General features: G+C 40.8%; 7 protein-coding genes across 8 annotated transcripts; 2 read left to right on the top strand and 5 right to left on the bottom strand.

The window, feature by feature from the left end:
• Nucleotides 1-9,955: 9,955 nt before the first annotated feature.
• Nucleotides 9,956-11,005, top strand: LOC101526662 (trace amine-associated receptor 6). Its single transcript, XM_004587327.4, has one exon. It carries the CDS (start codon nt 9,968-9,970, stop codon nt 11,000-11,002), a length of 1,035 nt encoding a protein of 344 aa, XP_004587384.2. The 5' UTR covers nt 9,956-9,967; the 3' UTR covers nt 11,003-11,005.
• A 7,253-nt stretch (nt 11,006-18,258) lies between these two features.
• Nucleotides 18,259-19,272, bottom strand: TAAR5 (trace amine associated receptor 5). Its single transcript, XM_004587240.2, has one exon. It carries the CDS (start codon nt 19,270-19,272, stop codon nt 18,259-18,261), a length of 1,014 nt encoding a protein of 337 aa, XP_004587297.2.
• Nucleotides 19,273-24,398: 5,126 nt separating this feature from the next.
• On the bottom strand, nt 24,399-25,439 carry LOC101524483 (trace amine-associated receptor 4). Its single transcript, XM_004587241.2, has one exon. The coding sequence runs from the start codon at nt 25,437-25,439 to the stop codon at nt 24,399-24,401; it is 1,041 nt and encodes a 346-aa protein (XP_004587298.1).
• An 11,118-nt stretch (nt 25,440-36,557) lies between these two features.
• On the bottom strand, nt 36,558-37,621 carry LOC101524714 (trace amine-associated receptor 3-like). The gene is given in 2 exon segments (XM_012927614.2): nt 36,558-36,656; nt 36,658-37,621. Coding segments are annotated over 2 exon segments (1,029 nt in total). The 5' UTR covers nt 37,588-37,621.
• Nucleotides 37,622-47,704: 10,083 nt separating this feature from the next.
• Nucleotides 47,705-49,415, bottom strand: LOC101526897 (trace amine-associated receptor 2). Its single transcript, XM_004600019.3, is given in 3 exon segments — nt 47,705-47,919; nt 47,922-48,610; nt 49,282-49,415. Coding segments are annotated over 3 exon segments (1,038 nt in total).
• Nucleotides 49,416-49,436: 21 nt separating this feature from the next.
• On the top strand, nt 49,437-49,908 carry LOC101527145 (NTF2-related export protein 2-like). Its single transcript, XM_036494036.2, has one exon. It carries the CDS (start codon nt 49,437-49,439, stop codon nt 49,863-49,865), a length of 429 nt encoding a protein of 142 aa, XP_036349929.2. The 3' UTR covers nt 49,866-49,908.
• Nucleotides 49,909-75,086: 25,178 nt separating this feature from the next.
• Nucleotides 75,087-127,847, bottom strand: VNN1 (vanin 1). 2 transcript variants are annotated; one of them, XM_058673785.1, is made up of 9 exons: nt 127,791-127,847; nt 100,319-100,568; nt 98,900-99,030; nt 94,202-94,394; nt 91,568-91,859; nt 89,539-89,897; nt 81,321-81,491; nt 80,237-80,459; nt 75,087-75,390 (listed from the first exon to the last, which is right to left on the bottom strand). In XM_058673785.1, exons 2-8 carry the CDS (start codon nt 100,529-100,531, stop codon nt 80,277-80,279), a joined length of 1,542 nt encoding a protein of 513 aa, XP_058529768.1. In that variant the 5' UTR covers nt 100,532-100,568; nt 127,791-127,847; the 3' UTR covers nt 75,087-75,390; nt 80,237-80,276. The 2 variants fall into 2 exon arrangements, with proteins under 2 accessions (XP_058529768.1, XP_058529734.1); XM_058673751.1 differs by lacking the exon at nt 127,791-127,847 and adding an exon at nt 101,943-101,964.
• Between the last annotated feature and the right edge of the window lie 16,332 nt (nt 127,848-144,179).

Genomic DNA, 144,179 nt, shown 5'->3' with positions numbered 1-144,179 from the left:
GCAGCAGAGGATGGCTACAAGCCTTGAGACTCTGCACCCATGTAGGAGACCCAAAAGACGCTCCAGACGTCTGGATCTGGATCAGTTCAACTCCAGCAGTTACAGCCACTGGAAGGTGGGGGACAGATTATAGAAAATCTTTCTCTCTGTCTATCCTTCTCTCTGTAAATCTGCCTTTCCAATAAAAATAAATAAATTATTCTAAAAACATTTAAATTTTATATAGGTTTCCAAAAATTTTACATATAAACTACATCTCAATATAAAAATCTATTTAAAAAACATTTAGAATCATTCATCAGAAACCATTTTCAAAGTCTAAGATAAAATATATTTTAGTTATTAGGAGGAAAAGAAAAATGGACAAAGACAAACATATATTGTAAACAGTCATTCTGAAGATTCTTTCTACATTTTTTCTTTGATAGTTTTTCATTATTTCTCATTAAAAACAAACTGGTCAAGTGCAATAGCCTAGTGGTTAAAGTCTTTGCCTTAGTTGTGCCAGGATCCCATAGGGGCACCAGTTTGTGCCACAGCTACTCTACTTCCCATCCAGCTCCCTGCTTGTGGCCTAGAAAAGCAGTGGAGGACAGCCCAAATCCTTAGGATCCTAAACCCACGTGGGAAACCTGGAAAAGGCTCCTGGCTCCTAGCTTCAGATTGGCTTGGTTCTGGTTGTTCTGCCCAGTTGGAGAGTGAGCCAGCAGACAGAAGATATTTCTCTGTCTCCTTCTCTCTGTATATCTGCCTTGCCAATAAAAGTAAATAACTCCTTTAAAAAAAAAGAAAACAGACAAATCAACATTAGAAGGAACTCCCTTTTGCTTACATTTGCTCTGTTCTTATAAATTTCCATGGATAAAACATCTAATGTATTCCTTCCCCCACTTTTTCAAATTAAAATCATTAAAACTAACCCTGTGAGAGAATCAAGATGGCAGAATAGAGTAAGGACACAATTAAACAGATGGAGAAACACTAGCCAGGGTGAAACAGAGAGGACACATTCCAGGGAACAGTAGAGACCAACATCAGAGAGGCATCTGGAGACTAATGGACCAGTGGAAGCAACAGAAACAGTGGTATGGTGTTGCAGTGACCAGATACCCCAGGGGCATTCAGTGAACAGTGATCTGAACTCCACCTGAGGCCAGTACTCCACCAGCAACCAGGTGAGAATGGGAAGTTCACTGGGAGCTCAGGAGATGAACCTAGTAAAGAACTCCTTGTCCTGCTTGTTTATTTGTTTTAACTAGGAGCAGAGACAAAGCAACAGATCCCAAGCTGGCTATGCAGGAACGGGGTGGAACGTCACAGCCCTGACTCCCACTAGTGCCAAATCAGGCACCATTTGTGTAGTCAGGCAAAGGCTTTGGGAAAGGACTGCACATGCACTAAGCTAGGAGCAAATTCATTTCTGCTCAGTGCATTGCACCAATGTGGCATCCTAATGGTTCCACTCAAAATAGGTCTAAATAGCCTCCAGATCTAATGGCCAGCAGATCAAGAACTGTGGCCATGAATGGCACATCAGGTGCCATTTTGTACTGGGTAGCAAAGGTTGTAAAACTGCAGGGGCAGAGTGAGCTGTGCATGCACTAAGCTGGGAGAAAACTCACTGAGTTCAGTGCATTGCACTGGTCCCACATAAAAATAATAATGACTTTGGAATCTTACAACTCAAAATTGATCCATGTGGTCCTCAGACCAAAGGTTTGGTCAGCAGGTTTCAGCAAGATCAGCACTAGCAACAACCAAGCTATTTAGGACACTCAGTATCTCCCTAATCCTGGGACCTGCTCCAATGGAGTGGGAGTTGTACAAACAATAGTGAAGCCACAGCACAGGATCACACAAGGTGGAGAGTGATGTGCCAGGAGTTGGGGCTTCAGAGACCATGGTGGTAGTCTAACACTAGAGCCCAGACCTGACACTTGCTGGAGGTAGTGGCACAAATGATTGAAAGCAAAGAACCATGTACCAACTGCAATAAGTAAATTAAAACTGTAGGCATGTGGGTAACACAGCTTAGAAACCTACTATATGGAGAAGAATCTGCTAACCAGAAGTACCATAACCAAGAGCAAAAGAGACAAAGGCACAATGAATATTACTGATGACTGCCTTACAAACGAGCAAAAGACCTTGCCAACTTCAGAGTTCAAAGAGGAATACATCGAGAAAATGAATGAAAACAGAATTCAGAAATCTCATTATAAAGCTTCCTATCAGCAATGAGAAGTATGCAAAGCAGGCATTCAAGGAATTTAAGGAATATATCACACAGGAAATATCAACAGAAGCAAAATCAAGCAGAATTATTAGAAACGAATGACACAATGGAGCAAGTTTAACAATTCGGTGGAAAGTCTCCCTAACAGAACGAAGGAGGCAGAAGAAAGAATCTCAGAAGCTATTTCTTGTCACAATGAATAAAAAATCAAAAAGCTAGAAGTGGAGCTGGGTCAATCTTAAAAAAATAATTCAAGAATTAAAAGACACTATTAAAAGGCCAAATATAAGAGCTATGGGAGTTCCGGAAGGTGCAGAAAGAGAAGCTTGTCTTGACAATAAATTTAATGAAATAATAAAGGAAAACTTCCCTAATCCGGAAAAAGAATTGGGAAACAATATCCAGGAGGGGCACACAACTGATTATACTGTTCTTATCAGAAAGCCTTATCTATGTGTCATTTATAGATTATCAAAAACATCTTGGACGCCTTAGAATACTCATGACATTCTGTTGCCTGCTGCATAACTATATTTAGTTCTCAATTGCCTTCAAATGATTTTATTGAACTATAGAATTTTTATAATTATAATCTAAAGAGGAATTAGAATGTTGACTCAAAGTAGACTTACTATAATTTTAGACTATTTTCTGTTTTTTTAAAGGATTTAGCATAATTATGATGAAGAAATTTGATGCTAATATTGTGTTCATCTTTTAAAAACTTAGAAGAGAGAGTGAAAGGGAGACAGGGAAAGAGCCAGCCAGCCAAAACTCTGTTTTCTGATTGTCGGCTGGGCTGAGCCAGGGACAGATTCAGGAACTAGGAATTCAGTCCAGCTCTCCCACATTGCTATTATTAACTCAGTGATTTAAGCCATCACTGCTTCCTACCAGGCTCTGTATTAACAGGAAATTGAGGTCCAAAGTATGTCAAGACTTGAACCCAAGCACTCTAAGATGGAATGCAGATGTCACCTCAACCAACGAGCTGAAGGAATGCCCCATCTACCTCTCTATTTTAATCTGTTTGATCCCATACTTTCAATTGTTCAAACCTACTTTTTGGGATATTTCAATGATATTTTTAAGAGTAAGGTAAGCAAAACTACATGCTCAGTTATCTTGACAAGGTGGGTTTTTCCATGATAGATGCCGATTCAGCCACTACAATTATTGCAATGTTGATGTTCTTAAATTGATATTTAGAGTTTGGTAATTGTCCGCTGCCGTTTGTCCTCAGGCAAGTCTTGATGCTTTCCCCTTATGCCTCCCTGCATATCTCCAAGTTTCTTCATCATCCCCAAACTGAAAGACCAATACATGGCAAAGGAAAGCAGCTCAGGTGTTCACTCATTCACCCTGTTAGAATTAGGATCCTCCCTGACTCAGCTTAGCTTACCAGACTGTTTTCTAGTATTTGAATATAAACTCTACATACTGATCCCAAAATCAGTTGTCATATTTTCAAGAGGACTTCATCAGCAACAAATCTATTTTTGATCATTTAAGCATAAAATTAAAAATTAATACAGAACTGATATATTATTATAATGTAGTTATTACTCTTAAAAAGGATTGAGACCTTAAAATGGGTTGTACAGTGGCTTTAAAGTTTTTCAGATATTCAAGAAAAGAATAAAGAAAGGGACTCTTGTCTTTCTTCCCTCCACCTAATTAAGAAACATCACTCATTAAATGTGAGAATGCCATTATTTAATACTCTGAATATAGTGTATCTCAAGCATGTTTATGTTCCAGTTTATCTACTCCTGCACACAGACTTACTCCACTGACTCTCCCTTTTCCATATCTATAACAATCTGAGCTGATATTGTAGTTCTCCATTTCTGGGCTTAAATTCCCACTCAAGAATTATAAAATTCAGATTTAAATTTTAAATCACCCTCAGCTTTTGTATCCCAGTGTTTTCCAGGTCCAGGGATTATCGACCTATAGTAGGGAAAGATGTAGTATAAGTGTCTGCTATCCCCTCTATTCTCTTTTTCTTCTTTAGAAAACAAGAGAAATAGAATGGAAAGGAATTAGAATAGAATGGAATAGAATAGAATAGAATAGAATAGAATAGAATAGAATAGAATAGAATAGAACAGAATAAAGAGGATACTGATAAGGATATAATAGTTTTTGTCATATTTTGTCATGCAGTAGTATTTCAGGATGATCAGCGCTCTCAGTGATGAAGGTGAAGCTATGAAGGCACTTCAAAAATGTGGATATGGGGAAATTAAGAGATTCATTTATTATAGTATTAAAAATTTTGGACTCCATGCATAACTTTCTTTGTAATATGTATTTTCTTTTTTTAAAGATTTATTTATTTTATTACAAAGTCAGATGAGAGACAGAGAGGAAGATCTTCTGTCCAATGATTCACTCCCCAAGTGAGCTGCAACGGCCGGCGCACGCTGATCCGAAGCTGGGGACCAGGAACCTCTTCCGGGTCTCCCACGCGGGTGCAGGGTCCCAAAGCTTTGGGCCGTCCTCGACTGCTTTCCCAGGCCACAAGCAGGGAGCTGGATGGGAAGTGGAGCTGCCAGGATTAGAACCGGTGCCCATATGGGATCCCAGGGCATTCAACGTGAGGACTTTAGCCGCTAGGCCATGCCGCTGGGCCCGTAATATGTATTTTCTATGAACTTTCTAGACACGCTTTTATGTCTGAATTTCAATTTTTTTATATTTTTAAAAGTCAGAGTTACTGAGAGAAAGGAGAGACATAGAGAAGAAGAGAATGATTTTTCATTTACTTGTTCACTCCCCAAATGTCCACAATGGCCAGTACTGGGCCACACCAAAGCCAGACAGAAGTCTCTTCTGGGTCTCCCACATGGTGCAAGGACCAGATGCTTGCACCATCATCCTCGTGTTTTTCCAGGCCATGGGCAGGGAACTGGATCCAAAGTGGAGTAGCTTGAACACTACTGGCACCTATTTGGGATGCCAGCATTGCATGCTGTGTCTTTATCTGCTGTGCCACAATGCTGGCCCATATTTGTGGCTCCTAGCTTAAGTGTCCTGTGCCCATTTTGAACCGAGTAAAGGTGGAATTGTTGAGATTAGTGGGAAGAGAAATAGATTTGTGGGAGGTGAAGACAACATGTCACCATTTCAAATGGCAATGCTGCAATAGGTTCAAGTGGCCTAGAGATCATGCACAAAGTAGTCAAACGGCCTTTTTAGCAGATACCCCATTTAAGAATGTGCCAAGTATCTGTGACACAGAAGTTGAGCAGATAGCATCTATAAAGAGAATAAGTATGAAATTCTGGTAAACTGGGGGAGGGAGATATCTTCTTCAGGGATTCCAGTAGAACTCAGGTTTACATTGCATGACACAGCTGCAATTCTCAGGCTCAATACACACAAGCTAGGACCACCAAGTAAAACCCACAAGATCAAAATATTTTGTTTCCCTGTTTCTACTCTCTTTTTCTCTATATGAAATGGAAGCAGAAAGGGAGGGTGGATGTGGAATAAAAAGCAGACATTATTTCTCCCCAAAATGATTTTTGTTTGTACCTCTTTACTCTGGCAGGGAGCTCAGGAATATTCGAGTACATATGGACAGAAGTTTTAAAATTGAGTTCCCTAAAACTGAAAGTTTTAACACTGCCATTGGTGAGGCAAGTATGATTCCTGTCTAAGACGTGTAAAAGGGATGAAAGGAATAAGATGTAATAGAATACCTTGAAATCTGTCACTGGACCAGAAGTAATTTTTGTTGTTTCTTACCCTACTAATTTTTAGAATTGCTTACATCATTGCTTAAATAAATTGACTACATCTAATTAGTGATCACTGCTCTTCATACAGTTTAACACTTTGACCCCTGCTGTGTGCCTGATTGCTCTAGTCTCTAATCCAAAGAGACAGGGATATAAAACAGTTCTCTTCCCTTCCTCTCATTAACAAACTTCTGAGTGTGGACACTGCCATGGTCTTGGGGCATCATTATCACATCATTTTCTTTCCCGGGTATTAATGAGGGATGTTTCACACTCTCTCATGGGGGAGGTGATTTACTTAGTGGACTTAATTTAGAATGAATTTCAAGAGTCTACAACTTGCAAATTAGGGTCAAGTTTAGATATGAGCCTGAAAACTTTGGCTGATGCAAGATAACCAAAAGTTTGTCTCCCAATGCTGTCCTGAGTGATAGAGTCATAAGCCCACGAGACACATGATTTCTTAATCTAGATCATAAGTTACACAAATCTGTTTAGTGGAGATGGCCATATGAGCAAAAGCAGATGTGTCATATATGTACAAAGATTTTAAAGTCCTTGGAAACTACTTTAAGTTAACATCTCATCTCAGCGCTGGAATTTATTGATTGACAAAGCCCAAACATGGAAGTATAAATTTACCTTGATCCTAACAATTAGTGTATATAGTATTATAGCTTAGGAAGTACAAGAGTTGAAGTGCTACAAATATTGATCCAGCATTTTCATCTATTATAAGGACTCTTTTTATCTGCATTTGCAAGCTGTCTCTCACCTTTGCAGTACTTATCAAGTGCTGTGTTCCAGAGTCAATCTCTATATTTAATTGCTTATAAATTATTTCCTGAGGATGGGCATTAGGATTAAGTGGTTAAGTCACCAGTTTGAACATCCGCACACCATATTAGAGCATCTGGGTTCAACTCCACCTTCAGCACCTGGTTCTGTTTGCTAATGTTGATCCTGGGAGCTGGTGGTGATGGCTTAAGTCATTGAGTTCCTAGCATCAAAGTGGGAGACCTGGTTTGAATTCTTTGTTTCTGCCTTCAGTCTAGTTCTGCTTATTGTGAACATTTGAGGAGTGAAGTAGTGAATGGGAGATCGCCCACTCTCTCTTCCTCTCCCCACTCCTTCTCCTTCTCTACCTCTCAAATAGATATGAAAAAATGTCCAAATTTTATTTATATATTTGTTAAGGCAGAGTGACAGAAGGAAAAAGAGCAAAAGAGGGGAAAAGATCTGTTAGTTTACCTTTTAAATGCCTGCCACAACCAGGGTTAGGCCAAACAGAAACCAGTGCCCAGAAATACCATCTGGGTCTCCTACATAGGTGGCATGACCCCATGCTCTTGGACCATCATATAGTACTTGCTTAGGTGTATTAGCAGAAGCTGTTATCAGCAATAGAGTAGGCTAGATTCGAACCCATATTGCGATGTGGGATGCTGGTGTCACATGTAGGATTTAACCTGTTGCACCCATGTACAACTCCTGTGATACTTTTATTTAATAACAAATCATTTCCCTCTTAAGATTGCAAGCTTCAGGACGGGCACTGCAGCATGATGGGCATAGTTGCAAACCCGGCTGCTGCATTTATATTCCAGCTGCCTAGTAATGTTCCTGGGAAAGCGGTGGAAGATGGTCTAAGTCCTTGTGCCTGTGTACCCAAATGGGAGACCTTGAAGAAGCTCCAGACACCTTGCCACCAGAAGGAAGATCTCTGCCTCTTATGTTCTCTCTCTCTCTCTCTACAATTTTATCTTTCCAATACATAATTTTTAAAATGTGCATGCTTCATGAAGATTTATACACAGCTATAGGCATTCAATAGTATGTTGTAAATAGCTGGAATAATCAATAACTAAACCTCTAAGCCACGGAGGGTGCTACAAAGCTGTTTGTCTACTCAAAAAGGCAAAAGTCATCATATCATAATTTTTTATCACCTGGAAGAATGGTTTTAAGATGTTAAAGGAAGACTGAATTTTGTCCCCAGAGAACATTTGCCAATATCTGGCAAATTCTCACAATTGGAAGCTTTTATTGACATGTAACAGTAGGAATGCTGTCAGACACCATAGACTGTATGGACAACTTTCTATATTAAACAATGATCAAAACTCAAATGTCAATAATGCTTAAATTCAGACACCTGGCACAGGATTGTGTCTAAACAAGTAGATGACATTGATTAGGAATCAGATGGCCAGGTAGATTAATGATAATGCTCACCACTTTTTATAATTCAAAAAGCAAGTTCACAAGTATTGTAAGGCCAGTCTCTCACTAGGAAGAGTCTTATTTCATTAACCAGGAAAATGGAATAATGTTCTTAAACCGCATTATTCTACCATTCTAGGCATGAGAAAGTTGCCAAGGAATCTGTTCCTAAGGGACCTATTTCTGCTTCAATTAAATCTATTTGCTTGTTTGAAAATGCACACTCCCACCCTCCCTCAATACACACACACACACACACACACACACACAACTCATGAAACAAAGAGAGATCATCCAAGCACTGACTTACTACCTAAATGCTTTCAACAGCCATGGCTGAACTGCAGGGAAACCGGATATAAATTTGGGTCTCCCATGGAAGTGGCAGGGACCTAGCTCCTTGAATCATTGCCTGCTACCTCGCAGGCTGCTTGATAGCAAGAAAGTGGACTTGAACTTCAGCAGTCTGATATAAGACACATGTGTCCCAGGTGCCTTCTTAAACACTATGAAAAACACCTACACCAATCTTCTTTTTATTGTCATTTTCTCATGAACCTTTTGAAGTGTCCTCATATCTGCAATAAAAAGCACTGAAGCAAGCAAATCATGATTATGAAAAGGGAAAAAAGAACAACTTTTTTTTTAAGAAAAAAAAAATACCTTTGGGACCAGTGTGGTAGCCTAGTGGCCAAAGTCCTCATCTTGCATGCACTGGAATCCCCGTATGGGTGCCAGTTCTAATCCCAGCGGCCCTGGCTCCTATCCAGCTCCCTGCCTGTGGCCTGGGAAAGCAGTCAAGGACAGCCCAATGCCTTGGCACCCTGTGCCAGCATGGGAGACCCGGAGGAGGCTCCAGGCTCCTGGCTTCAGATCAGCTCAGTTCTGGCCATTGCGAGCACTAAGGGAGTGATTCAGCAGACTGAAGATCTATCTCTCTCTTTCCTCCTCTCTGTATATCTGACTTACCAATGAAAAATGAATAACTATTTTCTAAAAAAAGAGAAAAAAACAAATCTTTAAACTTAAAAGCATTATAGCAACAAAAATGTAAACTAGAGTGAAGATTTGTTTGATAGAATAATTTGCCCAATAATCACTGCTGAAAATAATCTTACTAATTCACACTTTGCACTACAGGGATTTCATCAAGGGATTTCTTTTCCCATTTCATGACTGTTATTTAGTAGGAAGGTCACATCTTGGGGTAGCAATGCCAGACAGATGATATATACATATAACAGGAAGATTAAATAATATTTATGACTAAAACAAACATTTATCAAGGTAAGGCAATAAATTATTGGCGAGTGGAACTCAATCCCCAGTATACTTGCATATTTACAGAATATAATTTTGGGGGGTTATTTATTTTTGTCCCTCTGTTCCCCATGGTCCTATTTTCTTATTACTGTCTTCAGCAGCACGGTTTTGTAGGAATAGGGATTCGTCTCTTGACCTCCTCTTCTTCCCTCCCTATTTCCCTCACACACACTATTTTCTTCCATATTATTGCAATAGTATAGTCCTTCAGCAACAGTCACAAGTCTAACATTCGGCTATTTAAGTGTATCATGGAACTATAGGTATTGGTAATGGTGGAAAACCTAGTCGCATTTTATTTCATTACAGAAAACATTTGGAATGTGTGAATCACTTCCTCCTAACCAGGAGTGACATTTAAGATTATACACAGAAAAACAAATCATACTAAACTTAAAAAAAGAAAACAGGCACCTCAAGTATAATCAACAGGAACATGAGCAGCTCGTCCGTACCCACAGCTGAAGAGTTCTGCTTCGAGAACCTGAACGGGTCATGCGTGAAAGCTCCCTACTCCTTGGCTTCACGGGTGCTCCTCTACACGGTGTTCGGCTTTGGGTCCCTGCTGGCTGTGTTTGGGAACCTCCTGGTGATGATTTCAATCCTCCACTTCCGACAGCTGCACTCCCCCACCAACTTCCTCATCGCCTCTCTGGCCTGTGCCGACTTTCTGGTGGGGGTGACCGTGATGCCGTTCAGCATGGTCAGGTCCGTGGAGAGCTGCTGGTATTTTGGGAGAAGTTTCTGCACTTTCCACACGTGCTGTGATGTGGCCTTTTGCTATTCTTCTCTCTTCCACCTGTGCTTCATCTCCATCGACAGGTACATTGCGGTCACAGACCCTCTGGTGTATCCCACCAAGTTCACGGTGCGTGTGTCAGGAATTTGCATCAGCATCTCCTGGATCCTGCCCCTGGTGTACAGTGGAGCTGTATTTTACACTGGTGTCTATGACGATGGGTTGGAGGAGCTATCCAATGCTGTTAACTGTATAGGAGGTTGTCAGACAGTTGTAAATCAGAACTGGGTGTTAATAGATTTTCTGTCCTTCTTTATACCTACTTTAGTGATGATCATTCTCTATGGTAATATTTTTCTGGTGGCTAGACAACAAGCTCAAAAAATTGAAAATGTTAGTAGCAAAACAGAATCATCTTCAGAAAGCTACAAAGCCAGAGTGGCCAAGCGAGAGAGAAAAGCAGCTAAAATCTTGGGCATCACTGTGGTAGCATTTATGATTTCATGGTTACCCTATAGTATTGATTCATTAGTTGATGCCTTTATGGGCTTCATAACCCCTGCCTATATTTATGAGATCTGTGTTTGGTGTGCTTATTATAACTCAGCCATGAATCCTTTGATTTATGCTTTATTTTACCCATGGTTTAAAAAAGCTATAAAAATTATTTTGAGTGGTCAAGTTTTAAGGAACAGTTCAGCAACCATGAATTTGTTCTCTGAGCAAGCGTAAATAGTTGCAAGGAGGACGCTGAAGATAGCCTTAAAATTTCTAAATCAATGGCACTTTAAAAAGTAAGACTAGTACTGGAGAGTAAGCTTAACAGTGTTCAGATCAGATGGAAACAATCTTTGCTTTCTAGTCTTGCTATGAGATACACCTGGTTGTTACTTCTCCACAAATATTTCAACTTGACCAGTCAGAGCAAATTATATTATCTGATTCAGAGCTCAACACACTTCATTCTAACAAACACCTCTTTTCCCTTTCTTGTTTTAATACACTCATTCTTCCCTTTGTTCTAGTATGTCCTCTAACAATACCTTTATTCTTTGTTTTGTTTCGTTTCCTCCTTTCCTTATAAAGTTTTCAACTTTCTCCCATTCTTTGTTTTGCTTTGCCTCTTTTAGACAAAGAGCCTCATGAGTAGCAGTTTAACCTATTAGTCTTAGGAGAGATCCTAAGATACTTGGGCTAAAGTAAAAACAAGACATTCTACTTCCTATAATTATTTTGGGGTGGTGTGGCTGTTCTTCTTGAAGTTATCAAAATCTACATTAAGATTTGGTCTGGTCAGCACCCTCTGCTGCACTATTCAATATTACTTATTACTTGTTATAGTTAGAGTCTCTAGCTTTATTTTTCTAGAATGAAACTTAGTTACAGCAGAGAGGTTTCATGGTTTATGATCCAGATAGCATAAAAGACATGAAAAGTGAAGATAATATGGTGTCCTAAAAGGGAGGTTGAAAAAAAAAAAGCTCATGAATCTGAATAATTCATGGACTTTGGTGATTCATCAATATGCCATCATGTTTTAATATTGGTTCATTAATTGTAACAAATGTACTCTACTACTTTAAGATATTAATAGGACGATTTGGATTGAGTTAACTGTATTATCATTGCAGCTTTTCTATAAATCTAAAGCTATTTTGAAATAAAAGTATTTATAAACAAGTAGTACATGTAATTCCTGCTTGATGATATCTATCCTATCTTTGTTTGGATCTTATGTTACAAAGTAAGTTTTTGTGGGAGGGAAAAATGGAAATCATGCTAAGAAAATATCATGAGCAAAGAAACAATGTGATTGGATGCTCAAGGAATCTGCAGATAAAACAGTAAACAGCCACCACAGGAAACTTTTTGATATATTCACTGTTTTATATTGATGCTTTGGGTTTTCACCTTTCATTTGATCAGTTGAATTTACATGTCTAAATAGTAGAAATGGGGGCCAGTGAGGTGGGACAGCAGGTGTAGCTGTATTCTATAGTAGATTGCAAACTACGGTTCCAACTCCTCCACTCGGATACATCTCTATGATAATGCATATGAGAAAGCAGTAAAATGTGACCCAAGCCCTTCTGTCTGCTACACATCTGGGAGACCTAAATGGGGTTCTAGCGTGCTAGCTTCAGTCTGGCCACTGGGAAGTGTGGCAGTAGATGGCAGTACCCATTCCTCCATTCTGTCTCTCTCTTCTGTCACCCTGTTCTTCAAACACATTAACAAATAGCATTAAATAGACACTCATGATTTGCATGATTTGCTTGTTTTTAGTTTTAGTGTATAAATTTTATAATATGGAATATGGGACTTTGAAGGAAACAGACAATGCTTTTAATAAAAAAAAAATCTAAGAGCATTCCATGGAGAACTGAGAGTAGAAGCTGAGCAGAACTATGGAGCAGTTATGTTTATATGTGTGTGTGTATAATATTTATATGTTAAATGCACATATGAATGTATATATTTTATGATGTATAAAGTTAATGGGATAATTGAACATACAAAAATTAATCACACACAAAATCAATAGACCTATCTGAAGCAGAGCATTTGGTGAGTCACAATCAATCTGTCCGCCAGTATATTATTTTGGGCCTACATCTGCACTGTTCAACATGATAATTATGTGAAACATGGAGTTATTAGTTTTTATTATTATTATTTTCCATGACAGTGTGTAGGTATAGGGATTCCTCCCTCCCCTTCCCTTTCCCTCTCCTCATTTTCCCCTTCTGACCTTCCCCCGTTTGACACAGTAGTACAGTCCTTTAGTAACAATTACAAGTTTAACATTAGATTTCCCTTGATCTTAGCCAGGAGTTGTGGTGCAGTGGGTTAATCTGCAACTGGAAATATCTGTACCCTCTGTTGGAACACCTGGGATCCAGTTCTGCCTCTGCTTATGTTCCAGGTTTCTGCCAATGTGTGTCTTGGAATGTGGCATGTGACAGCATGTGCACCCATGTACAAGGTGGGATGGAGTTGTAGGTCCCTGGCTTCAGTCTGATCTGCCCGTGGCTTTTGTGGGCATTTGGAGGATAAACCAACACATGGAAAGCTCTTTCTGTTTCTCTCTCCTGTATATGAGTCTGTGGTTTGAATCCCAGCTACTCCATTTCTGATCTAGCTTGTTGAGAAAGTCTGTGAAATAGTGAATGATTGTCCCAGGACTTTCCCTGTTGCTCATGTGATGGACCCACATGGAGTATCTGCCTTCTGATTTCAGCATGGCCCCGGCTCAGGTACCGTGGTCATTTGGGGAGTACCAGAGCAAATGGAATATCTCACTCTCTCTTTTTGTTGTTTCCATTTCTCTGCCACTCTGCCTTTCAAATAAATAACTGAAAAACTAACATATTAGACTTTTAATGATTTCTGATAGTAACCTTTCTTTTTGGTTTTTTTTTTTTTTTTGTCTTTGTTTTTGTCTTTGTTTTTTGTTTTTTCTTCTGTAACATAAGGGTTGTGCGAGGGCTGTTGTTCTGTTTCTGGCATTCAACTGCAGGTCTATGCTGCCTGTCTTCTCACTCAGTGAACTAGGCTAAAGGAGTTTCTCCAATGGAGCAACCTGTTTTCTTGCCCAAAAGTGAAAGCGCCAGGCTGAACCACAGAATTATTTTTAAAGCTGCGCTTTGAACATTGCAAGTGTCACATGACACATATTTACTAATTAAAGTATATACTATCGTCAGGTCTAACAATAGTGAATTCGAGACATTTGCTCCTTTCAAGGGGGTAGAGTATGGGGGAATTCTCACAGGAGAGGAGGACAAAATAGAAATGGGTTATGTAGAAGACAGATCTCTTGGTGAGAACAGGGACAGGTGCTCTGAGTAAACACTGAGGATGGCCAATACTTGAGCCATCATCTGCTGCCCCCCAAGATGTGCTTTAACAGGTAACTGGATCTGAAGTGGATTAGCTGGGGCTTGAGTCAGACACACAACATAGTACAGGTGTATCCCAAGTGATAACTGAACCCTCTACACCAAGCCCCGACTGCCTTGCAAGCTTTCTGAAGTACCTTCATTTTTTCATACTCATACACACTCGGTTATGTCATATTCTCTCATGTGCTGCCAGCTGGGGTAAACTGTGACATGGTTTACATCAATTGTACAAAACTACAAGCTCCGGGGCTGGCATTATGGCACAGGCATACAGCATGGGTGCTGACTTGAGTCCCAGTGATTCTGCTTAGAACCCAGCTTCCTGGGCCCGGCGGCGTGGCCTAGCAGCCAAAGTCCTCACCCTGAACGTGCCAGGATCCCATATGGTCACCAGTTCTAATCCCGGTGGCCCTGCTTCCCATCCAGCTCCCTGCTTGTGGCCTGGGAAAGCTGTCAAGAATGGCCCAAAGCCTTGGGATCCTTGGGACCCTGCACTCGCATGGGAGACCTGGAAGAGCTCCTGGCTCCCGGCTTTGGATCGGCACAATATCAGCTGTTGTGGTCTCTTGGGGAGTGAATCATCAGACAAATCTTTCTTTCTGTCTCTCCTTCTCTTTGTATATCTGACTTTGCAATAAAAATAAATAAATCTTAAAAAAAAAAAAGAATCCAGCTTCATCTAAAGCAATACACGATGGCTCAAGTATTTAAGCTCCTAAAACCCATGTGGTAGGCCTGTAAGAAATTCCTGGCTCCTCGATACAGACGAGCTCAGTCTAGGTAGCTGCAGCCATTTGGCAAGTAAACCAATGGGTAAATGGAAGATTTGATTTCTCATTTTCTCTTTTTTCCTCTGTGTGTAGGGTATGTGTGTGTGTGTGTTGTTCTGTGTAACTGTGCCTTTCAAATACATAAATACATCTCAAAAATAAAAAAAAAACAATAGAAGTTTTAAAATGGTGAGAGGAAGAAGTGATCAAATTCATGCAAAACAAGAAGGATCTATTAGGAATTTGAGATCACACTGATGTATTTTGTGAAACATAAAGTTTTTGAAAAGACAAAAAGATCCAAACAGGCACAAAAATGGTAAGAAATGGTTGTACTTGTTTAGTGGTTTTCTGGTGGCATGTTTCAGATGAAAACTAGTGCTGATCATGCCTCAGCTTAAGTGTAGTTTCTGGAGGTTCAGCTCATATCTAATTACAAAGTTATGTTGAATAGTGTCTTAAAACTTACATGTAAAGGAGATTCTGTTTGGAATGTAGTCAAAATCACAGTGATTTCAGCATTGTCACTAATGTCTGTCAGCAAAAGAAATCAATGCATCCATCTCACAGTACAGTTGCTCCAGAAACTAATTTCTTCGATACTTACCATTGTTGTAGATTTACTATAGCTTTCCTGCACGTGTCAGCAGATCTTGTTTGATGATTTCAGAATGAAGCAGCACTATATTATTGCTCAAATCTGGCTATTTATTTTGGTTTGTTTTGTAAGGATTTTGTTTTTGAAAAGTGGGGCTATGAAGAAGGAGGAATGATGGGAGGGAGGTCTTCTGTTACTTGCTTCCTAAACTGCTGCAACAGCCAGGCCTAGGTTAGATCAAAGTAAAAAACAAAACAAACAGCAACAACAACAAAAAAAAACAAACTTGGAACTCTGTCTGGGTCTCCCACGTGGGGGCAGGGGCCATCCTCTGCACTTTAGCAGGTGCATCAGCAGTTAGCCTGCTTGGAAGTGGAGCTGGGATTAGTGCTGTGGTGGGGAGGCCAGCGTGCCAGACAGTATGTAGACCTTCTGCAGCAGAGCCAGACCTCCTGTCTAGTTTTTCATGCTAGTCTTATTCACAGTTTTATTGGTGGCCCAGTTTCTTCTGATATAGATGAAAAAGATAATAACTTTCAGAGAAGGAAATCGAAGTAATTTATCAAATTTTCTGTGTACCTTGTCTATAGCACAAAGTTAGTAACATCCACTCAACAGGGCTTACAGGAATTAAGTAAGATTCAAAATAACGTAGGTCTCAACAAATATTAATTCTACCCTTTCTATTTCCCCAGCAGGACCCCCGCTCTGTCTAAGGCAGCTTTCTCCACCCAACAAAAACAAGATATTTATAAGACATAGCCCCTCTTTCTGTTTCTGTGAAAGCAATTAATACAGTTTGCCACCTTGTGAAGCAGTTGGGAATGCTCACTTCCAAGATGGGGACTTCCATGCCCGATCAATTAGAGAGTGGAAGGTTTTACTTAAGTGTGCAATTTCAAGTAATGACTAACATTTGTGTTGCAAATTACATTTATCATTATGTCTAACACAGAACGTTTTTATCTTCTTAATGTCTCAAAATCACATTTGCTCAGATACATTCTAATATATTGCTTACTATTAATCTGCAATTTAATTATATAATGATTCTTAACATCTTAATGGAAGAGAAAGACTATTATATTACTTTCAAAAAATTAATAATTAAAAATACACAGAAAACATTTTGCAACATGCTTTTATTTTTTTAAAAAGATAAATTCAAGATTAATGGAGGTTATTTCTCCATTTATATTTAAATTATTATCATATAGGGTGGAATAAACTCACTCACAAAGTAAGACTTTTACTTCTTTATGTTTACTGAAATGTCTGTTTTAAATAATTTTAATGGCTAATCATGAATGCTGATGTATGAATTATTTTTAGAGCACTCAGTCATTGTTCTTTACTTATTGACACTGATATATTTGCATCTGGCGCTATATTTGCCTATGTATATGCACGCTGAAGATTTGAAAAAAATTTTTGTGAGGTTTTCCAAATAAGCAATTGTGAAATTTTTAAAAGTCGGTAAAGTGGGGGCTTCATTGTGACACAGTGGGTAAAGCCACTGCCTGTAATGCTGCTGTTCTGTATCAGGGTCCATGTCCCTCATACCACTCTTTTGTTTCAGATCTCTGCTAATGCTACTGAAGAGCAGCAGAAGGCGGTCCATTTGGAGTTCCAGGCTCCTGGCTGTGGCCTGGGCCAGCACTAGCTGGGTGGCCATTTGGAAAATGAGTCAGTAGAAGCAAAATCTCATTCTTTTCCTCTCTCTCCCCAGCCCTTTCACTCCACATTTCATGTTAATTTTTAAACCTTTAAGAAAATTTATAAGAAACATGAAAGTAGGGTGATTAGAGACCTTAAAGACAATCTTCCCGGAGAAAGCACAAGCAAGATGTACAAAAATGTTAGTACTTTTACTATCATACCTGCTGAGAAACGCTTGGTTCAAGTCTGAGAAAGTGTGTGGCACAGGTATTCATTTGACCAAGAAAATCATGTGCTGCGACACCTGGAGCTGTAAGAGGGACTTACTTGGACAAGAGATATTAACAAGAGTGAGAAGTGGGTGAGCATTTATTACCACATATTTCATGGATTTTCAAGCTGCAATCACTTGAAAATTTTTTAAATCCATTCAAAAATATAGTAAATAAATTCAGTAATTATTAAAATGTACAGACCTGACTCACAAAACTGTTTAGTGGTTGAGAATCCAAAGAAACAGAAAATCTACAGTGAGCATTTCAAAAGACATGAAGCAAAGTTATTATTCAAATAAACTTTCTAAAAACTAAAAATTATCCATCAGTTGGCTTCTGAACAACTTCTAGTTACACAACCTGTAACTTTCTATATGAGGAAGCTCTGTGGCAAGGAAAGAGACAGTTTAGGATTGTTGAAGACTCACCTGGTTGCTGACTTGTGTGGCAGTGTCGACATATGAATGCCAAAATCCAGATTGGGGTGTTCTCTTCCTTCTATATCTGTATTTTAGTTGTTGCAATAAAGCAATGAATGAAGGTCCAAATATTTCTACAATGGTTTGGTCTCCAATGAATATTTGAAAGATGATTTGTCCCAACTCCCGTGTCTACTCTATAAACTGAATGAGGAGAGTAGTTACACCTTTTCAAATTAAGAGGCTTGTTTTTCCCTTCCACTCTAAACATGCTTCTCTGTAAGTCTTCGTACAAAATTATGACACTGCCCAATCTGTAGCCACAGAACAATCCATCCCTTGCCTGTTCTCAGTAGAAGCATTCATTCTTGGTATAGATCAATAGTGGATGTCCGTGGGGAAAAGATCTTCCGACTCAGGATGAGTTTCAGTGCCTTCCTGAACCACCGATAAGAAAAGACATAGATAATAGGGTTGCAGGCTGAATTAAAGTAAGCGAACCAGATAAAAATGTCAAATAGCAGCGGCGGTGTGATGAAGTTCAGGAGGCTGTCAACCATTGTGTCCACTGTGAAAGGGAGCCAGCACAAGAGATATATGCCCACAGCAATGCCCAGTGTCTTGGCAGCTTTTCTCTCACGCTTGGCAGCCCCTGCCAAGCTCTTGCTTAAAGTGCTAAGCTGTTGTGCCTGCCTGGTAGCAACCACAAAGATCTTCAGATACAAGCTGATCATGATGAGACAGGGGAAGAAGAACATGGGGAAGTTTAACCAACCCCAAAACTTATTGAACAGCAGCTGGCAACTGCCCACACATGGCATCTCTTCGAGCAACTTGCTGAGCCCTCTCTCTACTACATCAGTATAGAGTAAGAATGCAGTGTAAACTGCTGGCACCCCCCACCCTGCCAGGATGTACCTGAGGGTCACTCTGACAGTGAACTTGGAGGGATAAAGCAGGGGTTCACAGATGGCACAGTGGCGGTCGATGGAAATGAAACAGAGATGGAAGATGGAGGTGAGGCAGAAGAGCGTGTCCAAATAAGTATGCAGACGGCAGAGGAAGTCCCCGAAGAACCAGCAGCTCTCCACAGAACGAATGGTGCTGAGAGGCAACACAAGTAGGCCCAGCAACATGTCAGCCAAAGCCAAGGAGAGCAACAAGAAGTTGGTGGGTGTGTGAAGGGCCTTAAAGTAGGACACGGAAAATACCACAAATAAATTCCCTAGGACTATAATCAACATGCCTACTGCACAGGCCGTGTAGATGACCAACTGGATGCCCAGAGGATGCACTGTCCTAAGACATGACCCATTTACCTGGTAGCAAAATGCAGCTGAGCGCTGTTCAGCACCTTGGATGAGGACAGCTTTCATTTAAGGTTGTTAAGCGTCTCCCTTTGGGAACTGGTCACACTCTTCAATGAACAAAAATGTCTTTGCTAAACAATCAGAAAGTGACAGAAAGAGAAGGAAACTTAAGGGTAATTTAGAACATGATTCAATTTCCCCGGCTACTGAACTAAATATGCCCTGAATATATCAAGTAAAACATGGAATTTTAACCTTGGTTTGTCTCCTTAAAAAAGGAGAAACAGAATGTAAACCAAACATTTTCTCAAAGAAAAACAGCAGAAAAATTAGGAAAATAGTGTCTCTTGCTAGTCAAATGTTAAATGGAATTTGAAGTTGTGAATCTGGGCCAGTAGTTCATTAATTCTTCTTAATGAATCACTTATTACAGAAGGAGTAACCTCAAGCTTTCTTCCTCAGGCAATTAAAAATTACTAAGAAATTAAGTAGATTAAGGTTTTTAATTATATTTTCACTCTTTACAGCAAGTACTATGAAAATTTGATGTGCTGCACATTTTCTAAAGATAAAACCGCAGTGGTTACATACATTGAGAGTATCATCTGATGTAAAAATAATTTTGTCTGTCATGGTGATAGTCTGAGAACTATTAAATAAGTTATAAGCAATGGAGTTCAGCGCTTCCAAACTACTTACACAGGTAGGAATCAGATTCACTTCGTGGGAGGAAGCCTTCTTAGCAGCAGACAGACGTGAGGAAGGTAGACCTCTCTCCAATCAGTAAAGGTGACAGGTGTGCAATTAGTGAGAGCTTTTATACTCCCAATAAAAACTTTTCCTTCATGTAATATGACATAAATGGGCAGTGAAGGGGCATCTAGGGACCTAGCTTCCACTAATCACGAGTCTCAGTTGTTCAGGTTTCTTTCTCAAAACAGAATCATTCACCCTGACAACTAACTAGAGATGAAATTTTAAAAACACGAGATTTGGATATTCTTGTATTCTCACCTCTGAGCGCTAAGGTATTCTTAAGGGTATTCTTGCCTGTGAATAGTTTTAATACACATATTGCTTCATATAGTGCATACATAATATATGTTACATATATTTATTTTATATATCAGATATATTGTTTTACTTAATTTCCTTTATAGTGAGCTTTAACATCCTTCTGCTTTAGTATAATTTCTGTCCTTTTCTCTAAACATGAGAAATAGTTGAGAATATTAACCACATTCTTTTGTGAAGAGGAGCTTTTTGATCCTTAGATAATATTCATCATGATGTTCTTCTAAATGTCTAGGTTTTGTGAGAGTTAAAGAAATTGTGCTGGATGAAATGGTCCACCTGGAGGCAGAATCAAATCCTGTCTTGTCACTTCCTATGCCATCCGGACATCTTCCTTTTGTTTCCCTGTTAGTACATACTATTTTACACATATGTGTACATCATAGGAACAGTATTGAGGAGAACATCTTTGAATTGCATTCTGTTTTTTCTGTTTCCTGGTCTCCTAAGAACTGGTATGTCTCTTCATGGTCATAAATATGGTCACAATATAAGCAAAAATGGTTGTAAAAATGACACAATTCTAAAGGTAACAAGCGATTGCTTCCATCAGGGGGATCTGTCCCAAGCAGATGGGGCAGAATACAAAAAAGGATGGAGGTTGGCCTGTACTCTGTCCTTGTCCACAAAACTCTGACTAAGTCCTGTTCTTCCCACGGCAAAGTTGCCTATAGTTGGAAAACTTTTGGAAAAGTGGTGTTTTGCCAAATACATATGTGTGAAAACATATTTCCAATTCCAGAATGTAAGTAGGCCTGGAAGGATTCTGCACTAATACTTACCATAATACCTGCTTAGCTTTAAACCCATAAATCCTCTGTATCCATTAGAGAATCCAATGACTGTGTTGAATTAATTAACACTGTGGTGAAAAATATATACAAATGTCTTAAAATTCGAATAAGAGCTAAGGAAGAAACTTCCAGTTCCTAGGTCCTAAGCTACACATTATGTGTTATATCAGGGATCACATGAGAAAAATCAATGTGAATTGAATGGATAACTGCTGTGCCTGGTCATCTTTTGGATCAAGTGATCCAAACATGTATGCTGGATTGCCAAAAAGACAGGGAGATCTATCATGGCCAGAACACTGCTGCCATAACACAGGTCTGCTGTCCAACAGGACCTGGAATAAGGACTAACTAAGCCCGAATCCCAAACAATTTCTCCTTATCTCTCTGTCTCTTTGAAAAGAAAGAGAACTTCAGCCTCTGAATGTTTCTTCAGGATTAGGCAAGGGGAACTATTCCAAGTGATTAAATTAGTGCAATCAGAAGCAAAAGCATCAGTGCTCTATGAAGCATCTAAAAATGAAAATTTTTTAATTAGAATACTCTTATGTGGAAGCAGCAATTTGCTGAAGTGTCTCACAACCTGAAATGTTGTATTCCAAGATCACATTAAAAACATTGACCTTGGGAATCTATACAATATGTTCAATCAAACAGAATACATAGGTCAAGAAACGTATAGAAGATTTCATCTCAGTAAAGATGAACATAAAGATGTTTTGAAGTAAGGAGTAATTTCCACCCAAACCCCCAATACACACAGTGGAGCAGGGGTAGAGTTAAAAAAACAAAACAAAACAAAAACAAAACAAAAAAACATGATGACTCATCTGGCTAATCTCCACCTGCAAGTGCCTGCATCCCATGCGAGTGCCAGTTTGTGAGTCAACTGCTTCACTTCCCATCCAGCTCTCTGCTACGTTGAGGTAAGGCAGTGGAGGATGGCCCAAGTCCATAGAACCCTGCACCCACATGAGAGACCTGTAAGAAGCTCCCAGCTCCTGGGTTCAGATTAGCTCAACTCTGGTTGCTGCAGCCATTTAGGGAGCGAATTAGTGAATGAAAGATCTTTCCCTCTGTCTCTCCTTCTCCCTGTAAAGTCTACCTTTCCAATGAAAACGAATAAATAAATCTTTAAAACAAAAGAGCAAAGGGATCCATAAAATATTTAGGATTTATACACATAAATATTAGACACTTTTAAATGAAGATACTTTACATGGAATGTGACATCATTTGGCCAAATTACAGCAGAAATTTTGATAACCAAATATTCTGATGTTACTGCAAGAATAAATATGCAATAAAATACATTCCACATAAATGCATTGTTAACATTTCAAATTGTAGCCTACCATCATCCTTAAGTTATTATTATGAAAAACAACCTTACTTGCTGCAACATCAAAGGAAATTTAATGAACAAATTGCTCAGGCACATATAAACAGATTCTAATGTTATAAATATGCTTTGTTGGGCTGCAAGTGCATGTCTAGCAAACGTCTCCAGTTAAGAAATTCCCCAACAAATTTTTTGATCTGTAACATAGTAAATAACCTTTCTACATCGTCAAACTTCCCTTAAAAGCACTCAAATTACTGAGACATTAGAAAAGGAAAAGAAATACTTCATTTCCATGGTCATTTTACATTCATGTAAGTATGACAACTTCATATTGGCTGTTGCAAATGCTTCTGAATTGATGAGCCATTTTCTATTATGTGCTTCTGCTGATTCTGTTCTGAGGTTCGCCAATAGAGTAGTGTGCACATGTGACCAAAAGCCCATGAGAACTGGAATTAAATTCATTTTAATCTCTTTGTAAATAGGATGCTTTGTTTTCTAACAGTTGTTTCTTTGAATTTGAATTTTTATACTATTTTCCTCAGTTTTATGTCTCATGTATTTAATGAATGCATTTAAAATTTTTATGAGAAGCACTTCAGGTCACTTGGGGATATAAAAATAAAGATTATGACCTGCTTCTTCACAGAGGAGGCCTCTAGTTTAGATAGACAGACCAAATACCTGTTCATAACTATGTCATACAAAACAGACAGCAGGAAATACAGATTTGGGAGTGATGACATAGGCATACAAGAATATGCTGAGCTTAAGGTCTTGATGGAACACCAAGCAAGATGTTTCATGGATGATAGCAATAACTGACTTGAATTTTTAGACAATAATAGGGCTGAATATAAATTATGGGGGATAGAGGGGTGGTAAGGGAAATTCTGAGATGAGAACAGAATTTTTCAGTCATAACACCACTGAAGTTTTGAGTCAGATAACTCATTGTCTGGGGTTATCCTGTGTCTCGCAGGTTGAATTGCAGCATCCCTGACTTCTATTTCCTATTTATTAGTAGCGTCTTTTCCCAGCAGTGAATGTCAAAGATGTGTTTAGACTTTCTCAATGATTCTTAGGGGTAAAACTGCCACTGGTTAAAAAACAGCTGGATTGTAAAGATGGAGTGATGGCGTAAAACATTTTTTTAAAAAAGTCATAAAAGACATTTGGTAAAATAAGTCTACTATGTTGGAGGAAGAAGAAAGACAAAATAGAGAAAATGCACTCATCAAGATAGCAAATGTTTTTCTAAATTCTTGGTAGGATCAGGGAAGCAGAAGAAGCAGGAGAGTTTTGTGAATGAAGCTCAGTCTTGGTGAATGACTAGTTGGTGCAAAAAGCATTCAGCTAAAGACATGAACACATCCACTTTATACACTGCCAGATCACATGCATACATACATCAAACGAATATGGAAAAGTTTTCCTGGACCTCTTCTATATTTTCACTTAATATAGCAGTCTAGTTTGACCAAATATTACAAATCTCACAGCAATTCTTTATGCAAAGAAGTTAAAGTCAGAAGCTGTATTAATGGAACTACATTTGTTCTGTTCTGTCTTTCTGTGTTACACGCGTACTTTGCAACTTGGATTTCCAGTAGCAATTTCAGAAAAGACTGAGATAAATTCAGTTGCGTGTGACTGTCAAGGATTATAAAAATGAACAGCCTATATAATTTATACATCTTAATGAGAAAATTACTTATTTTATTTAGGCCAAAGAAGTACAATCTAAATCTCGAATGTTTAAATTCTAGAGTCAGCGACCTCTGATATAGAGTTTCTCTTTATTCCCAAAAGTTGAGAAATGAATCCCTTTGGCGTTTTCTATATCTGTGGAAAGCTGAATCCATTGTTTCCACTTCAGAGTCCATCTCACCCATTGGAAAGTCCATCTCCCACATTTGGGGAAGAGAGCATTCAGCGTTTCCTGCCAGCAAAGGATCCTGCTGAGTGGGGAGCACTGACTAAGCATGTACAGGAAACATGCTCAGGTTGGAAGAGTCAGGACAGAAGATCATTCCTGTGATGATCATCTTCAATGCCTTGCGAAACCAAGGATAAAACATGCCGTATATAATGGGATTGAAAGTGGAATTAAAATAACCCAACCACAGGAAGACATTGTACACATCTTCAGGAGTTGTAAAATTAATATAAGGATCAGTGATGGTCACCACAAAAAAGGGCAGCCAGCACAACACAAATACTCCCATAACAATGCTTAACGTCTTGGTGGCCTTTGTTTCTTTTTTGGATGATGCCTTCTTGTTGATTTCTGACCCAGCCCCCTTTGTCCTAGCACCTGTGCCAATTTGCTTAGCATGCTTCCTCGCTACTGTGAAGATATGTATATAAATCCCCACCATGACTGTTCCAGGGAGAAAGAAAGCTATAAAGGAGGCCAGCACCCCCCAGAGCTTGTTGAAGATCAGTACACACAGACCTGTGCAGTCAATGGCAGAAACAAAATCTTCTGCACCAAAGAGATTTAATTCTGAGAATACCAGACCAAAGGCAAACAAAATGGGAATGGACCAGCTGATGAGCAGAAAAACCTCTATAACAGGGATGGTAATTTTGGTGACATAATGCAAAGGGTCGCAAACAGCGTAGTAACGGTCCACTGAGATGAAACAGAGGTGGAAAATGGAGGTGGTGCAGAGCATGATGTCACAGCAACTATGCACTTTACAAAAGAGATCTCCAAAGTACCAGCAGGACTCAATGGACCTGATCATACTGAAAGGCATGACCACACAGCTCAGCAGGAAATCAGTGGTGGCCATGGAGAGAATCAGAAAGTTGGTTGGGGAGTGGAGCTGCTTGAAGTGAGCAATGGAAATGATCACAACCATGTTGCCCAGCATAGTCATTACAATAGCACCAATCATGACCACATACATAACGCAGGCAGTCAGCAGGGGCCTCACATATCTAGGACATGAGTTGTTAACTGAGGAAAAGCAAAATTGTACTTCCACTGGATTCCAATTTGGTGAATTCATTGTCTTTGTTCTGCGAATATTTTGTATTATGAGTCTTTTCATAAAATCCTGTATTTCTCTTCTTTCTATGAAAGAACAACAAATAATAATAATAAAAATTGTTGGCAGGGAAACATTTTACTGAGACCTCACAACAAAACATTGTCAATGCAAGCAGGAGCTCGCTACTAACTGGGATTACTGTTTCTAAACCTTCATGTATGGGGTGTCTTTATAAACCCAGATCCAGACACTGGAGTAATGGCTGAGAGTCTGCCTTTCTCACCCACTTTCAGGAGATGTCAACCCTGTTAACATAAAGAATTCCCCTCCAATAGGAAGGAGCTAAAACAGATAGAATTAACATCCAGTCACTCACCATCCAAATAACACATGTGGGTGCATATTCTGATTGCATTAACCTGTAGCTTTTACTCTAGATTCAAAAATTCATAGTCAGAACAATAATTCTTTCTGCCCTACCTGTATTAATCAAATTTCTGGATAAAAGCCCCTAAGAATTATCAAGAACTGTGGAACCGTAACTTAACATTTAGTTTGAACAATAATTATGACCTGAAAATTATGGTGCGTCTTTAAAAAAATAAATAAAAGTCTTGGCATTTGTGAAGGTTTTGATCATGTCTTTTGTTTCATACTATTTAAGCTAAGGAATCATTTCTCTCTCAAATGTGAAGAATATAGATTTTGAAATTCGGAGTAATAGCAATGACAGCCTAAAGCTGTGATACAATTTACAAAGTTACACAAAAATAATTTCAAAAAAAGTAGAAACAGTCAACTGATTTTGTAAATCTCATGGTATCTCTTTGGTGTTTGGGAATTAGACTATCAAGTTCAAATTCAGATGGCCTCCTCTCAGCACAGGTTTCAAATCTTACTTTAGTAATGACAAATTTAACACATTAGAGTCTCATTGTTGAATCTGTCATTCTACCTCATGTGAGTTGTCATAATGTGAAAATAGTACGGCTAGCTCACCCAGAGTATGACATGGTTAGATTCATTTTTCCAGAGCCCATGCTCAAAATACATTTCTGATGACCATCCACAAACATTTGTGAGATTCAAAGCCAGGTCTTTGAAGTGAACTTTGGCCTGAGAATAGACTGAAACTCAGTAGTCTGTTGGAAAGAACTAACCCACAAATACATTCTCACCATTGACTTGAAACAAGCAGTAATGAGACTGCAGAACTTTTGAAAAACAGTTTCTTCTATTTTTCACTTATTACTATCTATTTTTTTTACTTTTCTATTGTTTCTTTTATTTATTACAATAGCTCAGTAACTATCTTCAAGATCTAAGTATTGTTTGAAATCTTAATACTCTGACACATTTTATTTGTTCCAGATATAGTAATCTAATTTTGCAAATTATCATTTTTCCTTATATTAAATGTGCCAACCAAATATGAAACAATTGAATATAAGAAACAGATCATTGAAAAGTAAAATGTGAGAAGAACCTTTATAAAATGAAGTTTATCAAGCAGAAAACATTGCAAATTATTTACTAATTATTTTGATTCTTAAGCTCAAGAGGCTGAAAATAATTTATTTACTTTATTTACTAAATTAATATTTTTTTATATTCTGTCATATTGTGGTTCTTAACAACATTTGTAATTGTTTCTGACTTCTAAAATTATCTTTAAAGATCCATAACAACTACCAAAAATTACTTAAAAGATACTACTATGTGTATCATTCCTCAGACAAAATAATGCAATTTTCACTTCATTATATGATCTTTGAAGTTTAAAATTTCATTTTCTTAAACTCAATCTTTCAAAGAATTGATATAATTTGACTCTATACATGTATAAAAGGAGATTCTTTGTTTCAGAACAGATCATAATAACTTCTGGAACTTAGCAGTATTCTTGCATGTTCTAGGTGTATCCTTGTATACCTCAGGTAAAGAGTTAGACATTCAAGATAAGAAGATAAAATAAGCAACACACTCATTTTAAAAAACTAATATATGAGTATATTTTTAAAGTACTGTCAAAAGCAAGAATAACTTGGGGGTGGTGTTTGGCCTATGGCCCAAGATGCTAGATGGTACTCACCTTCCACAACCTTCTAGCTGTCATTTTTTTAAAAAATAAGAACAATGTTAAATGTCACCTTAAGCATTCAGTCAAAAGTTTCGAAACCAAGTAATCCAAATGCAGGTATGACTGTGGGTCTATTACTATGTTAAAATGAATGTGATATGAAGTTAAATATAGCTGGTGTTGTGATTTAAAACCTTGGCAAGATTGAGATTCTTTTCCTTTGGAGAGTCACAACATTGTAAACAATCACCTAAAGAAAGCATAAAAAGCCATCAGTTATTTATGTCAGGAAGTAGAAAGACATATCGCAAAGAATTCCCAAGAGGTACAAAAATTAGATACATTTTTTAACTCAATTTTTTTAAGGAAAAGATTACAGACTAATGAATCAGATCTAAGAACTCTAAAATATGATTTTGGAAACATAAATTCCTCAGAATTTCAATGAAAAGAAATAAAAACAAAAGATTCACATAATAAATTTTTGCTGAAATATTTATTATGTACTTAACAGTATGTTTAGTGTGTCCAGGGCTATGCCATAGCAGATAAGGCAGTATCAGAATTGAATACAATTGCTAGTTTATATCCAAGTGTTCAACATCTGATTCATCTCCCTGTTAGAGGCCTGGGAAAAGCAGAGGATGGCTAAAGTATGTGAGCTGCTGCCAACCACATGGGAGACTTGGAGGAAGCTCTTAGTTCCTGGTTTCTGCCTGGCCAAGTCCTGGCCAATATGGCCATCTAGTGAATGAACCAGCAGACTGAAGATCTCTCTCAATTTTTTTTCTCTCTAACTCTTTGAAATATAAATAAATAAATATTTTTTAAAGTGTTAGTATATATTTATTTCCACCAGTTAAGGAGAGAAAAATAGTGAGCAGCTCAATAACTTACTATGAGTAAGTGGAGAAAAATCAGGATAGATTTTAGAACATCTGCTTTGTCATATATTCTAGTAATCTGCAATTACTAGTTAACCTAGCCCAAGCACTCCATTGCTGTGACTACTTCTGAAAACTTACGATCTTTAACTTACTTTGCTATATTTCTTCTATATAATGGTTTATTAGGTAAAGAAGATAATATGTGAATTAGAGTTAAGAAAAATCTGTTGCAAGCCTCCGTATTTACAAGATCTTAATGATTTTAAAAATGCTCTAGTTTTACTTTTATGGATCATATTTTAGATATAGTTCCTCACATCATACAAATATAGCAAAGAGAAGATAAATGAATCTGATTTTTTTCCCTCTCTGAATATATCCTCTTTGACTTGCCAGAATTTGCTAGGCAAAGCAGGTAGAAGGGAGTTAGGATCACTGAAAGGTGAGCTTCCTGCTGTGCTTACCCGGAAGGGTGAACAGTGTGCTCCCTGGAGCTCCTCACACCCAGTAGGCTCAGAGGCCCACTCACTTCGAAGGGCATCTGCTGGAAGGCTTTGCAGCCACCAATATTTATGCACAAAGCACACCTCTTGTGGCTACATTATCCTGTGTCCTTTCACAACCCCAGAGTGCTGCCAACAAAGCGATTACAGGAGCTCGCCAGAGAATTGGCTCCAAGTGGATGACTGAGTTTTGTGCCAGCCTGGCTGTGACCTCCGAGGAACAATGTGAACTAATCTCACAGATAAAGGTGTGAAAGAAGGAAACAAAACAAAGAGGGAAATAAAAAGGAGAAGAGCTGGGGAAAGGAGACAAGAAGGAGAATATTTAGTTCTAATCCAATGATTACTCACAAGTTACCTAGCATTATTGCCAAATCCTGGCAATGAATTTATTCATTGCTAGTGAGAAGCACACCAGCTGTCTCCTTTCTGAGGCCACACACAAGTCAGTGAGCTCTTTTCTTTCGTACTGCAGTTCTGTAAGTCTATAGCCTTCCTAATAAAGGTTATAAAAGAATCAACGACATTAAAAAAAAAACTTGTTTCAACACAACACAACCAGATGAAAAACATCATTCATTATTTGTTTTCATGACGACTAGAGAAACTGATAATTTTATCATCCACCGAAAAAGTAACATTTCCATGGAGAACATAAAGACTTTTAAATAAAGACATTTACAAATTAGAATCAATTTATTAATATTAAATAAATCAACTGCTAAAACTAACCCTTAGATGCCAGTGTATCATGACCCCTGATGGCCCCACTGCCTGGGGAAGAAGATTTGGGCTATGTGGGAGAAAGGCTACTAAGGGAGTGTTTGACAGGTGCGGAATGACTTATAAGGGACCACAAAAGTATATGCATTGGCTGGCTCAGGTAAGGCACTGAATCTAACCCTACACCAGCTGGAGCACACAAGAGTGAAGTCTGAGGTCTTCTCAGCAGAAGTTTCTTTGGGGACTCTAACTAGATCACTGGGCTCAAACCCTGGCTACAGGGGAAATCACAAGATACATGGTCTGACCTTGGAGTACATGTGTCAGGACTGGGCCTCCTCAGGTGCTGTTGCTTGTGTAATGGAAAAACATACACAGAAGAACACACGGGTCATGACAGCTAGCTCATCTGCCCATCTAGGCCAGCAGGGGACACTGACTGCTTCCTCAGAGGACAGAAAATGAAGCAGGACAGATGATTCTCTTGGACAACCTTTACAGCAAGTGTCTGGATCGGTAGAGGCAGTAAGGTAGATGCTGTCAACCAATAGACCTTGAAAAGATTCATTCAACCCTGGAGCAATGAAACCGGCAACTCAAGTAACATTCTTGAACATGCTTCCCCACAACAGGGTCTTTATGGTGTATCATCAAAGAACCATCTCCCACCCCCAGGTGCTGATATAGTTTGATAGCAAAGAATGATCTTCTCTCTTACCCCCACCTGCAGATATAGGAATGAAAAAAAAATGAAACATTTCTCCTATTCACCTTCCTCCATATCTCAACACTCTGCCTGCTACTCTGAGGCCCACATGAGCATGCATTCCTCTCAATTACATAAATGATAAAACAAAAAAAAAGTTTAAATAATTGCATTACTTTCCCAGAGGTTTTCTTCATACAACTGATGAGTTTGCCTCTCATGCTTTTCCAGGCTTACGAAACATCTCTTTCCAAGTTTCCTCAAAGATAAAGAACTAGCAACTGTTATACGCTTTTGAAAAGTTTAATTGCTTCAGTTAGGGTCCAGGCAAGCAAAGAGAAAGAAAAATAATTTTGAGAGAATGAATTTAACTTAGGAAATTGTTTTTAAAGGAAGGCCCAAAGCGTTGGGATCCTGCGTCTGTGTGGGAGACCTGGATGAGGCTCCTGGCTTCGGATTGGCACAGCTCCAGCCGTTGTGGCTGCTTGGGGAGTGAATCAACAGATGGAAGGTCTTCCTCTCTGTCTCTCCTCCTCTCTGTATATCTGACTTTCCGATAAAGAAAGAAAGAAAGGTACTGGAAGATGAAGGAGGCAAAATTAAATAATAATAATAATAATAAAGTAGTAAATAAACAAAATCCACAGAGATTAATACTGCTTTAAAAAAGACAAATTTGTTTTATTTGGCTGATTGATACCTTATGGTCTCAAGGGCCATGGGTGGGCAAAGTTGAAGCCAGGAGTCTGGGACTTCAGCACTTGGGCCATCTTCTGCAGCCTTCCTAGGCACATTGGTAAGGTGCTGGATCAGAGGCAAAGCAGTCAGGACTTGAACCAGTTCATAGGTGATGTCAGCACCATACGTGGCAGCATAATGCACTCTGCCACAATGCCTGCCCTCACACTCTTGATGACTATAGGACTCATGATTCTGTAGGGTTAGGGAATATAACCTAGACACATTGAGGAGGGCCTCTGTAGAATCGGTTTTCACACTGCTGAGATAAAGGAGAACTCCCTTGGAAAAAAATAAATAAATAAAGGTTGACCCTGGCTGGTGCTGCAGGTTTTCACAAGCATAGAAAATATCCCCTTATGGAAGTGATTGTTATTATTAAAGATTTATTCATTTTTATTGTAAAGGCATAATTACAAAGAAAAGGAAATAAAATCTTAATCTTGAAATACTTGTTTTTTCATTTGAAGTACTGATTTACAAAGAGATGGAGAGAAGAGATCTTCCATCTACTGACTCACTCCCCAAACGGCCATGATGGTAGAAGCTGAGCTGATCTGAAACCAGAAGCCAGGAGCTTCTTCTGAATATTCCACCTGGGTACAGGGGCCCAATGACTAAAGCCATCCTCTGCTGCTTTCCCAGTCCATGTGCAAGGAGCAGCAGGGGTAGCGGAGCAACCAGAATATGAACTGGGGCACATATGAGATGCTAGCATTTGCGAGTGGAGGATCAGCCAGTCAAGACACCTTGCTGACTGCTGAATCTCAATTTTGAAAATCAGTAGTACCATCAAAGAATCGTAAAACCTAATATACTTGTAAGGCCCTATGCTACTCGGAAATGGGGAGGGAGAGCAGAGAAATCTTACATCACCCTAGAAGGTGTGAGGAAGACGGGGAGTATAACCTATCAGGATCATAACTGGTATATCATAGATAACAGACTCGAATCAGCATTAGACAATAGCAAAACTACAAAGGCATATGGGGGCGATCAGGAGTGATCCTAACAACCTCTTAAGAGGAGGTCATATGCACAGAGCAGGGGGGCACCCCAGAGTGGAGCAGGCGGACAGGAGGAGGCTTGTATCCCAACCCTGAAGACTCCCAGATCCTCACCAAGGACTATCAGTACGAGCCTCACCAAGGACTACATCCCACCAGCCAAGGAGACCATGGGGAATTGGAGTGCCTTCGGAGGCCGAGAACTCTGAGGTCATCCACCCCATTTGGATCTACCACATGGAATGGAAGAAGCCCAAATCCTTCCTCGCAGGATCCAAGGTCATCGGAACGACAACCAGCAGCACTGAGTGGTCCGCAGAAACAGAAGAACAGTAAACTTCCTTCGGGACTAGGGAGGGGAGCTTTCTCTGGTCCTTGCCTGGTTCCGACTTTGGGTCCCCACCCTCTCTCGTAATGACCATCAGGATCGCTCCAGAAACCCCTCAAAACAAACAAATAAACAAAAAAACTAGAATAGAGAACAACAAGGAAAGCTTACAAACAGATAGGAAATGGTCAGCGGGGATGCACTTATACCTTACTAGGTGAGACACAAAGATCAATTACTCCTCACTAGGATATTGAACATTTCTCTGCACACCCCTCCTAAAACTGTTCTGCACCTAAACTGTTGACATATGTCTTGTTAGAGTTATAGAGTTAGACTACCCGAAAAAAAGCCAGGTTCAGCAAAATAATGCTTCAACGCTATAAACTGCTAAATACTAAAATTAAAATAGACACGAGACAGCTGAATAGCAATCTATAGCCATTTTAAGGTGTATAGAACCAGGTTGTATATAAACTAATAATTGAAATGTCAATGAAGAAGTCACAGAATGTGGTTCAAAACTTGCATTCTTTTTTTTTTTTCTTCTCTTTTAACATATTGGTTACTCAATACCATGTCAACTAATTCCATAACGTTAAAAATTGTTACTGATGTATTGTCGGGGCTTTTAATTGATTGGGATGATACTCTGCCGGCTCTACCTTCAGACCAGAGATGGTCTCCCCAAAGAGATGGTCTCCCGTAGAAACAGTTGAACTTATCTGGACAATAAGATGCTGGACTTTATGCTTGGTATATGCCTGCAATGAAAGAATCTCAACTGAACTGTGGTAATGCAACAAGGTGGAGGAATCCACCAGGGGGGGTTTGGGGAGGGGTGGGGGAAATCCCAGTGCCTATAAAACTGTGTCACATAATGCAATGTAATCAATAAAAAAATTAGTTCAACAAACAGAAAAAAAAAAAATCAGTAGTACCTCAGAGCATCCCTTCTATGCCCAAGAACAAGCAGAAAACTCAAGGTGACAGACTTATTTATTTATTTATTATTAATTACATTGCATTATGTTCAATATCCTAGTGAGGAGTAACTGATCTTTGTGTCCCACCCAGTAAGGTGTAAGTGAATCCATGCTGACCGTTTCCTGGACAGACTTATTTTTAAAAAAGTAAAATAATGTCCCAAGTAAAGGAGGGAGATGAGTAGCCTCTGAAAATAGAGCAGTGCAGTGGACTGCCTGGTGGGGGACAGTGATTCCTTCAGAGCAATGTAGCCAAGAGACGTGACTAATGTAGAAATACAGTCAGACTGGCACAGAATTGATGCTCTAGGGGTGGGGGGAATTTCCAAACTCACAAAACTAAATTCAACAGAGGTCCAACAAAGACCTGGGTGAATGAGGAGAGTTTAATCAGGGTCTACTTACAAAGGAATGAGTAGCATGTTTAAGAAATCTAGCAAGAAATAGTGCAGTGCCTGGGGGCAGCAGTAGCAAGGCACCATTGTTAGGGCCTGGAAGAGCATGGAATGGAGAAGCTGGGAATCCCCAGAGGATGAGCGAATGCAGGGGGACTTCACATAGTCTCTCCTGGAAAGTTAGGCAGGCCTCCTGAGGTAACTACCATGGTTTCACCCTCCTTTCTTCTGCTAATGTCTAGCAGGTGTTTTCCACAGGCCAAATGCCCTTAGCAGCCACTGACAAAAGAGCTTTGTAATCTGACCTGGCCACTACAGGTAGGTCTCCTGAACAGAATGGGCAGATAAAGTTAGAAAAGGACTGGGGAGAGAAGAGGAGAGGAGGGAAAGGAAGGGGAGAAGAGAGGAGGTGGAGGCGAGGGGAGGGAGTCAGGTGTGCAGTGGATACAGAGTTAACAAATAGTAAATAATGGATATACTGATTGACCTAAGAATTGTTAAACCACTTCTGAACAGTGTGTATCAGAACCATGAGTCTGGATTAGCAACAGAAGGAGAGGAGAAGTGTAGGAGAGATGTTTGCAGATGCGCTTGATGATTTCCATTGATGAACGCATGTCTTTTGGCTGAACTACAGGAGTACATGAAATAATTCAACAGGAACAGACATTATAGTTAATATTTTGATAACAGATATGTGATCATTAACTTATAGAAATATACTTCATATGACTGTTACTTTACATTCCATTTTAAATTGAGCATTAAGGGAATACAATACTTTTTTTTTCCTTTTTTTATTAATTATTATGCATTATGTGGCAGTTTCATAGGCTCTGGGAATCCCCCCATCCCCACCCCTCCGCCTCCCCACTGGTGGATTCCTCCACCTTGGTGCAGTATTACAGTTCAAATTCAATCAAGATTCTTTCCTTGCAAACATATGCCAAACATAGAGTCCAGCTACTTATTGTCCAGATGGGTTGAACAGTTCCTTGGGGAGACCATTTCTGGTCCAAAGTTAGAGCTGGTAGAATATCATTCCAGTCAATTAAGAGTCCCAATATAACATTAACAGCAATTTGTAACATTATGGAATTGACATGGTTTTGAGTAACCAGTATGTTAAAAAAAAAAACAAAAAACAAGTTCTTAACCACAACCTATGATTTGCTCATTGACATTTCAATTTTAGTTTGTATACAGGACCGGCTGCTATATACCTTAAAATGACTATAAGGTACCATTCAGCTGTCTCATGTCTATTTCATTTTAGTATTTAGCCATTTGTTATGTTGAAGTATAATTTTACTGATCTTGGCAGATTTTAGGATAATCTAGACTGGCTTGTAACTCTAACAAGACATTTGTCAACAATTAAGGTGCAGAACATTTTTTTTGGGGGGGGGGTGTGCAGGAAAGTCCCCAAAACCACGGTGAAGAGTGACTAATCTTCGTGTCCCACCCAGCGAGGCATGAGCCAATCCATGCCAGCTCTTTCCTGTCAGATTCCAAGCTCTACTTTTTGTTGTTTGTCTATTTATTTCAGGTTTTTTTAGTTTGTATGATTGTTTGTTTGCTATGAGGGGTTTTCGGAGCGATCCCGATGGTCATTGCAAGGGAGGGTGGGGGTCCAGAGGTGGAGCCAGGCTCGGACCAGAGAAAGCTCTCCTCCCTGGTCCCGAAGGACATTTATTGTTCTTCTGTTTCTGCCGACCGCTCAGGGCTTCTGGTTGTCTTTCCGATGACGTTGGTTTCTGTATGGTAGTGTTTGGACTTCTCCCATCCCCAGCGGAAGCTCCAGTTGAGGGTGGGTGACCTCAGAGTACTCGGCCTCCGAGGGCATCCAATTCCCTGTGGCCTCCTTGGCAGTTGGGATATAGTCCTTGTTGCTCATATTAATAGTTTGTGGTGAAGGTCTGGGAGTCTTCATGGTTGGGATCCAGGCTTTCTCCTTGCCACCTGCTCCACCCTGGAGTGCCCCCCTGCTCCACGCACATGACCTCCTGTTAAGAGGTTGTCAGGATCGCACCCGATTCCCCCCTCATGCATTGGTATAGTAGTTTTACTATTGTTTAGTGCCGCTTTTAATCTGTTGTCTATGAAGTACCAGATTTGATCTTGATAGGCTATATTGTACTTTTTCCTCACTCTTTTTATGGTCCTGAAAGGCTTCCCTGCACTCCCCACCCCCCCTTACGGATTAACACAGCGTATTGAGGGTATAGTAGGTTTTACAGTTTTTCGATGTAGATCTTAAGTATTCTGACATTAATTGTTGGTTTATAGATTATATCGCATTATCTTATTGTATTGGATACAGGTTGTTAGAGATTGCAATAATATTACAATATACAGGTACTATCTTTCAGGTTGTCATCTTTTCATCTCAAATTAAGGCAAACATGGGAATACAATACTTTAATTGCAACTCTGTCAAACTTTGTATCTAAAGGCCTGTAGCATTTTTGTCTTTTATCAAATGGTTGTCTCTAAAAAAGTTAGGTGACATCATTATCTAACAGGGTGAGTGGGTGTGGTGAATACTTGGCTATCAAAAACTCAGGTAGCTTTGACATTTTGAATTCAAAACATTCATCTATTTGGGGGAAAAAAAATCGTAAGATTTCTGCCTCCCAGATTGCACATTACCAGGTAGCTAGAAGAGGTGATCTGGGACTTGAACCCAGGATTTCTGTATAGGATTCAAGCATTCCAATTGACATCTTAGCTTCTGTGTCAAGCCCTTGTCCCTTTCTTCACTTTTATATGGATTTTCATTATTATGCTTCAGGAAACAGAGTCACACTTTCTGAATGTGAGCTGAATATTTTCCCTGACATAATGTACATGAGAGCTTTCCGAAACCACGGATAAAAAAAAGCCATGGATGAGAGGGTTGCAGGTCGAGTTGAAGTATCCAAGCCACACTAAAAGGTCAAGCACTGTTATGGGAGTAGAGTAGTCTAAATACGGATTAATCAAAACAGTGAGAAAGCAAGGCAACCAACAAGCCAGAAACACCCCCATTATTATGCCCAGAGTCTTAGCTGCTTTCCTGTCCTTTTTCCTTGATAAGTTTTTCTTCACTGCCCCCTTTGTGTTTTCAGGCATAATACTGATGACTCGAGCCTGTCTTTTAGAAACAATAAAGATTTTGCCATAAATACCAACCATGACTGAGCCTGGGGTAAAGAAACGTGTAATGAACAATATTGTCCCCCCAAATTTGTTGAAGGTAAGGGCACAAAAATTAAAACAAGCCACAAGAATCTCATAGTTCTGCATACCAGCAACATTAGCCTCAGATAAAACTAAACTAAAAGAAAACAGGGCTGGGGCTATCCAGCAGAAGGCCAGCAGTCGCTTGATCATGGAGGAGGTCATTGTAGTGGTGTAGTGTAGAGGGTGACACACAGCATAAAATCGGTCAATAGCAATGGAACAGAGATGAAAAATAGAGGTCAGACTTAGCATCATGCCAAAGCTTGCATGGAATTTACAAAAGCCATCCCCAAAATACCAACAGCTCTCTACTGATCACACCATGTTGTAGGGCATAATGACAAAACCTAGCAGAAAATCTGTGGTTGCCATGGAGAGGATTAGAAAGTTTGTGGGAGAATGAAGCTGTTTGAAATGAGATATGGAAATTATTATAACCAAGTTTCCAAAGATAGTGATCACCATAGCTCCAGTCATAAGCAGGTACATCATCACTCGGACATGAAGAGGGCGGTTGGTGAAAGGGCAGGATTTATTTTCAAATTTTGGACAACTGGATAAGTCTTCAGGAATATAAGTCAAATCCATAGTGCTTTCTCACTTCAAATTCCTTTCCAGGACGATGAGCCAACACTGCTTCTCAGAGGGATTCTGATGAATTTCAGCTCCTAATGACACAAAAAAGTTAAAGTCATCTGTTGTTAATTCATCTCAATAGTGATTAGTTCAAATTAATATCAGTTACATCAGCTGTGATTGCTCTTGGAATTATTTGCTTCTTTAAACAGTGATCATTATGGGCCTGACATGGTAGCCTAGGAGCTAAAGTCCTGGCTTTTCACACGCCACGATCACATGTGGCTGCGGTTTGTGTCCTGGCAGCCCTGCTTCCCGTCCAGCTCCCTGCTTGTGGCCTGGGAAAGTAGTTGAGAATAGCCCAAAGCCTTGAGACTCTGCACCCACATGTGAGACCTGGAAGAAGCTCTAGGTTCCTGGCTTTGGATCGGCACAGCTCCAGCTGTTGCGGTCACTTGTGGAGTGAACCTTCCGATGCAAGATCTTCCTCTCTCCTCCTCTCTGTATATCTGACTTTCCAATAAAAATTAAAATAAAAAAGATCTTTAAAAAAAGAATGATCATTTGGAGCTGCTTATTCTTCCCTCTATTTTATTTCATTCTATCAGTGCATTAATTCAACATGAGTTTATCAACTGACTGCTTTGTTCCTGGTAGTACACTGGAAGATTTCCAAGTTTCACTTTGAGCAAGAACTTCCCCAGAACTTTATTTGAGTTAATAAAATACTGCTTCCTTTGCCATAAAAATACCTAAGTGAAATGCTTAGTCAAATCACAAAACTTTTCGTTATACATTACTTTAATAATCTGAGCTTTGCATTTCTAAAAATGGGAATGATTTAAGAGTTATAAATGGTTTATCAGTGATGAAATACACAGTATCTTAACACCTGGCTTTTTAACATGGCTATTGAAACAGTGAATAAAAAAATCAAGTTCCTTGCCTTATGATCGGGCTTGATTAGAATGATGTAGCTGTATTCATGAAATTTATTTTAAAGATTCAAAGTTTTCTCATTTTAAAAACAATTTTTAGCCAGACTATGATTTCATATACATTTGTTTCCTTCTTAACTAAAATTTCTTGAAATCTGAAATCACCCTCATTAACCCGCCAGTCATTGTAGCGCTTAGCAGAGTGACGCACGCATGGTAGGTTATCAACTATGGCTTCTTGAACTAAGAAGAAAGAATTTAGTTCCAACACATTGAAAACCTAATTAATAGGCATCTTGTTTCATGGTATTGCACACATTTGGTTTGGGAAAGATTAAAACAGCAGGAAAGAAACAGCAAGTGTTGTTTCAAAAGTAGTTAATGATTCCAGATACAGAAAGAAGGAAAGGAAAAATATGGAAACAATGGTATCACCCACTTTTCCCCAATCTCCAGCCCTTCCGACACTAATCAACTATGTAAACATCAAAAATATTCTTTTAAAAAGAAACTGAAATCCATTTAATGCTAAAAATTTTCCAAAGCACATGTCTACCTTGTCCTCCCAAGACTTCACTCATAGGAGATAATTAAGGTTCGGGGGTACCAGTTGCAACTAAATGCTAGCAGCTGCATTATAACCCAAATCTTCTGCTTTCTATTATAGGGAACTTCCTCCCACCCTCTTGGCACGTCTAATAATAGGCAACATTTCATTTCTGATTCACTAGGTTAGCAAGAAATCTATTGTTGTAGTTATACAGAGTTCCTTACACTCAGTCCTTGCCAATCAAATTATGGATTCTGGACCCAGTGCAGAGCCATCCCCCCGGATTTAGATGCCTGTTTTACCTGAGAAGAATTTTTCTGCACAACAGAGAAACTATCTATTTGGACATTCTGCACGTAAAATAAGGACGCTGTTTTAAGTAAGTTAAAAATAACAGAATACATGAAGTACATGCTTCATGCCAGGGAGAAATTCCAAAAATAACAAATGCAGTCTCTGGCAGGGATCTCATTAGCATATAATAAGTACTTTTGTTACAAAGATGCAATATCAAAGAGGAAAGTAGACTTTAGCATTATTGAAATGTAGAACTTCTTTTATATTTATAGTCCTGTCTTGCATAATTCTTGCACTTTGCAAAAGCATTTTTTGCCACTACTTACAAACTCAAAAGCTGCAGCACATAATGTTTTAAAATATTTAAAACTGTGAAAGAAATATATGACATTTCTTTAACTAAGGATAAAAAGAAAACCTATCTTCTCTATTGCAACATATTTATAACAAATTCTCATTTTCTATCAAATTCAGTTATCAGTATTGAATTATTTTGAAAAAGAAAATAAATCAGCAATTATAAAAAGAGGTAGTGTGTTTTCAGGTCTTACTGACCCAGACCCTTTGCCCGTGAGTCACTGAGTGTCTTCTAGTTTGTTGGGATGTGCTTTTGGAAAACTGAGTGCAACTGACTAGAATATCTGATTCATATAAATTTGCTTCTGTTCTCAAGAGACCTGGGGACAAAGTACTCAGACACCGGAACTCCAGAGAGACACGCTCACTGCAAATACCCAGTGGAATTGCCCCTTTAACCATTTCCCAGGACTAAAATACTCTATGTATTTTTATTACCCAAGAGACTTTTCAGTTTGTGTTTTAGTTTTGTTAAATGAAGGGCAATAGTTTTATGCTCAATTGCATGGCATTTGGGGCTCGGTTCATAAAAACACAGATATTGTTACTGGTGAAGCTTGGTTGGTTCTTTCCTTAGCTTAAAATAGAGATAAAAGGGCAGAAAGCAAATCTAAGTGCAGCAGAAACTTTATTCAAAAGTGACAGGAAAGCACTGCCCCATGAAGAAGCAGGCAAGTTGTGTGCCCGACTGGACACTGTCTTAAGCGGAAATGGTTTGGGGTTTTTAAAGGTTTTTTTCCTCTTGCTTCTAATAATCATGTACATAGGGAGGGGCAGAAGGGAACCCATGTGTCTGGGCTGTTAAGGAGATGTCCTGAATGAGAGTATCAAGCAACTGTCTTATCCTAATGCGGGAACATGGCCTGCAGCCCACTCCCTAGATCTGGGCACAGAAGGAAACTCCCTTCACCTTGGTTGTCTTAGCAACTCCAAGGTCTTGCTTTGCACAGCCAGCCCACTTAGTACCTGAAGACAGTCAATGTGAGATGGAGTTGAATGATGTGGGCACCCCCCTTTTCTCCTCCAAGACCCTGGACCCAATCTCAAAGATGTGCATGGGGAAGGATCGATCTGTCAACAGACTGGCAAGGATGGAGAGAATGGGGAACTCTAACAACACGTGCCTGCCTATCTTCAAGCAAGGCTAGCATTTAAGTGGACAGCTGAATGGTTACTGTTTCGATAACTTGTATAATGAATCAAGAAAAGCAAATTTGTAAGCAATTACATTGCTATTTTTTTTCCATTGATATAAGTGAAAAACTTAAAAGTATTTCAAGAAATAGCAGTTCATTTCTGTAAAAACACTGCTTTGTCTGCACTAACCTTTGCTTCAGGCCAGCTGGCCTCTTAGTTCAGACAGGAAATGGACACCAATGGGACGTCTTCCAGAATGAAGCTCACACCTCCCTTGTAAACACTCCAGCAGTACTCCATGTGACGAGACACATAGGTCTGGTCTCACACTTACCTGGCCCGGCTTAAACATTACGAAACGACCCTTTAAATGGGTTAGCAAACACGATGTAAAGTGACAGAGTACCTGAGCAGTATTGCCAAGCAAGGATTGACAGGCAGCTCTCACTTAGGCTGGACAGGTCACTTGCAGAGAACCTAACTGACTAATCTCTCACAGAGGGTGGAGAGATAGCTTAGAATGCAGACAGTATGCTCAACTGTTCTCCACTTGAAACTGTAATTTTAGGCATTTAACTAGTGCCCTTAACTTCCTAGCAGAATATGGCTACTGCATATCCAACACAAAGCACAGCTGGGGCCCAGCACAATAACCTAGTGGCCTTAAACATGCCAGGATCCCATTTAAGTGCCAAATCATATCTCAGCAGCCCCACTTCCCACCCAGCTCCTTGCTTATGGCCTGGGAAAGCAGTGGCTGGACCAAAGCCTTGAGACCCTGCACCCGTGTGAGAGACTTGGAGAAGGCTTGGGATCCTGGCTTCAGTTGGGCTCAGCTCTGGCTGTTGCGGCTGCTTCAGGAGTGAATCAACAGATGGAAGATTTTCCTCTCTGTCTCTCTGTCTCTCTGTCTCTCTGTCTCTCTCTCTCTGTCTCTCTCTCTCTCTCTCTCTCTCTCTCTCTCTATATATATATATATATATATATATATATATATATATATATATATAACTTACAATAAATAAACACAGCTGGTCATTAAGGAAATAAACTATTTGGAAATTTCTCCTCACCTGTGGAGAACAGAAGCTGGCTCCCAAACAGAATACAATAGTGGATTCCTGTTCCTACAAATTTAACACAGTTTAAATTGACAAGTGATGGATCTCTAGGTAAAGAAAATCAGTAAAGTTCCTATAGTAGGGGTCTCAAGAGAGCCCAAAGTGTGGCTTCCTCCTTTGGGATTAAGCAAAAGAGAACCTTCCTCCAGTGAAAGATTGTCACGACTAGTGTCCCGCTCCGGGATTGCTAAGTCTGGTCCTTTCAAACAGGAATGCAACTAGAGCTACCCAAGGGAGCATCTACATTATACTCCAAAAAGATTTTTGGTGGGTCAAACTGAGCAGTTACAAAACTATTTTCATCATCTGTTGGGTAAGATCAGGTAACTCCAGGACCAGGATGAACTGTGCTTAGAATTTTGTGCCCAAGGTCTGTCAAAGAAATCCTGTCTTTTGCACCCTTTTGGTCCTATGGTTTCCAGACTCTTTCACCTCTCTTGGGATCCTTTGTCTTTAACGTTCTTGTGTGTTTTGACTCTAAGGGAATAAGAGCCATCCAACTGCACAGGGCTGCCAGCCTATCCATCCTAATATGATCAGTGCTCTGGGCTGCACAGGGCCATTTTTTTCCCAGGCCACCCCAAACACCATTTGGCAGCAAGTAAAAGAAGAATGCTTAAAAGCATTCTTTATTTTCTTTTGTAATGATTCAGTTCCATATGCTCTGGGATTTCCCTTCCCCCCACTCCAAATTCCCTCCCCACCACTGATTCCCCCCCATTATTGTTAAAATAGTATAGTCCTTCATAATCAGTCCTAGGTTCATCATTTTGCTATTTAAGTATATCCTGACATTGTAGGTGTGAATAATGGCAGAGTCCAGCATCCTATTATCAAGATGCATTTAACAGTGTTGTTGGGAATTCAACTTTGATTTAGAAGTAGATACATACTATATTGTATCTTCACATCTGGGTATGATAGTCTCTATCACACAGCTACTATACATCTTAAATAAAAAGCCATAAAACAAAATTAACAACAGGAGGAAAAATACAAATTTACCACAACATGGAGTTAAATGACATGCTACTGAATAACCAATATGTCGCTGAAGAAATGAAAAAAGAAAATAAACAACCTTCCTGGAGAAAATGATGCTTCTGTATAACCTATGAGTCAGTGAAGAATTGAATTAAAAAAAGAAACTTACTTAGAGACGCAAAAATAGAAATAAAAATTTCACAACCCATCAGATGCAGCGAAAACAGTATTGAAAGGATTACTGATATATATTTGCATGAACGTTGTCTTATAGCAGAGAGAGCATATGATATTTGTCCTTTTGGGATTGAGTTATTTCACTGAGCATAATGGTCTCTAGTTGTGGCCATTTGGTTGTAATGATAGAATTTCATTCTTTTTAATGGCTGAGTAGTATTCCATGCAGTTGTCAGCTATGAAGAAAAATGCACAAGATGGACCTTCATCTGTTACACTAATAAGATCATGAATTGATCTTCCTTCTGCTGAGTGCCTAGGCACCTTCCTTGTACCAGCTGCCTAGGCAGCCTCCAGAGGCCTATGAGTTCACACTGGGGGCTGGCAAAGCACATCTGGAAACTCCCACAACTGTTTGGGTCCAAGGTTGGGGGGGCAGTGTTGCTAGGAGCCCAGGCTGGCATGCTGCTTGGTGTGGTTGGTGGACTGGGCTTGGAGATTTGTTATCATGCTTGAGTCATGACTGGGCAGAGAGGTAGGATCCCAGGCTGGCACGTTTGCCAGAGGACTGGATCTGGTGTCTCGGGTGGACAGGCAGGGCTTCAGGTCAGCATGATACCCTGCCAAAAGGCTGGGCTGAGGAACCATGTGCTCATGGGTGCAAGGGATATGGATTGAACAAGGAAGGGGTAATAGGATGTACAGTGGGAGTACATTACAGGTAACTTCTGAGGCACTTTTGCTGACAAGGGCACTGTACTTGCAGATAAGTGAGTGGGCTGAGGCCAACACGTTTAGAGAAGGGAAACTAGAGGACCTTTCTGGGTCAAACCGCAGCACCTGTCTGCATGGGAGACCAGAACTGGGCTAGTTAGCATCAACCACTGCCAATCACCACCCACCAGTGCACACTAAACTTAGGACTGGGGGCCTACCTGGCCGGGCTAGCTCACAGTATTCACTCACTGAGTGTCGGAACAGGGGATGAATCATAATAGGCTGGACCCTGACACTAACCAGAACAGGAGCGATCCAGCACTGGGGACAGATTCTGTGGGGAATTTATGAGTTCATCCCAGTGGGACCAGCTGGTTTGCTCAAGAATTGAGGGCGGCAATGGGCTGTAATAGGCATAACCATGAACTGCCCATAACCCTGACACTCATGGGAACTGGGCTTGGGAACAGGCCCAGGTTGCAGTACCCGCAGACGCACCCAAGAATAGGGTTTGGGATGGGCCAGGCCACAAAATCCACTGGCACACAGAGGCTGAGACAGAGGAGGCAGACTATGTCAGGTAAGGACCTAGCACCATTAGCACATGTGAGATTTAGATCTGGGAGTGGGCTTGGTTGGGTAACTTGGGGAACTCCCCTGGTGGGCTGTACCTCCTGCTGGTGAGCACATGATCCCTGCCTGGGTGTTGATTAGGCTGGGCAAACAGCTCCACTTGTCAGCAAGTGTGTGGGTTGGCTATGGGGGAGGGGAAGTGGACAAGGCAGGGCCGGGCCAAACTGTAACACACTGGCATGTGTAGGAGCCAGGTTGTGGTGCAGACTATGATGGGCTAGACCAGGCTAGGCTATCACACCTACTGGTTTACATGAAAGCCAGGAATGAAGGCAGGATAGGCAAAGCAAGGCTGCACCCACCAGTAAGAGTTGGAATTGGGAGCAGGCTGGGCCAGGCCAGACTGCAGCAACTGATGATAAAGGAGAGAACAGGGGAAGGGCTTTGATGGGCTGGGGAGTAGCAACCACCAACACTTGAAAAATCTATGGCTGAGAACAGGCCTGTTTGGAGAGCTAAAGCAAAGCCCCAGCTGTGTTGTGGTTCCCATTGGTGAATGCGAGAGCTGGAATGAGGGTGGCAGTCTGGGCTGGACATGATTGCCGTTTACTTCAGCATGGGCGTGGATTGGGTCTGTGCCACACTTGACTAGACTCCATCACCTGCTGGTGTTTTAGGATGGGCTTGGCCAGGTCTTGGCACCTGCTGAATCATGTAAGACCTGGGTGTGGGGGTAGACCAAGTGTGGCTGAGCTGTAGCACTTAATAGTAAGAGCCAGTATGGGTGTGATCCAATCAGGCAAGGACAGAAGGTGGTACCTACCAGGACAGACAGGCTGGGCCAAGCAGGCTGGGCCAAGCAACCCCCAGGGTGTGCAAGATGTGCCACTAGGAGGTATCCTGATATAGGAGCTTGGAGAACTCCTCTGTCAGGATGCAGTTCCTGCAGGTGAGCATAAGAACTGAGGCTGGGAGCAGACCAGATCAGGCTAGGTTATAGTTCCCACTAGCATACATACGGCTCAGGTCTGGGGGCAAGCCAGGCTGGGCCAGTTCATAACACCCACTGGCATATGTGAGAACCAGGACAGGTTTCACGACAGGTCATGTTGGGCCACAACACCAATCAGTTCACATTAGGGTTGGGAACAGGAACTTGGGACAGGCCATACCAGGCCAGGATACAGCACCTACTGGCAAATGCTGAGGTAGGTGGAGTGGGCCATGCCAGAGAGGGCTGAAACTCCCACCAGCACATGTAACACTCAGTAGGGTGATCCCAGTAGGGAACCGCGTTTGCTGCTGATGATGAGTGTAAGAACTGGAACTGAGGGTAGACCAGGCTGAGTACGGATACAACACCTACCGGTCTGCATGTGAGCTGGTTATGGGGAGAGCCAGGCTGAGCTAAGTGAACATATCCACTGGTGCTTGCATGAGCCGGTATAAGTACATGCTGATTGGGTTTTGCTGCAGTTGACATTTTATGCATAACTTAAAGTTAGCAATAAAGGAAACAGTCGAATTTACAAATCTGGGATTTGGTTTGTTTTTGTTCCCAGTAAGTGTGAACTATTTAACAACACATCACTGGGTGTAGCGTGCCATATTTGTGAGTCTAGTGTTACAATTTAAAATATATTGCATAACAAATATAAAATTTCTAGTACTCAAATGGCGCTTCCTGCTGCAGACATATTAGATCTTTTTTCTTGAATTACCCGTTGTAGTGCTCTTACTAAAGCACGTGAATAACTAATAAGCAATAAAGAATGATGAATTCAAAATATAACTATTCTGGGGAAATACATTACATTTATTACACATCACCACACTGGATAGTAATACAGCCCATGGGTGAGTAGACACAAGGAAGGAAGGCACTGAACAGAATATCATCTGTTGTGTTTGCTATGATTCATAGGAAACTTGCCTGGAAACAGATCTCAGTTACACAGTTTTCATTTAGTTCTTTACTTTAAAAAAAAAAAAGACTTTTTTATCATACAACAGTAATACCTAGTGAAGTGTTAACTCCTAGAAGATAAACTCTTCCTTCCTTCGTGACAGAACATTAACATTTTTGAAATTGTTATTTCTCTATTTAATTACTTGTGTGTTTTAGTTGCTGCTTCAAACAACAGCTGATCAGATGTGAGACAGAAGCAATCAACAGGAACATCCTACGCAGTACACGGCTGCAGTAACATGGACCAGTAGCCCTCAAGTCCAGCTCGTGTTCTGACCCTTTATGCTTTCAAGTTTCTATGGGTGTACCTTCTTCCGGTCCTGCTGTTTCCACATCTTCTCTTTATTTTACTACCTTTCCTTTTGTTTTCTCTACAAAGAATTTATGAGGACACTAAAGAAATTCTGAAAATAATCGGAGGAAGTTTTGATCCAAAGTGAAAAATCTTTTTTTAAAAAGTTGCTAACATAAAGAGAACCAATTCCAATATATAAAATTTAAGCCAATCTCATTTGTTTCAAAGATACAATTGTAAGACGGCCATAGTTTCCTCCTTTACTCTCTTCCTCATGTCACCCTTTTTTTCCCATTTTTTTCAAGATTGATTTTATTTCTATTGGAAAGTCAGATATACAGAAAGGAGAAGAGATAGAGAGGAAATCTTAAGTCCAATGACTCACTCCTTTAGCAGCCGAAAAGGCCGGAGCCGCACCAATCCGAAGCCAGGAGCCAGGAGCCTCTTCCAGGTCTCCCATGCTGGAACAGGGTCACAAGGCTTTGTGCTGTCCTCCACTGCTTTCCCAGGCCTCAAGCAGGGAGCTGGCTGGGAAGTGGGGCCACTGGGACACAAAATGGCACCCTTATGGGATCCCGGTGTGTTCAAGGCAAGGACTTTAGCCACTAGGCTACTGTGCCAGGCCCACCTTTCTTTTTTTCCTTTAACTTTCACAGTAACATTTTTTTTTGCACTGCATGTATACAGTTTCTAAGACCATAATATTCCCCACCATACTGTCCCTTCTTCTTCTTTTCTCACTTTTCTATAATTTTAAATGATGTACCTTAAGTTCTATTTCTAATCACAAGCTTAACTAAATAAACAATTCAAGAAGTAGTAATTTTTACATAAATCTTAGAATTCAAGAGGCTTCTATATTAGCCAAAAGAGTATACACTCATTTTGTCTCTCCCTCTCCCTTTCTCTCGCTCGCTCTCTCTCTCTCTCTCTCTCTCTCTCACACACACACACACACACGCACACTTTGGCCAGCTGAGGCCTTTTGCTTCAATTCACTCATATAGCATAAGTCTATCCAGTTTCTTTCTGAGTGAACAAATTGGTATTCTGGAAATGTGAGCTCAAAATTTTACCTAGCAAAATGCACATAAGTGCTCTGCGAAACCAGGGATAAAAGAAACCATATATTAAGGGATCACATGCGGAATTAAAATAGGCAAACCATGTCAAGGCATCAAATAACACTGCAGGAGTAGAGAAGTTCAAAAAGGGATCCAGTAAAATCATAAAAAACAGGGAAACCAACATAATAAAAAGACACCCATCACTATTCCTAAAGTTTTGGCTGCTTTTTTGTCTTTCCTCATTTGACTATTTCGATTTTCTGACAAGTTATTAATTGCAACAGCATGCTTTCTGGATACAGCAAAAATTTTACTGTAAATCGCCACCATCACAGACGCAGGAGTGAAGAAGCCTGCCATAAACAAGGTTGTCCCCCAGAGCTTGTTGAACATCACCGGGCAGGAGCTGGAACAAGCAAGTTAGGCATCATAGCCCTCTATCCCATCAGCGTAGGCTCCCGAGAAAACCACCCCATATGCAAAGACTCCAGGAACTGACCAGCACAGAAGTACCAACCCTCTAATAACTGGAATGGTCATTTTGGTGGAATATCTTAAAGGGTAACAGATAGCATAAAATCTATCAATGGCTATTGAGTAAAGATGGAAAATGGATGTTAGGCTAAGCATCAAGTCAAAACTATAATGGATCTTGCAAAATGCAAGGCCAAAATACCAACAATTCTCCACTGATCTGACCATACTGTATGGCATCATGGTGAGGCCCAGCAGGAAGTCAGTGACTGCCATGGAGAGGATCAGGAAGTTGGTCGGAGTGTGAAGTTGCTTGAAATAGGAAGTGGAAACAATCATGGCCAGATTACCAAACACTGTGATGAAACTCCATTTCCAGCTTTGATAGCTTCACTGTCTCAAGGTCTTTTGGGAATCCAATATGAAATGTCAGTGCTTTATAAAAGGTAGATGGTATAGTTCTTTACTTTTTAAAATGAAATTAAGTGGGAAACCATTGTTGAATATGTCCTACATAGTCTTAATTGACTATAGGAAAGGTACTCATCAGGATGTTATACTGAGTCAGAAATGATCCTCCACCTAATTCTAATTTCAGAAACTTAATAACGAGAAGCAACACCACTGAAACATTTATTTCAATCATTGGGGGGCGGACATTTTGAAGAAACTTGGTTTTTCTTTCCTAATTTTTGATTAGTGCGGCTAACAACTGTTTGCTGAAATGTACAAGAATCGCAAAGTCTCATACATTATTCATGATAAAGCAGCCAAGTTTATGGGTCTGTGTTTAATTAGGGGTAACAAGCAAGAGAGAGAGAGAGAAGAGAAAGAGAGATAACATGTGCAAAAATGTAACCATTATTGCTGCCTCTTTTTAAAAGACTAAGGAATTTAAATAGAGCAAAAGGCACAAATGTAGACCTTTTCCTCCTAAAGTTCAATGCTACAGGAATATGTCTAAGAAACTGAAATATACCATCTTAAGCCTGACCAAACTTTTCTGCACCAATGATGAAGAATCAAAAACAAATCCTGGGACCGCTCTACTTCCGGGAATGAAGGGGCGGTTTAGAAAAGTGTGCGCGTTTCGCCGATTTGGATCTCTTTCTGAACGTTTGGTACTTTAACAGCCGAAGCTGCCACACCCTGCGAGGAGGTGGTGACTGCGCCACTACGAGCATAGGCTACTGCAAGGTTCCCCGATGTCCACGTCTGTGGAGTTCAAAACTTACGTAGATCAGGCCTGCCAAGCTGCTGAGGAGTTTGCGAACATTTACTATGAGACAATGGATAAGAGACGTCAGGCACTCCCCAGGCTGTATCTGCACAAGGCCACTCTAATCTGGAATGGAAACGCTATTACAGGGCTGGATTCCCTGACCAATTTTTTTGACATGTTGCCATCAAGCCAATTTCAAGTCAACATGTTAGATTGCCAGCCAGTTCATGAGCAAGCTACCCAGTCCCAGCCAACAGTTCTCGTTGTGACCAGTGGAACCGTGAAGTTTGATGGAAACAAGAAACGTTTCTTCAACCAAAATTTCCTACTGACTGCTCAGTCCACGTCCACCAATACGGTGTGGAAGATAGCAAGCGATTGCTTCCGTTTTCAAGACTGGGATAGGTGTTAAAGGGGGCAAGAGTCCATTCATCTTTGGTTCATTAGCTCCAGCAGCAGGAATGTGTGAATTAATTCTTTATAAAAGCCCTACAGACCAGTATGTGCTTTAGTGCTTTGTTTTATTTTTAGCAGCACTTTTCTATCAGGTGTAAGTTTAAACTGTTACCCTTAAGAGATTGACTGTTAACTTTTACCTGCCTTAGACACATCCAGTGATGACATTCTTAAAGTAAGATTAAGCAAGTGATCTCAGTGCTAACATATTCACTGTGAGCCCAGGCTTTTGCGAAAATTGCATTCTTTATTATAATACTGTCTGGAATATCAGCACAATACAACTCTGGGAGGAAATGCAGCTCATTTTGGATATGATACATTTTTTAGTAAAAACATGCCTATTTTCAGTTAACGCTAGTAATACAGTTGTAATATATACCTTCCCAAATCAGTGTAATGAAAACAACACAAATTTAGGTTTGCACGATTATTCTAATATATTAGAATTGCATTCTTCTATCAAGGTTTTTTTTTCACACTGGCATATTGTGTTATGAAGTTAATTAACCAAGTTGAGACATGCAAAATGTTCTTAGTTGATACCTGAATATTAGGTGCATTTGGTGGCTTAGCAGTAAAAGTTAAAAAAAAAAAAAACTTTCTTTTCTTGGCGACTCTAAGTCTATACATTCATGCAATGAATGGTAGTAGAAAAAATAGCCTCGTGGGAGAATAGTAAATGAAAAAGGCAGAAAACTAAACTTAAAGCCGAAAGCATTGCAGAGTGGCAAAATGATAAATTTTTGGTACTTATTTTCTACCTTCTAAAAATATACCCTGTTTTTATGTTTAAATTCCTGAATTAGTAACTATTTTTGCCTACTGGTTATGAGTGTAACTTAGTCCAAGTAAGATTTTTTACAATTTTTCCGTCACACCTAATGCATGTGTGTTTATATGTCAGCTTATCTTAAAAATATATATATCTGCGAGTAAAATACCAGCAATAAATCTAACTTGGTAACAGAATTTAACAGGAAAGTTGGAAATAAGGCCGTTACTATATATTTGTGCCGTTATTAACTTCTAAGTCTTCCATGTGTACTTTAGACCCAAAGTCTTCTATATAATATCCTCTTCTAAAACATCTCATTTGATGCTTGTGTCTTATACTGGCAACTACATTGTCTTTCACTTCATTATCGAACATTAAAATTGTTGATTTTATAATGTGTTATTTCTTATGCCAGTGGGAAAATAGATCTGTTTTAGCACATGTTTATCATGTGATTAACTCATCTTTTGTAGGGGGAAAGTAGAGAACAGATCTTCATTCTAAAGATTGATGAGAAATTGATGACTTTTCAGCTTCTAGAGAAATTTTAGTTTTGGTTTCATCTGGTTTTTTTTCATCTTTTAATATTTTAAAGCTAAAGACCTTCCAGCACTGCTGTCTACACTGCAATAAAAATCTAACGCTTCTTATTGTTTAATTTTAAACACCATAGTTCATCAACTCTTGGCTAAAAATATATGCTATATTTCTAAAACAGAATTTTAAAAGATAAAGGAATAGAGCTGAAATCAAGAGCATACCTTCTGTAGTACTTATCAAAATGTATGTATTATAGTCTACTCAAAGTGAGCTATGTGGTTACTTTGGGCTATTTGCAAACCACAGCTTTAAATGGCAACAGCCAGCAAGTCCAGGTACTACCCTTCTCTCATGGAGAAGAGTGTCAAGTAAAAGCTATATACTACTAGCAATAACTAAACTGACATGTTCATATTTTTTAACTTGCAAAAAATGAAATTCAATTTATGACAAAAAAGGTCCTAAGAATAGTATATGAATTCGTCAAAAACTTAAAGAAAATTGAATTAAAAATAAATTTATTTTACAGCAAAAAAATTTTAGCGTCTACACACAATACGTTTTTGTAATGCACATTTGTCATAAAGTTTTTAAGGACCTTTGCATATGGTTAAGCCTGAAGTAGTAATCCATGGCTGACCCTCAGAAAATGCCTCTGAATCAACTTTCCTAATCCTGGGGAAAATTATCTAGAAATGATACCTGTGGTGAAAGCATATGTAGTAAACACCAGCTCACTATCCTATCAAGACTTCAGAAACTGCCACTTCCCATCACATCCCACGTCTCCACATCATGGCAACCAGAATGAGATCAGATTGGATGATGCTCTATTTTTTTACAGTGACACCATGTGGCTTCCTGGGAGAACTGAATCATCTCCACAAAGGTAAACCATAAGGGAATGTGAAAAATGGCTAAATAATTTAAATGTTACAGAGAGAAAACATTGTTTTGCACCAGAAACTGGGAAAAAGGTATATATTGCTAACCTAAGTATGGACTCTTCACTGGACATCAGAGACACAAAATCTGATTAAATCACAGTTGATTTTGCTGAGCACATCTTGCTTTGTGATCTGCTTACTATTCTTGACTGTGAACTGCACAAACAGTAACTCACCTAATCTTTCCTATCCGATCATTAGCAGGTAGCTACTAGCCTTTAGTTTTCTGTGTATCAGTTTGCATTCATGTAATGCATATTTGTAATAGTTATAATGTATTTATTTGCACAGCAAAATCTAAATATTGTTTGGTTTGTTTTTAGAATTTTCTAAAACTTGAATCATGTTTTTGTTTTCTTTTAAAGTTTTATTGATTTGTCTGAAATGCAGTTACAGAGAGAGATGTAGGAGGGAGAGTTCTTCCACTCACAGTCATACCTCAAATGGTTGCCAAGGCCAGACCTGGCGCCCTCCAAAGTCAGGAGCCAGGAGCTTCTTCTGGATCTCCCAAATGTGTGCAGAGGCCCAAGCACTTGGGCCATCCGCCATTCTTGTATATTAGCAGGGAGCTGCCTTGGAAGTGGCAAGCCAGGAGTTAAACTGGCACCATATGGGATGCCGGTGCTGTAGTGTCAGCTTTTTTACCCTATGCCATGTTGTGAGCCTGTTTTTTGCATACTTGCTATTACTTAATCTGACAAGGGAACATACCCTACAGCTAAAGAAATTAAACAATCGGTTCAATCATGAAATAGATTTTTTTAAACATCCATTTATTTTCTGATCAAGCTGTCCTAAAAGCTGTTGAATATTTTAATTGGTTGGTTAAACAACATTTAAAGCTGATAAGGCATATTAACTTTAAAGCATAGTATAAGGACCTATACAAGCTAATTATGTTTTGAACTCTAGAGCTAGACATAGTATGGGCAGTCTGTTACAAACATTTATTGTTAATTCAGATAAGTCAGGTGACTCAACTCTTTATCTAAAAATTTTCATATTGATTACATAGTTGAGATAGATGCATACCCATGTGGGCCTCTGATTACAGTGAGAATTGAGGTGTGGAGGAAGGAGGGTGAGATAACTGTTCTTTTCTTTTTTTCTCCAATGTCCACAGGAAGGGGTGGGTGGTGATGGAAGGGATCTTCCCCTTGCTGTCAAACTACATCAGCACCTGTGGATTAGTGGATGGGCATTTAACAACTTCTTTGAGATCGCAACACAGGGAAGAATATCCTGAGGCCGTTACTTCGGTGATTTCTGAATGTTGTTGGCTTCATTGCACCAGGGTAAAGAAAACCTTTTCAAGGTCTGTTGGCTGATCAGTTCCACCTCAGTGCATCCTGGGAGGATGCTGCTAGCTTGGTCAAGAGAGTTATCCACACTCTTCTGCTTTCCGTGCTCTGATGAGGCACTCATTGTCCTCTGCTGGCCTAGATTAACTCGTTGTCACGTCTCCTGCGTGCATCTGGCTGCTCCACTTAGGCATCGACAACTGAGGAGCCCCAGCCTCCAAGCTTGGACCACATATCTTCAGTTTTCCTTGAGGATGGGGTTTGACTCCAGTGGTTTAGTTAGAGAATCTCTTAAGAAACCTCACCTGGAAGTCCTCAGAGTTGACTGTGTATGCCAGTTAGTGCAGGATCAGGTTCAGTCCATCTCCTACCTCAGCCTGCTCACATTCTGGTGGGTGCAGCTGCCGGATCAGTCCTTCCTCCAGACCTAGCTCTCACAGGAACTAGCAGGTGCTGCACCTAGCCTGCCCAGATTGCCGCATGTCAATTTCCCATGCATACTGATGGGTGCTTCAGCCTAGTAAGCATGACCATAAATAACCACCAGGCCTACCCCCTGTTCCAGGTTTTATGTAAGCTAGTACATGCTATAGCTTAGTCCAGTTCATCCTGCTCCCAGCCCTGATTCTCATGTGAACTGGTTGTAAGATGGGCTGGGCCAGTCCAGCCCTCATTCTGTTCTGGCTCTTACTTGTGCCAGCATGTGCTTTGTCCCAATCTAACTGGGCCTGGCTTTAGTCGCAGCTCACACAGCAGGTGTTACAGCCTAGCTCAGCCTGGCCTGTCACCAATCCCAGCTCTTCTGTGAATTGGTAGGTAATGGGCCTAGCCTGGCCCAGCCTATATCTTGTTTTGGCTTTTGCACATGCCAGGAGATCCTGGGGTCTTGCCCAGCCTCCCTCAATTACTTGTGAGTGTAGAGGCCCCAGGCTGTATAAGTCCCAGAAGCCGTTCCACAACTGTCAAACACTCCTTGACTCTGACACATCCTGAGGCCCCCTTCCCTGAATAATGTTTAGCCCTATCAGTGCAGCCTCGGCATCATTCAGTGCCCAGGTGGTTGAATCAACTCTTTTTTACAGTGTCAAATCATTTAGCCAAATATTTTATACTGAACTGCTTACATGAGAAGAGGACATTGCCTACACAGTCCTATGAAAAGCAGACATTTGAATCTAAGCTTTAAAACTATTCTTTGGGTCCCATGGGTAAAGGAAAAATGAAAACTACTAAGATCTGTGATGCTTTTCCTAAAAAGATGAAGCCGACGTATATCCTATCTAATTACTTTTACTATTTTAATTTCAATCTGTGTAAGCTTAACATCAGTTTTAGATTCACCTTTGTCCTGGTTCTGACTAAACTTATGCTACCTGCTCACTCTTGATAATTTATGGCTTTGCAACCTCCCAATTCCAGTTTATTGCTAATATTCACCTTGGGAGGCAGCAGATGATGATTCAAATACTCAAATACCTGCCACCATGGTGGGATACTATAATTTGGTTCATGGCTTCTGGCTTTGGCCTGACCCAACCTATAGATGTAATACATAATTAAAGATTGAATTATGGTTGATTCTCTCTCTTTCTCCCTCCCTCAATCCCTTCCCTTTTGGCAAAAGAAGCAGATTTATTTATTTTTATTGGAAAAGCAGATATGCAGAGAGAAAGAGATACAAAGAAAAAGATCTTCTGTCTGCTGGTTCACTCCCCAAGTGACCACATTGCTCGGAGCAGAATTGATCTGAAGCCAGGAGATTCTTTCCAGTCTCCCATGTGGATACAGGATCCCAAGGCTTTGGGCTATTCTCTACAGCTTTCCCAGGCCACAAGCAGAGAGCTGGATGGGAAGTGGAGCAGCCAGGACACGAATTGACACCCATATGGGATCCTAGCACACGCAAGGCATGGGTTTAGCCACTGAGCCATCACACTGGGGCCCACAAATACTTCTTAAAAATTAAAAATATAATTGCCATGTTATCCAGGAATCTTATTAGTGGTTATATACTCAGATAAAATACAATCAATGTGTTCAATATTATAATAGTTTCATGGGTTTAGTAGTACTATTCACAGTGGCCAAGATATGGAATCAATGTAGGTAAACCTTAATAAATGAGTGAACAAAGAGAATGTGTTAACATACACAATACGGTAGTATTTGGTTATGAAAGGAAGAAAATACTGTTGTTTGTAATAGCACAGATGTACCGGAGAGACATTATCTTGAGTGGAATTAGCCAAAAATAGAATGACAAAAAAACACATAACTTCACTTACATGTAAAATCTAAAAATTTTGATCTAATAGAATAATAGAGTGGTTATTAAAAAATAGGGTGATTATAGAGGTTCAGGGTTCAGAGCATTCAGGCAGAATATGTAATTAAATTTAGGAGGAATATGTTTCAGAGATTCTTAGTACAACCTGGTGACTAAAGCTATTGTGATACTGTATGGCATTGGAAAACTAAGAGAATGTTACATTTTCTCATCACAAAAATGATATATAGCTATTTGAAGTAACACATTTTTATTAACTACACTTAACCCTTCCAATTGTGACAATTACCCAGAAGCTGTGTGAGAGAATATTAAGTCTTGAATTGAGTTATGTGAATACACTTGATTGGGTGTGGGGCATCAGAAGAAGGAGACAAGAATGAATCCCAGTTTTCAGCTGATGTGATGAGATTTCCTTTGATTTTTACATATAGATTTTGGGGTTGTCTATTGAAAGGGTGAAGCACAACAAACATAACCAAGGGTATGTTTTATATGATTTGAACTGAAAAAAAATAAAGGTGTTTTGGGAGAATACTCTGAAAATCTGAAGATAACCTTTGGTTTTGCATGTATTCATTAGATAGAAAGGATGACATGTAATGTGATTTGAGCTAGAAATTGATCTGAGTGATATACAGCTATACATCACATAATGAGATTTTCGTTAAGAGCAGTCTTCATATATGGCTGTTATCCCGCAGGATTATTTTGCCTAATGATCTTTGTGTGTTGCACTCATCCTGTTCAAATGAAAACAAATCACACAATGGCTTGACTCTCAGAGCCTTCTCATTAAGTAGCACATGACATATTTTTACCTTTTATTTGAGTGTATATATTTTCATTTTTTAATACAAAACGTAAACAAACAGAAAGGCAGAGATATTCTATCTGCTGGGCACAGATGCTTGCAACAGTCAACAACAAGCCAGCATGACTAAGAGTAGCAGCAAAAAAGTCAGGCCGACAGAGAGCTTCCACCCTTGATCAATTTTCAAAGGCTTACAATGGCCCAGTTCCCATGGCTGAGGCGGAAAGCTGAGCTCAATCCAGGGCTCCAACATGAGTAATAAAATCCCACATGAGCCATGACCGTTGCTCCCAGAACTGCATTAACTGAAAGCTGGAGTCAGAAGCTCGATCACACAAAGGTATTCCAACAGTTTATTCAAGCACTGTAACTTCCAGGGAAGAGCTTATGCCTATGTTTATTTTTTTTCTTTGAATTTATGAATCCAGTTGACCAAGGCATCAACAATGCTTAATAATAGTTGCAAATCTAACTTATTATGTGCTTTGAATTATATAGTGTAAATTATTTGAAAACTTGATAAATATATTATTTCATTTCCAGAAAAGTTTTGTTTAATTGCTAGGAGAATACTGTTATGGGGTGCAGCCAGTGATAGCCAGCACCCATTGACAGTGGGCAAATGAAATTTGGCTGTGTCCCCTATCCTCTGTCCTGAAGATGGGTCCTAACAACAGTGGAATGATAATTCCATCCTCAATCACTTCCCCCACGTCCTAATTTAGCCAGGATATTGGATGCAGACAAGTCCAATTAGTCTAGGTATTTTTAGCTACAAGACCAGATCCTGTTCCTTCCCATCCCAATGGGCACTAATCAACTCCTTAGCCCACAACACTTAGGTATTCGCTCCTGCCCACCTGTGACTCACCTATCAACTGAAAGGGGACAGTATTGCATTGTCGTGTAACCACTCCCCTCCCAAGCCCCTTTAAAAGGCCCATGAAGCAAGGCCTCTCACTCTTTCTGGCCAGGTGCTTCCATTACTCTGGCACCTCGGCTCTTGGCTGACCTAGGACAGGTAACCACCTGAGCATGGTCCCTGTGTACTGCTTAGATGAAGCAATAGTTATAATAATGTTGTTTCTGGTTTGTGCACTATCTGGAGTTCCAGGAGGGGTGAGGCCTGGCAGTAGCAGAATGTGGGCAGAGAAGCCAGGAAAAGGTGAATGTCTGCAGCTTTGTAAGTGTGTCTAGGTTCTTTGTGAGTGTGTCCAGGTTATTCGTTGCATGTCTCTTAGAATAACTTACATTGTTGGGGAAGCTGGGACATAGGTTTTCAGCTTAATGGACAGACATAAGGATAATGACTATTTGTTCCTTTGGGTATTATGATTCATTGGATTGTGATTGGTTGGACTGCCGTATGCACTTGTGATCTGCTATTGTGCTCTATTATCACCAAGCATCGTTAATAAAGGCTCCTTAATAAACCTTAGACATGTCTAGTGTGATCTCGCTCGCACCCTGCAACAATACCAGAGGGCTGGAAAACATCTTGACCTTGCTTTGTGTCCTTACATCTAGTTAATAGCATGACCGGCATATAAATGTCCAATACAATCTTCTTATGCCATTTGAAGAATGAACCAGCATTAAGAAGTTCTCCCTCTCACTCTGTTTCTCCCCTTCTCTTGGACTGCCTTTCATATAAATAAAATAAATCTTAAAAATTCTTATGTGAATGGATAATCTTCACAAGAACCTTAAAATCTGTGTATTACTCATTTTATGAATGAGAAACAAAAAATTGTTAAAGTTTAAATAAGTTAATTTCTGACACTGGACATTGCTAAATTGCTAGTATGTGAATGCAAACTCCGGGAAATACGCTTCTGGAACATATCACAAGCAACAAAACTGGTTTCTTCTGTTTGCAACCATATTTGGTGATGCCAAAGGAACTGGTTAATAGGATCTAGATGATTCTATTAACTCAGTAATAGCTATCATTTAACTTCTCTTCCTTTATAGGGAACTGGCCTTTGATGTAGCTATACATAGTCCAATTTAACATACAGTGAAACAAGTGTTATGATTTTGTTACATTGTATTAGTCCCAGTAACATGAGCCATAGGGAGAAAAATCAATTGCTGAACTGTATCTTTTTACTTAATTTACTCTGATCTGTATGTTTTTACTTGATTGTATATTTTTCTTACTTTACCTATTACCTTTTTAATAATTTCTTCTTTAACTTTTTATAATTCACACACATAGGAAAACACAGACAATATGAAGATAAACAATGTAAAAATAAAGTCATTGACATGTTTCAAGCACACAGCGTAACTCCTTGCAAATCACTGCTTGTTAGAAGTCTCAAGAGAACTGCTAATATCAATAATTAAATGTGTTGATCGGCTATTTACTAATGCCCACCGCACTTTGTTAAAAGTTTGACTTTTCCAAATTGCAATTTGTTTAATTCATGCTTTGTCCAAGTGCATCTTGCTCATCTTGTTTTCATTTGTCAAGCTTCTGAGTAAATAGAGACCAGAGGGCATCATTAACACACCTGCTGTTGTACTGGATAATTATGGGAAATAGTTTCACGCTCCAAGTCACTGGGGAAGTCACTGTGTTTAGTGGAGTTAGGAAAATATTTGTCACAGAACTTCAGCTAAGGATCTAGACGTTTGGGGAATTCTCAGACTGTTGAGCAAAGGTCAAATGTAAGACCTAAACAAGAAACCCAACTGATGCAACAAGTGGAATATTGCTTTTATGCCTTTCTTCATAAAGGCAAATGTGAGCACATGGAAGATTTAAGAAATTTCAGGGGCCTGGCGGCGTGGCCTAGCGGCTCAAGCCCTCGCCTTGAATGCACCAGGATCCCATTCGGGCGCCGGTTCTAATCCCAGCAGCTCCATTTCCCATCCAGCTCCCTGTTTGTGGCCTGGGAAAGTAGTCGAGGACGGCCCAAAGCTTTGGGACCCTGCACCCATGTGGGAGACCTGGAAGAGGCTCCTGGTTCCCGGCTTCGGATCAGCGCAGAACTGGCAGTTGCGGTCACTTGGGGAGTGAATCATCAGACGGAAGATCTTCCTCTCTGTCTCTCCTTCTCTCTTCATATCTGACTTTTAATAAAAAAATAAATAAATAAATCTTTAAAAAAAAAAAGAAAGAAAGAAAAGAAGTTTCAGGAAAACCATTTAGCTTGTGTCACTCCTCAGCATTAGCTGGCTATGTCAACTAAACTCTTTATCTTGATTGTCCTTTAGTGATTTCACATTTTAGACCAAACAATAAATTGCACACATCAAATCAATGGAGCTTCTCTGTCAGGAAGAGAATTAGTACAGAACAAGAACTTTTCTCTTCATAGCAAGAATTACTTTGCTTGTGTTTGGCTGTTTCCTTTGCCACCTGTTTCATTGGGATGGCGGTTGTGCAGTATTAGAACTTTTTATCCTTTATTTTCTCTTCAGATCTGAATTGGGGACCAGGCATGATAGCCTGCTAGCTAATTCCATGCCTTGCATCTGCCAGGATCCCATATGGCTCAGGTTCATATCCCAGCTGCTTCACTTCCCATCTGACTCCCTGCTTGAGGCCTAGGAAAGCAGTAGAGGATGGCCAAAAGCCTTGGGACCCTACACCCACACGGGGTACCCAGAAGAAGCTCCTGGCTCCTGGCTTTAGATCAACTAGCTCCGGCCATTGCGGCCACCTGGAGAGTGAACCAGCAGTCAGAATATCTTTCTCTCTCTATCTCATTCTCTCTGTATTCTTTCCAAATAATAATAATAATAATATAAAAAAAGCCTACATCAGCCCTCAGGGTTGGAGATGGTCATTTGATGTCACTGTAGAGACGCTAATGTGGGGATCAATATCCTGAGTCTGTTGCTTGTGTGGCCTTTTGATGAAGTACTCAATGTCCTCTGTTGGCTTAGATGATCTGGCTGTCATGTCTTTCATGTGTACTTGAATATGTTCTCTGTTGCATGGGCATCAGTAACTGAGGATGACCAGTACTGATACGTGTCAAACATGCCCTAGGTTCAAGTGCAGGCTCATTCTGGGGCCAGTAGTGATGACTTGGGTGTGTGGGTCCCTGTCATGTGAGATAGCTGTATTTTGTTGCCAGCCTCAGGCCTCAGCACTTCTAATCCTGGCTGCTGTGGGAACTGGAGGAGTGATTCAGCGTGGGAGTTCTGTCTTTCTCTTGCTGCATCTTGAATAATTGTTTCTCTTCTGGTTTTCAAAGCTATTGTGGAGCTGAGGAAGAAGGGAAATAATATAGCAAGTTAAAACATCAGAAAGCTCCCTGTTCTTACTGAGATTCAGTTATTTGGGTTACATAAATGTTTCTTAAATTGTAAGTGTTTGGCTATCTTTCAGAATTCTCGGGAGAAAGGGGTCATTTTTCCCAGTTTTTTTACTGATTTTATGAAGAAATGGATCTCGGGAAATACTTATTGTGCCATTCCAAGAGTGCTTCCTCTGGCCAACAGAGTTTAACTGACTTGTCAAAATTCACACAGCAAGCTGATAATTGAGTCTTTATAAGAATTTAAGCTTCCTATCAAATTCCTTCCTGCCATATTAAAAATAAATGAATTATAAAACGTTTTTTTAAAAAAAACCCTTAGATTCCTTAAACTTAACATCATCATATAATTGAAAAATATCTTACTGCAAGTATTTAGAATTGCTGTGATAGTTAAAAATAAATTTTATAAAGCAGAAGATACTTAAACATATTGGTACAGTGCAGGGTCTCCCCCCAGATTCCTCTAGTACCCCGTTGTCAGAGAGGGTGAGCCTGCTGCCCGCCAACCAACTTCCCTGCTCGTCAGAGACACACAGACATGGCAGGGGTTCCGTCCAAGCAGTTCCGGTTTATTTGGGAAATACAAACTCTTATATAGGAACAGCAAGCAGCCTCAGGCCAGGAATTCCAGGAATGCCAGGAGGGAAGAACAGAACGAGGAGCCAATTGTCATCACCACAACTACAAAAGCCACCTCCCATAGGCCAGGGACAGATGATGGAAATGGCCCTGGCCAATCAGTCTTTCTTTCTTTTTTTTTTTTTTTAAGATTTATTTATTTATTTTTATTGCCAAGTCAGATATACAGAGAGAGAGGAGGAGAGACAGAGAGAAATACCTTCCTTCCGATGATTCACTCCCCAAGTGACCACAGTGGCTGATGCTGCGCCAATTCAAAGCCAGGAGCCAGCAGCTTTTCCAGATCTCCCATGCGGGTGCAGGGTCCCAAGGCTTTGGGCCGTCCTTGACTGCTTTCCCAAGCCACAAGCAGGGAGCTGGATGGGAAGTGGGGCTGCCAGGATTAGAACTGGCACCCAAATGGGATCCCAGTGCTTTCAAGGCAAGGACTTTAGCCACTAGGCCACGGCACCAGGGCCCCAATCAGTCTTTCTTTAAAACAACTTGGTCCCCACCCTGATTCACTCCCAGAGCTCTGCCCTTGGCCGCCATCTTGCTCGCCATATGTAACATAATGACCTTGACTGTTAGTCACCTCCAGCCCTAGCTTTCATGTAGGCTGTTGAGTGCTGGTCAGAAATGTTCCATGCCAACAGGCCCAGCTCAGGTTTCCCACGTGGGCTAATGTATCGTTCTGACTCATAAAGATCTTTCGATCTCTCCTCTCTAAATCACTAGGTCTCAGTCCCCTCACTTACCTGCAAGTACAGTGACCTTGTCCTTGGGAATCCCTCAAGAATCATTCCTCACTTGCAAGATACTCCCACTGCAGTCCTCCCTACTCCTATCCCCTTGCTCCTTTCCCTAATCAATCCATAATCCTTGTGCCCAGGAATGAATGGGTTCTTCAGCCAACCTTTGGACGCCCAGTGAGTTGGTGTGCTGATCCAGAACTCTGCCTGCCCACTAGAGTGCCAAGATCCTGGCACATGTGCTTTCCTTGTGTCTTACTCCTCCACACCCCCACGATCCAGGCCCATTGAAGTCTCCAGCCCCGGTCCAACAGCACACCAGGGCAGCATGCTGACCTCGGGCTCTCCCCTCTGCTCTCCTCACCTCACCCAGGACCAAGTTCATGGGGAAATCCTCAGGTTTGCTCCACCTAGAGCTGAACTCCCAGGTCCCCACATGCCTACTGGTGTTATTCCCCTAGCCCTCCCCTGACCCAACCCCACATCCTCAGGCCCTCACAGACACCTCAATGCCCCCTGGTCAGCTCACCGGCACAGGAGAATGGCTTGCATTATTTTTCATATGGATATCATACTGTTTGTCATATTTTATTTTAGTTATTGATTGGAATTGTATTACTTTTTTCAAAGTTCCTTCAATGTAAACTAACAGGCAAAGTAAAAGTTCTCTGAGAGTAACACTCTAACATTAGCAAACAATTCAAGCAGCTGTTAATATATGGGAACAAAGCAAGATTAAAGAGTATTAGAATGAGGACAAGAATTTAGGACAAATTTTGAGCTTGATGCATTGTCATCAGTGATGGGAATGATTCCATTAAGGGGGAGGGTATTAAAATGCTCTGAACTGTAAAACTTGTATTGAAAGCATATGCACAGAGCAGAATGTAACTGGTACAAATATTGACTGTTTCCCGGGATACTGGGAGAAAGTACTATGATGATACTACAAATAGATCAGATTCTTCCAGGTGATGATAAATTGTGAAATGCACAAGCAGTAGAGTCTAATTTTTATATTCACTGAGATATCCTTCATCAAATTAGCGACAAATACACAACTTAGTAACATTTACAAAGCCATTCCAGTAAAACCTTATTTACAAGCAATAATTTACTTGCCCCTGACATAGGTGCTGTGAGACTTCCTAGCACCTTTTAAAGATGCTGTATTAGGATACAAAAATCACTTACAGTATAAAATTTGAAAAGTAAATTGGCATCAATAATAAGGGTATCTTCTTTTCCAATTTGATGTTCACCTTTAGGCTTAGGTGTTTTCAGCTAAAATAAAAAGCAAAACAGTTCATCTCAACAAGAGGCTGCATACATTTCTTTGACACTCATCCAGAGCCATGACTGGTCATTTCTTGGAAATTGTTCCAGAAGTTTCCCAGCCTTAGGAGAATCCCATGACTGGGAAGCCCTGGCTTTCTTACGCATCATCCCTCAATTGTTTACCCTAAAGAGACTGAAAATTTCATCTAGTAATTTTCTACCATTCCTTCTTCCGAAATGTGTCTCCACCTCCTTTCATTTGAAAGACTTTTTTTTCAAGAACACAGGACAAAATTTCACCGACATGTACAGACATTATAAGCAAAAATTAGGTTATGCAAACAAAGCTTCTAAGCCCCAAATTTTCAATAGCAAAGTGAACACAACCAGCTTTCTTAAACATGTGTTTATTATTTACTTCAAAGGCAGTGTTACAGAAAGAGAGATCTTCCATCTTCTGATTTACTGCCCAGATGGCTGCAACAGCAGAAGCTGGGTCATATAGAAACCAGGGGCTTCACTTGGGTGTCTTGTTTGGCTACAAGGACCTAAGCACTTGGGTCATCCTCTGTTTCTTTCTCAAGTAATTAACAGGGAGCTGGATTGGAAGCAGAGCAATCAGGACTTGAGCTGACACCCATATGAAGTGCTGGCACTGTAAGTGGCATCTTAACCCACTATGCCACAGAGTTAGCCCCTCTGACTATGCTATAAATGTAAAGTTTACATAAGTAAATGAAAATGTCCTTAATGCACAAGAAATGTTTCTTAGGTGTAGAATTAGTGACTGGTAGAAGAAAGAGATCAATATAAATGGTGTGGTTTTAAGTCCCTGAGATCTTATGTCACAACCCTGGAATTTTCCAGAACTGAGAATTTGCTAAAATGTGACAGGAACATGGTCAATGGGCAGCACTAATCTATTGAATGACACCATACCTTTAACAATAATCTAATGGAACCTGAATCTGTGACGGAGATATTTTAATATTTACACAGGCCTCTAGGGGGCAGTTTTCTACAATCTTTACGGGACATCAGGTTTTTTTCAATTAATTAATTAATTTTTAATAATCTTACTTAGTTGATCAGGGTACAAAGGATCCAGGGCTACAGGAAAGTGGGTAATACCATTGTTTCCACACCAATTTTTTTTTCCCTGTATCTGGGATTAGGGGAGAAACAAAGGGATAAGTCCCACCCAGCCTCCGGGACATCAGTTTTTTTATTGGATCCCTCTTTCTTTATCTCAAGGCCCCAGGAGAAGCAATATTAGAACTCTCACCTCTCCTGATTCACCCACCCACCCAAACCTGTGGAGTTGGGGAAAATAGTGTAACATGTTGTAACAGTGAATTCTGTAGCGTGCATCGCAGCCCTTTCTCAACAGTAGGAACATTTGAAGGCAAGAACTGAATACTTCTTGTGAGAGGAAGCCTGAGCTTGGCTACTCTCGGTGATAAAGAGGAATAATAAAGAGAAGGAACAGTAGAGGAAAAAAGAGAAGGAAAGGAGACAAAACGGAAGAAGGGGGAAAAAAGAGAAGCTAAAATAGAAAGAAAGAAAAAGGGATAAAGATAGAATAATGAACCCTTACTAACCTTGTATTGATCAATGAACTGATGTGCTATCCCAAGTTTATTACAACAAAAACTCACAGTGAGACATACTGTTTTCACCCTTTGCTTTGCAAAGGAAGGAACTGAAAATCAGCGTTTCAAAGCCTTTCCAAAATAGTATTTGTAATTATTCTAACTACTGAAAATATTATATTTCCATCTGACAGATCCAAAGATAATTATCACATATATATTTTTGTTAAAATTAAGGTATAAATGAGCCAATCCCAAAAGGTTAAATACCACATGTTTGCCTTAATTTAAGATGATATGATGTTATGTATAACATGTTATGTTATGTATTTTATAGGTTGTGTATAAACTAAAATTGAAATGTCAATGAGGTGGTCACAGAAGGTGGTTAAGAACTCGCATTTATTTTTAACATATTGGTTACTCATTACTATGTCAATTAATTCCATAATGATGTAAATTTTTGCTGATGGTATGTCGGAGCTTTTAATTGATCGGGATGATACTCTGCTGGCTCTGCCTTCAGACCAGAGAGGGTATACCTAAGAAGCCGTTGAACTTGACTGGACAATAAGATGCTGGACTCTATGTTTGGTATATGCTTGCAATGAGGGAATCTCAACTGAACTTGAACTGTGGTTATGCAACAAGGTGGAGGAATCCACCTTGGTGGGAGGGTTTGGGGAGGGGAGGGGAGAATCCAAGTACCTATGAAACTGTGTCACATAATACAATGTAATTAATGAATAAAAAATAATAAATTAATTTTAAAAATTAAGGTATACACATGCACTTAGGAAGCTGTTTTCAGGCTATCATTTTTTATTTTTTTATAATGATTACATGGTTGATTAGGGTGGGAAGGATTGAGGTTTAGGGAAAATTGGGTAAATTCACTGTTTCCAAATGTGCTATTTCTTCTTGTTGCTTCTGGGGAAGGAGGAAGCCAAAGGGGGAAGCCACACATGGCTTTTCAAATGTCTCAGTACCCAGGGATGGGAACTGCCACTTCACATCAACCCACAGTCTCCATGTGTATACATATTTCCAGGGTTCTGCCCAAGTGGTTTGGATAGTTCTGAAATGTTGTCAATTTCATCAATCCAAGGATGATGTCACCCTCCCAATGTCTATTGGCTGACATAGTAAGCTTCAAGTCTCCATTCACCAGGATTGCTCTGTTGTCCTCATTTGACTGGGGCAGTTGTCCAGTTTGTTCTGTTCGCCTTCTACTACAGCACCAAATGAGCTGCCATATTCTCCTTTTATAACAGGGCCTGTGTCCATTGCTCTGCCCTTTTCACTAGGTAGGACATGTTCTTGTAGGTAAGCCCAGGGACCTGGGCCAGGCATCCCAATTTTTGCTGGATCCCCCACTCCTGGGGCACACAAACCCAGCACCCACCTAGTAGGTGGGCCCAAGGACCTGGGCCACCAGACCCAAGCTCAGCCGAATCCCCTACCCCCGGGGCTCACAAACCCAGCACACACCTCACAGGCAGACCCCAAGACCATGGGTAGGTGATCCTAGTCCCTCTGGATCCCTCATCCCCGGAGCTCACTGACCTAACATCCACCTAGTAGGCAGTTCACAATACCCAGGCCAGGAGACCCAAGCCCTGCCAGATCTCCTGCCCCTAGGGCTCATAAACCTGGCACCTACCTCACAGGCAGCCCCCAGGACCCAGGACAGGTGACCCAACCTCCACCAGATCCCTTACCTCCTGGGCTCACAAACTCAGCACCCACCATGCGGGTAAACCTCAGGACCTGAGCCCTGTCAGATCCCCATCACGAACCCAGCACCCACTGGGCCTAGGCTGGCATGACTTGCCTCACCTCAGTATCCACAATCTTCTTCCTCAGCGCTTGCCTGGTCTAGCCTGCCCCTTGTTCCACCTTCTGCTGGTATGTGCTACAGCCAATCCCAGCTCAGCCTGATTGCTGTCCCAGCCCTAATACAAACTGGCTGGTGTTGTGGCCTGATCTGATTCCTCCTGCCCCATACCCTGGTTCTCAGATCTGCTAGTGAGTCCCCAAACTTGACCCACGTGTATGATGATGAATTCTATAACCTGATGTGGGCTGCTCCCTGCTTTGCTTCTTGCATTCATCTGCAAGGACTGCATCCAGATGATGAAGTTTCCCAAGCTCCTCTATTGAGTCTCTTCCCAGTGGCAATTCACATGCACACCAGTGGGTCGTTGACCCAGCTTGACTTCGTCCACCTCCTGTCCTGGCAAGAACAGTGGCCTTGAGCAACCGGCCCACACTCATTTCTGGTTCTTGCTGTTGGGTATTCCATCCTAGCGATACCTGGTCCATGACCAGACACAGCTTTTATGCAATTCAGCAGGAGTCAAGACCTAGCCCAGCCTGTTCTATGGCCAACCTGGCTCTCATGAGTACCAGTGGGGGATGGAGTCTAGTCCAATTTGTCATTCCCCAGACCTAGTGCACACCCATGCCTGTGGAGGCTGTAGCCATGTCCAACCCAGTTTGCTGTCCCCAATCCTACGTTTGCCCTCAGCAGTGGGAACATTAACTCAGCTGGGGTGTCCACTTAGATTTCCAGCCAGGCCTGTCCCCATCCACAGTTCTTGGGTGAACCAGCAGAGACTGCAGTTCCACAGGGGTGAGCCCACATTTCCCCCACAGATTGTACTATCAGACCCAGTTCTCTCACTCTTGTTCTCCCCACCAAACCAGTTTGGTGAGAGTCCCCTACTTACATACGCATGTCATGGACTTAGCTATGAAAGTCCCACAGCTGTGATTCCTAATCTGGGCATAAAATCACAGGTTATCACTCACTGCCACCTGTGTGATCCTGTCATGCCCCTGTAAATCAAGACCCCCTCAGACAAAAAGGTTGCCCTGCCAGGTAGCCTGAGGGGCTTCACCCAGCGCCTTTGGTTCCCCAGGTTGCCCAGGTCATTCTGGGGGGAGCCATGTGACCTGGCTACATGCATTCGTGCAGGACAAAAAAACTTCCAGGATGGAGTGGTCCCAGAAGCCCGCTGAGCATCCCTTCCCAAAGGGAGTCAGTGTGCTCGGCTGTTTATAGCTGTGTATACCTGTGCCAAGCTAGAAAAGCCTCTAAGCTGGGGATCCTGAAGGCCCGTTGTGAACTGCCCTCCCCCAAGGCGCCACATGGCCCTGCTACATGCACCCATGTGGGTCAAAAGAACTTCCAGGATGGGGTGGTCCTGGAAAGGCTATCATTTTGTCTATTTGTTTCTGTGATGGAGTTCTAATTGACCTCCATGACAACTAGTTGTTTAGTACTAGAAACACATGATGGAAGATTTTCAATTACATTTTGCTTATGTTGTGGCAACAAATAAGCTCTCAATTAATTGCATTTGATAAAGCAAGATGAAATTTCACCAGTGATGGGGGGTGCAGAAATTCAGCTGGCTCACAACCAATTTTATTAAATCAAGATAGTATGTGAAAGGGCATTTTGTGATAGCAGTATTTTCATAATTCAATTCAAAGTTTATCCTGTCAAAATAAATATGTTGTCTGAATATTAACAATTTATCCTAGAATCTGCCACCATTTTCCTAACTGACAGCTGGACCCTATTTTCTTTGGCAGAAGTTTGAAGTGATTATAAAGTATAAATACTTCAATGGCCATTGAAGCTGATAAGATCTTTTGCTGAGTTTCTGTGGCTGAACCATCATGGGAAATAGATATCAATATAGAAAGATTAAAAGATTTAATTCTTCTAACATATTCTCACTGAACCTTCTAAACTTACTTCTAAAATGTGAGAAAATCCAATCTCTGTGTTACCAGTTTTCTCTCACTATTTCAAAGAAGATTTTGATTCCCCATGCCGGCTTGACAGATAATGATCAACTAACTTGAGTCTTCGTTCGAGGACATGATATATGTTTTAACATCAAGTGCGTACTTTGCTGTCACACTTCACCTTTGCCCTCGCTCTTTAGTCTTTCAAAAATTTCAGCAGTTAAAAGTGAAAGACTGACTTTGAGAAATGTGACTTCTCTCTTTTTTGAAGGTAAGGATACAAATTAAACCCAGCTTTAAACATTGTTGAGCAAGGAATTACTGTCAAACACTTTAATGAGATTAGTATAGAATCATTGCCTTGTATGAAAATATTACCAGCTTAGACTGGTGGGGAAAGTGCTAAACAAGAAGGTAAAAGATTCTGGCTGGAGGGTTTGATACATGAGTCAAAAGATACAAAAGATGACACTTTGCTTTCTAATGCAAAATGCAAGAAAAATACACTACTTCGTAAAATACAAGGAAATCTATGTTGAGAGTTTTGTAAAGCACAAGGCATCAAATATGCCTTTATACTCTCCATGCATGAAAATTCAGATCCACGAAACCAAGCAGAGGATTTACAAATCTTACCTTACCTTTGTCCTTGGAAAAGTAAGCAATATTGGCTTGTGACTGGCAGGTACATGGTGCTAAAACAACACGTACAACCTGGTTAGACATCAATCATTTATTGAGTGACTTCTGTATGCTAAAGCTAAAGAATGTAAACTGAGTGCATATGAAGAACTTACAATGATATGTAAATCCATATATATGTACATATATATATTCACATATGTGAATCACTTCCCTTTCCTAACTATACAGAATAATTATACCTCCTGCCTGATTGAAACTTGACACTATCATATGACTTGATTTAGACAGTAAAAGTGGAAATAATATGCATTATCCTGAGGGAGAATATTTAAAAGTTTCCTCCCTACTTTTGCTCATGCTGCAGAAATGATGGAAGCACAGGTGATACAAGATGAAAGCAGCCTGTGGTCCTGAACTATGTCTTAGAGACTAGCTGCCATGGGGTAGACTTTGCATTAACAAGAAGGAAATTTCAGTATTTTTCACCATAGATTTTTGATATTTGTTACTATATTATAATCTAGCCTTTGCTAATCTAAAGAATAGTGTGACAAAAGGAAGAATGTGTAGATTGACTTGAGGTAAAAAGATCTGAGAACTTCATCCCAGCTCAATCACTTACGATTGGTTGACCTGTCATGTGTGACTTAACCTCTCTAATTTTCAATGTTACACTTTCAAAATGGACTGAACTGTTTAACTGAAATCAACTAATGTAAGTAAGTGACTGATTTTAGCGGGTAATTAAATTCTTGCTGTTATTATTATTACTATACTTTATCAATCCAAAAAAAATGCACTTGAGATACCTTAGAAATACACACAGTAACTTTTGTAGAGGTTACTAAATGTGTTTGGAAGAAGGTACGGAGGATGGTGCCTGGGGTCTACCAGGCACAAGAATACAGCAAGCACCCTTTGTGGCTGTGGGGAGTAGTATTGCCCTTGAGCCACAATATCAGAGTAAGAAGCTGCAGAAACCTGCAGAATTTTTGGTATTTTACACTTGCAGATTTATTTCCTTCCTTCCTGTAATATTTTACAAGACCAATGATTCAAGGTAAGTACCCTAACACTATATCCTAACACTATATCCTAACACTATATCCTAACACTATATCCTAACACTATATCCTAACACTATATCCAACAGATGCAGCACTTGTGTTCCTCCCCAACAGCTAATTATTTTTGAGATCTACTATTTCTGTTGTTTTTATTTTTTTTAATTTTATGTAGATGTATATACAGAGATAAAAGGAACTTGTGTCTGTCCTGCTTTCTCCTCCAACTTGGATTCTTGTAGCAAAAAAAGGAAGAAAACACCAAGGCAACCTTTGGGGAAGTTGAGGATTTGCAAGAAAAAAATGGACTGAAGAAAATGTCCCCATCTGAAGCCCACATTCACCCATCTCTCTATCTCCACTGACTTCCTAAGTCTCTACTGGAAAACTTTTGATGCTCTTCCAAAGATGCATTTAACAAATTCTTGGAAAGCACAAAAGGCTGTATGAAGAGCATCAGAGCCACATGATCTTTCATCCATTGTCTCCTTCTGTCAGGTAAAAGGTGTGAATAGTGTGTCATCATGATCGTAGGCCCCACATCCCCAAGCCACAGAGTATAGTTATTCCTTCTAACCTGGACCCAATGTGCAGGCGCCACTTATCCCAGTGTCCTCTTTCAGAACTGTATGCAGAGCCTTATCAGACTGGGTAAGCTACTGTCAGACATGGAGTGCATGGAGTACATGGATCCTGACACCACTCAGGTCCTCATAAGATTGGAATTAGACTAGAGATAGTTGTCTTTCCCTAACCTCTATGTTCAGGAAGTGTTTGATTCTGATAAATCCCTGGTCTCGACGGTGTTCCTGAAACCACCATCTGAGGTTAGAAAAGCTTCCACAGTCTTCACACCAGCCCATACAATGTGACAAATACTAAGCTATTAGTACAAGGAACAGTGCAGTGTCCAAGTGTTTCCAAAACACCAAAAGGCTGGAGGGAAAAGACGTTGAGATACATTCAGGCCTCCGCATACAAACCAGGAGTATTTTCCTGTAAGATGGCATTTTTGAGGACTGGCTTTTGAAAGGTGCCATGAGTTGTTTCCTGTCTGATAGAACCATGCTTAAACCATCCTTTCTTTTAAGTTCTATTTAATCATATGTGAATGAGCATGTGTTCTTTTGCATTACCATTTGAAGAAACTTTTTTTCAGTTTAAAAGCGGAAGTGCCATGTTTTTATTGGATTACGGAGAACAACCCTGACGTTGTGGAGAATGCTGGTGGATTTCCCTGTGCCCCGTTCCTCTTCATTCATTCAGTTTCAGCACTGTCTAAAGGTAGACCTTTTTTATTTCACCATGACTCTTTGGATTCACTAAGAACTGTGATAAACTAGTGGTTCCCAGTTCTCAAATTTTGTTTATGTCTAAGGTACAAATAACTGTTGAAAAAATAGTAACAAGACCTCAATGAAACACTATTACTTTAACCTAACTCCCAGTTCAACATTTGGTGAAAATCGTGCCCATATGTCAAATACCATTTACATCCATTAGGTCCCATATTCAGTTGATATTTTTATCTACTAGGTTTCATTTTATTGTACTAATTCTAGATAGGCACGAACATTGTTTTCACATGGGTTTGTATTTTGCACTTTCTGAACTTAAAATTGCAGTTTTACTGTAAACTAATGCATATTCCCTATTACTAGTTATAGTAAATTCCTCAACTAAGAATTCCACTGTCTTTTCTAAAACAAAAACCTAAGTTGATTCACCTGGAACATGCACATACTGTGCACAGTATAAAGAGGCAACAGAAACTTGAGGAATGGTTTGCCAGTTGTTAGACAAATGATGCATTTTAGAACAGCTTTTGATACAGACATGACTTTCTAGTTGGTTTTTTGAATATTCTTGCTGATATCAAGAGATATTTGATTCATCCTTTTCTACTTTCTTAGTTTTTTTGAAGATTTATTTTATTTATATTTGAAAGGTAGATTTTACAGAGAGAGGAGAAACAGAGAGGTCTTTCATCTGCTGGTTCACTCCCCAAACTGCCACAACAGCTGGAGCTGAACCAATGCAAATCCAGGAGCAAGGGGTCAGGAACTTCTTCTGGGTTTCCTATGTGGGTGTAGGTTTTCACAGCTTTGGGCATCCCTCACTGCTTTCACAGAGCATAAGCAGAGAGATGGATCAGAAGTGGAGCAGCTGGGACAGGAATTGGCACCCAAAATGGGATGCCGGGACTGTAGGGCTGAGGATCAACTTGATACATCAATGTGCCAGCCCCATCTTTTTTTACTTTTGCAATGTAAAATTTTGCACTTTATTTAAAAATATATGTAAATAACTAACTAAATGTAATAATGTTTTTAAGAGCATTTTTCTTTAGTGGCGTCACTCCATCAATTAATGATTTTGGAACTCAAATTTTACTGTAGAGCAAAAGTACAGAACATTAAAATTTTTTAATTTAACCACAAAATCCATTGCAAAACACCATTTGACATAGAACTGTTTGGATACAAATATCAGGATTGTGCTTTTTGAGATACATGAATGGGTCTTCAAACACCTTTAGAAGTAATATGTAAAATCTACATTGGGGCATCAAAATTTTTGATTGAAAATAAACATCTTTTTATTCTATTTTTTAGCAAAATTTTAAAGACTCTAATTACATGCAGCAAAAAGGAAAATTAATCCAATGTTTTATAATTTTATAAGAAATATATACATGTATAAATATAGATACATATATTCATGGTTATAGCCAACATCCAACATGGTCCCCAGTGATTCTCACCCCAAGATTTCACATCTTGACATGATTCCAGTTTTGCACCATAGTGAGTCTGTATGACCAATAGCGTGTGGGAGAAGTGAGGTCACATCTAAGGTTACATCATAAAAGTTTGCAGCTTCCATTTAGGCTCTCTCTCTCTCTCTTTCTTTCTCTCAATATCATCTTTCTGGAAGAAGCCAGCTGCCACTTTGTGAAAGTGTTCCAATATCCCATAGGAAGCCCCAAATGATGAGAACAGAGCCATTAGTCAAATTTCAGCAAGAAACAGAATCCTATCCACAGTCCTGAGCATACACTCAGAAGCAGATCCCTAGCCCCTTACAATCCTGAGATGACTACAATCCTGGTGACAGGTTAGTTGCAACCTTAAAAGAGCCCCACCTAAACCACCCCCAGAACCTGACCCTCAGAAACTCTAAATAAATATTAATTTATTAAGATGTTGATTTGGGGATAATTTGTTAAACCACGATAGCTAATTAATACCAACGTGGAACAAGGAAGAAGCCTGTAGGATCTGTTTATGTATTTAACATTTTAAAACTTCAACTTCAAATTAAAACTATATGACAATATTGGGATCTGCCCCCATAATTTCTGTTCCTAAATACATGATGGGATTTTAAAATTTTAACTAGATCTTTAGAAAAAATCACACAATATCATCATGAATCATAAGGTAGAATTTAAATATTTTCTAAGAAATACTCATTGTCCCACAAAAGCATTTATTTCAGGATGACATCTTGTTAATGTGATTCACTTATTTCAGAAACCTGTGCTTTGCAGAAGGTCATGTTTTATAGAGTACTGAGGTTAATGTCAGTGCTGTAGTGATGATGAATGTTCTGACCTGGCCTAGCAGTAAAGATGGCTGTATCCATATTGAAATTTTTAGAATAAAATTCTTAGCTCTGATTTCTGATTTCCAAATAACGTAAGCCCTGGGAATCAGTAGTGATACCTGAAGTAATTGCTTTCCTGTCGCCTATTTGCTAAATCCGGTTGAGTTTTAGGCTCCCAACTGCAGCATTTTCTTCCCTCCACAGCCATTGTGGACATTTCAAGAGTGAACCAAGAGCTTTTTCCTTGTTCCTTCCGCAACCCCCCCCCCCCGCAAAAAAAAATCTCAATTTCACTGAGTTGCATAATTTCAATCAATTCAGCTGTTTCAAAAAAGAACATTTAATCCAAATAAATACCACAACTTTAGAATGGTAACTACTTGGAATCCTAACTACAGATGATGTTGTGGTCTGGTAATTTCACCATCAATCCTTCGACAGTTCTCTCTAAAAGTGTCTATTACAGTCTTGAGAAGCCAGGCCAGTTGGGTATCAGTATTAAACAACTTGCTTTAACTCAAAAAAATCAGGTTATGGTTGGAAAAATGGTGTGGGGAGCAGGGAGGAAAGAATTTGACTTTTTGTGAGTTCCAAAGTCCAAGGCCCAGGTGTAGGAGGGCTGGTTTCATTCAGAGGCTCTGCTCCTGGCTTGCTGATGTAACATTGTGATGGTTTTCTTCCTCTATGACTATACATGCTCTCCTCTCTGGGAAAGTTTGTATTCCACACCCTAACCTCTTCTCTCAATAACAAGTGGATTAGAGTCCAACCTGAAAACTTCATTTCAAATCAATTACCTATGGCAAGGATGACTTTAAAATGTAAACTTTTTGGAACATTATTCACTCCATAGCAGAACTTAATTGTATTGCTTAGCTTTGCAATTAAGCAGAGCAGACAAACAAAAATCATTAGAAAGCTTAAGCATAATGTCCTAAGAGATACGTGTTATAATAGAAGAGGTAAGGATTTCAGACTTCAGTGCATTTTAGGATAGATTTGATGTGATTTTTATTTCTTCTGCATAAAAGAATTGTGATTCTTATTCCATGCAAACAGTCCAGTTCCAGGAAAGAACAACGCTCAAGTTGCTTTTAGATTAATACATATATTAGTATGTGTTCTTCTAAACACAAATGTATATTTATAATTCACATTTTTCAGACACCACTATTAGCAAAATCCCAGATCAATCATTTTCTCATCCACCACTTGTTGGCAACGCCCTCGTCGCCACGTAATCCGAGCTGAGCGGAGGGACTAGGGTTGCAACACAGACAACGCAGAGAGACAAGACAAGGCAACACGCAGTACACCGAATGCCGATCGATGACAGATTGATCTTTATTGCAACTCCAGACTTTCTTTTATACTCTGCTTAGCTCCTCCCAGTAGTGGCCACCCTAAATCCCTTCAGTTCCTCCTAGTAGTGGCAACCCTAAATCCCTTCAGTTCCTCCCAGTGTTTATCCAATCCTCTCGTGGCCACCCTAAATCCCTTGAGTTTTATCCAATCCCCTGGCAGATAACTTGACAAATAGGAAGCAGGAACTTGCGGTTAAGCCAGTGGCTATATGTATCAGGCCAAAATTACCAATCCTGTTATGCTCTGAGAAACAAGCTAAGCTGTGGAGTTAATCCTTGGGAGACCGGGGCCTGCATGTCCCCCTTTTTTTGTTTTTTTAATGGACGCCTGTCTTAGGTTGTCCAGCAGTCAGTTGACGCCTTACCCGTCATGGGGAGCCCCACCTGGGGAATCCCTGTCTTAGGTTGGTCATCAGCGCTGCCAGATCTTACCCGTCTCTGGCTGCCCATCACACCATGTTCAGCCAAACTTGAGCGCTAGGATTTTCCACAGCTAAAACCATCATGGTTTGTCAAATAATGACCTGCTCCCAGGCTTGTTGCCTGCATAGGCGGCAAAGAAGACTAAACAGTACTGCAATCATGGCTATGACCATCAGCCTCATGGCCAAGATTCCGCTTTGTTCCTAAAACATCCATGCTGCCAGTTAAATGCCATTTCACAGGGGTAACACATATATGATGGTAAATCGGGGAGCAGCTGGAGATCCCATGGGCAGGATATCAGGAAGTTGCACCACTGCTGTCAGGGTCTCCTATCCTGCAAGAACATCATTAGGAGTGGGATCATGTTGAGTTGGAGCCAAGGAGATTTGTCGTGTAAGTCTCTCGGGAACCCATCTAGGTGTTTCTTCATCCTGGGGAAAAACACAAACAGAGCCTCGCCCCCACGTTAGTACTGGATCTGGTCCTCGCCATTTATTTGTGGCCAGATCTTTCCATTTTACTTGGCCTTTATTCTCATTAGCAGGGCGAAGCCAATGGCGCTCTGCAGGAGCTACATCATTAGTGACAGTTAAAAAATTTAACACATAGATGGCAGATGCCAGTAAGGAATGGGGTGAGCTGCAATGCTCGGCCACATCCCCCTTCTTTACTTTTTCTAGATAAACTTTAAGGGTGCGGTTGGCACGTTCAACAATGGCTTGACCCTGAGGATTATAAGGAATGCCTGTTTTGTGAGTTATATTAAAATATAGGCAAAGGCCTGTAAACAATGGGCTTATTTTGATTTCTCTCAAGCTGTTCCTTACCAATTCAATTGCAGCCTCTAATTTTTAACCCTGTCACAGACTGGTTGGGGGTCACCTTGAAGATGTCTGCCCAAACCTTTTCCAGGAAAGTATCCCTGTCTATTAAGCATATTTGGCACAGGCTGAGAGGTCAATACAGCATTCATGGCACTCAACAAATCTCGTCCCCACAGATTGATAGGAATATGTGGTAAGACATACGGCTGGAAAACTCCTGAATGCCCTTCTTGATCCTTCCACCTTAACAACCTGGCACTTTTCTGTGGCTGAGAAGTTCCTATCCCTTGGAGAACGGTTGGGGTGGCCTCTAATGGCCAGGAACTTGGCCACTGTGCCTGGGATATAACTGTACTGTCAGCTCCGGTATCAAGTAAACCTGTGAATTTTCTCCCTTCTATCTCTAACTGTAAGGTGGGTCGGGTTTGCATGTCGGAGACCCAACATGCCAAGGGGCCAGAATGTCCAAATCCTCCTTGTCTATCTCTCTTAAGAATGGGGTTGTCAGTTGGAACCTTGGGGATCAAGATCAGCTGGGCAAATCTAGCTCCAGGTGGAATGATTATAGTGCCTTTGGCTGATTCTACCATGACTTCTATTTCTGTGGGAGTATCCTCATCTATCACTCCTGGGAGTACCCTGATTCCATGCATAGTAGCACTACTTCTTCCTAGGATCAGACCCAAGGTATTCTTAGGCAAGGGGCCCCTGACTCCTGTTTTTATCCGTTGGGGTCCCAGGAGCGGGGTCAATACCTCTCCAGAGGTGGCACAGAGGTCCAGTCCTGCGCTACCTGGTGTTGCTCTGAGGAGGGTTGAAATGTCGGTGTTCCTCGCCATGGGAGAGGGACTCTGGAAGGAGTCTGCGCTGTTCCGGAAGTTACAGGTGTCTGCTGGGCTCCGTACACCTGAGGTTGGGGGGCCCGGAGCGGGCCCCTCACCCCGTTTCCCGATAGGGGATTGCCTTGGGCATCATATCTGGACCTACAATCACTGCTCCAATGATAGCCTTTATGGCATCTTGGACAAAGATCTGGGGCCTGCAAGGATTGTGGGGGTGATCTTCCTTGTCGCGGAATTTTGGGGCACTGTTTTTTAAAATGTCCAGGCTGTCCACATCTGAAACAGGTTTTGGGAGGTGCCCTAGGGTGGGGCTGAGGGTGTTGAACAGCGGCTGCTATCACTTGCCCAAGGGCATGGGTGGAGTCAATATGTCTGCAGATTTTGAGATAATCATGCAGGGACTTATCTCTGTGGAACCTGAGAGCATCCTGGCAATATTTATTAGCATTCTCAAAGGCTATATGCTTAATTACTGGCATTGCTGGTTCCACGTTACCAAAGATCTTACTAGCAACCTGCATAATACGGTCCACAAATTCTTGAAAAGGTTCTGTGGGGCCTTGCAAGACCTTGGAAAGCTGGTCTCCTGTATTAGCATTAGGCAAGGCCTTCCAGGCTCCAAGGGCTGCATTTGCTATCTGTGCATAAACTCCTAGGTCATAATTAACTTGTTGTTGGACGCCCTCAAAAGGTCCAGTGCCAGTAAGCATTTCAAGGCTTCGATCTGCATGTCCCCCAGCCGCATTCTGCTCAGCAAAAAATTTGCACCTATCTTGAAAATCCCCTCTCCATAGGAGAAAGTCGCCACCATCGAGAGCAGAGCGGCACAATTGCATCCAATCACTAGGAGTAAGATTCAAACTCGAAAAGGATTCTATGAGTGCAAGAGTAAAGGGTGCCTGGGCACCATAATCTTTAACAGCCTGCTTTACATTTTTGAGGTCTTTAAATTGAAGGGGCTGATGCTCCCGGCGAGGGGGACCTCCTCGAACTGGGACCTCTATTACAGGGAAGCATCGAACCCCACCCACTGGCTGATCAGTGAGGCCGTCACTCCATGGCCACGTGGGGTAATTATTGGGTGAATGGCCCACGGCTTCCTCCTCAGGAGGAGCGGTAGGGGTCACAAAATTAGGGGCATATGGTGGTGGTCTTGAACTGGACAATTTGCCAGAGGAACGTGCACCTATTCCTGCTTTCTTTAACTTTCTTTTAATGTCCCTAATTTCCTGCTTTAAGAAAACCTTCTCCTTATCCTTAATTTTCTGCTTTAAGAAAACCTTCTCCTTATCCTTAGTTTTCTGCTTTAAGAAAACCTTCTCATCTCGTTTGTCCTCACTCTCTTCCGAGGAAGAGGCCTCGTTCTCATCTGAAGAAGAGGCTTCACTCTCCTCTAAAGAAGAGACCTCACTCTCCTCTAAAGAAGAGGTCTCACTCGGGGTGGTTTCACTCGAGGCCGCCTCGTTCCAGGCTTCCAAGGACCGTAGAACTTCCCACCTCTGGATTCCTTCAAAAGTAGTCTGTACTTCTCTTAACTGTCTCTCAACTTTCACTTTATCAGTAAATAATGAATCCCGGACTAAGCGCCACAAAGAGAAGTTAACAATGGGGAAATTATCTGGGTCTTTTTGTAAACAAGATTGTAAATTGGCCTTAACCTGTTCCCAATCGGGAATACTCAAGTTGCCTGAAACAATAAACCAAGGACTGCTAGATTGAATGGCTTTAACAAAATTTCTAATCATTTTAAATTTAACTGGCATCCCCAGTTGACGTAGAAGTTCTTCAAGCTCGGTGGCCAATTTATCCCGGGAGAAGGCAGAACCCATTTTATCGTCCTTTTCACCGGATAAATTAAACACCAAGACCTAACTATACTTCAAAATAAATCTAAAACCTGACTATACTTCAAAATAAATCGAAAACTTAAAAAATAAATCCAAAACCTAGTTATATTTCAAAATAAGTCTAAAACCTAACTCTATTTCAAAATAAATCCAAAACCTGACTATATTTCAAAATGAACCTCCCTCTCCTACCAGTTTAGGAGAGACTTACAATACGTCCCACTTACCTGAATCAGCTGGCCAGACTCTTGGGACGACCCTTCGTCGTATCCTCTCTTTCTCAATCTCGGTGAGGCCTCCAGATGTTGACAACGCCCTCGTCGCCACGTAATCCGAGCTGAGCGGAGGGACTAGGGTTGCAACACAGACAACGCAGAGAGACAAGACAAGGCAACACGCAGTACACCGAATGCCGATCGATGACAGATTGATCTTTATTGCAACTCCAGACTTTCTTTTATACTCTGCTTAGCTCCTCCCAGTAGTGGCCACCCTAAATCCCTTCAGTTCCTCCCAGTAGTGGCAACCCTAAATCCCTTCAGTTCCTCCCAGTGTTTATCCAATCCTCTCGTGGCCACCCTAAATCCCTTGAGTTTTATCCAATCCCCTGGCAGATAACTTGACAAATAGGAAGCAGGAACTTGCGGTTAAGCCAGTGGCTATATGTATCAGGCCAAAATTACCAATCCTGTTATGCTCTGAGAAACAAGCTAAGCTGTGGAGTTAATCCTTGGGAGACCGGGGCCTGCAACCACTTCTTAAATTGTCCCAAGGAAAATAAAGGAAATATGAATATTCTACCAGTATAGTGAGCACAGAATACATGCCAAAACAGCAACAAGGATTCTCAGTGTTTGTGCCGTGAAGTCTGAGGAAGCATTTAATGCCTGATCCTTCTCATACAACCTTCCAAATAGAGTTACTGTTAAGACAGGTCCGGATGTCGGCTTCAAGCTCATTAAACGTCCATCACTTGACACCTAATTAGAACACAAAAGACAGGCTCTATCTTTAAGAAGTAATAAAATAAGAAATAATAAAAAATACTGATCCAATTCTGCTTTGCCAAAGATATTTTTAAAAAATGGAGTTGTGGAATTAGTAGTATATAACTTATTTACCCTAGAAAGCATTCCAGGAGCTAATTAACATAAAACAATGGAGTTGGTAGTACATAAGACCGAAAGCTTTTCCTCTTGGACAATGTAAAAACTGACTCAAATAATCAGATTTTATTGAATAAGGGGAGATTGGCCTGAGCATCTTTCAATCCCTGTCACTCCCAACAATCCCGTTTTTGTTTCTCAGCAGTTCTCTGTACCACAAAGGGGGCGTGAGAGCAGAGCCTGAAGGGGAAGTCAGTGGGCGAATGAGGCCGGGCAGACTCAGAGACTCCAGTGCATTGTTTGGGGGCTCTAAAGTATTTGGTCCCTTTCCAACATCAGACCCTGTTAAGCTCTCTGTCCTTCAGCCTTCTGCTGCTCTCGTGTTAGGTCTTGAACCAGATAAGAGGACTTCCTTCAACTTCCCTAGGCGTAATTCCTCCGTTACCCTAGGGCCTGCTTCTGAAATGGTTCTTGCTGAGTCTTTTTGCTACTTAACAGAGCTGAAGTCATCCATCTTGCTGCCTAGAGTCCCCCAAACAAGGCTGCTTTCTTCATTCTGAGTTGATTAGTTCACGAATTGTTACTCTAAGAAATCCAGACCTCATGATTCCTAAGAGCAGTCTTTCCCTTTCCAAATGGAGATTTTTATATTTGTAAGCACATGAGAAGGCTTTGACCTGAAAAAGTATCCTCTTACATGAAATTATTCTGTTTGTATTAGGCAAAGATTCTTACCTGGAATTCCCCAGGTGCAAGCTTAATATCGCTCAGCAACACCTCAGGGAAGACGTACTGGGTTCCAAAAGTGCCACTAAGGGAGAACATATCAAACCTGGTGGAAGCTGTTTCAACTGAGTGTCCACAAGTGCGTAAGTCTGTCCTTTTACACTTCAGCAGGGTACAGATCTAAGGACATAATACAAGACGATAAGTCACAAGAACCTCACAATGAATACACTCATTGGATGGGCTTGATCATTCTCAGTAAGCAATGTATGCACATTGTTGTATACCATACACATACACTTTTAAAATTTTGATTACACCACAATGAAACTGGGGTATAATTTAATAATGTAAAATAAACTAATTAAGACCCCAGTGCTTCTGCAATTCATGTCAGAATGATTAACCTCTTAGAGAGATAATGAGATGTTAGATCTGCAGCCATGAAAATCATATTTTCATGTCAGAACCTTATAACTATCAAAAGTGCTCAATATATTTTGAAAAAAGGATTTAACTTAGACACTGGTGGAATCTGTCTTATGACTTATCTCACAAAATAAAAGAACTTCGGGGCAATAATGAACAGTAGCAATAACCCAAAGGCATTTCTGGTAATCTTGAAAAGTCATAGCTTTCATTTTTGAACAAGGACTGGGCCAGTTCTCCATTGAGTTTTTTTTCTATTACAGTATGCAGCTACTTGAACTTAGCATCTAATAATGAGTCAGCTCACCATTCCAACTGCATTTTCCCAAAAAGAATATCTATGTTCGTTTAACTTTGTGTGTTCATGTATTGCAAGCCATCCTCATTCTTTCCTGTAAATGGACTCCTCCATGATTCAAATTTTGCAGGTACAAAGTCAATCTTTTGCAGCATGTATGTTTAAGGTAAAAGTAGAATGAGTATGTGCTTATATTTTGTTTCCATGAAATCTTAAAGAAACTGGTACTTTTTTCCTAAGATCCCACAAGCACGGAGCAGAAGGATGGACAACAGCCTAATTGCACAGGCTTGTGTGTTGATACAATACTTGGTAGCTGCTTTCGTAGATCTAAGACTTACAATGGTAGTGGAACAAGCCAAGATCAAGCCTGTCTACATGGCAGAATGCTCAACATACTCTGTCACTGGGGTCATCAGGTACCTCAGAGCTGGGAGTGAAATTGCAATGGCTCGAAGGCAGTAGGTAACAGCAAAAGTACTTGAGTCCCTGCCTTACTTAAGTTAGGAAGATGATATAACATTGTGAAGGATGCTTTAAATGCACAGTCTGTGTAACTCAAGCATGCAATCGTTCCTTTCCCTTGCTGGCAAGATGCTAGTAATCTCTTCCCAGAAAGGGTAGAACAGAGGGTCTTTGCACAGATTTTTTTTGAAGATGTAGATAAAGAAGATTACTTGAATGAATTGTATTGAATGTTTTAAAGAAACTCCCACCAGCAATACCCCTACATCAGGCATGGCTATTTTCCTTAGTTTGTTCTTAAATATTGGAAACAGGGATTAATCTTTATGGAATACCTTTGCCAAATAAGATAAAAGACTAAAGTCAGCCAAATTTGAAGTTCAAATAAATAACAACAACGTTTAGCATAAATATAGCCCAAATATTGAATGAAATACACAAATTTTTGTTGTTGTCGTTGTTATTTATTTAAACTTCAAATTTGCCTAGGAATTTAGTATTCTTCTTTACTAAATTAGGCAATTCTATTGAAGAAGAAAATTAGATAGAGTCAGTACCGTAACAGTGAGTAAAGGCACTACATGTGATACCAAAATTCCATTTGGCAACAGTTCCTGTCCAGCTGTTCCATGTCTGACCCTGCTAGTCACCTGGGGAAATAGTGAAAGATGCCCAAGTATATGGGTTTCTGCCACCCATGTTGGCACCTGTTTGTAGCTCTTGGCACTTGACCCCTGGTTCCTGGCTCATGACTTTAGTCGATTATGTTGCTGGCTGTTGCAGCCAACTGGGGATTGAACTCAGAGATAAAAGCTCCCTCTAACTCTTTCTCCCCTGCCCTTCTCCATGTGGTTTTGACTGTCAAAAATAAGTAAATCACTGGAAAAAAGAAAAAGGAAGGAAATGGAGGGAGGAGGAGAAAGTGATGGAGGGAAGGCAGGAGGAAGTAAGTCAGGAAGGCAGGAAGAGAGGGAAAGAGGGAGGGAGGGAGGAACAAAACTAGAATACTTGAAAACTGACTATCCCAAGAAGAGGCCTCTAAAGTTGCTTACTTTGGTGGTCTCCCTAATGAAACATCCATCTAAATCACCTAACATACAAAGCTTAAGACTGACAGTGTAAGGCAGGTGCTCAAAACTTTAGTCAGTTTCTTGTGATCCACAGATTACAAAATTAGGAGGAAATGAACATCAGTGAGCAAAACAAGCAGAAAAGGTAACTTAAGAATATTCCAGCAGAAGAATCATCAAAAAACCTAATAGCTCAGAGAGACAGAATAAAATACCTGAGTCCATGAAATCAACAACAAAAACATTGTTTTTAACAAAATAAAACCCAAAAACAAAAAAAAGAGCCGTTGGCAGTTAAAACCACCCTATGAAAAGTACAAGACTCGGTGCAAGGCTTGTAAGATGAAGAGGAATAAAAATGCAATAAAGCACCAGGGGCAAGACCTTGGCTCACCAGTTAAGAAGCCATTTGTGAGTCCCACATCCTACATTGAAGTGTCTGCTTAGCTGACTGGCTCTGCTTCCCATCCAATGTTTTTCTTTCTTTTTTCTAAGATTTATTTATTTTTATTGGAAAGGCAGATATATGGAGAAGAGGAGAGACAGAGAGGAAGATCTTCCATCTGATGGTTCACTCCCCAAGTGGTTGCAATGGCCGGTGCTGTGCCAATCCAAAGCCAGGAGCCAGGAATCTGCTCCAGGTTTCCCATGCAGGTGCAGGGTCCCAAAGTTTTGGGCCGGTCTCAATTGCTTTCCCAGGCCACAGGCAGGGAGCTAGATAGGAAGCAGGGTCCCCAGGATTAGAACCAGCGCCCACATGGGATCCCAGAGCATTCAAGTCGAGAACCTTAATCACTAGGCTATCGTGCCAGTCCCCCTAATATTTTTCTAATGCACGTCCTTGAAGGCAGCAAGCAATAGCAAAAGCACTTGAGTCCCTGACCCATGTGGAAGACAGAAATTGAGTTCTAGGTTCCTGACTTTAGAATGTCCCCACCTTGTCTGTAGTGGGTATTTGGGAATTAAACTAAGTGAACTACTGGATGGAAGAAATTCTCTGTGTGTGTGTGTGTGTGTCTTTCTGTGTGTTTGTATGTGTTTCCATAAAACAATTTTGTAAAAAAAAAAAAAAAAGTAAAGGTCTAAATTAAAGATATAAAAAATACAGAAACTTAGAAAACTAATTCAGGAGACCCCAGTTCATAGTAGTAAGTTATGGCAAGAGAGAAGGGAAAAAATTTTCTAAGAATTTTGAGGAAAGTGAAAGTGTTGGATGAAGAATTAACATATTTAAATTCAGGAATCAGAATAACTTTGTTATTTTCAGTGGCATTGTAGCAATGGAGATGATAACACCTTCACAATTCCAAGAAAAAAATTATAACCGTCTTTGCAGTCAACATGCAGACAAATATCCAAACTTAAGAGGGAAAGACAGTTTCAGACACGTAAGTTTCAAAAAAAAAAAAAACAAGCTCTTCATCACCCACTTTTAGAAGCTATTAACAACAACAGAGATGGCAAAAGCTGAAAACAAGAAGGGTTGAGAACAGAAAACCTGGAATACACACAAGGGGATGGTGAAGAAAATTGTCTCCCTGAAAATGAGGGGAGATTTCAAAATAACACCTATTATGATGCTCAAAGCCTAGGAAGGCTGCTGCTGTAGAGTCAATCAAGTGATTCAAGACACAGTCAAGTTAGATGCTTGAATTACAGAACAAAGCATCCAGTCAATATAAGAGAAGAAAAATAGGGAATCAGGGAGTTCAAAACAAGAAAAGCCAAAAGAATTAACTCCTAAGATGACAGCTATACAGAAAGACTATTGGAAAGCTAGTAGTGAGAAAATTTATGTATTTTAAAGATTTATTTATTTTTATTTGATAGGTAGATGTGCAGAGAGAAAGAACTTCTATCCACTGGTTCACTCCCCAATCCTGTGGTTCACTAGGACCAGCTGAGCCAATCAGAAGCCAGGAGCCTCTTGTAGGTCTCCCATGGGGTGTAGGGCCCCAAGCTTTGGGCCATCCTTCACTGCTTTCTCAGGCTATAAGCATGAGGAATGACAGGTGGCGCAGCTGGGATACGAACTGATGCTCATATGGGATATCAGCACTTGGACGTGAAGGATTAGCCAATGGAGCCATTTCACCAGCGCTGAAAACACACATTTTTAACTCAGGATTATCTATTGAAGTGACATTGAAGGAAAATTATTTTGAGATGCCTTTGGAAGGTATGGGAATTTTAATGACAAAAATATCAAAGAAAAGTAACAGATTTTAGCATAAAACATTTGATGATTTCCAGAACACAAAGAGACTAATATGTAATTAATACTCTTGCTCTGCTTGACATTTGCATAGTCATAACATAAAAAATTTGCACATTAGTTTAAATAAAAGTTATATTAGAAGCATGGTGGAGGGAAGGCAGGAAGGATGAGAAAAATGTTTATTAACCAGGGTAGATAATACAAGATAGTTACTTAAAGTAGTCAATTTTGTATAAATTGTACTATAACTGAAAAAGCTGAGACAACTTGCTTCAAACTAGGGTACTAATTAAGGAAGGCATGACTGTTTTATTATATTCTTAGTGATATTTGCCTTTTCAATTATATGTATACATTTCTTCAATAAATAACTAAGAGAGAAAGGATACAACTGACCCAGACAAAAAGAGAAAGAAATTCTTGCTGGAGAAGAAATAAAAGGATAAATGAAGTAGAACTTATTAGTAAACCAATGTTATTCAGAAACACATAGCTGAATAAATTCCAGAAGAAGCAGATGAAAGATTCAGTTACCAAGGCACCTAATGATGTATAAACCGCTAATGTAATTTGTCTTCTTTATGTTCATGTATTACTTTGATTAATAAGGAAAAAATGACTAAAGCCAATGTAGATGATAAGAAATGTTATAACATCTGGAATATGACAAGGGATTAAAGGAAATGAATAAAGACATACTTGCAACAGATTCAGTGTCCCTATAAGTGAAACTTAGTGGTGTATGTCTGGTGATTAAAACAAAAGTTGGGGCCCTGTGTTGTGGCATAAAAAATAAAGCTGTCACCTACAATGCTAGCATCAAATGTGGGCATTAATTTAAGTTCCAACTGCTCCCCTTCCCAAATGGTTCCCTGTTAATGGCCAATAAGAAACAACAGAAAATGGCCCAAGCCTGGCCATTGCAATAATCTGGTGAGCCAATCAGTGGATCAAAAATCTTTTTGCGGGTCTCCCTCTCTGTCTCTCTGTGTGTAGCTCTTTGAAACAGAAGTTTATAAATCTTTTTGAAAAGAAGTTTGTATTGCTTTCATTAACAACAATAACAGTGTTAATATTTGTGGAGGACTTCCTACATGCCAATCACCATGTTAGACACTATAGTTATTAGGCTAAACTTCCCCCAAATTCTGTAAAGAGTATATTATTGGGCCCGGCATGATAGCCTAGCGGCTGAAGACCTTGCCTTGTATGTGCCAGGATCCCATGTGGGCACCGGTTCTAATCCTGAAGGCCCTGCTTCCAATCCACCTCCCTGATTGTGTTCTCTGAAAGCAGTCAAGGATTGCCCAAAGCCTTGAGACCCTGCACCCACGTGGGTGACCCAAAAGAGGCTTCGGGTGTCTGGCTTCTAATTGGCGCAGCTCTAGCCAATGTGGCTGCTTGGGGAGTGAATCAATGGACAGATCTTCTCTGTCTTTCCTCCTCTCTGACTTTCCAATAAAAAATAACATAAATCTTTTTTTAAAAAAAGTATTTTGTCAATACTTTTCTTTCTCCAAAGACAATGTTAGGTCTTCCCATAAGAAGCATGCCATTTTTCCTTTGTAGAATTTGTCAGAATTAAAATTAAATAGCAATTTTCTTGGTTTTGTGTTTGATATTTGTCTTTTAAGTATAAGCTCTGTGAAGGCAGTGACTATGTCAATCTGGCTCACTGTAACTATCCCAAGACTCGAGCACATATCTGAACACACTAAGCATGACATAATTACATGGGGAGTGAAAATAAAATCCACATATCTGGAAGAAGATAACTAGAGATTTAAAGATCTTCAGGGGTTGGTCCCAGGTCAGCTAACTACTACTGGAAAAGTAGAAGTTCATCCAGTATCATCGTATTGCAGAACACATGTTAACCTGCATCTGGCTCAAGCCCCTGGATTAACCTGTTGGTTGTGAGCATGCTTTTATCCCTAATCACTCGTATTGCTGGGTAATAGGTCCTACAGTCTCAAAGACCTAGATGCTGTTGGTCTGGGTGCCCCCTTTGTTGGGAAGGTAAAGGGATGACAAAGAGTGCAGGTGGTGCTCTAAAGAGAAAAAATTACATGTGCTTGGTAAGGAAGATGAACTTCCCTCATCTGTGCCTCCACTGTTTACCCCAAAACATTCTGAAATACAATTTCCTCAGTATCCTCAGAGGATTTTTAGGACTATTCTGCCACTTCAACATTCTCAGCAGATAATATATTGTGAAAACAATCAAGCTGATATATTTGTATATAACCTATACACATCCTTTATTAATATCACCTCTGCATTACTTGCCGTACCTAATATAGTGCCAATTCCATATAAATAGTCATTTTACTGTATTATCTAGGAAAACAGAAGAAATCTACATGTTCAACTCAGATGCAATTTTTCTGTTTTCTGAACACGAGACATTCAGTTGGTTGAAACTGTAGATGTGGAACCTAGTCGGGCATGACTGTGTCTAGGCGGCTCCTCATCTCCTCCACTCTCCTATTTCAACTGTTTCAAATCCCTGTTTTCTTCAGTGTTGCTATCACACCGTACTCAACAAAAAGCCATTTCCTTCCTCCCTACTTCCTTAAATCTCTTATAAAAATTTCCACATATTCACTAAAAATGCTTAGAAAATCTGTGCAGCTAGATGCAGGTTAACTTCACTTAGCCTTTTCTCCCTTTAATTAGGAAGTAGATTTATTATCAATGGAGAATTTTCCTCATAGTATTTCATCATAATTAAGAGTGAAAGATTATCAATATAATGCAATAGTAAAATCCCTGGCCCTCAATGCCAAAATCCAAAATTCCATGAAAATAAAGGACTTGTGGTCCAGTGCTACAATGCAGCCAGCTGAAACATCTCTTGTGATGCCAGCATCTCTTAATTGCCAATTCAAATTCCAGTTGCTCCACTCTCAATCCTGTTCCCTGCTAATTTGCCTGGGAAAGTAGTGGAAGATGTCTCAGAGGTTGGGCCTGTGCTCCTCATACAGGAGACCAAGATGGGGTTCTACACTCCTGACTTGGTCCTGGCATAGCCTTGGCAGTTGTAGCCATTTGGGGCATGAATTAGTGAGTGAACGATTCTATTTCTAATCTCTCATCCCTGCCTCTCTGTAACACTGCCTTTCAAATAAATAAAATAAATCATTTTTAGAAAAACAAAAAAGTTCCTTAGGTAAAAATCCATGCTACTATTAAACTTGTTGTATTAAAGTTAATATGAAAATCAATAAAGAAAACTATTACTTACAAACCAATGATGTCCCAGTACAGCCACTGCCAATTTGCACATGACTCACATGAGGTACCTGTCATGCATGTGCTGCTGTTGTGGGTGTTTGTATTGGATGTTACGGTAGTACATAAGTGAGATACCTAATAAAGCCAAAAAGCTGGAAGGAATGACATGGGAAGTGTCTGGACAGCCATCATTTTGGTAAAGACAAGGCCTGAAAGATGTTATAAAACTGTTCAACCCATCTGGACAATAAGTAGCTGGACTCTATGCTTGGTATACGTTTGCAAGGAAAGAATCTTGATTGATTTGAACTGTAATACTGCATCAAGGTGGAGGAATCCACCAGGGGGGAGGGGCGTGGGGAGGGGTGGGAGGATTCCCAGAGCCTATGAAACTGTCACATAATGCAAAATAATTAATAAAAAAAGAAAAAAAAGAAAAAAACACATTAGTTGTATATCTGAAGCCAAATATGACTATGTTTAAACTGGAAACTGATACCAGCACATTACCTGTAGATGATAGCTTCCTTCAACAGTGTGCAGACCATCAAATGCCCCAAGGGCATAAACTTCATCTGATCTCTTCTCAGACATCTTGTAGCTTAGATGGCAACAGAGATCTTTCTGACAGACTGTGTGATTTCCTGTGGCTTCTGTGAGCTCCACAAAGGTGAATTCATCGAAAAAGATAGTGCCCTTAAATTCTTGGCTTTCCGTTGACAGTGGCTTTTGGTTGCTGGCATGAGAAGCCCAATTCACTGCAGAGGGTTGTGGATGGGACTCCAGTTCAGCAAGCAGGAGTTTTCCCTCTTCTGTCTTCATGTCATAATGGAATGCTCTGGGAGAATCAGGTGCATAGATGCCACTTCCTGGAAATGCATCAGAAACAGGGTATAAGAAAGTGAAGAGGAATTCATTTTTTTTTTAAAGATTTATTTTTATTACAAAGTCAGATGTACAGAGAGGAGGAGAGACAGAGAGGAAGATCTTCCGTCCGATGATTCACTCCCCAAGTGAGCCGCAACGGGCCGGTGCGCGCCGATCCGATGCCGGGAACCAGGAACCTCTTCCAGGTCTCCCACGTAGGTGCAGGGTCCCAAAGCCTTGGGCCGTCCTCGACTGCTTTCCCAGGCCACAAGCAGGGAGCTGGATGGGAAGTGGAGCTGCCGGGACTAGAACCGGTGCCCATGTGGGATCCCGGCGCGTTCAAGGCGAGGACTTTAGCCGCTAGGCCACGCCGCCGGGCCCGAAAAGGAATTCTTTACTTATTACTTTATTCCCTTTAAGTTGTATATTTCTCCTTTTTAAGATTTATTTATTTTTATTGGAAAGGCAGATCAGACTTACAGAGAAGAAGAGATGGAGAGAAAAATCCATCATCTACTGGTTCACTCCCCAAATGACTGCAATTGCTGGAGATAAGCCAAATCAAAACCAGAAGTCAGAAGCTTGTTTTGGGTTTCCTACAGGGTCCCAACATTTTGGGCCAGTCCCCACTGCTTTCCCAGGCCATAAACAGTGAGCTGAATGGAAGGTGGAGTAGCCAGAACACAAACCAGTGCCCACATGGGATCCTGGTGTTTACAAGGTAAAGATTTAGCCATTGAACCATCACATCAGGCCCAAGCTGTAAATTTCATTACCTTTCATATAATTTGCAGATAAGGATGGTGAGAAAAGGGGAAACCCAATAAAATATGAGATCAAGAGGCCAAGAAAGATGTAGTGTTGTGACATAGTGTGTTGAGCCAACAATATGGGTTTTGGTTTGAATCACTTATCATCCAATTATCTGATAAAGTGGAAAAGCAGTGTAAGATGGCCCTGATACCCATGCAGGAGTCCCAGATGAAGCTCCTGTCTCCTGGTTTCAGCCTGATTTAGCCCTGGCCTTTATAGCCATTTGTGGCATCAATTAACACACTCTCTCTCTCTCTCTCTCTCTCTCAAATGATTAAATAAACCTTAAAAATAAAAAAGGAGAAATAACCAAGGAGGGATTCCAGCACTGTGGTTAAGCCACCGTCTGCATCACCAGTGTCCCACATGGGCATGAGTTTAAGTCTTAGTGGCACCACTTCGGATCCAGCTCCACGCTAATGTGTATGGAAACGGAGAGGAAGATGGTCAAGTTCTTGAGCCACGGCTACCAATTTGGAAGATCAGGATGAAGTCCCAAAATCCTAGCTTCAGTCTGGCCAAGCCCTGGCTGTTGCAAGCCTTTGGGTACTGAACCAGTGGACAGAAAATCCCATTCTCTCTGTTTCTCCTCTCTCTGTAACCCTGCCTTTCAAATAAATAAATCTGTTCACAAAAAGGAAGACAGAAGAGAAATTTTTACTATATGGAGTGATAATAAGGAGCAATACTTATTATGAATAAATAAATCTACAAAACAATTTGAATTGAGACTGATTCCACAGTATATCACCAGACAGATATTCATAAACTAAGCATTGCAAAGCAGTCTGCTACAGAGCACATATAACAATTTTTGTTTGTTTTTATGTTTACATCAAACTTGTGGATTACACATTACCTGTCATATTCTTTGAAGGGTAATGTGTATTGGCTGCGAGAAAATTAACCCCCATGCCCATAGCCCAAGCTGAATGGAATTCAATAGCTGATAAATGTGGCAAAACATTCATCCAAGCTGTTGGAAACAGTATGGTGTCCACGTGGAGATCTTTCACCAGGGTGACAGCAGGATCATGGAAGAGTATATCGAAGCATGTGAAAATCCCAAACTTTCCAAAAGTGGTGTCGAAGGTCACAACTTCGGGCTCCTTGGGAACATTGAACTGTTCTTCACCCATAAAAAGATTTTGCTGCAATATACAAAAGTTGAAGAAAAGATGTTCTTCTAGCAAGCCTGGAGTCACTATATTCAACTGTCCTCTGTGGGCAGAGAGCTTTGCTTTCTCCTTTCTTCTCAAGACTAGTTCTATCAGGAAGGACTATTTCATTCTACCCATTATCAACTCATGTCTTTTTCTTTCTTTCTTTCTTTAAGATTTATTTGTTTTTATTGGAAAGGTAGATATTCAGAGAGGAGTTAGAGATCTTCTACCCACTGGTTCATATCCCAAATGGATGCAACGGGTGGAGCCAGGCTGATCCACAGCCAGAAGCCAGAAACTTCTTTCGAGTCTCCTCTACTGCTTTCCCAGGACACAGCAGGGAGCTGGATGGGAAGTGGAGCAGCCGGGACAGGAACAAGTGGCCTTATAGGATCCTGGCACATGCAAAGCAAGGATTTTAGCCACGAGGCTACTCTACCAGGCCCAAGTCATGTCTTAAAAAGAACAAAATTGGGGCAGGCATTTGGCCTCACAGTTAAGATGCCTGCATCCCCTGTCCATTTGCCAACCTTCCACCCTACCTCTGCCTTCTGCCTCCAGCTTCCTGCTGCTGCAGACTCTGGGAGGCAGCTGTGATGGCTCAAGTAGATGGACTCTTGCTACCTATGTGGGACACCTGCAGATGGGTAGACAGGCTATCTTACTGTCTCTCTTTCTTCCTGTTAAATACTTAAATTTAATTCCTTGAAAATTACAGAACAGGTTCCATAAGATGGCATTAAATATCAATACAATTGGCTCTTGCTGATTCTCACACTCCCAACAACACACTCCTGTGTTCTAAACACAGAGGGAAGATTCTCAGAAGCTTTATTGTAGTTGTCCATAACTAAACCAATTGTTTTCCTTTTAAAATTTTTCCCTAATATAAAGATAGCAGATTTTATGCATTCCATAATATAAATCCAAAAAAACAACCATGCTTCCCTCACTTCCCCTCTCCCTCTCAATACCCCACCCTCCTTTTCCTCTCTTTCATCAGGTTTTGCAAAGACATAATTATAGTCCACTCTGTAATCACAGGCTTAATTCACCACTAACCATAGTATTAAGCAAGTAAAAATTAGAAAGGCCGCATTTCATCTGGGGTATAAATATGGATTTAAAAACAATCATATCACAAAATGACTATTCCATTTCTATACGTGTTTGTTTTTATATTCTACATTAGCTTTTACATGACATTGTCTTTGAGACTGGTTTATTTCACTAAGCATAATCATTTCTAATTGTATCCAGTTTATTGCAGAGACAGAATTTTATTTTTTGTCAGAGCTGTGTAGTATTTTCTAGTGCAAATATGTATATATCACATTTTCTTTCATTATTTTTAAAAATTAATTTATATAAGGTAGCAAATTTCATGTTTTTCACAATACAGATTTTGGAACATAGTGTTGTGTTCCACCCTACTCCCCCTACCTTCTTCTTATTATTTTTTTTTAATTTTTAAAAAATGTTTATTGGAAAGTCAGATATACAGAGAGGAGGAGAGTCAGAGGAAACTCTTCTATCCGTTGATTAACTCCCCAAGTGGTCACAACGACCAGAGCTGACCTGATCCAAAGCCAGGAGCCGGGAACTTCTTCCAGGTCTCCCATGTGGGTGCAGGGTCCCAAAGCCTTGGGCCGACCTCTACTGCCTTCCCAGGCTGCAAGCAGGGAGCTGGCTGGGAAGCGGGACTACCAGGGCTAGAACCAGCGCCCATATGGGATCCCGGCATGTTCAAGGTGAGGACTTCAGTGACTAGGCTAATGCACTGGGCCCCATTTTTTTTTTATTTTTACAATTGCATACTTTTACTTCGTTTCAATCATAACCTTAACCCTTCATTAGGTAAAGAATTCTGCAAATATCAAGTAGAAAAAAAAACACTGTTCCTGAGAGTATAAACAAAGGCTATAAAACATAACCTCAAAATGTCAATTTTACTCATTTAGATTACATTTTTACAGTCTATATTTTACTTGCCATGAATCAGAGTAAATTTATGATTTTTTAAGCATACTGATCCCCAGCTATATTCTTTTTTTTTTTTTTTGCAAAAGAAAGGATTTCATTCCTTTTCACTGACCAATAGTACTCCACAATATATATAGATACCACATTTTCATTATGCCATCAATGAACATCTGAATTGATTCCACCTTACAACTATTGTGAATGGAGCTACAGCTAAACCAGGGGGCCTGTGCTTTGTCTCTGCTACAATTCTAAAATATGCTCACTAATAATCATAATAATATGCCTTCTTGCATATTTTATTTCATAAACATTCAGTAGCTTGATTATTTGCATGTTAACCTTACCTTATGGTAGCGTGCTATGAGTTTTCCCTGAGAATCAAACACCACATTCGTGTTGTATTGGTACCAGCCATCAGGAGGACACTGAGGGTCACTGGCATTGCATTGCTTCTTATCTCCAATATTTGCCACAACATAGATAAAGTTGTCCTTGGCCAGACAGCTGAGTCTTTCTTGCACTGGAGTATGGCCAAATCTGATACATGTATATTCATTAAGAAGGAAAAATTAAGCCCAAGTTTAGTTTTTAGCAAAATTTAAGTTTATCACCTGAACCTTTTATTTGATATATTAAAAATAATAAATTCTAAATAACAATAGATAGTAGAGAAAAACAAGAACAAGAGAATTGGGAGGAAGTTCATGCCTTTGGTTGTCAGAACCATTATCCCAGGATAATATATCAAGCCACTTGCTTTTTCTTCACAGCATCTATCATAGTTCATAATTATACAAGTGTAATCACACATATGTTCATCTATTATCTGCAGCATCCTATAGGTATTATGAACCCACATATCCTCATCACTGAACATATAACTGACAGGAGACAAATTATTTCAAGTGGGTGAATGAAAACTTAAAATTAGGATGGTCCTGGGAAGAACCATCAAAAATGAAGCACCAATAATTGATTGTCCTCCCTGGACATCAAGTCCACTGACAGAATCTGACTGATGTGAGTAACTTAGAAAGCTGGAGTCAACTCCAAAGCTTTCGATTTCTGGGGGAAACCTTGAGAACTAAATTGTAGTTGATCTCTGTACATTTCAGCACTTACTTCCTAAGTGACCTCCAAACCCTTAGCCCCAGGACCAGTACATGGAAGCAGGATGACCCATAAGAACCCTGCCCTCTGGATAGCAGGAATCTGTTTTACAGAACATAGATTGTTGTTTTTGCATACAAAGAAATGAGAAAGTATAGCCACTCAAAGAAAAACAAAACAAAAACAGAAGCCAATCCTGAAAATGACTGCACGACAGAGACTTTAAAATAACTTTCTTAAAAGTACACAAGATTGGATCAGTTCTGTGTCACGGTAAGTAAAGCCACTACTTGCAACAGTGGCATCCCATATAGGCACTCCAACTGTTCTGCTTCCAATCCAGCTCCTTGCTACCGTACTTAGAATAACAGCAGAGGATGGCCCAAGTACTTAGGTCCCTTACATCCCGTGGGAGACCTGGAAGAAGTACTTGGCTCATGGCTTCATGCTGTTTATCTCCAGCCATTTTGACAGTTTTGGGCCAGTGAACCAGCAGAGAGAAGGCTTCACTTCTCCTCTCTTTTCTTCTCTTTTTTTCTCTCTCTCCCTTTCAAATTAATCTGTAAATATTTATCAAAAAAAAAAAAAAAAGATATTCAAGGCCAGCAGGGTAGCATTTCAGACTAATCTACCACCTGAGCATCAACATCTCATACAGGTGCTGATTCAAGTACCAGCTGTTCCACTTCTAATCCTGCTTATAGACTGGGAAAGCAGTGAGAGATGGCCCAAGGATTTGAGCCTCTGTACACATATGGAAGACCTGGAAGAAGCTCCTGACTTCAAGCTTCGGATTGGCCCAGCTCTGTCCACTGTGGCCAACTGGGAAGTAAATAAGTGGATGAAAGCTAGCTCTCTCTCTCTGTCTCACTCGCTCTCTAATTCTTTCAAATAAAATAAATAAATCTTTTTAAAAAGACACTCAAGGAAATAAGGGAAGCATGGAGACAGTTTTTTTTTTTTTTAATGTATGAGGGCATGGGTGTTTGGCACAGCAGTTAAAACTATAATCAGAAAAAATATATCCCATATTAGATTTTCTGAATTCTAATTCTGGTTCTGCTTCCCAATTCTTTTAGCTTCCTGCTAAAAACCTGAAGACAGCAGGTGACAAGTCAAGAACTTGGGTTTTTAATATGCACATGAGCGACTGAGTCCCAGGCTCCTGGCTTCCATGACCTAACACTGAGCATAGATATGAGATAAAAGGTATGACATAGACAGATGAGTTGCCTAGATACAGATAGATATCTGTGTAATTAGCTTCTTTCCAATTATGTATTCTCTTCCCACACTACAGTAAAAACTTCATACAGACAGAAATTTTTAAATGTTTTATTCACTCAATTAATGAGAACAGTATGTGTGTTGTGCTCTAGGTTTGGGACCAAGAGTTTATTTTCTAGGTTCTTGCTCTTACTTAAAAGCATTTTAAATATAAGCACCAGCACAGCTTAAGCCAAGTGGTACAGTTATTCAGACACTGAGGAAAACAAACGTAAGTGGGCATGTTCAGGGAGAGTATGCCAGAAACAGAAAGGCTAAAGGAGAGAGCTAGCTACCTCTGCCCTAGAGTTCTTCGGCAGGAAGCAAGAGAGCAAGAGTAGGAGGCAGAAGACCAAGATAGAGAGAGCCCATCACTGGCTTTTACGGGGACTTGAGAAGGGAGTGGCTACGCAATGACACAACACCACCCACCTTCAGATTCCAGGTGATGATTGGTGAGCATCATTTGACTCACAGGTGGGAAAAAAGGATTACATAGATGGGATAAATGTGGATTTTAAAGTCAAAACACTGCACTAGCTGCCTACAACCATAACGCATGTACAGCATACACCTCCCGACTCCCAAGTTTTTGAATAAAAAAAGTTTTGAAGCAACAAAATGAAGATATCATTAATTCATTTTTTAAAAATGTGAAGGGACAACCAGCATCTTTGAAATGCAATAAATGGGAACTCCCAGCAAGCAGAGTCTCTAGAAAAAGTCATTCAAAAACAAATCAACTTATAGTAGAACTGACAATAGAATACTGGTATTTAAGCATAGAAGATTCAACATGGTAGATGGTGCAATAAAAAATAATTAAAGCAATCAAATTTGTATAAAATGAATGATTAAGTTAAGCAACATTGATCTTTGTCAAAATCAAGTTGTTTCTACAATAGTTAGTATATACGCTTTGTTCCAAAACAGGAATTCCCCATATAATTTTAGCCATAATAAATTTTAAAAGAAATGTATTGGTGCTAGTATTGTAGCATAGCACACTATACTGATGCCTACAATGCTGAAATCCCAAAAGGCATCAGTTTAATCTACTTGCAATCTGGCTCTTTACTGATGTGCCTGGGAAAACAGTAGAGGGTGAACAGGGTGAGCCAGTGCTTGGTCTCCTGAACCCATGCGGTAGATGCAGAGGAAGCTTCTGACTCCTGGCTCTTTGTCCTGGCTTCAATCTGCACCAATCCTGGCTGTTTCTATCATTTGGGAAGTGAAACAGCAGATGGACAATCTCTCTGTGTCCCTTCTCCACAACCAGAAACCTGCCTTTTAAATAAATAGATGCATCTTTTAAAAGGAGAAAGAAATATGCTGACATGCTCCCTTAAGCATATAAGATTGGTTTGCTTACATCTGAATGACTAGTGATGGTTTAATCTCATTTCATATTTGTTTTGCTCTTGACTTGATCAGAACCATTCACATGTTTCTATGATATTGCCTTCCAAGAACAAGTTCAAAATTTTAAAGACTTAATTATTTTATTTGGAAAGAAGTTACAGGGTGAGACAAAGATGGAAAAAAGAGATCTTAACCTGCAATGCTTCCCCCAGTCGGTTTAATCTTTAAGGAGTTGAATGTGTTAATCTCATCTTCTATCTTACCAATGAGAAAGGAGAATTTTTCTTTATGTGAAGCAGGCTTATTACTGAGGAATATAGAGAAAGCTTAGGATGCAGTCCGAGCTCAGGGTGGTTGGAGTTTTGTCTGTGCATGCTGCTCTTGCATCATAGCAGAGGGACTCCCAGAAAGCAGCCCACCTGTAGTTTCATCATCTGGGGGAGCATGAGGCACAGGAGACACAAAGATGAAGTGTTCTGGCTTTAAGAGACTGAACTTGAGCTTGGGTTGTTGTGAGTTGTTTTGCCAGCTCTGTACATCTCAAGGGACTCCACTCCCAGCAAATTCTATAATTATTATTGAAAACTACATGTAAGATTGGGAAGAACTGGATTGTTCCAAAACAAGCATTACAGTTTTATCTGATTGCTTCATGCCATGTCTGACTTATGCATATGTAAGTGGTTCATTAAGAACCTAGTGACACATAGGAAAACAATAGGAATATTAGCAAATATTTGCTATAAACGTATTACATGACAGGCACTGAATTTCATATGCATTCAACACTTGTAGCAATCCTAAACGGTAGCAAGTTACATCAACTTTAAGATAAATAAACTGAGACACGGAAAACATATTGTTTGGTGTTTCATGATATTTCAGTAAGAATGTGAAGTAAAAGAATAGCGTTTTTGCTGAGAAAGTAAAATAATTAATCCTAAACTGACATGTGACTCTATTTTTTTATTTATTCACAGAGTTTTCAAGATGAGAGTCTGGGTCTTGTTCTTGCACTTATTTTCCTGTGGCACTAAGCAGGCTCTGCCTGTCCTCTCTCCAAGCTCATCCTCTCAATAGAAAGATACCCACATTGAATGTGGAAACTTCTGAGTTCCTTTTGAGTACTGCTTCCTGTGCTTTCATGAATCATGTTCATTTTCCTTAGAAATGCATTCACAGCAGATGCAAAACAAACTATCCTGGAACTTAGAATTGATGTAAGCAATGACCATCAGGAAAATGTTCTCTAGTAAAATATGCTGATATTCATGATTAAATTTCTGACAATCTTTTTTTCTTACCTGTTAGGATTATTACAAGGGATCCAGTTTACTTGAGGGTCTGGGATGTCCTCCAAATATGGGTAGAGAGTTGCCCTATTAAAATTCCAACCATAGATACCATCTTCTGGAGTCACAATAATATGTGCACCCTGTTAAATATGTGGCTTAATTAAATACTTTTGAAAAAGGCAAACAATCAAGAGAAAGACTTCAAGAAGCACTGAGGCACTACAGGGCTAAAAATCATGACGGCTTTGTTCTCCCCTTTCAATCTTACTCTTTGTTTCCATATTTTTATAATTTCTTTCTTTTCCCAAGAGCTTTTCACTTTCCAATTCTACCTTCATTGCTTTTATGTAACTTTTCATTGTTTGATAAGCATTCTTTGATGGAATTTCCCAGACCACTCACGTTCTGTGACCCATTGCAGCTGTTAACTATAAACCTAGGTCATTCCACAGCAGCCGCCTGCCTGAACCTTGGCCAGCTGCCATGCCTCACTAGGTCAGTGTCAGGCTGAATAAGTACTTAAGTTTCTCTGTTTATTTCTCCTTCTCTAGCCTTCCCTGGTGGCATGAGCTGCAAGCATGAATCCTATTCCTCAGAAGAGGAGTCCACACACTGAGAGCCTACACGATACTGGGTTTACAGGTGGTTTCTGAGTTAACTTGGGCAGCTTTTTATTGGAAAGATATCAGGAAAGTCACTGCAGCCTTCAGAGCATAGTCGGACTACAGGTAAAAATGAATAACAGAACTTTGGGAAACTGTTCAAATATTAGCATAAATGAGAAAACATGTATTGAATGATACATATTTAAATGTATGTGTTCACGATTCTCAGGATACTTCATGTATTCCTGGTATATATCTGACCTTTGAATAACTTAAGTAAACCAGATTTGTAAAGTGAATTTTTACATGATTTGTTTTAAACTGAAACTTCATTCGTTCAAGAACTTGCTATGTTCTAACATGTATAATTTCACTGTGTAATTAGAATGAATTCTAATTTGCTATGCAATTACAATACTCTTAAGATTACAAATTTATTTTAAAAACCTGCAAACTCTTAACAGCATTAGTACACAGCAAGCCACTAATACTTTAAGAGTAACACCACATCTCTGAACCATTTTTTGCTCAATACTGCATCTGTAGCAGAAAAGAATAGAGACACTGAATTTATAACAAGTTCTTGAAGTCTGGTGCCTCTCACTGATCACAGCTTTCTTAGCTATGTTCTCACTGCCAAAGAAAGATAGTAGTTGCCTTGCTCAAATACTTTTGAATGGAATGTAGGGTTCTAATTATAAAATTAAAATTCTTGGCTCTGTTGATACACACATCAATCCAAAGTATTATTGATTCTGACAATGAGTTTGTCTGCTTGGGCCCACCCTTTGTCGCAGAAGGGAGCGCATAGGAGAAATGGTACCTGCTTTGCTGCTGAAGCAATCGCTGTTTCCATAACATCCAGATTCCGATTCATCGACCTTAGTGCCTCTTCACGAGACACCGGCTCTAGGGTGGTACTGGGCAGAATCACCGCATGCTCATAAACGGCTGCAAGGAAAGTATCCCGGGAGCTGGCTTTCAAGACACAGAGAAGCAAAACCGCCCCGCAAGCCAGCAGCTGAGGAGTAATCATGCTGAAGTCCAACCACTGCTGGAGAACAGAGCCTGTGCTAATATTTATAGAGAGGAAACACGTGGTTGCCAGAACTTAGTACCTTAAAAATAGACTGCAAAAGCAACTTCATGACTTCACATTCTTTTTCAACAAAGGACTTTCCTGTGTTACTGGAAGAATTTGTGATACTCAACTCAGGAAATACCTCGGCACTGGTTTTCTCCAGCTGCCGAGCAAAGTGCCACAAACTGGGGAGACAAAACAACAGAAATGTGTTGCTTGTGGTTCTGGAAATGAGAAGACTCTGAGGAGGAATCAACGTGGCTGGTTCCTAAAAACTGTTGGGGGAGGTGAATTCCCAGCTTTTCCGCTTGGCTGGTAAACAGCCATCATCTCCCTGTATGGCTTCACACAGCATTCCCCCTGAATGTGTGCCTGTGTCCAAATTTTCCCTTTTTATAACACCGGTTACGAGATTTAGTGCCCACCCTACTCCAGTATGATTTCTCCTTAACTAATTTTCTGAAATGACCCCACACTTTTCCAACCTCATTTTCTGAGGTTCTAGCAGTTAAAACTTCAAGACAGAAATTGTTGGAATGCGTGTGTTTGAGCCTGAACACAATAGTGTGTGCAATTTGAAGAATATGTAGCTTCAGAATTTGGGAATTATTATTATTATTACTGCCATCATGTGAATATTTGAGTTCCAAATTTTCATCATTGGTTGCCTCAAAATTTGGCAGCCTCAAAATTGGTTGCCACAAACGGACCAGGTCCAGGAGGACTCTCTAATCGTCATATAACAAAATATTCCAAATTTTAGTGGCTTTAAGATGCAAACATGCATTCTACCTCCCATTTTATGTGTACTAGGAACCTAGGTACAGTTGACATAGGTACTTCCGACCTGTGTTCTTAGTCACTGGGCTACAGTCAAACTGCTGTCAGGGCTACTGTTATCTCAAAGCGTGACTTTAGGAAGAATTTACTCTCCAGCCCTAAGCGCCCCTCACTTGACTAGCTGACTGTTCCACAGAAACGTGAGCTGCGTTTGTGCGGACTGCATCCTGAATGAGATCACATACAGTCTGGATTCTCTCAGAGCTGGGAAGCTTGAGAACCTGCCCAAGAGGTAAACAAGCCATAGTTTCATAATTTAACCTGGGAAGTGACACCTCATCATTTTGGCTGGATTCTGCACAACCAAGCCCCTTCCCCATCCTGCCACTACCTACAGGATATTGGTTCCGAGACCCTGCCTGTACTGCTTCTGCAAACGCTCAGATGCCCAAGTCCTTACTGTGGGGCTCAGGGGCAAAGAGGTCACTACGTGCTACTCAAGATTGAATCTGCTGTAAGAGCAGCTTCCATGTTGGAGCATTTTAATATTCCCTGACATCTGAATTATCATTGAGCACTTACTTACATATCCATCTAGCTCATGGGGATATGGGATCCCATGACAGGTTTTGAAAGTGTAACCTTACAAGTAAGTCCATAGAAATGCATGCAGAACTATACAGCTTTACAGACTTTGTAGGTCCTGAGAAAACAGAAGCAGACATGGATCTCCAAGAGCCTCATTATGCATTCATACATTATTTCAAAAGGATTTAGCTTGGCAATTCTCATTTATGAGCATTATCATCTATAAGCCAATTAAAATAGACCACATAGCTTGCCACATAAACATGTACATGCATGCCAGATAACATACCTTATAGAACAAAACAGCTTTTGTAACAGCTACTTGAAATTTCTCTTAAGTGTTTTAAAGTTACCAATTGTTTAGAATTACATCTTGCTCTTAGTAACCTGAATAAACCATACCTATTGTTTACTATTATTTAGCTTTAATGAATACAATAGGTCTGGTGGAAACTAGAAAACAGAGTATCTATGTTTAGAATTATCAAACATTAAACAAGTACAGACATCCATATTTCACACAGCACTATGAAACCACCTGTAGGATTTTACACACTCTTGCACTGCAACGGCTAGAGCTGAGCCACTCTGAAGCCAAGAACCTCTTCCTGGTCTACCACATGGGTGCAGGGTCCCAAGGCTTTGGACTGTCCTCGACTGCTTTCCCAGGTCACAAGCAGGGAGCTGGATGGGGAGCAGAACCACTGAAATTAGACCCAGTTCCCATATGGGATCCTGGCATGTTCAAAGTGAGGACTTTAGCTGCTAGGCTATAGCACCAGGGCCCTTTAATTGCTAAGCTATCACGCCAGACACCTCCTCTGAAAATTTTCCGATATATACTAGTATTCCTATGTATGCACACTTAATTCTAACGTCAGCATACATTAGGTATTAATGTTCAACACTTAAATAACGTTGTAGTAGCATCTTAAAAAGTATAATCATATATGTAAAACTTACAAGGTTCATTTCTCAACATGCTCAAGCCTTTAAGTATTTTTTTTATTATATTTTGGCAATCTTTACATTGTTAATTAGGGCAAAACGGTACAAGGGCTATGGGAAAGTGGGTAAGACCACCATTTCCCTATTGTTTCCTTCATATATCTGAGGTAAAGGAAATATTGAGGGAGAAGCCCCACCCAGTCTCCCACCCACCCCAGATCCCAGATGTAGGGCACACTCCAAGATTCTTGCTCAAGTGGTTCCGACAGTTCACCAGTCATAAGTCCCTGCCAATCTCGCCATTCCAAGTACAATGAGGCTGTTGCAGAGTCCACTGATTGACATAGTTCATCATAGAGTCTCCCCTTGTTCCGTATTTCACTGCCAACATATAGCTGAGGTGGTTGATTGACCTACTCCATCTTCCATCTTTTCTTGGTCAATGCTCTGATTCCTCCATTTCGACTGAGGGGATCCCCAAAGAAACTTTGAGGTGTTCCCAGATCAGATTCCTACATATACTAGTGAGCACAGTGCCCACCACAGTCCATCATCCCGATCAGCTGGTGGTTGCAACTGCTGGATTGGTTCTATTCTCAGCCCTGACCTCCACCGGAACCAATGAGTGTTGCAGTCCATCCTGGCTCTGCACATCACATACTTGGCCCTCACCTAAACCAGTGGGAGCTGTGGCCCAGTCAGAACCACCCACAATAACCCCCACCAGGCCCACCCCTACCCTGGTTTACCTGTATATGTAGCAGATTAGTCCAGTCTACCCCATATCCTATCTGGTTCTTATATGTGTCGCAGGGCTTAGTTCCATCTAACCAGCGCAGCTATCCAGCCCTCACGGATGCTGTTGAGTGCCTCTTTGTCTAGCCATCCCAGTCCCCATCCTTGTTATTTAGTGCCATCCCATGGGAGTGATATCCCAAGAGGGAGGCACCTACTATTACCCTCCCAAGTCTCTGTCATTCCTAGATCATGCACTCTCCAGGTGGCTCTGTGGTTAGACTTGACAGCATTAGCCCCTAGTGCCTGCTACAGGTAAGCCTTTAAGTATTTTGTCCCAGCTTTCCTTTTCCATTCTATGATAGCCATACTTCTGTAGGACAAAATATTCCACAAGCAATTCTCTGCCTTAATAATCTGCTAATTTTCTTGATTTACATTTTGAAACAATCATATAAGACTCCAACTTAAACACATTATGGAATGCCAGGGCATGGTTGCCTGTACTAGATATGAATGCAGCACCCAACCAGCACACGTGAGATCCAGGAAGGAAGGGGCAGAACTGGCAGGGGTATTAAGGGGCTGGTCCCCTCGCGGGACAGCTACTCCCACTGGAGAGCGTGGGCTGGGATAGAGACAGACCAGACTAAGCAAGGCTTCAACACCTGTGCGCTGCATGTGGACTAGATCAGGGAAAAGCCAGGCTGGGCTGATTATTCCTGTGGGTGCAAGCATAAATTAGAGTGGGTGAGGGATGTTTGGGCATAGCCGCAGCATCAGCTGGCAGAAGCTGGCACTGGGGACTAATTCTGTCAAGTCAAATCACAGAACCACCTAAAGAGTGCATAAAACGGACTGAGAGAGACCTGGGAGGGAAAAAGAGGGTTCCCCCTTCTTGGGTCACTATTCCCGTGGGAGGGCATGAAAACTAGGATGGGGGCTGGGATGGCTAGATAGAGAGGCACTCAACAACACCCGTGAGGGCTGGATGGTTGAGTTGGTTAGATAGAACTAAGCTTTAATACCCATTGACAAGTACAAGAGCCAAATGGGATGGGGGACAGACTGGTCTTCTGCTACACATACTGGCAAACCAGGGCAGGGAGCGGGCCTGGTGGGGGTTATTGTGGGTCGCCCCGACTAGGCTGCAGCTCCCACTGGTTGATGTAAGGGCTGAACCAGACTGGACTGCAACACCAATTGGTTCCAGTGCAACTCGGGACTGAAAACAGAAACAATCCAGCAATTGCAACCACCAGCTGATCGGGGTGATGGACTGTGCCAGGCCCTGTGCTTGCTAGAACATACAAGAAACTAGTCTGGGGATACCTCAAAGTTTCTTTGGAGATCTCCCCAATCGAACTGCTGGACTCAGAACTCTAATCAAGAAAAGACAGAAGACAGAACAGATCAATCATTCATCTCAGCTATATGTTGGCAGCGAAATATGGGGGAAACGGAGACTTTATGATGGACTTTATCAATCAGTGGACGACCTCATTGAGCAAAACTGGCAGCGATTCATAACTGGAGAACTATTAACACCACTTGAGCAAATATCTCAGAGCATGCCCCACATCCGGGACTTGGGGTGGGAAGGAAACCGGGTGGGACTTCTCCCTCAATATCCCCCTTTACCTCAGATACATGATGGAAACAATACAGACATAATAGTATTACCCACTTCCCTATCCCCCTGAACCTTTTTTTTTCTTTAACTGTAATTAACTATGTAAAGATTGTCAACAACAATACAATAAAATAGATTAAAAAAAAGATTCCAACTTAAGACATTCTCTAAATAAAAGCATACCAAAATTTAAATACTATTGCTTTAGGCAATTCTCAACCATTTCTCTGAATTCGTATTTTAACAAAACCTGCCTCAAAACTGGAAAGCAGCAAGTTTTTCAAATTACCTTCCTCTCAATTTGACTGTTGTCTTAAAAGGCTACCTAAGAATTTACTGAACCTAGTTAGCAGGTTTAGTTATCAATAAGATGAAAATAACTTAAAAGATGTTAAAATATTGCTGTTCTTCACGAGGAAGCAGACTTCAGTTCCATTGTTTTAAAGGCAAACATTCAGAAATTATACACATTATGACCAATTTTACTATACATTTTTAAAGAATTTATTGTTTTCCCACAAAATCTAACATACTTCTTTGTAAATAAGAGCACAAATAATTTACAATCTGGGCCAATTTCATGATTAGGAAACATTTTGACCAATGAACATAAATACTGTTTTACTTTAATAGCATATATGATGCAACAAATTTATCATAATTTTATAATATTGTGAGATTATAATCCAAATTATTTAAAATGACAATTATATTATCCAAATTTTGTCTCAATCCTTGAGAGTTCCAGGGATCCTACTAAAACTTTCAAAGTTATGAGACTTGGTTTCAAACTCTGAAGAATTTAGTGGTGCAAATTAGTTAAACAAAAGGTACATTTAACATTTAACTGACCATGTTACCGCATACTGTATGTTAGACCTGATCAGTACCGTAAGAGGGGGATAGGATTATCATCCAGCCTTATGTATGCCTGAGCCAATTTACAACATACTGTGCTGACCCTTGACATGACTCAAAATACGGGCCTGGCGGCATGGCCTAGCGTCTAAAGTCCTCGCCTTGAACGCACTGGGATCCCATATGGGCACCGGTTCTAATCCCGGCAGCTCCACTTCCCATCCAGCTCTCTGCTTGTGGCCTGGGAAAGCAGTCGAGGATGGCCCAAAAATTTGGGACCCCTCATCCGCGTGGGAAACCCGGAAGAGGTTCCTGGCTCCTGGCTTTGGATTGCCGCAGTACCAGCCATTGCGATCACTTGGGGCATGAATCATAGGACGGAAGATCTTCCTCTCTGTCTCTCCTCTCTGTATATCTGACTTTATAATAAAAATAAATAAATCTTTTTTTAAAAAAATAGGTCATATAGTCACGACCGGGCAGAAAAAGCTCTGCTGCGCCCCTTCTCTTCCTCCATCCTCATGGTTTGTTGGTAAAAGGGCAGGATTTTCCCAATCCAAGTGATTGAAGGAGGTGACCCACTTATACGGCCCACAATGGCAGTCAATGGTTAACACCTAAAGGCTAGCTCTTTGACCTTCTGAATTAGATCTGCCAGCTGATTGGGGCAGGTATATGTCAGGAGCCACGTACTATAGCCACACTGAAGCCATTTTGAATATAGACCTATGGGACAGTGGAAAACCCCTGGTTGGCTAGATGCTTGGGAAAGAAGTTATGAAACTAATCACACGCTTAGCTTCAATTGTTCCTAGCAACTGTTTCAGAATGTGATTGATGCTGTACTTACCAACATCTTGTTACTGATTACCTACACTATTGTCAATATGTTGGTTACTATTGTTGATATGGTGGCTGCTCAAGAACAATCGGTCTTGAGACCATGGCCTGCGTCCCAGTTTCTCCTTCCCTCCCTGAGCCTTAGTTACTGAAAATATAAAAACCCTCAGTTGAAATCAATAAACTGACAGTTTGATCAGACCTACTGTCTTGCTGTCCATTCCTTGTATCTCTTGTCCAGTCATTCTCTCCTAGGTGGCTGCGACCCTGTTGACTGTCCTGCTGGACGGGACAGGTATAAACTCTGGGCACCCCTCTGATGGACAAATGGGCCCACTGGAGGGGACTGCCCTCCTGGACAAGGGCAGCCATAAGCACGGAAGAATTTGAAAATGTCCACAGTCATAACTTTTTCTTAGGGCAATAATGAGCAAGTTGAGCCTTGCTCAGTACCTTTTGAGTCTCCTGTAAGGCATGTAGATGAAGGAAACTCAGTCTCTTAGCATTTTGCCTTTTCAAATAATGGAAATAATTGCCCCATACACACGGGTAGCCAATGGCATAGCCAATTGACCTCTCCAAGAAGCTTTCGAAATTCTACTAGTGAATATTATTCCTTAACGCTTAGCTGCAGTTTCAAGGGAGAGGCCTTTTCAAAACATAACTCTGTCCCTAAAAACGTAAAAAAAGAAGGGGTCATTTGCACCTTCTCTGAGGAGACATCTACGTTAGCGCTGTCTAAAAGCTCTTTTATCTTTCCCCAGACTACTTGCGATTCCTGGGTTGTACGGGCTCCCAAAGTAATATTATCCAATCTGCTGGGGTACAGGGTTGGTGGGCAAGACCCTGAAGACTAGTCTCGGCCCAGGATGAGTTAAGCTCAATTCAGCCTCGGCTTTCTCAAATCCCCCGCATTTCAGGGACATCACGCCGCTGGGCAGTTCCCTTCAGGGTTGATATTAATGGGAAAGGCCTAGAGAAGCTCCTGGCGCGCCACCAGAAGGCTTGCAACTGGGGCTGTGCTCTCTGGACTCTCCTTGAACTGGGGGTGGTTTCCCGCCCTCTGAGCTTCCCAGAAGCTCTTGTTGGGGCGGCTGCGGTGGCCCGGGGCCATGTTCTGGGCATCAATTTCACTCTTCCGTTCCCAAGTATCGCAGGCAAATAAATTAACCAATAGTACCCACGGTGCCAATCTGACCACAGTCCCTCAGACCTTGACTGCCTGTGCATCTGAGATTTCTAACCTGCGGGACTTCAGCATGTATTTTAGTGCCTTAAGTGCGGGATCATTAATTTCCGCACCATTATTGCTCATGGCTTAAGAAGGACAGTAGAAAGGAGGGTGGTTCTCGGATACCCAGTCGGACTGTGGGGCCCAGGGAATCCCCTGCAGAGTTCTGGGTAACGCCAAAGTGTCGCCTCCGCCAGAAACTGTCAATCCTCAGACAGGCTCACGCCATAGCCATGCACCCATGGCTGTCTCTCAAAGCGGAAGATGAGAGAGTAGGATAGAAGCCAATGGGGCGCCTAACACCTCCCTTCCTTTACAATCTCTCAGGGATTCGGCTGTAGCTATGCCGTGATCGGGGAGTCCCCACATTCGTGCACAGCTGTGGGGTGCCAAGGGTCACTTCCACAGGGAACACTTCCACTTGAAAGGAGGAATACTGTACCTCATGTCGCCTTCTTTTCTTTGAGACTCAACTGAAGAGACATCACTTCTCCAGCAATGTGTTTCTCTTGGAAGATGCTGCACTGAAGCCATTTGCCAGCCATTCCTCGCTTCTCTTTCAAAGCTGTGCAGTGAGGGGGTCGGAAGGTCCAGCCTTCATGCCCCATGTTGGGCGCCAGTACTGTGGGCTCTCCCCCACAGATTCCTCTAGTACCCCGTTGCCAGAGGGGTACTAGAGAGAGAGAGACAAATGAGACGCGACAGGGGTTCTGTCTAAGCAGTTCCGATTTATTGGGAAAATTCAATTTCTTATATAGGGTAAGGGATAGCTTCAGGCCAAGAATTTCAGGTATTCCAGGAGGAGAGAAACTAGTAGCCAATTACTAGGAGCATGACTGCAGAAGCCACCTCCCATAGGCCAGGGCAGGTGAGTGAAATGGTCCTGGTCAATCAGTCTTTCTTTGAAACAAAGTGACCCCTGCCCTGGTTCATGCCCAGGGCTCTGTCCTTGGCCTCCATCTTGCCCATCAGTGACCTTGACTGTTAGTTGCCATCTTATTGACTTAGTGACTTCTTTGCCCCTGAGTCTCACACTTACTACATAGATGTATGGAAGGATGGACATATAGATGATATATAGATACATAAATATATATATATACCTTTAACCTATACACACACTCATGCATGCTTTAAATCTTCTCTAACTTACAATATCTAATTGTTATATTGTGTTGTTTAGGTTAAAATGGCAAGAATAAGACTGCGCACGTCAATATCATTTTTAACAATATTTTCAATCTATGTTAGGTTGGATCTACCATTGCAGAACCAGTGGATGCAGTGGGTCAGTTATACATTGAAAGCAAGTCAGGAAAGCGAGCCTATAAAGGCATGTGAATGAGTGAAGGATCACAGAGTGTCACCTAAGAGGTTGCTTACTACAAGGACATTAGAGAGCAAGAGTGAGAAGAGGGAAATGATATAACATAGAAAAAAGTTTGTTGATTTTGATATGGAATTCACTTATCATTATCCAGTTCAGGTTAAAGTATATTTGATTTTGAATGTTGTTCTGATTGCTCAATTTCCAAATAAGCATGACTGATTTTTACACCTATACCTATGATTAACTTTCCTGAGGTTTCTCAGATAACCCTATAGTTACTGTTGCCTGGGCCTCCTGGGTCCTACAGCAGTACAAGCTCTTTCCAACTGTTTGCTGACAGCCTCTGGACTTTCCTTGCTTAGGGGTGGAGAAGCCACAAATTCTGCAAAGTAATGGAATTGTTACATACATATTTATAAGCTCTGGAAAAGAAACAGCTAAAACTGAAAGAAGTTAGTGTGAGATTAAAAAATTACTTCTTTAATCCTCTTTGCTAAAAATCTTAAAGAAGAACCTCCCATTAGGCTTTCAGTCCAACTTCTAGAAAGTTTAGCAGTTGTCTCTCCCATTCTCACAACCAAACAAAACATGAATAACTGAAGACCAACAACTTTTCTTGCAGACATCAAAGAATTGAAAGCAGAGGAAATGCCGCTGCCTCCAACAATGGAGAAACAGGCAAATTGGAAGACCACCCGAAACTTCACGGGAAATGCATATCATGAAAAATTACAGGGCCAAAATTTTGGGTCCAAAAAACTCATTCAAGCTTATTTTTTCCATGAAGTTTTCCGAAGTTCTCTAATACAGAGGATATAAGTTCATTAGCAGCAGAGTCAATCCCTGAAAAGTCCTTGTAGGATCAGTTCAATTATAATGAATTTCTAGAAGCTCAATTCACACAACCGTGAAAGTCAAATTTCTTAAAAATAAGCTTTAATGCCAGGAGCTCAATTAGATTCTCAAGATAAATGAACAAACCCAGTAAAAATACCCATGTCTTTCCTGTAGAGGAGAGGAAATATCCTTATTTTGAAATAGTCCTGAGTATCTATGTATTTCTCATATAAAATCTTTCAATAGAGGCAAATATTTTGCAGCTTAACCTACTGTGAGACAAGGAAAATTGTACTGTAATGCCTCTATTCTTTTTCTTTAAGAAGGATGTCTTTTGCTTAGGGAAGATGCACTTGGAAAGGAAGATCAAGCCCTGGGGCTCAGGCCTACTTAAAGATGGAGAGTAAATCATAAGTGTAGAGAGTGTTTCCCTTGTCCCTCTATCATAGCAATCTAACATTTCTGATCTTCCTAGAATGTCCGGGTTGAGAGAAAATCTTCTGATTGAATATCACAGTCCCTGCAGTAGAGTATCACTCGCATTCTCTGAATCTGGAACTGTAAAGTATCAACAGCCTGCACAGCATGACTTTGCAGAAGCTATTAAAGTCCACCAGGCTCCCCATGTGGAACTCTCATCTCTTTTAGGGTAGAAGGTAGGTGAGTTTACTTCAACAACATGACATTGACTTAAAAAAAAAGTTCTCAATAAATATTTATTGGCTCCTGCAACCAAACTGCTTGAGTAGAGAATATTTCTTCTAAGGAAAATGTGATAACCCACTGGCTAGGGCAGCAACAAGACCCATGTTAGTGTGGACTTGCTAACAGGGAAGTAATGTTTCCAACCCAGGCAGCAGAACTCCAAAGCAACTCAGAACGAGATCTGCACAAAGAGGAACAGAAACAAGGAAAAACAACTAAAAGCAAGGACCAAGACGTATAGGCATTTCTTCCTGCATATCGCCTGGCCAGCTCTGAACCAACCGTGAGAACACATGTAAGCATAGGTGTTAAAACTGGAACCCCAAAATGGACTTTGAATGCAGACATGAGATACCATCAGGCCCCATTCTCCCAGCAGCCCTCCTTTTTTTAACTCACTGAATTTAGGCACTGATACAGCTGACCCTGCAAGATTCGAATTACCACACTTATAATCCAACCTTAGTGGTCAATACTGTCTTAAGGGCTTCATTTAGGGGACTTCCAGGCCTGGTTAGGGGAATTTCCACTCTAGGAAAGAAATTAAAAGCCTGCTTGGCCATGACAAACACTTCCTGAAGTGTACACCATTGCTGGGTGAGTTTTGTAACACAGAAAGTTAAACTGCTATTTATGCTACTGACATTCCATGTCAGCAATAATTCAAGTCCCAGCTGTTCCACTTCCAATCCAGCTAACTCATCATGTGCCACCCACTTGGGAGATCCTGATATCTTATGTTTCACCTGTTAGTACTTTAAATTTTCACTTTCCTTTATACTCAAGCCTTGTTCTTGTTTTTTTGACTTGGCACTGGGAACAGAGAAAACGTTTGGCAATAGATGTGCAAACATGTTTGATTTAAGATTAGAAATTAATTCCATAATGTTGTAAATGGCCGTTGATGTTATGTTGGGGCTTTTAATTGATCGGGATGATATTCTGCCAGCTCTGCCTTCAGACCAGAGAGGGTCTCCCCAAGAAACTGTTGAATTTACCTGGACAATAAGATGCTGGACTCTATGCTTGGTATACTCTTGCAATGAAAGAATCTTGACTGAATTTGAAATGTAATACAGCAACAAAGTGGAGGAATCCACCATGGGGAAGGATACAGGGAGGGGTCGGGGGATCCCCAGAGCCTATGAAACTGTGTCACATAATGCAATGTAATCAATAAAAAATACATGTATTTAAAAAACAAAAAAGAAATTAATCTCTGAGTTGTCATTGAGTATATATTCCCTATATTTTAATACGTTATGGCCACAATACCATGTGCATTCTCTTATTATTAGATTGATGAAATTATTTACAATGTAAAAATGATTCTTTGTGATAGGACTTAATAAAACTACTTTTGCATATTAACATTGTTTATTGAGGAAGAGAGTAATGTAACAACAGGAAAATGATAAGTTAACATTAAATTACAGCTATAACTTCATTGTGAAGCCAATTGAAACTTGATTAAGAAATTTAGCTCTTATCTAATCTTGATTGTATAGGTTACATAAACAGTTTAGCTTCAGTTGATTTCATGGCACTTCAATCAGTGAATCCATTTTGATTTTAAATTTTACTTGCTGGAGCCAGGTGCAGGAACAGTCCAAAACAGCGGCCTCTTGTCATTTTCATCCAACAGCCTTTTATCAGAAAAGCCTGATGAGTTATTTCCTCAGCTTAATACAGAAATAAAAAGCCAGGAACCAGTTGCAGACAGAAAAGTTTATCTACAAAGGGACCAAGTGAGCAGGGAAAAAAGAGGAAAGGGGAAAGCACCTTCCAAAAGAAAGCCAGGAGGTGGGGTGCCTCTCAAAGGAGAAAGGGAGAAACACCAAAGGTTTGAGAAAGGGTCTTGGGCTTTTAACCATCCCTGACCCCTCCTTGTTGGAGAGGAACCTACAGGTAAGATGCTCCCCATTGGTGGTCTCTTAATCAGTTAGGAAATGGGTGGGCAATGCATGTGTCACCCATCTGAAGGTGTGGCCAAGATCTCAGCAGGCTGGATGGTTGTACAGCCTAAACTGCCTCTTCATGAAAATAAATTTTTCATTTTTCATCAATGAACTCCATTCTGCTACATCAGAAATACTATTTGAATCTGTGGAAGATTTCACTCTAAAGATGAAGTTTAGATAAGGAAGGTATAATATGGGAGTTGATTCAAGCTCCTCAGGTACAAATAATGATAAATGAAAGAGTGAGATGAGGAAATAAAGGAAGAAGGAAAAGTAAGAGGTCAAAGAAAACTAAAAGTATCAATATTAAAAGATAAGGAACACAACAGCATCAATGGGGTAGTTCAGTTACTTTATCAAAGAGAGTAAGAACTAATAAGTGATGCTCAGATTTAACTTTAATATTTCCTCTAGTAGAGTAAGCAGAAGTCAGCTTAAAGTCAGCTTACTCAAGAGTGCAAGAGGTGAAGACTGATGAGGAAGTTGGGGTCATGGTAGTGTGTAACACTACCTCCAAATGACTGTCTGCTCAAAGAAAGAAGTCTAGAAGGAACCAATGTGAGACCCTATGAGGCAAGATGTCCATGGCTCACACAAATAGAAAAACCTCAGACACAGGCTGATGCAGCCTGAGGATCCACATGCTCTAACCTGGAGAGAGATTCCAGGATGTGGGAGTGAGGAGATGACCTCATCTTCTGCTGCCTAGATATCTGTCCTTCTGGTTCTGGATTAAGCTGCAAAAGATCAGGGAGAGAGATAAACACCTAGGGAAAATGTAGGAAAGCAGTTGTCAAAAATTCTCAGGAAATAAGAGATATCTTCAAATTCAGCCATCCTCAACCTAAACATTCCGGAGAACCTGTCTGTACTTACAAGTATCTTAATAGAGTTAATTAGTGACAAAGCAGAAAACAGACTCAGAGAGCTGGAGTAACTGGGGGCAAAGGTAACTGGGGGAAAGATGACAGTGAGGCCTCCTCGAAGAAAGCTCCAGCCTAGTACAGCTTGCCTCAAACTCCTGAAAGGGAGATTGGTTGGGTAGATTTTAGAATAATTTCAGAAGGAAACAAGATACGGTCTCAATATAATGATTCATTTCTCTTTGACTTTTTTATACCTATGTAAGTAGAACACAGACATCAAATATGCAAGAACAAAAAGATAGCAGTGTTGTGGTCTAGGTTAGGACCTAATATGTATTTAGTTATGCCAGAATCTTGCCTCTTACTTACAAAAAGATTTTAAGCATAGGCACTGACTGACACTGCTTAGAAATATGCTATGGTTTATTCAGATGGTGAGGGAGAGTGGGCAAGGAAGGGAAAGGGGAGAGAGAGAGAGGCTGCTACCTTCCATCCTCCTAGTCCATGAATCTGTCGGCAGAGAGCAATAAAAAGTAAGCCCCTTCTCAGCATGGGCTTTTAAGGAGCTTCAAAGGGGACCCCCTCAGGTCCCAGGTGATGATAGATGTCATTTGACTCACAGGTGGACAGAAAGGATTCTCTAGGCAAGGAAAGTGTGGCTTCCAAACCCATGACCCTGAACTAGCTGCCTGCGTAAGATCATAACCATTAGACAGTTTTCACTAGCTAAAACTTTATCCATACTGTGTTAATAAATGACCTGTTCTTTTTTTAACATTTATTTATTTATTCAAAAGACAGTTACAGATGGCAGGGTGAGAAATCAGCTATCTGTTGATTCACTCCACAGATAACAGCAACAGGTGGTTGTGAGTCAGGCCAAAGTCAGAAGCCACAGGCTTCTTTTGGGTCTCCCACATGGATGCAGAGGTCAATGCAAGAGCTACCTTCCCAGGCCATTAGCAGATGATCTGAAGTGGAAGATCCTGAACACATACTGGCACCTATGTGAGATGTCTAATGTTGCAAGCAATGAGTTTATCTGTCTACTATGCCAAAATGTTGATTCCCTGTTCTTTAACTATTTGTGCCTTAATTGACTATGATTAAAAAAAAAACCTTCTGTAAATTCAAACTTTACCCTGTAAATTTACAAATGTTGCATATTAAGATGGTCCTGGGAGAGATAAGGTATTAGCTCACCCTATTATGGTAGCTGAGAATTCCTGTGATCTATAATTTGCAAGCTGGGAATCCAGAGAAGCCAATGATGTGGCTCAAAAGTGACAATTACAGTTCAAGTCTGAAGATCCCAGAATTGGGAACACTGAAAGCAAGAGAAAAACTGTATCACAGCTCATGTACTCAGATAAAGAACAAACGTAGCATTGGTCTATTGCCTGCTCTATAAAGGCCAGCAAGAAACTGGGTAATGCCTACTCACATTAAGGAGCGCCATCTGCTTTACTCAGTTCTGTTGCTAATATCCCCCAGGAACAGAAATACAGACACGCTTAGAAATATTTAACCATTTACATGGTTGTATGTCAGCTCAGTCAAGTTGACATAAAAATGAATACCATAGAACAGAGATGGTGGAATAGGATAGGGACACATTTAAACAACTGGAGAAATATTAGTCAGTATGAAGCAGAGAGGGCACATTCCAGGAAATAGGAGAGGACAGAACGACAGCAGAGAGGTACCTGGATACTGACAGACACAGGAAAGCAGCGGACACAATGGTGTGGTGTTGCAGTGACTGATATATCCCAGTGGCATTCAGAAAATGGCGATCTCAACTCCTCCCACAGACAGAACTCCACCAGCAACCATGTGGGAAGAGACTTTCACTGGGAGCTCTGGAGGTGAACCCAGACAAAGAACCATCCATTTGCTGGTCTGTTTGATTTGACCAGAAGCAGAGACAGAGTGAAAGATCCCTGAAACACAGTGCAGGAACAGGGTGGATTTCACAGCTCAGTCTGTCCCCTAGAACCAAACTGGGCTCCATTTTAAGGAGGCAAAAGCAAGGGAAAGAACTGAGCATATGCAGAGTTGGGAGTGAACTCATTTCTGACTCAGCAAACTTCAACAATGTGGCATCCTACAGGTTCCACCCAAGACAAATCCAGGTAGCCCTCAGACCTGACAGAGAGCAGATCAATAACTCTAGTAGTGGCACATAAGGCACCATTTTGTATAGTGTGGCAATAGTTTTAGGACTGCAGGGATGACAGTGAGCTGCACATGTGCTGAGCTCATGAGAAATCACTGAGCTCAGTGCATTGCACTGGTCCCACAGGAAAATCATACTGACTTTGGCAACTTGTGACTCAAAACAGGTCCAGGTGGCCCTCAGACTAACGGCCAATAAGTTCCTGCAAGATTACTACCAACAACAACCTAGCTATATAGGACACCTGATGTCTCCCTTCTCCTGGAACCTGTTCCAACCAGAAGTGGGAGAAAGGTTGTAGAGACAACAGTGCAGCCTCAGCACAGTGTCACAGGAGGTGGATATTGGTGAGCCAGAAGCTGGGGCAATGGAGACCATGGTGGAAATCCAACATAAGAACCCAACCTGGAACTTGATAGAGGGAGTGGTACATGTGACTGCAAACAAAGAGTTTTGTATCAACTGCAACAAGTAAAATAGAACTGTAGACCTGTGGGTGACACAGCTTAGAAACCTGCCCCAAGAAGATCCTGCTAACCAGAAGTACAATGACCAAGAACAAAAGAAGAGACCAAGCAAAATGAATATTACTGAAGACTTCTCTGCAAAGGAGCAAAAGCCTTTGCCAACCTCAGAGTTAACTGAGGAAGACATCGAGAAAATGGTAGATACAGAATTCAAAACACTTTTTATAAAGCTTTTTAACAATGATAAACACATAAAGCAGGCATTCAAGGAACTTAAGGAATATGTCATACTGGAAATCAATCAAATGAAAGCTGAAACATTAGAAATGAAGAAGACAGTGGAGCCAATTAAAAGTACAGTGGAAAGTCTCCTAAATAGAATGAAGCAAGCAGAAGAAAGTATCTCAGAGTTGGAAGATACGTCCTGTCATCAGGGGGAAACAAACAGAAAGCTGGAAGCAGAGTTGGATCAGGCCAAAAAAAAGCTTTCAAGAATTGAAAGACACTATTTAGAGGCAAAATGTAAGAGTTATGGGAGTCCCAGAAGGTGCAGAAAGAGATGCTGGGATTAAAGGTGTATTCAATGAAATAATAAGTGAAACTTTCCCTAATCTGGAGAAAGAATTGGGAAACAACATCCAGGAGGGATATAGAACTCCCAACAGACTTGACCAAAAGCAATCTTCACCAAGATACATGATAATCAAACTCTCTTCAACTGAATATAAGGAAAAGATCTTTAAATGTGCATGTGAAAAAAATCAATTGACATATAAAGGAATGCCAATTAAACTCACAGGAGACTTCTCACAGGAAACTCTACAGGCCAGAAGAGAATAGAGTGACATATTCCAAATTCTAAAAGGAAAAAAAAAGTGCCAGCCCAGGATAATGCACTCAGCAAAGTTTCCTTTGTCTTTGAAAATGAAATGAAATTCTTTCATGGTAAAGAAAAGTTAGAAGAATTTGCCTCTTTCAAACCTGCCCTACAAATGATACTTCAAGATGTTCTCTTGACAGAGAAGAGGAATAGCACCCACCAAAACCAAAGGTAAATTTGAAGAACATCCCAGTCAAATGACAACAGAGGACTAAATCAATGAACAATCCATTCCTACAATTACAGGACCAAATTACCACCCATTAATATTAACCCCGAATGTTAATGGCTTAAGCTCAAACATCATAGATTAGATACAAAGACAGGCTAACTCATTTCAGTCCCAACAGGTCAATAATGGCTAAGATTGGACCAGCAACTAGAAATTCAAATCAGGTTTCCCACATGGATGGCATGAGCACAATAACTTCAGCCTAAACCATTGTCTCCCAGGGTCTGCATTAACAGGAAGCAGGAGTCAAAGGCCAGAACTGAGAATTTCTATCCTCTTACTATCTATTAGAGGAGATGAACTTTCAGAGAGGACAAATTGTATTCAAAGGTACTGACTGCATTAAAACTTTAGTATATTCTCAGCTTTTTCAATCTTCTTAACTTTATTGTTTCAAACTTATTTTTTATCTTTTTTTTTTTTATTATTATATTTTTTGACAATCTTTACATAGTTAATTAGGGTAAAAACATACAAGGGCTATAGGGAAAGTGGGTAAGACTATCATTTCCATATTGTTTCCTTCATGTTTTTTTTAATTTATTTTTTATTCATTAATTACATTGTATTATGTGACACAGTTTCATAGGTACTTGGATTCTCCCCTCCCCTCCCCGAACCCTCCCACCATGGTGGATTCCTCCACCTTGTTGCATAACCACAGTTCAAGTTCAGTTGAGATTCCCCCATTGCAAGCATATACCAAACATAGAGTCCAGCATCTTATTGTCCAGTCAAGTTCAATGGCTTCTTAGGTATACCCTCTCTGGTCTGAAGACAGAGCCAGCAGAGTATCATCCCGATCAATTAAAAGCTCCAACATACCATCAGCAAAAATTTCCATCATTATGGAATTAATTGACATAGTAATGAGTAACCAATATGTTAAAAATAAATGTGAGTTCTTAACCACCTTCTGTGACCACCTCATTGACATTTCAATTTTAGTTTATACACAACATATAACATACATAACATAACATGTTATACATAACATCATATCATCTTAAATTAAGGCAAACATGTGGTATTTAAACTTTTGGGATTGGCTCATTTCCCTTAGCATTATGGTTTCCAGTTTGGCCCATTTGGCCACAAAGAACTGCATTTTGTTTTTTTTAATAGCTGAGTAGTATTCCATGGAGTAGATGAACCACAGCTTTCTTATCCAATCCTCTGCTTATGGGCATTTTGGCTACTTCCACGTTTTTGCAATTACTGATTGTGCTGCTATGAACATAGGAGTGCATGTTGGTTTCTCATAAAACAAGTGTTCTGGATATATTCCTAGGAGTGCTATTGCTGGATCATACGGTATGTTGATTTTGAGTTGTTTGAGTGTTCTCCATACTGATTTTCATAGAGGCTGTACCAGCCTGCAGCCCCACCAGCAGTGGGCCCACCAGTTTCCCACCCACCCCAGGTCCCAGATGTAGGGCATGCTCTGAGGTTCTTGTACAAGTGGTTTGGATAGTTCACCAGTTATGAATCACTGCCAATCTCACCACTCCAAGCACTATGAGGTCTTTGAAGAATCCACTGGTTGACATAGTCCATCATAGAGTCTCCGTTTACCCAGTATTTCGCTGCCAACATATAGCTGAAGTAGTTGATTGACCTGTTCTGTTCTTTGTCTTTTCTTGGTTAGGGTTCTGAATCTGAGTCCAGCATTTCAATTGGGGAGATCTCCAAAGAAACTTTGAGGTGTCCTCCGCCTAGATTCTTGCATGTATTAGCAAGTACAGAGCCCAGCACAGTCCATCGCCCCAATCAACTGGTGTTTGCAATCGCTGGTTTGGTTCTGTTTTCAGCCCCGACTTCCACTGGAACCAATGGGTGTTGCAGTCCAGCCTGGTTCTGCACAGCACATACTTGGCCCTCGCATAAACCAGTAGGAGCTGCAGCCTAGTTGGAGCGACCCACAATAACCCCAACCAGGCCCGCCCCCTACACTGATTTGCCAGTATGTGTGGCAGACTAGTCCAGTCTGTCCCACACCCCATTCGGCTCTCATACATGTCAATGGGTATTAAAGCTTTGTTCCATCTAACCAGCTCCACTATGCAGCCCACACAGATGCTGCTGGCTGTCTGTCTAACATCCCCAGCCCCTGTCCTAGTTTTTGTGCTGTCTTGTGGGAGTGGTACCCCAAGAGGGAGGAGCCCACTTTTTCCCTCCCAGGCATCTCCCACTCCCAGATTGTGCACTCTCCAGGTGGTTCTGTAGTTGGACTTGACAGAATTAAACCCCAGTGTCAGCTTCTGCCAGCTGATGCTGTGGCTAAGCCCAAACAACCCTCACCCACCCTAATTTTGTTTGCATCGGTAGGAATAATCAGCCCAGCCTGGCTTTTTCTTATTTAGTCCACATGAGGCAATCAGGTGTTGCAGCCCTGCTTAGTCTGGTCTGTCCCCATCCCAGCTCAAGCTCTCCAGTGGGAGTAGCTGTCCAGCAATGGAACCCCCCATATTCCCCCTGCTGGCTTCGCCCCCTCCCTTCCTGGTTCTCACACATGCTGGTTGGGTGCTGCAGTCACATCCGGTATAGGCAACCTCAACTTGGCATTCCGTATTGTGCACTGTTTTTGTTGTGACTAAACCCAGCTCGACCCACACTTTGTTCCGGTGTTCAGATTTGTCAGTGGATGACTTGAACTGATTCAGCCTGGTCTTCCCCCGACCCATGCTGAATGTATGCCAGTGGGACACTTTCCATGGCCTGTTCTGGGCTGTTTCCTATCATGTTTCTTGCGCTTACCTGCCGGGTCTGTGTCCTGCCAGAGGAGTTGCCCAGGATCCTCCATCAGAATATCTCCCAATGCCAAATTTTGAACATACCAGTGGGTCCATGGGCCAACTCTACTCAGTTCACCTCCTGTCCTAGTAGGAACAGTGGCTTTTCCTGACTGGCCTTCAACCCAAACTAGTCCTTGCTGTTGGATGTTTCAGCCCAGCCATGGCTCGTCCATACACACATATGGCTAACACATGACTCAGTAGGGGTTGAGACATAGCCTAGTCCATCCCACATCTACCCTGGTCCTCCAGGACACCAGAGGGTGTTGGAGTCTGGCCCTTTTGGTGTGGCCAGTTCCAGTCCACACTTGTGCCAAGGGGGACTACAACCATTTCCTGGTTAGAACGCAGCCCCCATTCCAGCTCATGTGCCCCTTGGTGGGAACCTCAACCCCCTCGGGTTGTCCCCTTAGTTCTCCAACTGGGCTTGTTCCCAGCCACAGATCTTGCACCTGCCAGTGGTTGCTCTGACTCAGCTTGGCTCAGACCCTCGCCTGTCCCGTCCCCTGCCTTAGACACTGTGGCTTAGCATTCCTGGCTCACGCAGACCAGTTGGTACATGAGCCTAGCTCGGCATGACCTGTGCTCCATCCTGGTCTCTAGTTTGCTTGTGGGCTAAGGTTTGCTCAGTCGTGCCCGGTCCACCCTTTTCCATTACCAATTGACACATTAGCCAGCTGTTGGAGCTACTTTGCCCAGTTCGTCCGACCCCCAGGTCTGGACCACATGTTCACCAGCAGAAGCTATGACTCGCCAAGGGAGTTTCCCAAGTTCCTCCACTTAATTAATCCACTCCCAGACCCAGTTCTCATGCATGTCATTGGGTTTAGGTCAGGTTCTGGTGAAGTCTGGCCTTCCATTTGGCCTTATATGAACTGGTGAATGTTGTAGCCCGGCCCACCCCACAGCCTATTCAGGATGCACATTTGGATGCTGCTGCCTTGACCAGTCCAGACTGTTGTGGGTTTCTTTACCTGTGATTGATGGCAGGCTCCTTGGTCACACCCAGCTTAGTCCATCACCACCCCAACCCTCGAGCTAACCAGTGGGGCTAGAATTTCCACAGGGTTTGGCCCAACACCCCCCACAGAATCTACCCCGAGATATGGTTCTCTAATGCTAGTTAATGTAATGGCCCTGCTTAATGTCACCCTTCTCCTGATCCATCATCCTGTCAGGCAACAGAATTTGATTCTGCTGGACAAGCCCCGAACCTTAGCTTTTGCATGGACTGGTATTTGGTGACCAGCATTGTTCAGTGATTACAGGTTCTACAAAGGAAGAGTTATTGTCTTTAGGATTGATTCACGTCCTAGAAGTATAGTGGGTTCAATCTGGAGCTACCTAAGCAGCGATTCAAAGAACCAAAACCCCAGAGGTCCATGCCGGGTGGCCAGCAGGCAGAGCCTGGCACCAAATGGCACACTGGCTGCCCAGGGAGAGCTCACCATGTGCACGTGGTGGCTGTCATCTGGGATCCAGGCATGACACACCCCATCCTGAAACCCTACCGGCTGCTGGAAGTTTAAACTCCCAGGCCCAAGTTTGCGCCCCTCCCCAATCCCATTTACCGCCCAATGGGGAGTCATGAGATACCCCATCCTGAGACCCACCAGCAGCAGGGAGCATTTCATAAACTTATGAAATTTTTCCTCTCTAGGTGTTAATAGACCTTTTCATCCATTTCTTTCCCAAACCAATGCTAAAAGACCTGGATGACGGGACTGCTTGTAACTTCCCGGGTCCCTGTCATAAGCGCTGTTGTCAAACACTCTACTAGACAGGGCCATAACTGGGACAGGCAAAGGAACTCCGCGTCTGCTTCTCATGTCCAGCTCTTGAAACTTGACTGAAGAAGGCAACAGAGGTTAACACTGAGCTCAGTTTTCAGACCTGAAGTTTTCTCTGGCAATATCCCTCCTGAAACAACACAGTGCAACAGCAAGCATAGAAAGCTTGGTGTGAAAAGGTAGAGGTTCATGTTGAAGTGCAGGTGGTGGAAATTTGGGATATGGTATAGTCAAAAATCGGTTTGTAAGGCAAACAAAATAATGTACTTTAAAAATTCCTAAAACTCATGAAACCCAATATAAAGGACTAATTAGTGCTACTATTTTAACAACTTTTTACAACACTGATTCAAATCCCAGCTGTTCCACTTTAAATCCACCTCTGTACTAATGCATTTGGGAAAGCCAATGAAGATGGCCCAGGTGCTTGAATCACTACTACCATATGGGAGACTGGATGAAACTCATAGTTCCTACATATGGCCTGATCCAGTTACATTTAGACTAATTTTAGCTCTCCAATGACCTAGTTGATTTGTGCTTGGAATTCTTTAAGGGGATCAATGGATTACAAAGCAGGTAAGACCTCAAATTAACTTGGACAGAGACCACAAACTAAATCATTTTAACATCTCAACAAGAAGATATATTTCAATATTACTCAGGGACATTTGGGGGAAATTCATTAGATCTGGTTTTGATCCTCTAAGACAACTTTCACTTCTCTCTAACAATTTCCTTTCACATAATATTGAGAGAATTATGCTTGTCTCATTTACTCACAAGAGTGATGTTCTCATGACTGACTGGAGCCAAATGGAATGGAGCCTCTGGGAGTAGGGCCAATGTGCTGCACCAGTCTGTACTGTAAAGAATGCTGTAAATCTGAAACTCATCCACCACCATAGAAAAACTGTTGAATAAATAAAAATCCAACACTTCCCAATAGAGTGTCAAAAGTCACAAATCTGAGGAAATCAAATCGGATTGCACATGCAATAAGATTGTATTGATAAGCAAAAAACAAAGAAGGAACAAGAAAGTAAAAATACCAAAATCAATGTGATTAATAACATCTTTTTTCCTACAAGAGTTGAAAGCATTGTCTAAAATTGTTGTACATAAATTGACGTAAGTCATGCTGATTATATTACTGCCTATGATGGGGTTTTTTTAGTATGACATTCATTTTAAAAGACCTTCATTTTTTTCTACAAGGAATGAAATAATATTTACAAATAATATTTAAAATACAACTCTTAAAAAGCCATAGTCTGAAATCTCAGGTCTTACGATTTTGTTTGTTTTACATTGTATTACTTGAGTTTCAGCAACACCATCTGTGTGACATCTAATACTTTCCCTTATCTCCTCTTACTGACTCCAGCTTACCCTTAGAGTCAAATATCATGTCTGTGTTATATTGGTAATGACTGTCAGGGGATCACTGATGGTCATTGAAAATGCAGGGCTTCTTGTCTCCGATATTTACCCCAGCATAGAATTGTCCTTGGTGAGACAGCTGAGTCATTCTTGTACTGCTGAGTAGCCAGACAAATTAAATAGACATTGCTTCAAATTTACTGTATTTACTGATTCATGAAATGTCAAAGTGAGACCCCATTTGCCCATTGTACAACACCTTTGGGCCAAGAATCAACAGAACAGATTTAAAAATTCTTGAGCTGGAACTGTATCATTAAAAAAAAAATGTGTTGCATCATATTACCATGGCTGCAGCCATCTTGAAATGAAGCTTAGGCTAGCCCATTTTCAAATTACTTTAGTTATTAGACTCAACGCTAAATCTTGTTATTTACTTCATTCATATGTGTATGTCTAAGAACAAATACATCATAATTATAAAAAAATTTCACATGTGGGATGAGCCCTGGGCCTAGCAGTTGAAATGCTGATTAGGTCACATTGAATTATCTGAGTTTAATTCCTGGCTCTGGCTCTTGACTAATTTATGGCTTCCAGTTAACTTATGCCTTGGAAAGCAGCAGTGGCAGATCAGATAGTTGAGCTCCTAATCCATGTGGAGACCTGGATTGAATTTTTGCCTATTGGCCACACCCAGCCATTGTGTACCTTTGGGAAATGAGCCAGTAAGTGTAATCTTCCTTATCCTCTCTCTGTCTCTCTCTCTCTCTCCCAAATTAATTTAAAATAAATTGAAATTCGTATAAGATGTAGTGCTCATCTTTGCTAAAATTAAGTATTGGAATGTGCCACACTGCAGACTGCAGGGCAAGACTGAAGCACGGAAGAGATAAGAAAAGGGAAAAAGAGATCTCTTAATAAGTTCTTCTAGGAAGGAAAATGAAAGATTTGCCATCTAGCAGACTCTTCAAATAGGAAGAACCTTGCCCATAATTCGAAGTGTAATCACAAATTTGCTCATAAGAGCTATGGTTAGAAACAAAAAAACTCCATTTGGCCCCATTTGGATCATCTTCTGTGGAGAATAAATGCAGCACTTAGTAGAGATGTTTAACAAAGCAATAAAAGGGCCTAGCACAGTAGCCTAGTGGTTAAATCCTCGACTTGCACACCCCGGGATACCATATGAGCACAAGTTCATATCCTGGCTGCTCCAATTCCCATTCAGCTACCTGCTTGTGACTTGGAAAAGCAGTTCCTGTACCCACATGGGAGACACAGAAGAAGCTCCTGGCTTCAGATCAGCTCAGCTCCAGCTATTGCAGCCATTTGGGGAGTGAACCAGCTCACAGAAGATCTTTCTCTCTGTCTCTCCCTCTCTCTGTGTATCTGCCGTTCCGATAAAAATAAACTAATCTTTTTTTAAAATGTTTTTAAAAAATAATCAGTAAAGAAAAAATGAACTTTCAATTGTGCTAGAAGTTTCCTCAACTGTCAACTATAACATAAAGGCTTCTTTTCTGTTTCAGAGATCCCTCATGAGAAATCCTGATGTAGATACAGATTATAACATTTCTTTTCTAAGTGATGCCAAACCGAATCACAGATCAAAGAAAGTTACAAGGAAGGAAATTTCAAGAAAATAAACTTTTAAAAAATTTTAGCAAGCAGACCACTTGGTGAGGGCATTACATCCAGACACGACATTTGTGTATTTAGCATGGCATACAGCTTTAGTTTAATTCCAGTTAATCTGAATGCCATGTATGAAATAGTTTCTATTCATATTTACAATCCATATTCTGTTCACATTTAAAATGTAAGTAGTGACACATACTACATAAAGTGGATGTTATAGTAGAGCTTGTACAGTCCATATTATCCAATTAGTGCTCAATAAACTTAAAACATGGATTTTATAATTACAAGAAAGCATCTAAAGGAAGTGATAATTCTATTGCATTTTGAGACATGCGGGGTCACTCCATGATCTCTTAGTTCCTCTGCAACTAGTGTGAGCTAATCTTTGAAGAGGACAGAATAATGACCTGTAGGTTCAGATTTTTCTCTTTTGTTCAGAAAGAGCAAAGAAATGCTATCAATATTTGTATTCACTGAAGAATTTAAGGGTGGACCTTTTAATGCTGCAGATTTGAGTCTAGGTTTCTGTTCTTCTGGTTCAACTTTCTGCTAACTTATCCTAGAAGGCCACAGATCATGTCCCAAATGCTTGGGCTTCAGTCGCTCACTGGGGAGGCTTAGCTGGAGTTCCCAGGCTGCTCGCTGAGGTCTGGCGCAGCCCTGGCTATCTATTGCAAGCTTTCGGGAAATAAATTAGCCAATGAAAGATCTCTCTCTCTCTCTCTCTCCCCCCACCTTTCTCTCTCCCTCTTCTACTCCATCTGTAACACACTATTTCAAATTTTAAAATAAGGGTTCTTCAGTGTCTCTAATTAATTTCTCAATAGAAAAAAGTACCCAAGGACACATTCAACATGATATCATTCTGAAAGATAATATTTAAAAACACAAGAATGATCATGTGATTTTCTATCATCCTGTTCAGGAATAAATGTTACCAATGAAGAAGCTGTGGATTATTTTTCTGTATTACCATTATGTCAAATACTAGTTTTCTCCCTTTTGTAATACACAGCTGAAAACTTCCCACTTGCATGAGTATCTGCAAGACCCTATAAAAGTGAAATTTCATCAGCCACTTATCTTCTCAACTTATCTAAAATATCACATATTCAAAACTCTTTCACTCACGAAAGTCAGTTTTTTAAGTCTACTTAAAGAGTATAATTTAGTATAAATCTCTAAAATTACAGCATCTATGTTTTAAAAAGAGCCTCATAAGTAAATTGGTGTTGAATCATAGTTCTAGGATTTCTGCAAACACAGATAACAGTCAGAAAATATTTTTCCAAAGGTTAAAGTTTTCAGTTGAGGTTTGATTCACATTAGAAAAATTGGTATAATTTAATAGTGAACTTAACTTTTCAGTTAATTCCAAGCTGTTAAATTAACTAAAATTTCTTTTGTGTAATACATGTAGTTCTAAACAGGTGCATGTATACTTAAAATTAGCAAATAAAGTAGCTTTTCAAGGCACTATTTCACCATTTGAAGAAATTACATATAAACTATTCTTAAAATCAACTATACCTAATCTATTATATAGATCTTTCTGATGTGTTTTTTGCATCTTTTTTAAGAAAATTGTGTCTTGATTAGCACTAAAAATTACTCTGAAATCTCTCAAGCTATAAAAACACAGAGAAGTTCAGGCCCAGCTCCTTCTTTTAGAAAAACAATAGTAATAGCAAATATTGGCAGGAGCACTGCAGTGCCTCATGTATATTATTTCTTTGACATTCCAATTTTCTCTGTAAGGGAAGTAGGAGAAAGAATTTTATTTCTGCATTTTATAAAGGAACAGAAGTGTCGAGCAGGTAAAACACCCCACATTTCTGTGCTAACAAGTGGTAAAATGTGGCCTCAGCAACAGTTCTTTTCTCCTCTTTAATTTCTGTTCACTTCCTTGATTGCATTGTAAATGATGGTGACAGTGAGGCTATTTAGAAACATCCACTTAGTCATATCTTTGCTCTTCTTACAAAGAGGGCAGGTAGTCCTAGATGAAAAATCTTGTGTTTTGAAACACAGATCCCAGATATCACAACTTTGTTTTTCGTTGAAAGCCAGTCAAACCCGATTGTTACAAATATTGTGTAAACACATACTATTCTTTAGAGAAAACTGCAAGAAATCAAGCAGGCTTATCTCAAGTCATTTACCAGATACAAAACACATGCTATATTATATACTGCACAAAGCATTAGAAATATTTAACCCCCATGGTATCAAGGGGTTATTTATCAGCAGAATTATTGGTAAACTTTGTGATTTTGCTGTTGATCTATGGTGTCACAACTTTCCATTTAAAAAAAACCTAAGGATAGTAACATGATGGTAATACTGTACTTCTCCAAGAACTCCAGTTCGCTTCAGGGTCTGGAATATTCCCCAAGTAGAGATAAATGTTCTCCCTGGTGAAAATCCAACCATGGATTACATCTTCTAAAAGCCACAATGATATACTCCCCCTGCTCCACAGAAGTGGGAACAAAATAATTGCTCATAAGTTCCAAATTCCCACATTCTTACCTAGCTGAGCAAGTCTCTTACACAGTATCACAGCCGGGATGAAAAGGGTAACATCTGGTTCGGGCCTTGGGATTCGGGGGCAACTGCCGCTCCTCACAGTGTGGCGGCTGTGGGGGGTGCCCCTGCCGGGTCGGACCCAATGCTGGGGGCTCACGCCAAAGACACTGCCGCAAGGCAGTGAACGAGTCCTCGGCCTCATCCAGGACCCAAGAGAGCTCATTCCTCAGGGTAAGTGCACCATGTGGGAACTTGGGAACTGGCTTAAAATTCCTAGCTCCACCCAGCTGCTAATATCTGGCAGCTAGGTGAGTTTGGGAGGGGTTCGGGCCTTGGGATTCGGGGGCAACTGCCGCTCCTCACAGTGTGGCGGCTGTGGGGGGTGCCCCTGCCGGGTCGGACCCAATGCTGGGGGCTCACGCCAAAGACACTGCCGCAAGGCAGTGAACGAGTCCTCGGCCTCATCCAGGGCGGCCAGTGCACCATGTGGTGCCAGGTTTTGCCTGCTGGCCGCCCGGCCGGGAAGCTCTGGGGTAATGGATGTCCGAATTGCTGCTTAGATAGCTCTAGGGTGACCCCACTGTTTCTGGGTTCTGAGTCAATCCTAAAGATTCCCAACGCCTGTGGCTCTTCTTTTGGAGAACTTCTAATCACTCAATAATGCTGAGCTTTGAACACCTATAATGCAGAAGATAACCCCCAGATTGTCTAGCAGGATATTTTTTTGCCTGACATGATGTTGGTTCAGGAGACTGGTCACTTTAGGCAGGTCCATAATTTTAACTAGCACTCTAGAACCTTATCCTGGGGTGGACTCTGTGCAGGATGTGTGGGCCACACCCTGTAGAAAGTTTGGCCCCACTGGTAAACCTAAATTTTAGGTGGTTATGAACTAAGCTAGGTGTGACCAAGGAGCCTGCCATCAATCACAGGTAAAGGGATCCGCCATAGACTGGACTGGGCAAGGCAGCAGCACCCAAATGTGCATCCTGAATAGGTTGTGGGGTGGGCCGGGCTGCAACATTCACCAGCTCATACAAGGCCAAATGGGAGGCCAGAGTACACCGGGCACTGGCCTAAAAACCAATGGCATGTATGTAAACTGGGTTTGGGAGTGGATCAAGTGGAGGTACTTGGGAAGCTCCCCTGGCGAGTCATAGCTCTCGCTGGTGAACACGCCGTCCAGATCTGGGGGTCGGACAAGCAGGGCATAGTAGCTCGACAATGTGTAAATTGGTAATGGAACGTAATGTACTGGGCAGGACTGAGCAAACCTTTGTTTACAAGCAAAACTAGAAACCAACATGGAACACAGGTCATACCGAGCTAGGCTCTTGCACCTACTGGTCCTCAGAGCAACCACGGGCAGGTGCATGATTTACAGCTAGGAACAAGCCCAATCGGGGAGGTAACGGGACACCCTAACTAGGTTGAGGTTCCCACCAAGGGGCGTATGTGCTAGAACTGGGGCTGCGTTCTATCTAGGAAACAGTTGCAGTCACCCGAGGCACTAGTGTGGGCTGGGATTGGATGCACCAGGCCAGTTCAGATCCCAACACCATCTGGTGTCATGGAGAACCAGGGGGTAGATGTGGGACTGACTAGGCTGGGTCTCAACCCCCTAATGAGCCATGCGTGAGCTGTATGTGGGTATGGAGGAGCCATGGCCGGGCTGAAACATCCAACAACAAGAACCAGAATGGGGTGAAAGCCAGCCAGGAAAAGCCACTGTCCCTGCTAGGACAGGACGTGAACTGAGTTGGGTTGGCTCAAGGACCCCCTGGCATGCGCAAAACCTGCCATTGGGAGGGGTTCTGATGGAGGAGCCTGGGCAACTCCTCTGGCAGGACACAGTCCCTGCAGGTAAGCGCAAGAAGCATGATAGGAAACAGTCCAGAATAGGCCATGGAAAGTTTCCCACTGGCACACATTCAGCATGGGTCAGGAGCAGACCAGGCTGAATCAGTTCATGTCATCCACTGGCAAATCCGATCACCAGATCAGAGTGTGGGATGGGCTGGGTTTGGTCGCGACAAAACCAGTACACATTATGGAATGCCAGGGCGTGGTTGCCTGTACTGGATATGAATGCAGCACCCAACCAGCACACGTGAGATCCAGGAAGGAAGGGAGGGGCAGAACTGGCGGGGGGGATTAAGGGGCTGGTTCCCTTGCTGGACAGCTACTCCCACCGGAGAGCGTGGGCTGGGATAGAGACAGACTAGACTAGGCAAGGCTACAACACCTGTGCGCTGCATGTGGACTAGATCAGGGAAAAGCCAGGCTGGGCTGATTATTCCTGCTGGTGCAAGCATAGATTAGAGTGGGTGAGGGATGTTTGGGCATAGCCGCAGAAGCTGGCACTGGGGACTAATTCTGTCAAGTCAAATCACAGAACCACCTAAAGAGTGCATAAACCGGGACAGAGAGACCTGGGAGGGAAAAAGTGGGTTCCCCCTTCTTGGGTCACTAGTCCCGTGGGAGGGCATGAAAACTAGGACGGGGGCTGGGATGGCTAGATAGAGAGGCACTCAACAACACCCGTGAGGGCTGGATGGTTGAGTTGGTTAGATAGAACTAAGCTTTAATACCCATTGACAAGTGCCAGAGCCAAATGGGATGGGGGACAGACTGGTCTTCTGCTACACATACTGGCAAACCAGGGGCGGGCTGGGTGAGGGTTAGCGTGGGTCGCCCCAACTAGGCTGCAGCTCCCACTGGTTAGTGTGAGGGCCGAGTACGTGCTGGGCTGAACCAGACTGGACTGCAACACCAATTGGTTCCAGTGCAACTCGGGACTGAAAACAGAACCAACCCAGCAATTGCAACCACCAGCTGATCGGGGTGATGGACTGTGCCGGGCCCGTGCTTGCTAGAACATGCAAGAAACTAGTCTGGGAATACCTCAAAGTTTCTTTGGAGATCTCCCCAATTGAACTGCTGGACTCAGAACTCTAATCAAGAAAAGACAGAAGACAGAGCAGATCAATCATTCATCTCAGCTACATGTTAGCAGTGAAAAATGGGGCAAACTGAGACTTTATGATGGACCATATCAATCAGTGGACAACCTCATCGAGCAAAACTGGCAGCGATTCATAACTGGAGAACTATTAACACCACTCGAGCACATATCTCAGAGCATGCCCCACATCCGGGACTAGGGGTGGGCGGGAAACCGGGTGGGGCTTCTCCCTCAATATCCCCCTTTACCTCAGATACAAGATGGAAACAATATGGACATAATAGTATTGCCCACTTCCCTATCCCCCTGAATCTTTTTTTCTTTTTCTTTCTTTAACTGTAATTAACTATGAAAAGATTGTCAACAACACAATAAAATAGATTATTTAAAATAAAAAAAAAAAAAAAAAAAAAAGAAAAGAAAAGGGTAACATCTGCTTCGCTGCCAGCTTAGCTACTTTCTTCAAAATGTCTTGTTTTTATTCACCAGAAGAAACGGGTGTTTCCGTTTTGAAACAGGTGTTTCCATTCTGTTTGGCAGCATCACAGCATGTTTACACACTGTGTTACTGAGAGTTTCCACTGCACAAAACACTCAGGACAAGGAATCAAAAATTACTACACAGTTAGAAAATATGAAGTCATAATTTAGCGTTTGTTAGATTATTATGTCTTACACTGCTGGAAAATTTCTATATGTTAAATCCCTACCAATGACTACATAGTTATATTTTCTTCCACAAGCGCACTATGCAGCTCCACCTTGAGTGCAGATGTTGTGCAAGAAAACTGAATGCCAGACGCACACAACTGGATACACTCAGTATGAAGAGCTATTGTGGACATTGTTCAAATTTTAAATCAACTCAGTGTAAAATTAATGAGCCAACTGTGTGAGTCCTTCCCAATCCAAAATATACTGGCAATTTGAATACATTCCTTTAAACACACTCTCTTTCTCTCCCTCTCTGTCTCTCTCTCTCTCTCCTGGTAAATCAATCTGCAATATCCCAGAAGGAAACCACCATAGCAACCATTTGTTGAGAATCTTATGCATATGCCCATGACAGACACAAGAGAGTGTTTTAAAAGGCCCACTTTTGGGCCCAGCAGTCCTCACCTTGTACATGCCGGGATCCCATATGGGCACTGGTTCTGGTCCCAGCAGCCCTGCTTCCCATGCAACTCCCTGCTTGTGGCCTGGGCTCATTTGTTCCTGAAAGATATATTCATTAAAAAGTTTAGGTAAGATTGTTGCATTGTTAGAGGATCATGGTAAAAACTGGGTTTGTTGGGTTCTTTGAGGGGGAGACGGGGAGTCTGTCTAATAGTCTGAAATATTGGAATATAACACTTTAGAGAACATGGACGAAGATGGAAGTTGTGAATTGAGTTGTATCTTTGAGATCCATTGGGATCTGAATTTACTGACAAGTTCACAGAAAGAGAACCAAGGAGCCAAGGTTTTGTGTTCACACAGCATTGTCACCTTAAAGTAGAACACTCATTTTTTTTGTTTGTTTTGGTGATGCCTTCTTCACTCACCATTTGCGCTATTACATTACCCAAAAGTTCATTTACAGGAGGTTAAGTTTTCAAAAGAGTTAAACATTTCTTAAGAGATTATATGTAAACAACTTCTTAGATTGATAATTATTTGAACTGGATCTTTGATATTTTCCTCTCCCTGCATTTCCCCATCCAATTCATCAAGAGATATCTTGCAAACATGTCTTTCTGTGCTAATTTGGTATGCTGGGCCAGCTGGCAAAATTTTAAACTTATTTTCCCATATCCCACAGTAATAAAAATTTATTGAACAATTAACCTCCAAAATTTTTTTTCTTAAAAGTACAACTATTATAATATGACTTACAAAACAAGAAGAAGAAGTTCTGTACTAACACTATAATTTTGCAGATGTGGTCTGTCTCACTCCATTTGGGCTGTTCTAGCAAATTGCCACTGGCTGAGTATCTGGTAAACAATAAATTTATTTCCCATGGCAGTGACAGCTGTGGTGAAGGCTGGCAAGCTGAGATAAGGTACTGACAAATGGAACACAGCTCTTCAGGGGACTGCACCTTCTCTCTAGGGCCTTATATGGTGAAAGGCCAAAGGTATTACTGTGAGGTCCTTTATATTATTGGAAAAAACAAATTTACAGAGAAGAGACACAGAAAGATATTCCATCCACTGGTTCACTCCCCAAAGTGGTCGTGCCAATCCTCAGCCAGAAGCCAGGAACATCCCTCAGGGTCTCCCACATAGGTGCAGGATCCCAAGGCTTTGGGCCATCCTTCACACGACTTTCCGAAGCCGCAAACAGAGAGTTAGACGGGAAGTGGAGCAGCTAGGACACAAACAAGCTCCCACATGGGATTCTGGCACACGCAAGGTGAGGATTTAACCACTGAGCCAATCACACTGGGATGTAAAGTCCTTTAAAAATAGGAGTACTAAGTGAAATAAAATTCTTTCACAGTAAAGAAAAGTTGAAAGAATATAACTCTTCCAAATCTGCCCTACAAATGATACTTCAAGATGTTCTCTTGACAGAGAAGAGGAATAGCACCCACCAAAATCAAAGGCAAATGTAAAGAACAGCCCAGTAAAATGACAACAGAAGACTAAATCAATGAACAACCCTTTGCTAAATGAGAGGACCAAATTACTGCCTATTTATATTAACCCTGACTATAAATGGCTTAAACTCATCTATCAAACATTGTAGATTATTAGACAGGATCAAAAAACAAAACTCATCTATTTGTTGCTACAGGAGACACTTCTCACCAATAAAGATCAGGAGAAACTATATCCTATGCATTTTGATGTTTTTATTTTTATTTTCATGTCTTCAAAATGATTTTTTTATCTTATTAAATTCTTCACTGACTGATAGGTCATCATATTCTTCAAGAGGTTCTTGATTTTCTTTTTTTTTTAAGGTTATTGATTTTATATTTTGCATGAAGGTTTCTTATATCAGAGAGAGCATATGATATTTGTCCTTTTTTTTTAAAGATTTGTTTTATTTTTATTACAAAGTCAGATATACTGAGAGGAGGAGAGATAGAGAGGAAGTGGAGCTGCCGGGATTAGAACCAGCGGCCACATGGGATCAAGGCAAGGACCTTAGCCACCAGGCCACACTGCCGAGCCCGATTTTCTTTTTCTTTTCTTCAGTGACAGAGTAGTCATCCAGTAGCATGTTATTTAATATCATGGAGTTGTGAATTTCAGTTTTTCTTATTGTTGCTGATTTTATTTGTGTCTTTTTCATTTCAGGGGATTATAGTAACTATGCAATGGAGACTATCATATCCAGATGTGAGGATACGATGCAGTATGCATCTCTACTTTCAGATCAAAGATGGACTCCCAATGACACTGTTACATTTATCTTTACAATAGGATGCTGGATTCTGCCATTGTCCATGCCCACAATGAAGGACTTATGACTGTGAAGAACTACTATTTTAATAATAGAAAGGAAATGTGGGGAGGGAGTGAACTTGAGAAGGGGATAAGAGAAATCGCAGAGCCCATGCAACTGTATCATACAATAATGATAATGAAATGCCCTGCAAAAAATTAAAAATCAAATAGAATAACAGTTATATATAGGATAAACACTGAAATATGTAGTTCCTAGCTTCTGGCTCACTACCTAATGACCACAACAGCCAAAAATGATCTCCAGCTTGGAGCCAGAGTTCAGGAACTCTATCCAGATCTCACATGCAGAGGTAGGAGCCCAATTCCTTGAGCAGTATCGCTACGATTGAGCATCTACACTGTCAGGCAACTACAATCAGAATCTTCAGACAGGAATCAAGCCCAGCAGTTCCAATACAGGACATAGGCTTCTTAACCAGCACCTTCACTGCTAAGCTAAACTTAGAGAAAACAAAGTAAAGTGGAACAATATGTACGTTTTCCATCTTTCTTTCACATATTCATGGAATGTTTACAAGAGCCGCTTTTTTAACTTTTATTATTATTGTCATCCTATGATACATTTCGATAGGCCCTGGAATTTTCCTTATCCCTCCCCAAGTTCACTCCACTCACTTAGTTCCCTATTTTATTACTAAATTTTAAAAAGGTCAAAATCCATGAGATATACTTTCTGCTTTCTTTGTTGGTGAGATATGTCTTCTATAGACAACCAATAAATGCATTTTGTCTTTTTAATCCAGTTTGCTAATCTATGATATTTGATAGATGAGTTTAAACTGTTTACATTCAGGGTTAATATGAATGGGTGGCAAATTTGTCCTGTCATTCAGCAATGGGTTGTTCATTGATTTAGTCTTCTGTTATCATTTACTGGGATGTTCTTCGCATTTGCCTTTGATTTTGGTGGGTGCTATTCCTCTTCTCTGTCAAGAGAACATCTTGAAGTATCATTTGTAGGGCAGATTTGGAAGAGGCAAATTCTTTCAACTTTTGTTTACTGTGGAAGAATTTTATTTCATTTTCAAAGACAAAGGAAAACTTTGTTGGGTGCATTATCCTGGGCCCAAATTATTATTATTTTTTTTAGAACCTGGAATATGTCACTCTATTCTCTTCCGGCCTGTAGAGTTTCCTGTGAGAAGTCTCCTGTGAGTTTAATTGGCATTCCTTTATATGTCAATTGATTTCTTTCACATGCACATTTAAAGATCTTTTCCTTATATTCAGTTGAAGAGAGTTTGATTATCATGTATCTTGGTGAAGATTGCTTTTGGTCAAGTCTGTTGGGAGTTCTGTATCCCTCCTGGATGTTGTTTCCCAATTCTTTCTCCAGATTAGGGAAAGTTTCACTTATTATTTCATTGAATACACCTTTAATCCCAGCATCTCTTTCTGCACCTTCTGGGACTCCCATAACTCTTACATTTTGCCTCTAAGTAGTGTCTTTCAATTCTTGAATACTTTTTTTTGGCCTGATCCAACTCTGCTTCCAGCTTTCTGTTTGTTTCCCCCTAATGACAGGACGTATCTTCCAACTCTGAGATACTTTCTTCTGCTTGCTTCATTCTATTTAGGAGACTCTCCACTGAACTTTTAATTGGCTCCACTGTCTTCTTCATTTCTAATGTTTCAGCTTTCATTTGATTGATTTCCAGTATGACATATTCTTTAAATTCCTTGAATGCCTGCTTTACGCACTTGTGGTTTTTAATAGGAAGCTTTATAACAAGTGTTTTGAATTCTGTGTCCCCCTGTTTTTTTTCACATATTCCTCAGTTAACTCTGAGGTTGGCAAAGGTTTTTGCTCCTTTGCAGAGGAGTCTTCAGTCATATTCATTGTGCCTTTGTCTCTTTTGCTCTTGGTCTTTGTACTTCTAGTTAGTAGATTCTTCTCTTTGAGGCAGGCTTCTAAGCTGTGTCACCCACAGGTCTGCAGTTCGTTTTTACTTATTGTGGTTGTCACTTGGGTTTTTGTTTGCAATCACTTGTGCCACTTTCTCCAGTGAGTGTCAAGTCTGGGTTCTTTTGCTAGAATTCCATCATGGTCTCCATAGCCCCAGCTCCTTCCTGTGATATCATGCTAAAGCTGCACCATTGTTTGTACAACCTATCTTCCACTTCCTGTAAGAATAAGTCTCAGTATTATTGAGACACCAGGTGTCCTAAGCAGCTAAGTTGTTGGTGGTACTGATCTTGTTGGAACCTTGTTGGCTGTTTGGTCTAGGGCCACATGGACCTATTTTGACCTGTAGATGACACACTTGTTGGCTGTTTGGTCTGAAAGCTACTTGGACCTATCTTGGGTGGAACCTGGAGGATGCCACGTTGTTGCAGTTCACTGAACCAGAAATGACTTCACTCCCAGCTTAGTGCATGTGCAGTACTGTTCCCTAGCCTTTGCCTTCCTATACAAAATGGCACCTGATTCAGCTCTAGTGGTTGGACTTTGCTTGAGATCTGCCCTATTCCTATGCCATCTGCCTGAGACTTGCTGCTCTGTCTTTGCTCCTGGTCAAATCAAGCAGACCAGCAACATGGGCAGTTCTTTGTCTGGGTTCACATCCTAAGCTCTTGGCAAACTCCCCTTTCCACCTTGTTGCTGGTGGAGTTCCAACTGCAGGTGTTCCAACTGCTCACTGAATGCTGCTGGGGTATTGGTCCCTGCAGGACCACACCATTGTGTCCTCTGCTTTGTGTCTGTCAGTTTTCGTGTGCTCCTCTGCTGTCGTTCTGTCCTCTCCTATTTTTTGTAATATGCCCTCTCTGCTTCACACTGGCTACTATTTCTCTGTCTGTTTCAACATGATCTTACCCTATTCCATCATCTTGATTCTCACTAGAGCAGAGCCATTTTCAATGCTTGTGTTAATTTGTTGCCTTGCTTTATTACATCATACCAGTAATGTCCTCTGAATTAACTAAGGCTGAACCCTAATGAATATATGATGGTGGTAGTCCTTCCTAAGTCAATAAAGTGTTTCTGAAATGTCCACTGTCATTATACTATACTTTGAATTGGATTAAATTTTATAATGGTGCTGAGAAAAAGCACATGAGAGAACCCCACAGAGCAGAAAGTGTAAATCCCAGCTGCAAAATCCAAAAGGGAGGAGGATGAGTTCTTCTAAACATTTAAGGGGCACACACACACGCACACATATATGTATATGCATGTGTGTGTGTGTGTGTGTGTGTTTTAAGATTTATTTATTATTATTAGCAAGGCAGATCAGATTTATGGAGAGGAGACAGAAAGATCTTCCATCTACTGGCTCACTCCCCAAATGGTCACAAAGGCCAGAGTTGAGCCAATCCAAAGCCAGAAGCCAGGAGCTTCTTCTGTGTCTCCCACATGGGTACAGGGTCCCAAGGCTTTGGGCCGTCCACTACTGCTTTCTTAGGTCAGAAGCAGAGAGTTGGATGGGAAGTGAAGTAGACAAGGCACAAACTCACTCTCATAGGGATCCTGGTGCTTGCAATGTGTGGATTTAGCCATTGAACCATCACACTGGGCTCATGAACACATCTTGAAGAGGATATTTTTTTTTCATTTTTAAATTTTAATGAATATGGTGACTTTGGTTAACAGGAAAGATAAAATAGAACTAAATAAAAAGAAGATTCTGATTGTCTATCTTGAGTTGATACATATATAGCAAACATCTTAAAGAAGGCAATGGTTAAGTTAACATAAATGGATAAGGAGACTTACAAATCTCTAAGGTTTCATTGATCCTCCTCAAGAACTTACTCACATTTGTTGCAAAACCTCCTCTACATTTTTATTTAGTATGAACCTGACCATGAACTAGTTCTCCTTCAGCCACTCAGATTCCACTCCTCTCACCTCAACCTTGAATCCATGTATAAACCATTTTAGTTCCCTTAAACATTGCCTTCATTATCGTCCTTTCCATGTGTATATTAACTCAAGATAGGTAATCAGAACCTTCTTTCATTTAGCTCTATCTTATCTTTCTCTGGATCCCAAGCATATTGCTCTTGAAGGTCTCGTTTGATGCCTAGCATTAACTTCTCCATCAGACATAAAACAAGAAAACACACATGCCTGTTGTGCTTTATTTTAAAAAAACAGAAAATCGTCTCTTTATTTGACATTCTTTTCCAGTTCCCAACCTATCTCTCCACTTTGTTATACAACAAAATTCCTTTACACTGTTGTCTGCATTCTCTGTCTTAACTCCTCTCCACCAAATAAGATTTGATCCTGTGACTTAACTGCCTTATCAAAGTCAGCATCAGTCTCCACATCACCAAATCTAATTCTCATGTCTCAGTCCAGTATTTCTCAATGTCCTGATAGCTACTGACATACTTGTTATCCCAATTTGGATGTACTTTCTTTTTCCAAGATCTTCTGATTTCCCTCTTCCCTGCTGCTTTGATTTTGTACAGTTCCTTCTTACTATTCTTGATTTCATAACATCAGAGTGTCCCAAGGAGCCTTTTTTGCAAATTACTACCTGTACACACTCCCTTGATAATCTCAGACATCGTTCTAACTTTAAATACCATCTATATATTTTTGACCCACAGATTTATGAACATATCTGCAGGTCAGAATTTTTCCCTAAACTCTAGACTTCTATGTCCAATAGCAGCCTATTCAAAATTGCTTCTTGAGTATACAAGGAATGCCAGAAACGTAAGAAAACTGAGCTCCCAAATATGTCCTGCTGATTGTTCTCACCTGCAGTCTTCCAGACTTCATTTAATGGCTTCTTCAGTCTTTACGTTGTTGAGAGCAAAACCTTTGACTCTATCTCAGGGTCTCTTGTTCTCTTACTCTACCACATGTTCCCCAGCTCATCTTTCTTTGCTACAATTCTGACCCAAGCTGCCATAATCTCTGGCATGGGTTATATATGGATGCTGCTCCACTTTCCTTCCAGTTCTCTGCCTGTGGCCTGGGAAATCAGTAGAGGATAGCCCAAAGCCTTGGGACCCTATACCCACTTGGGAAACCTAGAAGAAGCTCCTGGCTCCTGGCTTCAGATAAGCTTAGCTCCAGCCAGTGTGGCCACTTGGGGAGTGAACCAGCAGCTAGAAGATCTTTTTGTTTTTCCTTCTGTCTGTGAGTCTACCTTTCCAATAATATAATTTTTTTAAAAAAAGTACCTATTTCATTTATTTATTTATTTATTTATTTATTTATTTATTTATTTATTTATTCATTCATTTATTTCCAAAGTATATACCAACCGAAACTGATTACAGAAATATTGTAAGGCCCAGTATGAGAGGCAGGAAGCTAAATCCTTGCCTTGGATGTGTTGGGATCCCATATGTCCTGCATACTCCACTTCCCATCCAGCTCTCAGCGTGTGGCTTGGGAAAGCAGTAGAGGACAGCCCAAAAAACCTTGGTACCCTGCACCCATGTACGAGACCTGGAGGAAGCTCTTGGTTCCTGCCTTCAAGTTAGCTTAAGTCTGGCCATTGCAGCCACTTAGCGGAATGAATCAGCTGACAGCAGATCTTTCTCTGTCTTTCCTCCTCTCTGTATATCTGACTTTCCAATAAAAATAAATAAACCATAAAACAAAAAAAGGAAGAAACATAGTGTATCTGATGGGGGGAGAAGAAGTTCTTGAACTTATAGAACTACATCATCAAAAAATAAAGTGTGAGAGAGAGAAACAGAGAGCAGGAATCATGGTGTATATATCATGGAATACTACTCAGCCACAAAAAGAATGGTATCCAGTCTCTTGCAACAATATGAATGCAACTGGAAACCATTATGCTTAGGAAAATAAACCAGCCCTCTTGGATCCTTGGGCTCATCTTTGAATGGGTGCCAGGTCCACGAGCCCCTGGGGTAGGGGATCCAGTGGGGCTCAGGTTGCGTGGCTCAGATCCTGGGGCCCTCCCACAAGGTGGATGCTGGGTTCATGAGCCCTGTGGGTAGAGGATCTGGCAAGTCTCAGGCCATCTGGCATGGGTTCTTGGGCCCTCCTGCAAGAATGTCCTCCTCCATGAAAATGATGGACCAATGGACGCAGACCCTGATGCACATGGAGAATAAGGCAGCCCATTTGGTACCGCAGCAGAAGAAGGAGGACACAACAAATTGGACAATTATCCCAGTCAAAAGATGACATCAAAAATATGAGTGAATGGAGATTTGAGGTCGACTATGTCAGCCAGTGGACATTGGGGGGTGATATCATCCTTAGATTGGTAAAATCGACAGCATGTCAGAACTATCCAAACCACTTGAGCAGAACCCTCATAATATGTATCACATTGGGACCCTGGGTTGATATCAGATGGCTATTCCCCATCCTTAGGTACTAGGACATTTGGGAGGCTGGGTGTGGCTTCCCCCTTTTTCCTCTCCCTTTCCCCCAGAAAGAAGATGAAATAGCAAATTTGGATACAATGATATTACCCACTTTTCCCTAACCCTCAACGCTTCCCACCCTGATCAATTGTGTAATTATCAAAAATAAGAAATTTTTTAAAAAATAAGCCAGTCCCAAAAAACAGCTGCAATATGTTTTCCCTGATCTGTGTTTCTCTAAACTACAGAGTACAAAAGAATGTAATCTATATGAGTGAGATTGATATTTTGAGATTTGATTACTATGTGTTGTCTTTGATATACTATTGAGGAACAGTGATGTGGCTTTTTTCCATTGTGATTTGTTGAATTCTTTACCTATTGCAGTGTTAAACCTATGGTTTTAAGTCCAACTGAAAAATAAAAGTTAAGAAGATGGAGAGGGAGAGAAAGAAAGAGAAAGAAAAAGAGAAAAAGAAAGAGAAAGAGAAAGAGAACGAGAAAGAGAAAGAGATCTCCATCCACTGGTTCACTCTCCCAAATTATCACAACATCTAGGGCTGGTGGTAACTTAGTCTGTGATGTCACAATGCTGAACTCCTGAATCAGCATCTACTTTTATTTTTGTGCAGCAGCAGTCAGATATAAGACCCATTGTGTCACTCCTCTGCTCAGATGTTTTCACTGGCATCCAGTTTAATCCAGAGAAAGATCAAGAGCATGGTGCTTACAAAGCCGCTTATTGTCTGCATAGGAGAAAGTTACTTGTAATCCTATATTCACAGAAGAACAATCTACAGTAACAAAGACATGGAAACAACCCAGATGTCCATTGAAAGAGAAATCGAATTAAAAAACTGTGGCACGTCTACTGTATGAAATACTACTCAGTCATTAGAAAGAACTAAATTGAAGTTGCAGCAAAATGGTCCCAATTAGGACCATTATGCTCAGTGAAATCAACCAATCCCAAAAAGGCAAATATCATATGATTTCCTGTTACTTCTAACAAGTACAATTATTCTTCCTTTGGAAGAATTACAATGGAAGCAAAATTGAAGATGTTTTACAAAATTAAGTCTAGAGACAATAAAGGAACCAGAGCTTATGCATTATTTCAACTTCTATATAGACCATGACCTTTGATCACCTCCACATTTCAACCTCAGGCATCTGGAGTGACTTAACTAGATAATTACACTGTGCAAAAGGGCTCAGGATGCATATCAAGAAGTTAACAGAGATTTGCTTTATGGATATTTTCGTTAATGCTTATACAGTTTTTTCTAATCTTTTGCCACCATATCCACTGTTTCTTCTCAAGATTTAATAACCATTAAGAGCTCCCACTTTTGTTACCTTTCATAGCACACTGATTATAGTCATCTGAATCCATCTCTCTAGTATTGCAGTTTCTATGACATCCAAATAAAGCTCTTTTGCTTTTGAAGTTTCTAAGTTTGAGTTGAAAAAATTAGGCTATGTTGAATTTCTTGCTTTTCATCAATTCTGCTTTGCTTTTCTGCCTCTAATCGCCTTGGGAAACTCTGTTATCACCTCCCTGATGTTCCTGCCTCTAAGATGTCCACTTCCACTCCATTCTCCAGATTGCTATCAAAGTTATTTACGTTTTCACTGTTTAATTCCTTATGGCTACGTAACCATAAAACTCTGTAAAATGTGTCTTTCTCTTAGCACACACACAAAAAGAATCCAGCTTTCTTTTATGTTTGGCAATCAGACTATTGCATGTTTCTCCATTTTAAATTTTTACAGTCTGTTCTTATCCTTCCTTTTTGCTTCCTTCTCTCCCAAGACTGTGCTGTGTTTGATGCATGCTATTCTTCCATGTTTAATATGCATGCCTAACTTTATCTAGAAAGATCCTGATTGTTATTCACACAACATAGAATATCTTTCCTGTCTTCCAAGATAGAAACAACCCATCTCAGATCTTTGCATTGACCACAGTACTTCTTGTAATCCTCTCTCTCTTATCTGTGAACAACATAGATTCAGTGTACACAACGTAGGCTTTCTTTTCCCAAATTCCCATTATAGAAAGTTGCTCTCAGCTCTGGCCCAGAGGCGTTCTTTCCAGTTGCCACCAGGCCTTCCTGCTGGTAGTTTGTGGAAACTTATCCCAGGTCCCGATCCGTTTCCTGTTTCACTTTCCTAAGTCCTCATTAAATCCTTTATTCCCGAGACCCCTGGTCCCGAGAGTTTCAGTTTCAACTAGTGAGGAACATGGCAGATCAACAGAAGTCCACACAGGGCATGTTGGCCTGTCACTGATGACTGATCAGGGATCGTGACAACATCAGCGCACACTGCTGCATCTTGGTTCAATGTTTCCACATGTTGCTTACTGATGTGGCATCTGGCTCCTCCGTGATTTCCCACCAGCAGAACTGGTCAGGCTCTTAATTCTCTCATCAGTGGAAGGATGGACAAATGAGTACAGCTGAAGTTTCTGAAGTTTCCTTGGAGTAAATTGATGACAGTATGTTAGAGAAAAGGCACACAAACATTTTCTGTGCATGAAGGCAATCACACAGTATAATTATCTGCCAGGCCAGTGTGGTTCAGAAATTTCTATCACTTTTCCATAATGAAAGAAATTGTGGAAAATGAAGCTAATTTTTGAGAGGCCAGAAATCATTATGAAAATGAAAGGCATCAGACACAGAAATCAGCTTGTAAAATAGCTCTGTTTGGAATTTGGGCTCATTCAAAAGACAGACATTGTCCTGTAAGCGAAGCCCACCCAGGTGTGGACAATCTGCTGTCTTCCTAACTTTCACTCTTTGTGGGAAGGATGCAAGTTTATGGCATGATCTTTCTTCTTAATTTATCTTTTATTTTATTTTGACGAATATTTATGCAATATAGTGTTATACTTCAATATAGAATGTATAATGACCAGATCAGAGTAATTAGCTATTATTTTCATGTACTAGAGACATTCAAACTCTGTTCTATTAGCTATTTTTAAATATTCAATTAACTTGCAAATTATAGTGATGCTACCATGTTATTTTTTTTAAAGATTTGTTTATTTTTTATACAAAAGGCGGATATACAGAGAGGAGGAGAGACAGAGAAAGATTCTCCGTCCAACGAATCACTCTCCTCAAGTGACTGCAACGGCCAGTACTGCGCCAATCCGAAGCCTGGAACCAGGAGCTCCTCCAGGTCTCCCACGCAGGTGCAGGGTCTCAAGGCTCCAGACCATCCTTGACTGCCTTCCCAGGCCACAAGCAGGAAGCTGGATGGGAAGCAGTGCCACTGAGATTAGAACCGGCGCCCATATAGGTTCCTGGCAAATGCAAGGCGAGGACTTTAACCACTACACTATCACTCCAAACCCTATCATGTTATATTACATTAGCACTTACTCCTCTTATCTAAGTACACCCTTGTAACTTGTCCATCTTCCCTCTCCCCACACCCTTCCCAAGCTTTGTTCTGTTCTCTACTTGTTTGAGATCAACTTTTTTGCTTCCACACATAAATGAAAAGAATAAGCTATTTGCATTTTTTCTTCCTATTTTCTTTAACTTAAAAGAACATTCTCCAGTTTCATTCATTTTGCTGCCATTAACATAATTTCAAATATTGTTTAAGAAATATGCTTATCTGAAAGAAGCAGAGAGC

The sequence above is a fragment of the Ochotona princeps genome, chromosome 1, assembly GCF_030435755.1.
Source record: "Ochotona princeps isolate mOchPri1 chromosome 1, mOchPri1.hap1, whole genome shotgun sequence".
In the NCBI taxonomy this organism is placed as follows: Eukaryota; Metazoa; Chordata; class Mammalia; order Lagomorpha; family Ochotonidae; genus Ochotona; species Ochotona princeps.
This window is presented reverse-complemented; position numbering and strand designations above follow the sequence as displayed.

Coding starts and splice junctions, on each gene's coding strand:
- TAAR5 (XM_004587240.2), bottom strand. CDS start 19,272: ATGAAAGCTGTCCTCATCCAAGGTGCTGAACAGCGCTCAGCTGCATTT.
- VNN1 (XM_058673751.1), bottom strand. Junction 89,898..91,567: donor CCCTTCAAAGAATATGACAG/GTAATGTGTAAT, acceptor ATGCATTTCCAG/GAAGTGGCATCTATGCACCT. Junction 81,492..89,538: donor AAGGAAGCTATCATCTACAG/GTAATGTGCTGG, acceptor TTATGTCCTTAG/ATCTGTACCCTGCTGAAGTG.
- LOC101524483 (XM_004587241.2), bottom strand. CDS start 25,439: ATGAATTCACCAAATTGGAATCCAGTGGAAGTACAATTTTGCTTTTCC.
- LOC101527145 (XM_036494036.2), top strand. CDS start 49,437: ATGTCCACGTCTGTGGAGTTCAAAACTTACGTAGATCAGGCCTGCCAA.
- LOC101526662 (XM_004587327.4), top strand. CDS start 9,968: ATGAGCAGCTCGTCCGTACCCACAGCTGAAGAGTTCTGCTTCGAGAAC.